Source organism: Mustela nivalis (genome assembly GCF_964662115.1).
Source record: "Mustela nivalis genome assembly, chromosome: 14".
Classification (NCBI taxonomy): Eukaryota; Metazoa; Chordata; class Mammalia; order Carnivora; family Mustelidae; genus Mustela; species Mustela nivalis.
The window spans coordinates 86,400,662-86,513,760 of NC_139033.1; the positions used below are offsets into that span (position 1 = coordinate 86,400,662).

At 38.3% G+C, this 113,099-nt stretch overlaps 1 protein-coding gene across 1 annotated transcript; it reads left to right on the forward strand.

Moving 5' to 3' along the window:
* Window positions 1–16,056: 16,056 nt before the first annotated feature.
* Window positions 16,057–86,925, forward strand: LOC309847500 (solute carrier family 5 member 4; the record flags this gene model as incomplete). The annotated part of the gene is made up of 15 exons (XM_082697888.1): window positions 16,057–16,191; window positions 16,901–16,972; window positions 18,613–18,717; window positions 20,528–20,587; window positions 22,351–22,455; window positions 27,072–27,177; window positions 50,464–50,544; window positions 53,138–53,358; window positions 56,087–56,222; window positions 58,786–58,893; window positions 68,600–68,750; window positions 71,833–72,001; window positions 72,746–72,961; window positions 76,231–76,333; window positions 86,711–86,925. 15 exons carry the CDS (start codon window positions 16,057–16,059, stop codon window positions 86,923–86,925), a joined length of 1,983 nt encoding a protein of 660 aa, XP_082554014.1.
* Window positions 86,926–113,099: the final 26,174 nt, after the last annotated feature.

The following is a 113,099-nucleotide window of genomic DNA, read 5'->3' on the forward strand; positions in this document are numbered from 1 at the left end:
GTTTCTAAACTGGGGATAATTTTTGTCTCCCAGGGGACATTTGACAATGACTGGAGACATTTTGAGTTGTCCTGCTTGGGGTTAGAGGGATTAGGTTGCTAAAGGCATCTGGGGGGTGGTAGCCAGGAATGCTGTTAACATCTTTAAATGCACAGGGCAACCCCCATGACAAAAAATTATCCAGCCCAAAATGTCAGTTGTGCTGAGGGTGGAAAATCATGACTCATATGGGAAAGGTTTGGGAAGGACTAAAATTAAGCAAATCTTTCTCTCCCTGACAAATAAATAAATCTTTTTAAAAAGGAGTTATCTGTTAGAGGGCACATACCTCAATATCATCAAAGCCATCTATGAAAAACCCACCGCAAATATCATTCTCAATGGAGAAAAACTGAAAGCTTTTCCGATAAGGTCAGGAACACAGCAGGGATGTCCATTATCACCACTGCTATTCAACATAGTACTAGAGGTCCTAGCCTCAGCAATCAGACAACAAAAGGAAATTAAAGGCATCCAAATCGGCAAAGAAGAAGTCAAATTATCACTCTTCGCAGATGATATGATACTATATGTGGAAAACCCAAAAGACTCCACTCCAAAACTGCTAGAACTTATACAGGAATTCAGTAAAGTGTCAGGATATAAAATCAATGCACAGAAATCAGTTGCATTTCTCTCCACCAACAGGAAGACAGAAGAAAGAAAATTAAGGAGTCAATCCCATTTACAATTGCACCCAAAACCATAAGATACCTAGGAATAAACCTAACCAAAGAGACACAGAATCTATACTCAGAAAACTATAAAGTACTCATGAAAGAAATTGAGGAAGACACAAAGAAATGGAAAAATGTTCCATGCTCCTGGATTGGAAGAATAAATATTGTGAAAACATCTATCCTACCTAAAGCAATCTACACATTTAATGCAATTCCTATCAAAGTACCATCCATCTTTTTCAAAGAAATGGAACAAATAATTCTAAAATTTATATGGAACCAGAAAAGACCTCGAATAGCCAAAGGGATATTGAAAAAGAAAGCCAACGTTGGTGGCATCACAATTCCGGACTTCAAGCTCTATTACAAAGCTGTCATCATCAAGACAGCATGGTACTGGCACAAAAACAGACACATAGATCAATGGAACAGAATACAGAGCCCAGAAATAGACCCTCAACTCTACAGTCAACTAATCTTCGACAAAGCAGGAAAGAATGTCCAATGGAAAAAAGACAGCCTCTTCAAAAAATGGTGCTGGGAAAATTGGACAGCCACATGCAGAAAAATGAAATTGGACCATTTCCTTACACCACACACAAAAATAGACACAAAATGGATGAAGGACCTCAATGTGGAAAAGGAATCCATCAAAATCCTTGAGGAGAACACGGGCAGCAACCTCTTCGACCTCAGCCGCAGCAACATCTTCCTAGGAACAACGCCAAAGGCAAGGGAAGCAAGGGCAAAAGTGAACTATTGAGATCTCATCAAGATCAAAAGCTTTTGCACAGCAAAGGAAACAGCTAACAAAATCAAAAGACAACTGACAGAATGGGAGAAGATATTTGCAAACGACATATCAGATAAAGGACTAATGTCCAGAATCTATAAAGAACTTAGCAAACTCAACACCCAAAGAACAAATAATCCAATCAAGAAATGGGCAGAGGACATGAACAGACATTTCTGCAAAGAAGACATCCAGATGGCCAACAGACACATGAAAAAGTGCTCCATATCACTCGGCATCAGGGAAATACAAATCAAAACCACAATGCGATATCACCTCACACCAGTCAGAATGGCTAAAATCAACAAGTCAGGAAATGACAGATGCTGGCGAGGATGCAGAGAAAGGGGAACCCTCCTACACTGTTGGTGGGAATGCAAGCTGGTGCAGCCACTCTGGAAAACAACATGGAGGTTCTTCAAAATGTTGAAAATAGAACTTCCCTATGACCCAGCAATTGCACTATTGGGTATTTACCCTAAAGATACAAACGTAGTGATCCAAAGGGGCACGTGCACCCGAATGTTTATAGCAGCAATGTCCACAATAGCCAAACTATGAAAAGAACCTAGATGTCCATCAACAGATGAATGGATCAAGAAGATGTGGTATATATACACAATGGAATACTATGCAGCCATCAAAAGAAATGAAATCTTGCCATTGCGACAACATGGATGGAACTAGAGCGTATCATGCTTAGTGAAATAAGTCAAGCAGAGAAAGACAACTATCATATGATCTCCCTGATATGAGGAAGTGGTGATGCAACATGGGGGCTTAAGTTGGTAGGAGAAGAATGAATGAAACAAGATGGGATTGGGAGGGAGACAAACCATAAGTGACTCTTAATCTCACAAAACAAACTGAGGGTTGCTGGGGGGAGGGGGTTTGAAAGAAGGGGGTGGGATTATGGACATTGGGAGGGTATGTGCTTTGGTGAGTGCTGTGAAGTGTTTAAACCTGGTGATTCACAGATCTGTACCCCTGGGGAAAAAAATATATGTTTATAAAAAATGAAAAATTTTTAAAAAAACAGACTATTACATGTTAAGATTATAACAGTATGGCACTGGGTAATAAACTACTGGAAGATTTAAAAAAAAAAAAAAGGAGTTATCTGTAATCTCATATTCATAGAGCATTATTCACACAGCCAGAATATAAGAAGAGTCTAAGTGTCCAATCTTTAGCTATGAATGGATAAAGAAAATGTGGTTCATGCTCACACCTATGCACACCTGAGTATTATTCAGAATTAAAAAAGAAGAAAATTCTGCCATTTGAGATAACATGGATGAATCAAAAGGATGTTCTGCTAAGTGAAATAAGCCAAACACAGAAAGATAAATAGGCCATTCACAAAAAGATAAATATTGATTGATCTCACACGTGGAATCTAAAAAAAACCAATCTTAGAAGCAAGGAGGCTTCGGGTTGGGGAGGGAAATGGGAAATGATGGCCAGAACTAACGAAGTTTCAGTTCTGTAGTATGAATAAATTCTGGGGTCCAACATTAAATCATGGTGAGCATAGTTAATAAAACTGAATAATATACTTTAAACTTGCTAAGAGAGTAGACCTTAATTATTTTTTTTATTTTTGTCTTTTTTTTATTAATTTTTTATTTTTCATAAACATATATTTTTATCCCCAGGGGTACAGATCTGTGAATCACCAGGTTTACACACTTCACAGCACTCACCAAAACACATACCCTCCCCAATGTCCATAATCCCACCCCCTTCTCCCAAACCCCCTCCCCCGGGCAACCCTCAGTTTGTTTTGTGAGATAAGAGTCAATTATGGTTTGTCTCCCTCCCAATCCCATCTTGTTTCATTTATTCTTCTCGTATTTTTCTCGTACCCACTTTATTCTTCTCATACCCATAAGCCCCCATGGTGAATAATCTTTTTAATGTACTGTTGAATCCTATTGGCTAGTATTTTGTTGAGTATTTTCGCATCTGTGTTCATCAAGGATATTGGTCTATAGCTCTCTTTTTTGGTGGGATCTTTGTCTGGTTTTGGGATCAAGGTGAGGCTGGCCTCATAAAATGAGTTTGGAAGTTTTCCTTCCATTTCTATTTTTTGGAACAGTTTCAGGAGAATAGGAATTAGTTCTTCTTTAAATGTTTGGTAGAATTCCCCCGGGAAGCCGTCTGGCCCTGGGCTTTTGTTTGTTTGGAGATTTTTTAATGACTGTTTCAATCTCCTTACTGGTTATGGATCTGTTCAGGCTTTCTATTTCTTCCTGGTTCAGTTGTGGTAGTTTATATGTTTCTAGGAATGCATCCATTTCTTCCAGATTGTCAAATGTGTTGGCGTAGAGTTGCTCATAGTATGTTCTTATAATAGTTTGTATTTCTTTGGTGTAAGTTGTGATCTCTCCTCTTTCATTCATGATTTTATTTATTTGGGTCCTTTCTCTTTTCTTTTCGATGAGTCGGGCCAGGGGTTTATCAATTTTATTAATTCTTTCAAAGAACCAGCTCCTACTTTCGTTGATTTGTTCTATTGTTTTTTTGGTTTCTATTTCATTGATTTCTGCTCTGATCTTTATGATTTCTCTTCTCCTGCTGGGCTTAGGGTTTCTTTCTTGTTCTTTCTCCAGCTCCTTTAGGTGTAGGGTTAGGTTGTGTACCTGAGACCTTTCTTGTTTCTTGAGAAAGGCTTCTACCGCTATATATTTTCCTCTCCGGACTGCCTTTGTTGTGTCCCACAGATATTGAACCGTTGTATTTTCATTATCATTTGTTTCCATGATTTTTTTCAATTCTTCTTTAATTTCCCGGTTGACCCATTCATTCTTTAGAAGGATGCTGTTTAGTCTCCATGTATTTTGGTTCTTTCCAAACTTCCTTTTGTGGTTGAGTTCTAGCTTTAGTGCATTGTGGTCTGAAAATATGCAGGGAATGATCCCAATCTTTTGATACCGGTTGAGTCCTGATTTAGGACCGAGGATGTGATCTATTCTGAAGAATGTTCCATGTGCACTAGAGAAGAATGTGTATTCTGTTGCTTTGGGATGAAATGTTCTGAATATCTCAGTCATGTCCATCTGGTCCAGTGTGTCATTTAAGGCCTTTATTTCCTTGCTGATCTTTTGCTTGGATGATCTGTCCATTTCAGTGAGGGGAGTGTTAAAGTCCCCTACTATTATTGTATTATTGTTGATGTGTTTCTTTGATTTTGTTATTAATTGGTTTATATAGTTGGCTGCTCCCACGTTGGGGGCATAGATATTTAAAATTGTTAAATCTTCTTGTTGGACAGACTCTTTGAGTATGATATAGTGTCCTTCCTCATCTCTTATTATAGTCTTTGGCTTAAAATCTAATTGATCTGATATAAGGATTGCCACTCCTGCTTTCTTCTGATGTCCATTAGCATGGTAAATTCTTTTCCACCCCCTCACTTTAAATCTGGAGGTGTCTTCGGGCTTAAAGAGTTTCTTGGAGGCAACATATAGATGGGTTTTGTTTTTTTATCCATTCTGATACCCTCTGTCTTTTGACAGGGGCATTTAGCCCATTAACATTCAGGGTAACTATTGAGAGATATGAATTTAGAACCATTGTATTGCCTGTAAGGTGACTGTTACTGTATATGGTCTCTGTTCCTTTCTGATCTACCACTTATAGGCTCTCTCTTTGCTTAGAGAAACCCTTTCAATATTTCCTGTAGAGCTGGTTTGGTATTTGCAAATTCTTTCAGTTGTTGTTTGTCCTGGAAGCTTTTAATCTCTCCTTCTATTTTCAATGATAGCCTAGCTGGATATAGTATTCTGGGCTGCATGTTTTTCTCGTTTAGTGCTCTGAAAATATCATGCCAGCTCTTTCTGGCCTGCCAGGTCTCTGTGGATAAGTCAGCTGCCAATCTAATATTTTTACCATTGTATGTTACAGACTTCTTTTCCCGGGCTGCTTTCAGGATTTTCTCTTTGTCACTGAGACTTGTAAATTTTACTATTAGGTGATGGGGTGGGGGCCTATTCTTATTGATTTTGAGGGGCATTCTCTGAACCTCCTGAATTTTGATGCTCATTCCCTTTGCATATTGGGGAAATTCTCCCCAATAATTCTCTCTAGTATACCTTCTGCTCCCCTCTCTCTTTCTTCTTCTTCTGGAATCCCAATTATTCTAATGTTGTTTCGTCTTATGGTGTCACTTATCTCTTGAATTCTCCCCTCATGGTCCAGTAGCTGTTTGTCCATCTTTTGCTCAGCTTCTTTATTCTCTGTCATTTGGTCTTCTATATCACTAATTCTTTCTTCTGCCTCATTTATCCTAGCAGTGAGAGCCTCCATTTTTTATTGCACCTCATTAATAGCTTTTTTGATTTCAACTTGGTTAGATTTCAGTTCTTTTATTTCTCCAGAAAGGGCTTTTATATCTCTCGAGAGGGTTGCTCTAATATCTTCCATGCCTTTTTCGAGCCCGGCTAGAACCTTGAGAATTGTCATTCTGAACTCTAGATCTGACATGTCTGTATTGATTAGGTCCCTAGCCTTCAGTACTGCCTCTTGTTCTTTTTTTTGTGTTGAATTTTTCCGTCTTGTCATTTTGTCCAGATAAGAGTATATGAAGGGGCAAGTAAAATACTAAAAGTGTGGCAACAACCCCAGGAAAATATGCTTTAACCAAATTAGAAGAGATTCAAAATCTTTAGGGGGAGAAAGGGGATAAAAAGAGGTTCAAAAAGGAAGAAAGAAAAAAAAGAAAAAAGAAAAAAAAAGAATTTAAAAAAAAGAAAACACCTTTCAGAAAGTGGTTGTTTTTCTGTTTCCAGAATTGCTTCTTCTTCTCTTCAATCTGCCGATGGATTACCAGGTGTTTGCAATGTTTAGATAAGCTATCTAGCTGATCTCCGGTTAGCTGAAGTAGTCTCAGCCTGCTACTTCTCCGCCATCTTGACTCCTCCTCCTATTTTTGTCTTTTTAATTTAATTTTATTTTTTCAGTGTTCTAAGATTCATTGTTTATGTACCACATTCAGTGCTCCATGCAATACATGCACGCCTTAATTTTTGGAGGACTCTCCACACTGTTTTCCTCCACCAGTCTCACCCATATCCCCATCCACTCTCTTCCAAAACTCCAGTTTGTTTCTCAGAGTCCACAGTCTCTCATGCTTCATCACCCCTTCCAATTTACCCCAATTCACTTTTCCTTTCCTTCATAATTTTATTAATTTGGATCCTCTCTCTTTTCTTTTGGATTAGTTTGGTCAATGGTTTATTGATCTTACTGATTCTTTCAAAAAACCAGCTTCTAGTTTCATTGATGTGTTCTACTGTATCTCTAGTTTCTTTCTCATTGATCTCTGCTTTAATCTTGATTACTTCCCTTCTTGTGCATGGGGTTGCCTTAATCCATTGTTGATTTTCCAGTTCCTTAAGGTGCAGAGTGTATTTGGGGTTATTCAATTTTTTTTAGTGAGGCTTGGATGGTCTTGTATTTCCCCCTTAGGACAGCCTTTGTCTTTTCCCATAGGTTTTAGACTGATGTATCTTCATTCTCATTGGTTTCCATGACCAGTTTAAGCTCTTCGTTCATTTCCTGGTTAATCCAAACATTCTTTTTTTTAATTTTTTTATAAACATATAATGTATTTTTATCCCCAGGGGTACAGGTCTGTGAATTGCCAGGTTTACTCACTCCACAGCACTCACCATAGCACATACCTTCCCCAATACCCATAACTCTACCACCCTCTCCTAAACCCCCTCCCCCCAGCAACCCTCAGTTTGTTTTGTGAGATTAAAAGTCACTTATGGTTTGTCTCCCTCCTGATCCCATCTTGTTTCATTTATTCTTTTCCTACCTCCCAAACCCTCCACATTGCATCTCCACTTCCTTATATCAGGGAGATCATATGATAGTTGTCTTTCTCTGATTGACTTATTTTGCTAAGTATAATAACCTCTAGTTCCATCCACGTCATTGCAAATGGCAAGATTTCATTTCTTTTGATGGCTGCATAATATATATATATATATATATATATATATCACATCTGCTTTATCCATTCATCTGTTGATGGACATCTGATTCTTTCCATAGTTTGGCTATTGTGAACATTGCTGCTATAAACATTCAGGTGCATGTGCCCCTTTGGATCACTATGTTTGTTACCTGTATCTTTAAGGTAAATGTGATCCAAACATTCTTGAGCAGGTTGGTCTTTAACTTCCAAGTGTTTGAATTCCTTCCAACCTTTTCTTGTGGTTGAGTTCCAGTTTTAAAGCACTGTGGTCTGAGAATATGCATAAAATAATCTCAGTCTTCTGGTATCAGTTGAGCCCCAACTTGTGACCCAGTATGTGATCTATTCTGGAGCACTTCCATGTGCCCTAGAGAAGAGTAAGTATTCTGTTGTTCTAGGGTGAAATGTTCTGTATGTATCTATGAGGTCAACTGGTCCAATGTGTCATTCAAAGTTCTTGTTTCCTTGTTGATTTTCTGCTTAGATGATCAGTCTATTGCTGAGAATGGTGTTTCCAGATTCCCTACAATTAATGTATTCATATCAATATGACACTTTATTTTGTTTAACGGTTGGCTTATGTAGTTGGCTGCTCCCATATTGGGGGCATAAATATTTACAATTGTTAGAGATCTTCTTGGTGGATAGACCCTTTAAGGATGATGTAGTGTCCTTCTGTTTTCTGTCCACAGTCTTTAGCTTAAAATCTAATTTATCTGATATGAGAATCCCTACCCCAGCTTTCTTTTGAGGTCCATTTGTATGAAAGATGGTTTTCCATCCCTTCACTTTCAGTCTGGCTGTATCTTTAGGCTCAAAATGTGTCTCTTGTAGACAGCATATGAATGGGTCCTGTCATTTTATCCAGTCTGAAACCCTGTGCCTTTTTATGGGAGCATTTAGACCATTAACAATGAGAGTGAATATTGAAAGATAAGGTTTTTTTTTTTTAAGATTTTATTTATTTATTTATTTATTTGAGAGAGAGACAGTGTGAGAGAACATGAGCGAGGAGGTCAGAGGGAGAAGCAGACTCCCCATGGAGCTGGGAGCCCGATGTGGGACTCAATCCCGGGACTCCGGGATCATGACCCGAGCCGAAGGCAGTTGTCCAACCAACTGAGCCACCCAGGCACCCGAAAGATAAGTTTTTATTGACATTATGTTGCCTGTGAAGTCCTTGTTTCTCTACACTGTCTCTAAATTTCTGTTCTATGTCACTCTTGGGCTCTTTCTTCTTTTATAGAAACTCCCCCCCCCCACCATCCCGCTTAGTATTTCTTGTAGCACCAGCTTGGTGGTCACATAATTTTTAAGACCTTGCCAGTTATGGAAACTCTTTATCTCTCCATCATTTTTGAACGTCGTCCTTTCTGGTTAAAGTATTCTTGCCTGCATGTTCCTCTAATTCAGTGCCCTGATTATGTCTTGCCAGCCCTTTCTGGCTTGCTAGGTTTCTATGGACAGATCTGACATTATTCTGATGGTCCTTCCTCTGTACATAAGGAATCTTTTCCCCCTAGCTCCCCTTAGGACCTCTTGTCTGACATTATAATTCATGAATTTCACAAGTGTCTGGATGTCTTTCTAGACTCATTGATCTTAGGGGGAGGGGGCTGTGTTCAGATTTCCAGATTATGAAAATTTCATCCAGTATTTTCATCCAGTATATCTTCTAGTCTTCTCTCTTTCTCCACCACCCCAGAGATCCCAAAAATTCTGACATTGGAAATTTTCATGGTGTCATTTATTTCCCTAATTCTGTTTTCATGGCTTCTAAGTTGTTTGTTCCAGACCTCCTCCTGGTCCTGCTTTTCTATCAGTTTGTCTTCTAGATCAATAATCTAATCTTCTGCCTTGGTTACCCTAACTGTTAGAGTATTTAGATTAGATTGGATCCCATTAATAACATTTTTTACTTCTGCCAGATCCACTTTCACTTTTGCCCATAGAGATTCTATGTTGGTCTTCTCCCACCTAGACATTGTCTGGACATTTTTTACTCTGAATTCCTTTTCTGACATATTGTTTATGTCCATATCCAATAGTTCTGTGACAGAGGCCACAGTCTCTAAACTTTTCCTCTGTTGTGTGTTCCTCCTCATGGTCATTTTGGTGAGAGTTGGTTGAGGGGATGTATAGCTGAATAGATCAACCTCGATCCAGTCAAGATGCCTCTTGGAAAGTTTCAGAGCAATCAGAAGTCACCACCAAAAAGAGAAAAAGGAAAGAAAGAGAAAAAGAAAAAAATGAGCCAATCATGAGTTCCAAAAATAAGATTTATAAGGCATGTAAACCAAAAATTAACAAACAAAAAGACTGACGAAAGTAAAAGATAAGGGGGAAAAAAGGAAAAACCCAGTCAAAATGAACCCCAAGAATAAGATTTATGTAGTACAAAAATAAAAACAAATACACAGAAACACTGACAGAAGAATAAGAGGGGAAGGTGGTTATAAACCATTGATGTGGGTAAGAAAGTTTATTTCAGTACTTCCTGGGAAGTTATTTCAGTACTTACCTTATCTTTGTTAAGGGACTCAACTTTCTAGAGATACAGGTAAATTAAACCTGCCTTATATATAGGGGTAATATTGAATAGGGAAAAGGATTACCTTGACTTTCACATCTATATATTAAAAAAGAAGAAAGAAAAAGAAACCCAGGTATATGTATGAAAACAGTTCAAGTTAAATAGTAATTATGTAATATGTTGTATTAAATATCTAGTTGTAATGGCGAGCAGGTTAAAAAAATAAAAGAAGAATTGTGAGAGCTAATTTTAAAAAAAAAAAAGTTGTATCTCTGAAATACGCAGGTTTGGGGCAATATATTGTTTTCCCCTGATGTTGGGGTCTTACAGGTAGTTTTTTTTGTTCAATTTTATTTTATTTTTTCAGTGTTCCAAGATTCATTGTTTATGCCCACACTCAAGTGCTCCATGCAATATGTGATCTGGTGGTGGGTATTAAGTAGGGCACATATTGCATGGGGATTTACAGTTTTATGTGAACCCTGAGGTTATTGTCCTCTTGTTCTTTGGGCTTGTCTTCTCGGGGAGGAGCCTGCAACATTGTTTTCCAGTCAATCTTGCTTAGGCTGAGTTGCTCTGCCCCCTAGGAAGGGGCTGGACTCTGTGAAACTGATTTTTCAGGTTTTTGTTCTCTGGAGGCATTTGTTCTAGGGCAGCTTTTTGCAGCTTTCCAGAAGGCTAGCGCAAAAAGTAAGCTGTCTTCAATAAATGGTGCTGGGAAAACTGGGCAGCAATATGTAGAAGAATGAAACTCGACCATTCTCTTACACCGTACAAAAAGATAAACTCAAAATGGATAAAAGACCTCAATGTGAGACAGGAATCCATCAGAATCCTAGAGGAGAACATAGGCAGTAACCTCTCCAATAGCCACAGCAACTTCTTTCAAGATTTGTCTCCAAAGGCAAAGGAAACAAAAGCCAAAATAAACTTTTGGGACTTCATCAAAATCAAAAGCTTCTGCACAGCAAAGGAAACAGTCAACAAAACAAAGAGGCAACCCACGGAATGGGAGAAGATATTTGCAAATGACAGTACAGACAAAAGGTTGATATCCAGGATCTATAAAGAACTTCTCAAACTCAACACACACAAAACAGACAATTATATCAAAAAATGGGCAGGAGATATGAACAGACACTTCTTCAATGAAGACATACAAATTGCTATCAGACACATGAAAAAATATTCATCATCACTAGCCCTCAGGGAGATTCAAATTAAAACCACATTGATATATCACCTTACACCAGTTAGAATGGCCAAAATTAGCAAGACAGGAAACAACATATGTTGGAGAGGATGTGGAGAAAGGGGAACCCTCTTACACTGTTGGTAGGAATGCACGTTGGTGCAGCTTCTTTGGAGAACAGTGTGGAGATTCCTTAAGAAATTAAAAATAGAACTTCCCTATGACCCTGCCATTGCACTACTGGGTATTTACCCCAAAGATACAGATGTAGTGAAAAGAAGGGCCATCTGTACCCCAATGTTTATAGCAGCAATGGCCACAGTCACCAAACTGTGGAAAGAACCAAGATGCCCTTCAACGAACAAATGGATAAGGAAGAGGTGGTCCATGTACACTATGGAGTATTATGCCTCCATCAGAAAGGATGAATACCCAACTTTTGTAGCAACATGGACAGGACTGGAAGAGATTATGCAGAGTGAAATAAGTCAAGCAGAGTCAATTATCATATGGTTTCACTTATTTGTGGAGCATAACAAATAGCATGGAGGACATGGGGAGTTAGAGAGAAGGGAGTTGGGGGAAATTTGAAGGGGAGGTGAACCATGAGAGACTATGGACACTGAAAAACAATCAGGGGTGGGTATTATAGAGGGCACGGATTGCATGGAGCACTGGGTGTGGTGCAAAAATAATGAATACTGTTATGCTGAAAATAAATAATTTTTTTAAAAAAATTTTTTTAAAAAGTAAGCTGTCTGCATCCAGTCCTTGGCCTCAGAGAGAAGCCTCAGTCTGCTCCCCACAGATGATCAAGAACACACAGACTCACCCTCCACAATCTCCGCTAAACACTGCAATTCCCACAGGAGTGCACATTTCCAGCCATCACTTCAGTGGTCGCCCAAGGCCTCTGCTTGTCTATGCACTCCAGTGCCACTAAAAATGCAAGCAATATTGGTCTGGGGGAGCCCGATCCTGGTGGCCTTTGGGACTGCTGCCTGGGGTCCATGTCCATGACCCAGCAGCAGTGTAGGTCACAGAAAGCTGTGGGTTCAGAGACCACTGGCTGGCACCCACACCAGGCTTTCTCAGGGGAAGGCGGGAGTGCACCCAGCCCAAGCAGTGGTGCAAGCAGGGGAAAGCTGCAGCCTGGGCTTTGGAGCCCCTGCCAGATTCTCTCAGGCATAGGTGATTGCCAGCTATGACCATCCTGGGACCATGGGTTTGACCACCCAATTCCACTAGTTGCCCCTTAACACCTTTTGCTCTTTTTGAGTGCTTTTAACCAGACTCTAAGTTAATGCTGGTCACCAAGCACAGGGCAATTTCATACTGGGTTATTACTTTCCAGTGAGTCACTTCTGATGCTTCCTCCCCCTTCTGTTTATCCCCTAATATCAGTCCAAGCATTCCCACTCCATTTTACTTCTTCACAGATGATCTGGCCCTGTAGAGATCCAGAAGTGTATAATCTTACATCTCAGGCTGATTTCATGGGTGTTCAGAGTGTTCTTGCAGATATTTAGCTCACTTCAGGGGACCATTTGAAACGGGGTCTCCTACTTCTCTGCCATCCTGCCCCTCTTTCCAGATGAAACCCTTGTTTTCAAAATGTCACTTGGCTATCTTCTGAATGGAGGTCTGCATAAGGGATGGGCCCTGGATGCTGCCACCAGCCCTCCAGAACCTTGCATGCAATGCTTTAGCCTCCAGACCAGCCCATTCTGAGGTAAAAAAGAGCCTTACCACATTGCCTTAAATGTGAATTTATTTAGACACAAGCACTGGGAACATGGTCTGTGCATATGGAATGGGCTGGTTTTGACAGCAGATCCTGTCTGAAGCGGCCTTCTTCCTTCATGGTTTTCCCCTACCTGTTCTATGATTGAACCCCAGATGTGTTCTTACTAGCCAAGCTAATATGTCTGCCAAAAACCCCACACAACTGTAGGGTCAAATCCAGCTTGAGTGATGGTGTTGGGCAAATTCACAAATAAATCAGATTTCTGGAAAAAAAAAAATGATCTCAAATCCTATAACTAAATTTTACACCGTAATGAATATTAAAGACTAGATCAGAGATAAACAAAATAACAAATAGGGAGGAAAAAAACCCAGAAAATCAACTGAAGGGGCATCTGGGTGGCTCAGTTGCTTAAAAATCCAACTCTTGATTTCTGCTCAGGTCATGATCTGAGGGTTGTGAGACTGAGCCCAGCTACAGACTCCATGCTGAACATGGAGCTAGTTTAAGATTCTCTCTCTCCCTCTGCCCCTCCCCTCTACCTACATATGCACTCTCTCTCTCTCTCTCTAAGAAAAAAAAGAATAAAAAAGAAAGTACAAATCAAAATCACAATGAGATAGCTCACACCTACAAGTGTGGTTATAATTTTTTTATATAATTTTTTATTTTTTATAAACATATATTTTTATCCCCAGGGGTACAGGTCTGTGAATCACCAGGTTTACACACTTCACAGCACTCACCAAAGCACATACCCTCCCCAATGTCCATAATCCCACCCCCTTCTCCCAAACCCCCTCCCCCCAGCAACCCTCAGTTTGTTTTGTGAGATTAAGAGTCACTTATGGTTTGTCTCCCTCCCAATCCCATTTTCTTTCATTTATTCTTCTCGTACCCACGTAAGCCCCCATGTTGTGGTTATAATTTTTAAAAAACGAAAATAACACATGTTGGTGAGTACATGGAGAAATTGGAAATCTTGTGCATTGCTGGTAGTAAAGTGAAATGATGCAGTTACTGTTGAAAACAATGTGGTGATTCCTTAAAATGTTAAATATAAATTTATCATAAGAACTAGCAATTCTGTTTCTGGGTGGGTACTCAAAAAATTAGATGCAGGCACTCAAAGAGATACTTGTCTGCCGTGTTCATAGCTGTATTATTCATAAAAGCTAAAAGATACAAATAACCCAAAGGTTCATGAGCAGATAAATGGATAAACAAAATGTGATATATCCATGCAATGGAATATTACTCACTTTGAAAAAGAATGCAATGAGGATATATGCTACGACATGAATGAATGTCGAAAATGACACACTAAGTGAAAAAAAATTGGACCCATAGGGACAAATATTATATGATTCCACTTATTTGAGGTACCTAGAACAGGCTAATTCAGAGGGACAGAAAGTAGAATAGAGGTTACCAAACACTGGGAAGAGGAAGGAACACAGAAATATCATTTATTAGGTAGAGAACTTCTGTTAGGGATGATGACAAACTTCTGAAAATGGATCATGGTAATAGTTGCACAATATTGAAAATATTCTTAATGCCACTGAATTATAGACTTAAAGTATGACAATGGGGGTGCCTGGTAGCTCAGTCAGTGAAGCATGTGATCTTGATCTTGGGGTCATAAATTCAAGCACCACATTGGGTGTAGAGCTTACTTTAAAAAGTGCCAACTATGGCAAATTTGATGTTATATAAACTTTACCACATTATTTTACCAAAAAATGTGGAGGGAAGAAAAAAGTTAAGGCTTTACTTTTAACTTTAATCAGCTGGTGGGGTCCTGGGTCCCCAGATAAACAAAATGTATTATACACATGCAATGATATATTATTCTTCAGCTTTAAAAAGAAATTTTTTTGAATTTTTTTAAAAATTTTTACATTATTTTAAAATTTCTTTCCAGTGTTCCAGAATTCATTGTTTATGCACCATACCCAGTGCTCCATATAATACGTACCCTCCCTAATACCCACCACCAGGCTCACCCAACCTCCCACATTCCCCCCATCCAAAACCCTCAGTTTGTTTCTCAGAATCCACAATCTCTCATGGTTCATCTCTTCCTTAATTTCCCCCAACTCACTTCTCCTCTCTAACTCCCCAAGTCCTCTGTGTTATTCCTTGTGCTTCACAAATAAGTGAAACCATATGATAAATGACTTTCTCTGCTTGACTTATTTCACTTAGCATAATCTCTTCCAGCCCTGTCCATGTTGATACAAAAGTTGGGCATTCATCCTTTCTGATGGAGGCATAATACTCAATAATATATATGGACCACATCTTCTTTATCCACTCGTCCGTTGAAGGGCATCTTGGTTCTTTCCACAGTTTGATGGCTGTGGCCATTGCTGCTATGAACAATGGGGTACAGATGGCCCTTCTTTTCAGCTTTGAAAAGGGATGCATTAGAAGTACAAATCAAAGAATCATTATTACATGCTTTTAGGTTGATTCACTCATTGTCAAAACCTCTGGTTCAGTCCCACAACAGCCCTGCTTGTAGAGCAATTTCCCTTTCCTGCATTGGCTACCACGGTCCTAATGTGTCATATAAAACCCACTTAGATTACTTGTTCCAGAGAAATATGAGACTCTGGAACCCATGAAATGCACAATCAGCCTCACCTTCAAGAGATATATTCCTCTGTGAAGAATATTATCTGTCCCATGAAGGACCCTCACCCCTGTCCCTCTTGGCTCTTTTCTTGCCCCTTCACTCTGTCCTTCTTCCTTCTTTTATCCCCATGATCTCTCTTTAATCTTCATAAAACCTGGTCAATCTTAAAAACCCATCTTTCCACTTAGTAAACCCCCCACTCTTTACCTGCCATTCTTATCCTGTTTCTTATCTTTCACTGCTCATTCCCACAATCCACTTAATTCAACACTGACTGCTGGAGAACCAGGGTCTCAGAGCTTCAAAGAAAATGTTTAAAGGTCCAAATACCCAGGAGCTGGCTCTGATAGTGTGCTCCACCTGCTCAAGGCTGATTATTAACCCAGAGCTTATAAAAGGAAAGGGCCATCCCTGGGATGGGAAAGTATCACCTGCAGCCATGGCCAGCACATTAAGCCCCAGCACTGTGACTGGGACCCTGGGTCCTCCTGAGATGTCAGAGCGCATCCAAAATGCTGCTGACATCTCTGTCATTGTCATCTATTTCATGGTGGTGATGGCTGTCGGGCTATGGGTATGTAGGAGTCCAATGGGGTATTCATGGTAGGCACCAAGCTTATGGTTAAAATGTCTGAGGGAGGGAGGGGTGTGGTGCGACAATATGATAAAACTAAGGAAACATTAACAGCTGTCAGATTTCATTATCCTTCCTTCAGAATCATTGTCTTTTGTGTGACATAAATAATGTTTATTCAGTTAATATAGTCTCCTACCAAACCCATTTGAACAAAGCCAGCAGTGAGAAGTTTGGACTTACTCAGTTCAGCATCTCCAACTCCTGGTATAATGAATAAAGATGTTGTTTTTATTATCTCACTACTTTTATTTTATTTTTTTCTATTGCTCACTTTCTAAATGAGTCAGTTGGGTGCTTAATTAATTTATGCTCATTCTTAATTTTTAGCAATATAAGGCTGAAATTTATATCCACGCTCAGCTTTAGTGTCACCCCTCATTGCTTTCATAAATGAAAAGAAACAGAGCAATTGGGACAGAGTTAGGGAAGATGGTTTTTTTAAGTCCTTCTATTTCTATGAAACTATGATTTTGTCTACTGTGTTTAAAAAATTTAAAAATTGATGCTATATCACAGTTTCTAGGAAAATGTTTCTCTTCAAGAGTGCTGGAAGAGTGACCACTATGAACACTCTAGCCAGATCATCTGTAGCACCGTGGGTGATCTTGTGGTGGTTTGGCCCTCACATGTCTTCCCTTCTGCTTAGGCAATGCTGAAGACCAACCGGGGCACCGTTGGAGGTTTCTTCTTGGCTGGTGGAGATATAGCCTGGTGGCCGGTGAGTGGGTCAGAGTTTCCCAGAGACAAATTTCCCGTGTTTCCATGTTTTAGAGTCAATAAAGAGAACACTGGGAATGCTGAGTTTCTTATGTGCATTTGTTGCCTACTTGCTGCTGTCTTTTCCTAAACCCCTGACCCCAAATGATAGTGTGTCACCCATTACGAGAGCAAGTGTAATGTGGCATTTGAGAATATTCAGTTCAGCTCTGTGTCATATTTTTCCCCTGGTCCTCATCAAGAATCTTCTGCCTTGGCTCCTTAGCATCCCCAACACATTCCTTCTTTGTTCCCAATCCTGAACCAGGGCTGCCCCTCTTGTTTGGATGAGCATCCCCCTTTCTGCTCTCCTCCTTCAATGTTCAGCTCCAGCCGTGCCTCATTTGCAATGTCTCACCCTGCATTCTAGCCTGACTGTCTAGTCCTTATGATCCATGCAGTTATGATAGTGGTTGTGTATTCCCTGTGATGTTGTAAATCATGATGCCTCTTTGATTCTTGCCCAGTTGATCATTTCCTTGCTGGGTTTTTAATGTCTGACCTCCTTGACAAGAGTCCCATTGCACCAGAAGGTCCATCTTCTTTTCTGAATCCATACAGCATCAGCAGAGTGTTGGGTAAGACAGTGGGTGCACAGTACATTCTTCCTTCATGGATCCGCTGATTAAGTTGTAGGAATGAAAATGGAGAGTGGAAAGTGATTTGGCCAGAGTGGTTGAAGCAGACCAACTGCAAGCTTGAGATGAATTGTTACTGAAGTGTCCAATCAGACATTACCTTCTTAAGACTGTTTATGAAACATTCAAGTCTCAACCAATCCCATAGCCACCAATGAGCTCAATCCCATCCCCTGGATCCAAATGTCTGAATAGAAAATGTGGTTTTACAAAGGGTTGGAAAGATGGGAATGAGTGAATGAGCATTGCAGCAGTCCCACATTCCAATTCTGTTTTGTCAAGACTAGTGCTTGCTCCTGCCTACTCACAAGATTTCTCTTTATCCTCGATACTTAAACACAGTAGACATTGGGATGGAAGAAGAAGTAGGTGAGAAGAGAGTCCTTAGGGCTGGGAGAATGAAGAAAAACTTCCTCCTATCCACATTTGTAGTCCTTGAGGATGAGTGAAGGGGCCAACAGGAGGTCTGGCAGTTCTTGTCCAGGAGCAGTCTCAACCCAGAGTATCTGGGTGGATAAATTAATTTTCCCCTGCAAAGTTCTCTGTAATGTTCTCTGTAAAGTGCCAGACTGTAAGTATTTTAGAGTTTTGAGCCATACAGTCCATTGCAGTCACACAGTGCTGTTTCTGCTTTTGCAGGACAGAAACAGCCAGGGTGAATATGTAAAACCAACAAGCCCAGCTGTGTCCCCATAAAACTATTGATGAACATTGAAACTTGAGTTTCATATAATTTCAAAAATATGGGTCTTCATTCATCTTTTTAAACCATTCAAAAATGTAAATAAAATAAAATAAAGCATTTTTAGCTTATCAACCACACAAAAACTGGTGAATGGTTGGATTCAGCCCACAGAACTCCTGCCCTAAGGAGGCATGATGGTAACATCTCAACACTTGCCTGTTGTCAAGGAATCTGATTTGGATCTCTTTACTCATACTCATCTGTTCTCTTGGATTCCAGATGGGGGCCTCTCTCTTCGCTAGTAACATTGGCAGTGGCCACTTTGTGGGGCTGGCTGGGACAGGGGCAACTTCAGGAATTGCCACTGCAGCATTTGAATGGAATGTAAGTGACATCATAGGCTTTTTCCTTTAAATCCAAACTCTGTCCAGATATGTTTTTCTGGGAGTCCGTATAGGATAAGCTTCTCTTTGATTTGATTTCTATTTTTCATTGTAACCTACCCATTGTTTGAAACTCAAGGCCTTGCCTGTGTGGCCTCATTCTGCCTGCCTGACCCAGTCCGGTCCCATTATTCCCCACCTCTGAGATTTTGCTCAAGCAGTATTCCCACCAGGAATGTCATTTCTATATGATTTAATCCCCACTTTCACTTGACTTTCTTAACCATTTTATCTCTCACTTTTTAATTTCCTCCCTAAGCTAATACCCTATATGTCCAGCTCTGAATTAGATGCAGAGAATAGAAAAATACAAAAAGCAATGGTCCCTTCTTTTGGGAAACTTACATCCCAGTGGGACAGACAGGTGCATGCTCACTGTGGTGCAGAAAGTACAAGGAGAGAATTATGCATGAAAGGTTGAGAGAACTCACACAGGAGGGACAACCATCTCAGATGATTGGTGAGACTTGGCACATATCAAAGAAGCCTCCTGGAACTGGTACCAGATAGATGGACAGAAACTGACCAAGTAGGACCTAGATAAGTAAGTGACAGCAGAGTAAGGAATGAATGATTTAGACATAGTAAGTAGAATCTTCAAGGCTTTGTGATTGAGTTTCTAATTGCTCTATTACTTTTTTGCCAGTAGAAGCTGTGCCCCCTTAATTAGACACTAAATCCTTTAAGGAAAAGACCATCTCCTCTCATGTCATGCATATCACCCTGTCATCTAGCACTTGGCTGGGCACATGCATTAATAATTCTTGAGTTGCCTGAGCTTTTTCTGTTCTTGTATCCTTTCTGATTTGCATATATATGTATGTGCATTTCAGTCAGAAGGAGATGCTTATGTGGAAAAAAGTCAGATCACAGTGAACATGTAAATAGATCATGCATGGATGAGCTTAGAAAATTACCTTGAGTCATCAAAATTCTTGTACCTCTCCCTTGTTGAAGATTTTGTCCCTAGCTTTGATTTATTAGTTTTGGGGCCTCCAAACCAGACCAAGTCTCCAGACATGCCCTATGGCCCAAGTTTTGTTCTGATAGTGCCATAACTCCAGGATGGAGCCAGCTTCCAGAGATGTGAACAACATGCCCTATGGCCCCAGTGTGTGTGATTATCAGGTTGCCAAGAGCCTGGCTCTTTTAGCCTGTGACCTTGGACTTCTTTAATCTCTGTGAGGCTCAGGTTCCCCTTCCATTAAACAGGAATAACTGCTTATCATATCTGCCCCACTGATTGTTGTGAGGGCAGCATGAGTGATATATTATCATTATATATATATTGTTGAATATATATATGTGATATATTATCATTTTATATATATATAATGATAATATATCACTTGGGGGACAGTGGGAATAGTCTATCACCAAGTTGTTTTCTCATTGCTTTGTCACTCTGTATAATTCCTTCCATTCAAGAATTAGTCCTTTTAGCAAAGATTGTATGACCTTTCAGGGGTCCACTTGCACTTTTGGATGTCTTATTTTCTGTCCACCTTATATCAAACATCTTTTGCCCCACCTTAAACCCCAGGAAGGTGTAGTATCTGAATCATGGAAACAGAGGAAAGGAATCCACAGTTGTCTTGGGCTCATAATTGGTTGAGTGGGACAAGATCCATGCAAACTTATTTTATTTTCAGACTCAGAACTGTTGAAGTGATAAGTCCTACAAGCCAAGCCTCTTGAACTTTGCACTCTTTTTTGAATTTTTTTTTTTTTTTTTTTTTTTTTTTTTGCAGGCTTTGCTGTTGTTGCTGGTTCTAGCTTGGGTCTTTGTCCCTATATACATTAAGGCAGACGTGAGTATCTCCAAGTGTTCTCATACATCTGTCAGCGTTCATTTAATTACTCATTCTTTCTGCTTAGTCATGAAACCTGGGTAATATCCCTTGTTCCAGGATCTCTGGGCTTATGTAAATCCACTAAACTCTATCAGATTGCTCTTGGAAATGGCTGCAGTCACCTCTCCTTTTGCTGATCACTATTGTGAGGGTTCCCATTTCCCCACATCCTCACCAACACATGGTAATTTTCTTCACTCTAATTTTTGCCATTCTGAGATTTGTAGTTTCTTTTTTAAATTAAGTGTAGGATATTTAGATACTCAAAAGTAGTAGACAGTTTTCCAACTGAATATAACATTTCCAAATGTATAGAAATAGAGAAAACATGTATTTTTAGATCTCAAAGATATAGCAGAATTCCAAGGGAAAAAAAAAAATTAAGTGTAGGAAATACCACAGCTATGTTAGCTCCTCTTCAGAGCCGGTGTTGCCAACCACTTCTGTGCTTCTCTGATCCTACTACCCACATTTATTCTTCTGCTGCTTGTGCTCATACCATGAGGTGCTATAACCTAGAATAATTCCTGAGATGAGTGTGCTCAGTGGATAAGCCTTCTGGCTTGTACCTCTGCAGGTCACCATATATTGTCTCTTTGCTCATCTTGGGTCCTTTCAAGTACCAAGTTTGAACAATTTCTGTTTAAGTGTGCTCTCCTTGGTGCAAGAACAAACGCCACAGAACTCATGCATGTATTTTTGGATGTGGTTTGCCATGTTTGAGGGGGTTCCACAGAGTTTCTGAGCCACCAAGTGTTCCCTTTTTTTGCTTTTGATGTTATATAAATATGTATTCTTTTATACTGAAGGAGATTAACTCATGAGCTTAAACTGCTTTGGTACTACTTACACATCACATAGTTAATCCCATATTTCAGTAATGATAACCTCAGACTTTTCTCTCAGTAGGTATTTAATGTAATTGTCTTTTTTTTTTTTTTAATTCATCTCTTTGGCAGAGAGAGAGAGAGCAAAGACTCACTGCTGAGCAGGAAGCCGTACATGGGGCTCAATCCCAAGACTTTGACATCATGGCCCTGTCTGAAGGCAGACGCCTAACCAACTGAGCCACCCAGTCACCCCCTAATCTCTTCTTTTCAATAAAGATAATCAAATAGATGTGTATTAAGGATGAGCACTGGGTGTTATATGCAACTAATGAATCATTGAACACTACATCAAAAACCAATGATATACTATATGCTGGCTAACTGAACATAACAATAATTTTAAAAAGATAATCACATAAATATATACCCAAGTATATATTTGCAATTTGTTTAATTATCAATTTATTATAACCATTCATTGTGGTTCATTATTTATAAATAATGTTTTTACTAGACAGCAACATTATTTTAGTGAAAATAATGAAAAGTATTTGTTGAGCATTCACCATGCATTAGGTGTTGTTGTGGGTATTTTACATCTACTTTCATATTAAACTCCCACTTTACAAATGAAAAAAATGGAGGTTCAGAGAGATTGTCGATTGCCAAAGGTCGCATTTCTAGTAAATGTCCTATCTGGATCCTAAGTTTTCAATGTCTGTGTTTATTCCAGGCTCACTGTTCTCCCAAGGGACTGTTTTTCTAACCTTTGCATTCCTAAGGTACCATGCACAGTAATCATGTGCAGGTATACAAGTGCTTAGTAAGTGTTGAATAATATGAATGTGCTGGGCTCTGAAGGTGAATCTTTGTTGATGTCTGTCTCTGCAGGTGATGACTATGCCAGAATATCTGAGGAAGAGGTTTGGTGGGAAGCGACTACAGATATATCTCTCTGTCCTCTCCCTCTTCATATCTGTGGCTTTGAGAATCTCAGTAAGTTCAGTGCTCCTGGCATTTTTGGTTCTTAAGATTATTTTGGTGGGGCTAGAATGATAGAATCAGAGAAATGAGTGTAGAGACTATCATTAGCCTTTACATATCTGGTCATACGGATGTCTTAAACTACCTAGGATCTTTCTACCAAGTTTTTATGGGGGGGAGGGGGAAGGAGCTTTAGGAATCCTGCATGCATAGAATAAAATAACTACAAGTCAAGAGAGGTTCCAGAGTGTAAACCCACCTATTCATTAAGTATATAAAAAAAAAAAAAAACAGATGTACAGAAGAAACAAAATGTCTCATTCAAGAAATACATTTAGTAGTAGAAAGGAGGAGGATTCTCTAGTCCCCTGCCTTTCCACTGCAAAATAACCTCTTTATTCCCTTAGTTGTATACAGTCTGGGCTTATATTTTCATTTTCAGCTTGATTATCTGGCACATGAACCAGAAGGAAAATGCTTCATATTATTAAACTGACTTCTTACATTTATTCTATTTTATTTTCTAAGACTGTCCTTAGTATACAGATGTCACAAATAAGTCTTAGAAGAATTCTAAAGCTTTTGGAAAGCTAAATTCCTTGGAGATAATCATTGAGGAGAAAGAAATGAATTACAATATTGAGCAAAACATGTAGAAAACAGAGTACTAGGTGATATACCTAACATGTTATATTTAATCATTGAACACTGCATCAAGGACTAATTATGTAATATACAGTGGTTAATAAAAAAATTAAAGAAAAAGAAAAGAAAACAAAGAGTTACATTTGCTCCTCATGTTTGGTGACTAATAAAATCATTTCCTCCAAGTTTATGGTTTAGGAGTTCACGAAAGAAGCTGACCCTCATATTTGTTCTTCTGTTGAATCCTTGTTGTAAGTTAACAACAGCTGATCAGATTAGAAGGCATGAGCTTCCTAATGCAACATGAGCACTTTCCAATACTCACTGTATGTTACTGAGTATCTGTGCTAAAGATAATAAAGATTCCTGTGCATTAGGAGTTCATGATACAGTTAAGAATATAAAAATTTTACTCATGAAATCATAAAAACTTTATGACAATACATGAAAGTATATTAAGATGTGAGCTGGAATAGGTTTTGTGGACAAGTATAGGAGACATGCTACGGACATCCAGGGAAAGGGGTGATCCCAGCTGGGTGGAATTGGACATCACCCTCATGGTGGAAGAAGGGGCTGCTTAAACAAATCCTCAGGATGGGAAATTTAGGAGAGGGCAAGAGAAGCAGAGGAGCCTGTATGTTGCACAGATGGGTGGGATTCAGTGATCTCCCTCTTCTTCTCTGGCTCTGACATCTAGTTTGTAGTTTTAAAGAACATGAATAAGGTGCTGGAGCAAAATGACAGTAACCAAAGGGACCTGAGGGATGCACTTCTGGAAGTGGAAGGTTCCTGGTGGTAGGGAGGGCATGGATTCTTAAGGAGCTGGATGGGCAAGCAGGAAAGGCCAAGAGCCTGGATATAACTATGCAAAGTCTGTGGTTGGCTCGAAAGACACAATGGGCAAGGGTCCATTCTTACCTACAAGGTTATGTTTAAAGTGATATTAATTGTGATTAATCTTACACATGACATTTTGTGTATTATTACCCTTTGATAACAGAGTCATTTTAGTTATTCATTAAACAGATCATTATGAGGAGTTAGGACAGTGCTGTTTTCAGTCTCCCCTGTCCCAGGTTTGAAAGACATCATCTTATTCACTGGTTTTCAACCTCCAGTAATACCTATATGGAGAATCATTGCAGAAATGATGCACCTTGAGCTCTAAATATTTCAGTCTGCATGTCTTTTTTTTTTTTTTTTTTTTTTTTTGACAGACAGAGATCACAAGTAGGCAGAGAGGCAGGCAGAGAGAGACAGGAGGAAGCAGACTCCATGCTGAGCAGAGAGCCTGATGTGGGGCTCGATCCCAGGACTCTGAGATCATGACCTGAGCCGAAGGCAGAGGCTTTAACCCACTGAGCCACCCAGGCGCCCCTCAGTCTGCATGTCTTAAACACACTGATATTCTTTTAGAAAATGCACTGCAAATTTTAAAATCAGAAACTTAATCTTTATACAAACTAATATGTAACATATAGACCTTATTCAGATATGACAATTGTCCTAATACTATCTTTTTTTTAAGATTTTATTTATTTGACAGAGATCACAAGTAGGCAGAGAGGCAGGCAGAGAGAGAGGAGGGGAAGCAGGCTCCCTGCTGAGCAGAGAGCCGGATGTGGGGTTCAATCCCAGGACCCTGGGATCATGACCTGAGCCAAAGGCAGAGGCTTTAACCCACTGAGCCATCCAGGTGTCCCATTAGTAATATCTTTTAATGGGGGGGGAGCTGGGTTTTTTTTTTTCATAAGAAATATTCATTTATGAGAAATACTTTATAATTATTGTAAATTTAATTAATCCCATTGAATTATACATACTAAAATTGCAAGTTGCATGTTATTTATTTTACCGCAAAAAAAAATCACTGGTAATAGAGGCTTGCATATGTCAAAACTATCAACTTAATGTTTTAACTGTCCTAGATAAGAGAAATTAAAGTCAAGAAATGCATAATATGATAATGTGTGTTTAACATATAAGTTATTCAATATGAATATACAAGGCCTAATGCTGTGGTTAAATAACTATCACCACTGTGTAAAGCAGTATGAATGTGACAGCTATAAATCCAGGCAGATGCAGGTATGTTTTATGGCAACTCAGATACAATGAGTGGCATCTCAGTAAGTGATATCATTTTTGAAATGGTAAATAATTTTTTTCCAAATACCCAATTTTGTAAAAAGTTAAATCTTGCCTCAATTTACACAGCAGTTTAATTCCTTGAAAACCCAGTGATAAAGTTGCAGAAAGCACTTTGTGTGTAATTCAGAATCAGGTTCTAAGTTCAAATAATCAAGAACAGGATTTTCACTGACACAAATGTCTAGTGGGATGATAAAGCATCAGGTTTTATTTCAAATTAGGGGGGAAAATTAACCATACCATGTGAAACCCCTTCCAAATTCAAGTTCTACAAAAAAAAATTTAACTTTAATTCTTCGATTCTGAATCCTGATATCTTATTCTTTCTGTCACCTCACTCATGCTTTCCTTTTTCTTAGATTCCATGATCCATCCTTATAATCACCCTTCTGTCTCAGTTTCGTTGTCTATCTTTCCCTTCACTGAACTCCCCAAGAAGAACTCCAAAACTGGTTGAATACAGCTTCCCACTTACTCTGTGCATTCACCCAGAGATTTTACTTCTGTATATCCAACTATCATTCTTATGTGATGTGTTGAGGGTTTTGGTTTGGTTTAGGGTTTTTTTTTTTTTTTTTTTTAAGATTTTATTTATTTATTTGACAGACAGAGATTACAAGTAAGCAGAGAGGCAGGCAGAGAGAGAGGAGGAAGCAGGCTCCCTGCTGAGCAGAGAGCCCGATGTGGGGCTCGATCCCAGGACGCTGGGATCATGACCCGAGCCGAAGGCAGAGGCTTTAACCCACTGAGCCACCCAGGCGCCCTGGTTTAGGGTTTTGATATGGAACCTGGGAGGAGTTGATGGGGTGGATCCAAGTGGGGCCAGCCCAAGTTTGTGTTGAAGAAAGATCCAAGAAGCTGGTAAGCACACTTTACAGGCACAAGCATCCAGGTAGTGCAGGGTGGACATGATCTCTTCAGGAGACTCTGCTGGCCTCTAAGCTTCAACCAACAATCTTTTTATCTGTGTTTATTATTTTCTCTGGTACTCTAAATAACTATTCTAAATGATCCACATTTTTTTTTTATCTACTAGACCTCTGCCTCTTATCTAAAACCCTCATCTCACACTTTATCTAGAAAATTTAAGCATGAAGCACTAATCCCCCACTTAATCTACATTTGCCTCATTCTTTCCACCAGTCTGAAGATAGAGTCTTCTTTTTGTCAAAGACCAACCCCTCAACCTGTGCCTACTCATCATCCCATCTCTTCTCAAGGTTTCTGAAATTTGCTTCATAATTACCCCTCTATCATGTTTTCTTTTTATTTTCTACTACCTCAAATGTGCTCAACTATCCTCCTCCTTTAAAACCGTTGCTTTGGAGCACCTGGGTGGCTCAGTGGGTTAAAGCCTCTGCCTTTGGCTCAGGTCATGATCCCAGGGTCCTGGGATTGAACCCCACATCCAGCTCTCTGCTCAGCAGGGAGCCTGCTTCCCCTCCTCTCTCTCTGCCTGCCTCTCTGCCTACTTGTGATTTATGTCTGTCAAATAAATAAATAAAATCTTTTAAAAAAAACATTGCTTTACTCTGCCTTTTATATCTAATATTCTAGTTTTAATCATTGTTTCTCTGCAGACAATCATGAAAGAGTAGTCTATGCAAGCTATAGTGTAGACATTTCTTATTTTCTGTTCACTCACTCATTGTTCCTTTTTATGGCCTGTCCAATAACTAATCCTCTGAGGATGAGATCTGGCTTCCAAGGAGTTCATATTTGGATTGCAGAAATGCCATGTATAGGTACAGCAAATACCAGTGGGAAGTCATCAATGAAGAGCTAAATGATGCAGTTCATGTTTCTTTCCCATTCTGTTTCCTTTTTAGTCAGATATATTTTCTGGAGCCATATTCATCAAGCTGGCCTTGGGATTGGACCTTTACCTGGCAATCTTCATCCTCTTGGCTGTCACCGCTATTTACACAATCACCGGTAAGTTTTTTGCCTGTTTAGCTCAGTTCTGCTGACCTCATACCAATCTTCAATTAGCAATTTCAGCCTTGTCACCACTAAGCTTATGGTTATCATTTTGTTCCCAATATGAGAGTCAGGCACAGGCCCAGAAACACAACTAGAACAAAGCAAATAGAATCCTCAGTATTATAGGATGACAGGGTGACTAAAAAACCAAGACTCATCTCTATGTAGCCTGCAAGAGACTCAGATTGAAAGTGACGAGATGAAGAAACATTTATCATGCAAACGATGTCAAAAGAAAGCCAGAGCAGCAATATTTATATTGGACAAAATAAACTTTAAAACAAAGACTGTAAAAAGAAATTTAAAAAAAAACACTGTGTAATAATAAAGGGCACAATCCAACAAGAAGATATAACAATTATAAATATTTAGGCACCCAACATGGGAGCACCCAAACACCTAAAATAGGTAATAAAAAACATAAAGGAACTAACTAATCAATTGTAAAACAATAATAGTAGGGAACTTTAACACCCCACTTACATTGATGGACAGATCATTCAAACAGAAAACAACAAGGAAACAGTGGATGAGAAGGATTTAACAGATATATTCAGAGCTAAAACATCCTAAAATAGCAGAACACTTTTCATGTGCAAATGGAATGTTCTACAGAACAAATCGCATATCAGGCCACAAAATAAGCCTCAACAAATTCAAAAATTTCAGTCATACCATGCATCTTTCCTGACCACAAAGCTAAGAAACTAGAAATCAACCACAAGAAAAAAATCTGGAAAAAGTTCAAATACATGGAGGTTAAATAAAATGCTACTAAACAATAAATGGGCCAACCAAAAAATCAGAAAGTACAGGAAATAAACAAAATGAGAACACAGTTGGGATGCAGCAAAAGTGGTTCTAAGAGGGAAATTTACAGCAATATAGGCCTATCTCAAGAAGCAAGAAAAATATCAAACAACTTAACCTTACACCTACATGAGCTAGAAAAAGAACAACAAGCAAAACCCAAAACCAGCAGAAAGAAGGAAATGATAAAAGTTACAGCAGAAATAAATAATATAAAAACAAAAACAAAAATGAAACCCAAAAAACTATAGAACACATCAATGAAACCAAGATCTGGTTCTTTGAAAAAAAATCAATAAAATTGATAAACTTCTTGATAGACTCATCAAAAGAGAGAGAAAGGAAGCATTCAAAAACCACAAATTAAAGATAAATAACAATCAACATCACAGAAACACAAACTTTGTAAGAGAACATTATAAAATACTACATGCTGTCAAATCAGGCAACCTAGAAGAAATGGATAAATTCCTAGAAACATATAAACTACCAAAACTGAACAGGAAGAAACAGAAAATTGAAACAGACTGATTACCAGAAATGAAATTGAGTCAGTAATCAAAAACACCCCAACAAACAGAAGTCCAGGACCAGATAGCTTCACAAGCAAACTCTATCAAACTTTTAAGAAGAGTTAATAACTGTGCTTTTCAAACTATTCCAAAAAATTAAAAAAAAAAAAAAGAAAAGAAGGAAAATTTCCAAATTCATGCTATGAGACCAGTATCAATGTGACACCAAAACCAAAAAAAAGTACTCCAAAAAAAAAAAGAAAAAAAAAAGAATTGTAGGCCAATGTCTCTGATTAACATAAATGTAAAAATCCTCAACAAAATACTAACAAACCAATTTCAATAATACATTTTTTAAAAATCATTCAACACAGTCAAGTAGGATTTATTCCTGGGCTGCAAGTGTGGCTCAATATTCACTAAACAATCAACATGATACATCACACCAATAAGAGAAAAGATTTTTTTAAGTGACCATTTCAATAGATGCAGAAAAATCATTTGACAAATTACAACATCCATTCATGATAAAAACCCTCAACAAAGTACATTTAGAGGGCACATACCTAAACATATAAAAGGCTACATGTAGAAAAAATCCACAGCAAGCATCACACTCAATGGAGAAAAACTGAGACCTTTCCCCTAAGATCAGGAACAAAAGAAGAATGTCCGTTCTCATCACTTTCATTCAATAAAGTACTGAAAGTTCTAGCCACAGCAACAATGAAAAGATATGAAATGTATCTAAATCAATAAGGAATAATAAAACTTTCACTATTTGCAGGCAACATGATATTATACATGGAAAACCCTAAAGAATCCACAAAAAAAATACTAGAACTGAATTCAGTAAAGTCACAGGATACAAAATCAATGTACAGAAATCTGTTGCATTTCTTTTTTTTTTTTTAGTATAGTATATTTTTTTATTTTATTTTTCCAGTATTCCAAGATTCATTGTTTATACACAGTGCTCCAAGTAATATGTGCCCCCCTTATTACCCACCAGGCTCACCCATCCCCCTACACCCTTCTCCTCCAAAACCGTCAGTCATTTCTCAGAGTCCACAGTCTCTTATGGTTTGCCTCCCCTCTGATTTCCCCCAATTCACTTTTCCTATCCTTCCCCTAACGTCTTTTATGTTAATCTTTATGCTCCTGAAGTAAGTGAAACTATATGATAATTAACTTTCTCTGCTTGACTTATTTCACTCAGTATAATCTCCTCCAGTCCCATCCATGTTGATACAGAAGTTGGGAATTCATCTTTTCTGAAGGAGACACAATATTCTATTGTACATATGAACTATGTCTTCTTTATCCATTCGTTTGTTGAAGGGCATCTTGGCTCCTTCTTTAGTTTGGCGATTGTAGCCATTGCTGCTTTGAAAATTGGGGTACTAATGGCCCTTCTTTTTTTTTTTAAGATTTTATTTATGTATTTATTTACAGACAGAGATCACAAGTAGGCAGAGAGGCAGGCAGAGAGAGCGAGAGGAGGAAGCAGGCTCCCTGTTGAGCAGAGAGTCCAATACAGGGTTCAAACCCAGGACCCTGAGATCACAACCCAAGCTGAAGGCAGAGGCTTTAACCCACTGAGCCACCCAGGAGCCCCACAAATGGCCCTTCTTTTCACTACATCTGTGTCTCTGGGGTAAATACCCTGTAGTGCAATTGCAGGGTGATAAGGAAGCTCTATTTTTAATTTTTTGAGGAATCTCCACACTGTTTTCCAAAGTGGCTGCACCAACTTGCATTCCCATCAACAGTGTAAGAGGGTTCCCCTTTCTCCACATCCTCTCCAACACTTGTTGGTTCCTGTCTTGTTGATTTTGGCCATTCTCACTGGCGTAAGGTGATATCTCAATGTGATTTTAAATTGAATCTCCCTGATGGCCAATAATGATGAGCATGTTTTCATGTGTCTGTTAGCCATTTGTCTGTCTGTCTTTGGGGAAGTGTCTGTTCATACCTTCTGCCCATTTTTTGATGTGGTTATCTGTTTTTTGAGTATTGAGTTTGAGAAGTTCTTTATAGATCTTGGATATCAGCCCTTTGTCTGTAGTGTCATTTGCAAATATTTTCTCCCATTCCATGGATTGCCTCTTTGTTTTGTTGACTGTTTCCTTTGCTGTGCAGAGCTTTTAATCTTGATGAAGTCCCAAAAGTTTATTATTGCTTTTGCTTCCTTTGCCTTTGGAGACATGTCTTGAAAGAAGTTTCTGTGGCCAGTTTCAAAGAGGTTACTGCCTATGTTCTCCTCTAGGATTTTGATAGATTCCTGCCTCACATTGAGGTCTTTTATCCATTTCGAGTTTATCTTTGTGTATGGTATAAGAGAAGATCGAGTTTCATTCTTAGTTTTCCCAGCACCATTTATTGAAGAGACAGTCTTTTTTCCACTATTTTTTCCTGCTTTATCAAAGATTATTTGACCATAGAGTTGCAGGTCCATATCTGGGCTCTCTACCCTGTTCCACTGGTCTATGTGTTTATTTTTGTGCCAGTACCATCCTGTCTTGGTGATCACAGCTTTGAAGTAAAGCTTGAAATCAGGCAACGTGATGCCCCAGCTTTGTTTTCCTTTTTCAATGTTTCCTTAGCAATTCGGGGTCTTTTCCAGTTCCATACAAATTTTAGGATTGTTTGTTCCAGCACTTTGAAAAATGCCAGTGAAATTTTTTTTTAATTTTTTAAAAGATTTTTATGTATTTGACAGAGATCACAAGTAGGCAGAGAGGCAGGCAGAGAGAGAGAAGGGGATAAGCGGGTTCCCTGCCCAGCAAAGAGTCCAATGCGGGGCTTGATTTCAGGACCATGAGATCATGACCTGAGCTGAAGGCAGAGGCTTTAACCCACTGAGCCACCCAGGTGCCCCAACAGTGGAATTTTGATCAGGATGACATTGAAAGTATAGATTGCTCTGGGGAGTATAGACATTTTAACAATATTTATTCTTCTGATCCATGAGCATGGAATGCTTTTCCATCTTTTTGTGTCTTCTTCCATTTCTTTCATGAGTGTTCTGTAGCTCCTTGAGTATAGATCCCTTACCTCTTTGGTTAGATTTATTCCAAGGTATCTTATAGTTCTTGGTGTTATAGTAAATGGAATTGATTCTCTAATTTCCCTTTCTGTATTTTCATTGTTAGTGAATAAAAAAGCAACTGATTTCTGTGCATTGATTTTGTATCCTCCCAGAGTACTGAATTGATGTTTGAGTTCTAGTCATTTGGGGGTGGAGTCTTTTGGGTTTTCCATATAAAGTATCATGTCATCTGTGAAGAGAAAGAGTTTGACTTCTTTGCCAATTTGAATACCTTTTATTTCTTTTTGTTTTCTGATTTTCCTTGCTAGGACTTCTAGTAGTATGTTGAACAAGAGTGGTGAAAGTGGGCATCCTTGTCGTGTTCCTGGTCTCAATGGGAAGGCTATCAGCTTTTCTCCATTGAGAATGATATTCACTGTGGGTTTTTCATAGATAGATTTTATGAAGTTGGGGAATGTTCCCTCTATCCCTATACTTTGAAGAGTTTTAATCAGGAACAGATGCTGTATTTTATCAAATGCTTTTTCTGCATCAGTTGAGAGAACCATATGGTTCTTCTGTCTTCTCTTATTGATTTTTTTCTATCACATTGATTGATTTGCGAATGTTGAACTGCCCTTGTATCCCAAGTACAAATCCCACCTGGCCATGGTGGATAATCTTTTTCATGTACCATTGGATCCTATTAGCTAGGATCTTATTGAGAAACTTGGCATCCATAATCATCAGAGGTATTGGTCTGAAATTCTCCTTTTGGATGGGGTCTTTGTCTGGTCTGGGGATCAGGGTAATGTTGGCTTCATTGAAAGAGTCTGGGAGTTTTCCCTCTGTTTCTATTTTTTGAAACAGCATCAGGAGAATATGTCTTATTTCTTCTTTGAATGTTTGGTAGAATTCCCCTGGGATTCCGTCATGTCCTGGACTCTTGTTTTTTGAGAAGTTTTTGGTAACTGCTCCAATCTCATTACTAGATATTTCTCTATTCAGGTTGTCAATTTCTTCCTGTTTCAATCTTGGAAGTTTCTGGGTTTCCAGGAATGCATCCATTTCTTCTAGGTTGCTTAACTTATTTGCATATAGCTGTTGCTAATAATTTCTGATGATTGTTTCTATTATCTTGGTGTTAGTCATGATCTCTCCCCTTTCATCCATAATTTTATTAATCTGGGTCCTCTCTCTTGTCTTTTGGATTAATTTGGCCAGTGGTTTATTGATCTTATTGATTCTTTCGAAGAATCAGCTTCTAGTTTTGTTGATGTGTTCTACTGTATCCCTTGTTTCTAACTCATTGATCTCTCCTCTAATCTTGATTATTTCCCTTCTTGTGTGTGGGGTTGCCTTAATTTGTTGTTGATTTTCCAGTTCTTTAAGGTGCAAAGAGAACTGGTGTGTTTTGGATTTTTCAATTTTTTTTTAGGGAGACTTGGATGGCCTTGTATTTCCCCCTTAGGTCCACCTTTGCCTTATCCCATAGGTTTTAGACAGATGTGTCTTCATTCTCATTGGTTTCCATGAATAGTTTAAGCTCTTCTTTCACTTCCTGGCTGATCCAATCATTCTTGATCAGGTTGGTCTTTAGCTTCCTAGTGTTTGAATTCCTTCCAACCTTTTTCTTGTGATTGAGTACCAGTTTTATGGTCTGAGAATATGCAGAGAATAATCCCAATCTTTTGTTATTAGTTGAGTCCTGATTTGTGACCCAGTATGTGGTCTATTCCACAGAAAGTTCCATGAGTGCTTAAGAAGAATGAGTATTCTGTTGTTTTAGGATGGAATGTTCTGTATGTATCTATGAGGTCCATCTGGTCCAATGTGTCATTCAAAGCTCTTGTTTCTTTATTGATTTTCTGCTTGGATGATCTATTACTGAGAGTGGCATGTTAACATCCCCTACAATTAATGTATTCATACCAATATGACTATTTTGATTAACAGTTGGTTTATGTAGTTGACTGCTTCCATATTGGGAGCATAAATATTTTCAATTGTTTGATCTTCTTTGTGGATAGACCCTTGAATTACAATATAGTAATAGTGAAGCAGCAGAAAAAGAAATAATAAAACAAAGAAATTACGGAATAAATCACATTCACATTGCACCAAAAAAATAATAAGATACCTAGGAATCAATCCAGTCAAAGAGGTAAAGATCTATTTTCAGAAAACTATAAAACATTGATGAAAGCAATGTAATGGACTGGAAGAATGAATATTATTAAAATTTCTATATTACCCACAGGAATCTACACATTTAATGTAATCTCTATCAAAATACCAACAGCATTTTTCACAGAACTATAACAAGCAATCCTAAATTTTATATGGAACTAAAAAGACCCTGAACAGCTAAAGCAATTTTTAAAAAGAAAAGAAAAACTGGTTACATCATAATCCCAGATTCAGTTTATATTACAAATCTGTATTTTCAAAACAGTATGATACTGGCACAAAAAACACACATAGATCAATAGAACAGAATAGAAAACCCTGAAATAAACCCATAATTCTATGGTCAATTAATGTTTACCAAAGCAGCAATGAATATCCAATGGGAAAAAGATAGTCATTTCAAATGGTGTTGGTAAAACTTGTCATATACATGCAAAAGAATGAGACTGGACCACTTTCTCACACTATATACAAAAATACTCTAAAAATGGATTAAATGTCTTCACTACAAGTGAAGATAATCAGGTTCACAGCAGATCAGTTCACAGCATATCAGTCCACAGACACTTGGCAGTTCAGAAGAAAGTGGCAGGATACTTTTTTTTTTTTTTTTAAAGATTTTATTTATTTATTTGACAGAGAGAGATCACAGTAGGAGAGAGGAAGGGAAGAGATCACAGAGAGAGGAAGGGAAGCAGGCTCTCCGCTGAGCAGAGAGCCCGATGTGGGACTCGATCCCAGGACCCTGAGATCATGACCTGAGCCGAAGGCAGCAGCTTAACCCACTGAGCCACCCAGGCGCCCCCGAAAGTGGCAGGATATATTCAACATGCTGAATGGGAAAAAATTAGTCAGTAATTCTTTATCCAGCAACCCTGTCATTCAGAGTAGAAGGAGATATAAAGAGTTTCCCAAATAAACAAAAACTAAAGGAGCTCATAACAACTAAATCAGCCCTGCAAGAAATTTTAAGGGGACTCTTTGAGTGGATTAAAAAAAGACCAAAGCAACAAAGACTAGAAAGAACTAGAGAACATGACCAGACACACCAACTCTACAGCTAACACAGTGACACTAAAATCATATGTTTCAGTAATCACTCTGAATATAAATGGCCTAAATGCTCCAATAAAAAGACTTAGGGTATCACAATGGATTAAAAAAAAAAAAAAAACAAGATTCATCTACATGTCTATAAGACACTGAATTTAGACCAAAAGACACCTGCAGATGGGAAGTGAGGTGATGGAGAATCATTTATCATGCCAATGGATGTCAAAAGGAAGCTGGAGTAACCATACTTACACAGACAAGCTAGATTTTAAATCAAAGACTGTAACAAGAGGTGAAGAAGGACATTATACCATAATTAAGAGGTCTTTCCATCAAGAAGATATAACAATTGTAAATATTTATGCCTACTTTGGAGCACACAAGTATATAAATCAATAATAATAAAAATAAAAAATTAAAATAAAGAAATATAATAATAGGAGGAGGCTTTAACACCCCACTGACAAGAATGGACAGATCATCTAAGTGGAAAATCAACAAGAAAATAATGACTTTAATGACACACTGGGCCAGATGGACTTAACAGATATATTTAGAATATGTCATTCTAAAGCAGCAGAATACATTCATTCTGAGTGTGCACAGAATAAATTATATACTGGATCAAAATTAGCCCTCAACAAATACAAAAATATTGAGATCATACCATGATTAAATTAAAGAACAAATTTAAAAAATACATGGAAACAAATGAAAATAAAAATATGACTGTCCAAAACCTTTGGAAGGCAAAAAGGCAATCCTAACTGGGAAACATATTATAATAGAGGCCTACCTCAAAAACCAAGAAAAGTCTCAAATCCACAACCTAACCTTACAACTAAAGGAGCTACAAAAAGAACAGCAAATAAAGCCTAAAGCCAGCAGAAGGAGAGAAATAGTAAAGATTAGATGAGAAATAAATGACATAGAGACAAGCAAACAAAAAACAATAGAACAAATCAATGAAACTAAGAGCCAGTTCTTCAAAAACAATTAATAGAATTGATAAAACCCTAACCATACTTATCAAAAAGAGAAATGACCCAAATAGATAAAATCATGAAAAGAAATAGGAGAGCTCACAACCAACACCAAAGAAATACAAACAAAGAGAATACTATGAAAAATTATATGCCAACAAACTGGGCAACCAGGAAGAAATGGACAAATTCCTAGAAACATACAAAATACTAAACTGAAACAGGAAGGAATAGAAAATTTGAACAGACCCATAACCAGTAAAGAGATTGAATCAGTAATCAAAAATCTCTCAACAAACAAAAGTCCAAATTTCTTAAGAAATTAAAAATAGACCTACCCTATGATCTTGTAATTGAAATATTGGGTATTTACCCCAAAGATACAGATGTAGTGAAAAGAAGGTTCATATGTACCCCAATGTTCATAGCAGCAATGGCCACAATTGGTCAAACTGTGGAGAGAGCTGAGATGCCCTCCAACAGACCAATGGATAAAGAAGATATGATCCATCAGAAAGGAGGAATACCCAACTTTTATATCAACATGGATGGGACTGGAGGAGATTATGCTGAGTGAAATAAGTCAGGCAGAGAAAGTCAATTGTCATATGGCTTCACTTACCTGTGGAGCATAAAAAATAACATGGAAGACAATAGGAGAAGGAAAGGAAAAGTGAATTGGGGGAAATTGGCAGGGGTGATGAAGTATGATAGACTGTGGACTCAGAAACAAACTGAGGGTATTGAAGGGGAGGAGGGTGGAGGGTGTCTGTGAGCCTGATGGTGGGTATTAAGGAGGGCATGTATTTCATGGAGCACTGGGTGTGGTGAATAAATAACAAATCTTGGAATACTGAAAAAATAAAATTAAATTTTAAAAAAATTCCAGGGCCAGATGGCTTCCCAGAGAAATTCTACAAGACATTTAAAGAAGAGTTAATACATATTCCCAAACTGTTCCAAAAAAAAAAAGATATGGCCCAATACCTTCCATTTCCAATATGGAAGTGGAAGGAAATGTTCCAAACTCATTCTACAAGTTACCTTGATTCCAAAACCAGACATAGACCCCACTAAAAGTAGAATTACAGACGGTTATCCAATTGGCATCCAAATTGGCAAATAAGAAGTCAAACTTTCACTCTTTACAGATGATACTCTATGTAGAAAACCCAATGACTCCACCAAAAATTGCTGGCACTGATGCAGAAATTCAGCAAAGTCTCAAGATATAAAAATCAACACACAGAAGTTGCATTTCTATACACTAACAAGAACACATAGAATACTTATGAAAGAAATTGAGGAAGACACAAAAAAATGGAAAAGTATTTCATGCTGATGGATTAGGAGAAAAAACATTGTTAAAATGTCTATGCTAGCCAAAGAAATCCACACATTTAGTGCAATCCCTACCAAAATGCCACCAGCATTTTTCACAGACCTGGCATAAACACTTCTAAAATTTGTATGAAACCAGAAAAGACCCCCAATAGGCAAGGTGATGTTGAAAAAGAAAAACAAAGCTGAAATCATCACAATTCTGGACTTTAAGCTATATTGCAAAGCTGTAATTATCAAGACAGTATAACACTAGCACAAAAACAGACACACAGATCAATGGAACAGAATAGAGAACCTAGAAATGGACCCTCAATTCTATGGTCAACTAATCTTTGACAAAGCAGGAAAGAATATCCAATGGGAAAAAGACAGCATCTTCTACCAGTGGTGTCAGAAAAACTAAAAGATACATGCAGAAGAATGAAACTGGATCACTTTCTCACACCACACACAAAAATAAATTCAAAATGGATTAAAGACTTAAATATAAGACAGGAAACCATCAAAATCCTATAGGAGAACATGGGCAACAACCTCTTTGACCTAAGCTAACAACAACCTCACACTAGACATATCTCCAAAGGAAAGGGAAACAAAAGCCGAAGGAACTATTGGGACTTCATCAGGATAAAATCTTTATCACAGCAAAGGAAACAGTATGGAGTTTCCTCAAAAAGTTAAAACTAGATGAATGAGTCAAGATGGCAGAGAAGTAGCAGACTGAGATGACATCAGGTAGCAAGTGATCAGCTAGATAGCTTATCAAACCATTTCAAACACCTACAAATCCAACAAGATATCCAAGAGAAGAAGAGCAGCAATTCTAGAAACACAAAATCGACCACTTTCTGAAAGGTAGGATTGGCAGAGAAGTGAATCCAAAATGATGGGAAGATAAACTGTGGGGGGAGAGGCTGGCTCCTGGCAAGTGGCACAGCAATAAGCACAAAATCAGAACTTTTAAAAGTCTGCTCCACTGAAGAACATTGCTCCAGAGGCAAAGCCAGGGTGAAGCCCACGTGGGGACAGCATGGCCTCAGGTCCCATGGGGTCACAGAAGGATTGGGGCTGAGTGTTGCAGAGCTCACAGGTATTAGAGCAGGGAAGCCAGCTACAGAGACAGAGCCAAGGAGTGAGTTCTCAACTCGGAGTTACCTTGAACCATAATCCATGGCACAGGTCACTGCTCAGTGAGTAGGGTCCCCACAAGATCCGGGGAGACCCCCCTGGAAGAGCTCAGGGATCTGCAGGGTTCAGAGACTCCAGGTGGAGCTGTGTGCCAGAGACAGAGATGCTTGGTCTCAGACTGGGTGAGCTTGGAGAATCGCTGGAGGCCAGAGAGACAGGAGTGATTGAGTGCTTTTCTCTAAGGGTGCACTGAGGAGCGGGACCCCAAGCTCTCAGCTCCTCCAGGCTGGAAATTGGGAGGCTGCCATTTTCATTCCCATCCTCTGGAGCTCTACAGAAAGCGTTCAGGGAACAAAAGCTCCTGAAAGCGAACTGAGAGAGCTCTAACCCTGAGAGCGGATTACTTAGCCTGGCCCCTGGTAAGGGTGGTGCAATTCTGCCTCGGGCAAAGACACTTGAGAATCACTACAACAGGCCTCTCCCCAAGAAGATCAGCAAGAAATCCAGCCAAGACCAACTTCACTTACCAAGGAGAACAGCGGAATCCAGAGGAGGAGAAAGCAAAGCATGGAATTCATGGCTTTCTCCCCATGATTCTATAGTCTTGCAAGTTAACTAATTTTTTTTATTTTTTTTTCTTCTGCTAAGATTTATTTAACTTTTACCCTTTCCTTTTTAATATTTTTTAACTAGTTTATCTTAACAATACCTTTCATTTAAAATCATTTTTTAAACCTTCTTATTATATGCATATTTTATCCTTCATTGTATCTAACTTATTTTGTATACACATAGGGTTTTTTCTTCTAAAAAAATTTGGGGTACAACTTCTTCTAATAGATCAAAATATACCTAAAATCTAACACAGGGCTTTGTTCTAGTCTTTAGCATGAGCAAATTCTCTCCACTTTCCTTTTCTTAATGCCCCCAACCATCTTATATTATCAACTCCTTTTTTAGAAATTTTTAAAAATTTTTCATCTTTATTTTTATGCCAGTACCTTGCTGTCTTGGTGATCACAGCTTTGTAGTAAAGCTTGAAATCAGGTAACGTGTTACCCCCAGTTTTTTGTTTTTCAACATTTCCTTAGCAATTCAGGATCTCTTCTGATTCCATACAAATTTTTGGATTATTTGCTCCAGCTCTTTGAAGAATACCGGTGGAATTTTGATCGGAATGGCATTAAAAGTATAGATTGCTCCAGGCAGTATAGACATTTTAACAATGTTTATTCTTCCAATCCAAGAGCATGGAATGGTCTTCCATCTTTTTGTGTCTTAAATTTCTTTCATGATTGTTCTGTAGTTCCTCGAGTATAGATCCTTTACCTCTTTGGTTAGGTTTATTCATCTTTATAGTCATATTCCATCCCTTCATTGTGTTTACCCTTATATATGTTTTCCATTCTTTAAAATTTTGGGAGGCTGTTTCTTCTAAGAGACCAAAATATTCCCAGAATTAATTGGGTGACCCTATTCTATTCACCAGTCTAATATATATATTTTTTCTTTTTATATTTTTTCTTTATTTGTTTTCTTTTTTAATTTTTTTCTGAACTTTTTAAAAAAGATTTTATTTATTTATTTGACAAACAGAGATCACAAGTAGGCAGAGAGGCAGGCAGAGAGAGAGAGGAGGAAGGATCCCTGCTGAGCAGGGAGCCTGATGTGAGTCTCGATCCCAGGACCCCAGGATCATGACCTGAGCCAAAGGCAGAGGTTTTAACCCACTGAGCAACCCAGGTGCTCCTGAACTTCTTTTTACCCCCTTCTTCCCCCCACAATTTGGTTAAAGCATTTTCCTGGGGTCCTTGCCACCCTTTTAGTATTTTATTTGCTCTTTCATATATTCATATCTGGATAAAATGACAAGGCTGGAAAAACTCACCACAAAAAAAAAAAAAAAAAAAAAAAAAGAACAAGAGGCAGTACCGAAGCCTAGGGAACTAATCAATATGGAAATTGGTAATATGTCAGATCTAGAGTTCAGAATAACAATTCTCAAGGTGATAGCTGGGCTTGAAAAAGGCATGGAAGATATTAGAGAAACCCTGTCTGGAGAAATAAAAGCCCTTTCTGGAGAAATAAAAGGACTGAAACCTAACCAAGTTGAAATCCAAAAAGCTACTAATGAGGTACAATTAAAAATGGAGACTCTTCCTGCTAGGATAAATGAGGCAGAAGAGAGAATTAGATATATAGAAGACCAAATGGGAGAGGATAAATAAGATAAGCAAAAGAGAGACAAACAACTACTGGACCATGAGGGGATAATTCAAGAGATAAGTGATACCATAAAATGAAACAACATTAGAATAATTGGAATTCCAGAAGAAGAAGAATGAGAGAGGGGAGCAGAAGGCATATTGGAGAGAATTATTGTAGAGAATTTCCCTAATATGGCAAAGGAAACACGCATCAAATTCTAGGAAGTGCAGAGAACCCCCCTCAAAATCAATAAGAATAGGTCCACACCCTATAATCTAATGGTAAAATTTAGAGTCTTAGCGACAAAGAGAAAATACTGAAAGCAGTCCAGGACAAGAAGTCGGTAACATACAATGGTAAAAACATTATATTGGCAGCAGGCTTATCCACAGAGACCTGGCAGGTCAGAAAGAACTGGAATGATATATTCAGAGCACTAAATGAGAAAAACATGCAGCCAAGAATACTATATGCAGCTAGGCTATCACTGAAAATAGAAGGAGAGATATAAAGCTTCCAAGACAAACAAAAATTAAAGAACTTGTAAACAACAAACCAGCCCAACAGGAAATATTGAAAGGGGTCCTCTAAGCAAAGAGAGAGACTAGTAGTAGATGAGGAAGTAACGGAGACAATATACAGTAACAGTTACCTTATAGGCAATATGATGGCACTAAATTCATATCTCTCAACAGTTACCCTGAATGTACATGGGCTAAATGTCCCAATCAAAAGACACAAGGATGTCAGATTGGATAAAAAATACTAAACTCCTCAATATGCTATCTTCAAGAAGCTCATTTTAGACCCAAAGACACCTCCAGATTTAAAGTGAGGGGGTAGAAAACAACTTACCATGCCACTGACCATCAAAAGCAAGCTGGGGTGGCAATCCTTCTATCAGATAAATTAGATTTTAAGCCAAAAACTATAATAAGAGATGAGAAGGGATACTGTATCATACTCAAAGGGTCTGTCCAACATGAAGACCTAACAATTGTAAATATCTATGCCCCTAACATGAGAGCAGCCAATTATATAAACCAATTAATAACAAAATCAAAGAAACACATCCACAATAATACAATAATAGTAGAGGAGTTTAACACTCCCATCCCTGAAATGGACAGATCATCCAAGCAAAAGATCAACAAGGAAATAAAGGCTTTAAATGACACACTGGACCAGATGGACATTACAGATATATTCAGAACATTCCATCCCAAAGCAACAGAATACACATTCTTCTCTGTTGCACGTGGAACATTCTCTGGAATAGATCACATCCTGAGTCAAAAACCAGGTCTCCACCAGTATCAAAAGACTGGAATCATTCCCTGCATATTTTTAGACCACAATGCTCTAAATCTAGAACTCAACCACAAGAGGAAATTTGGAAAGAACCCAAGTACATGGAGACTAAGGAGCATCCTTCTAAAGAATGAATGGGTCAACCAGGAAATTAAAGAAGAATTTAAGAAGAAGAAAAAACTCATAGAAACAAATGATAATGAAAACACAACTGTCAAAAATTGTGGGACACAGAAAAGGCAATCCTGAGAGGAAAACAAACAAGCCTTTCTCAAGAACCAAAAGGGTTTCAAATACACAACCTAACCCTACACCTAAGGGAGCTGGAGAAAGAACAGCAAATAAAACCTAAACCCAGCAGGAGAAGATAAATAGTAAAGATCAGAGCAGAAATCAATAAAATAGAAACCAAAAAAAAAAAAAATAGAACAAATCAATGAAACTAGGAACTGGTTCCTTGAAAGAGTTAATGATTAATAAACCCCTTGCCAGACTTATCAAAAAGAAAAGAGAAAGGACCCAAATAAATAAAATCATGATTGAAAGAGGAGAGATCACAACTTACACCAAAGAAATACAAACTATTATAAGAACATACAATGAGCAACTCTACGCCAACAAATTTGACAATCTGGAAGAAATGGATGCATTCCTAGAGACATATAAACTATCACAACTGAACCAGGAAGAAATAGAAAGCCTGAACAGAACCATAACCAGTAATGAGATTGAAACAGTCATCAAAAATCTCCAAACAAACAAAAGCCCAGGGCCAGACAGCTTCCTGGAGGAATTCTACCAATCATTTAAAGAAGAACTAATTCCTATTCTCCTGAAACTGTTCCAAAAAATAGAAATGGAAGGAAAACTTCCAAACTCATTTTATGAGGCCAGCATCACCTTGATCTCAAAACCAGACAAGGATCCCATCAAAAAAGAGAACTACAGACCTATATCCTTGATGAACACAGAAAAATTCTCACCACAATACCAGCCAATAGGATTCAACAGTACATTAAAAGGATTGTTCACCACGACCAAGTGGGATTTACTCCTGGGCTGCAAGGTTGGTTCAACATCCACAAGTCAATCAATGTGATAGAACACACTTATAAAAGAAAGAACAAGAACCACATGAGACTCTCAATAGGTGCTGAAAAAGCATTTGAAAAAGTACATCATCCCTTCCTGATCCAAACTCTTCAAAGTATAGGGATAGAGGGCATATACCTCAATATCATCAAAGCCATCTATGAAAAACCCACTGCGAATATCATTCTCAATGGAGAAAACTGAAAGCTTTTCGACTAAGGAACACAGCAGGGATGTCCATAATCACCATTGTTATTCAGCATAGTCCTAGAAGTCCTAGCCTCAGCAATCAGACAACAAAAAGAAATTAAAGGCATCCAAATCAGCAAAGGAGAAGTCAAACTATCTGTCTTTGCAGATGATAAGATACTATATGTGGAAAACCCAAAAGACTCCACTCCAAAGCTGCTAGAACCTGTACAGGAATTCAGTAAAGTGTCAGGATATAAAATCAATGCACAGAAATCAGTTGCATTTCTTTACACCAACAAGACAGGAGAAAGCGAAATTAAGGAGTCTATCCCATTTACAACTGCACACAAAACCATAACATACCTAGGAATAAACCTAACCAAAGAGGCAAAGAATCTATACTCAGAAAACTATAAAGTACTCATGAAAGAAATTGAGGGAGACACAAAGAAATGGAAAAATGTTTCATGCTTTTGGATTAGAAGAACAAATATTGTGAAAATATCTATGCTACCTAAAGCAATCTACATGTTTAATGCAATTCCTATAAAAGTACCATCCATCTTTTTCAAAGAAATGGAACAAATAATCCTAAAATCTATACAAAACCAGAAAAGACCTCGAATAGCCAAAGGAATTTTGAAAAAGAAAGCCAAAGTTGGTGACATCACAATTCCGGACTTCAAGCTCTATTACAAAGCTGTCATCATCAAGACAGCATGGTACTGGCACAAAAACAGACACATAGATCAATGGAACAGAATAGAGAGCCCAGAAATTTACCCTCAACTCTATGATCACCTAATCTTCAACAAAGCAGGAAAGAATGTCCAGTGGAAAAAGGAAAGCCTCTTCAATAAATGGTGCTGGGAAAATTGGACAGCCACATGCAGAAAAATGAAATCGGACCATTTCCTTACACCACATATGAAAATAGACTCAAAATGGATGAAGGACCTCAATGTGAAAAAGGAATCCATCAAAATCCTTGAGGAGCAACCTCTTTGACCTCAGCCACAGCAACATCCTCCTAGGAACATCACCAAAGGCAAGGGAAGCAAGGGTAAAAATGAACTATTGGGATTTTATCAAGATGAAAAGCTTTTGCACAGCAAAGGAAACAGTTAACAAAACCAAAAGATAACTGACAGAATGGGAAAAGATATTTGCAAATGACATATCAGATAAAGGGCTAGTGTCCAAAATCTATAAAGAACTTAGCAAACTCAACACCCAAAAAACAAATATCGCATCAAGAAATGGGCAGAAGACATGAACAGACATTTCTGCAAAGAAGACATCCAGATGGCCAACAGACACATGAAAAAGTGCTCCATATCACTCTGCATCAGGGAAATACAAACTAAAACCACAATGAGATATCACCTCACACCAGTCAGAATGTCAAAAATTAACAAATCAGGAAATGACAGATGCTGTAGAGGAGAAAGGGGAACTCTCCTACCCTGTTGGTGGGAGTGCAAGCTGGTGCAGCCACTCTGGAAAACAGCATGGAGGTTCCTCAAAAATGTTGAAAATAGAACTACCCTATGACCCAGCAACTGCGCTATTGGATATTTACCCTAAAGATACAAACGTAGTGATCCGAAGGGGCACGTGCACCCAAATGTTTATAGCAGCAATGTCTACAATAGCCAAACTATGGAAAGATCCTAGATGTCAACAGATGAATGGATAAAGAAGATGTGGAATATATACACAATGGAATACTATGCAGCCATCAAAAGAAATGAAATCTTGTCATTTGGGACGACGTGGATGGAACTAGAGGGTATCATGCTTAGCGAAATAAGTCAAGCGGAGAAAGACAACTATTATATGATCTCCCTGATATGAGGAAGTGGAAATGCAACATGGGGCTTAAGTGGGTAGGAGAAGAATAAATGAAACAAGATGGGATTGGGAGGGAGACAAACCATAAGTGACTCTTAATCTCACAAAACGAACTGAGGGTTGCTGGGGGGAGGGGGGTTGAGAGAGCAGGGTGGGGTTATGGACATTGGGGAGGGTATGTGCTATTGTGAGTGCTGTGAAGTGTGTAAACCTGGCGATTCACAGACCTCTACCCCAGGGGATAAAAATATATTATGTGTTTATAAAAAATAAAAAAAAATTAAAAATTTTTAAAAATTGCAGGACACAGTAAAGGCAGTCCTGAGAGGAAAACAAACAAGCCTTTCTCAAGAACCGAAAGGGTTCAAATACACAACCTAACCCTACACCTAAAGGAGCTGGAGAAAGAAGAGCAAATAAAACATAAACCCAGCAGGAGAAGAGAAATAGTAAAGATCGGAGCTGAAATCAATGAAATAGAAACCCAAAAAACAATAGAACAAATCAATGAAACTAGGAGCTGGTTCTTTGAAAGAGTTAATGACTGATATGCCCATGGCCAGACTTATCAAAAAGAAAAGAGAAAGGACCCAAATAAATAAAATCATGAATGAAAGAGGAGAGATCACAACCAACACCAAAGAAATATAAACAATTATAAGAACATATTATGAGCAACTGTATGCCAGCAAATTTGACAATCTGGAAGAAATGGATGCATTCCTAGAGACAAATCAACTACCACAACTGAACCAGGAAGAAATAGAAAACCTGAACAGACCCATAATCAGTAAGGTGGTTAAAGCAGTCATCAAAAACATCCCAAAAATAAGACCCCAGGGCCAGACAGCTTCCCAGGGGAATTCTACCAAACATTTAAAGAAGAACTAATTCCTATTCTCCTGAAACTCTTCCAAAAAATAGAAATGGAAGGAAAACTTCCAAACTCATTTTATGAGGCCAGCATTACCTTGATCCCAGAGCCAGCAAAGACCCCTTCAAAAAGAGAATTACAGACCAATATGCTTGATAAACACAGATGTAAAAATTCTCACCAAAATAGGACAATAGGATCCAACAGTACATTAAAAGGACTATTCACCACGACCAAGTGGGATTTATTCCAGGGCTGCAAGGTTGGTTCAACATCTGCAAATCAATCAACTTGATACAATACATTAATAAAAGAAAGAACAAGAACCGTATGATACTCTCAATAGATGTTGAAAAAGCATTTGGAAATGCATTTGACAAGCATCCTGATCAAAACTCTTCAAAGTGTTGGGATAGAGGGAACATACCTGAATATCATCAAAGCCATCTATGAAAAACCTACCACAAATACCATTCTAAACGGAGAAAAACTGAGAGCTCTTCTGCTAAGGTCAAGAACACGGGAGGGATGTCCATTATCACCACTGCTATTCAACATAGTACTAGAGGTCCTAGCCTCAGCAATCAGACAACAAAAGGAAATTAAGGGCATCTAAATTGGCAAAGGAGAAGTCAAACTATCAGTCTTTGCAGATGATAAGATACTATATGTGGAAAACCCAAAAGACTCCACTCCAAAGCTGCTAGAACCTGTACAGGAATTCAGTAAAGTGTCAGGATATAAAATCAATGCACAGAAATCAGTTGCATTTCTTTACACCAACAAGACAGGAGAAAGCGAAATTAAGGAGTCTATCCCATTTACAACTGCACACAAAACCATAACATACCTAGGAATAAACCTAACCAAAGAGGCAAAGAATCTATACTCAGAAAACTATAAAGTACTCACGAAAGAAATTGAGGGAGACACAAAGAAATGGAAAAATGTTTCATGCTTTTGGATTGGAAGAACAAATATTGTGAAAATGTCTATGCTACCTAAAGTAATCTACATGTTTAATGCAATCCCTATCAAAATCCTATCCACTTTTTTCAAAGAAATGGAACAAATAGTCCTAAAATTTGTATGGAACCAGAAAAGACCTCGAAAAGCCTGAGGAATGTTGAAAAAGAAAGCCAAAGTTGGTGGCATCACAATTCCGGACTTCAAGCTCTATTACAAAGCTGTCATCATCAAGACAGTATGGTCTGGCACAAAAACAGACACATAGATCAACAGAACAGAATAAAGAGCCCAGAAATAGACCCTCAACTCTATGATCACCTAATCTTCAACAAAGCAGGAAAAAATGTCCAATGGAAAAAGGACAGCCTCTTCAGCAAATGGTGTTGGGAAAATTGGATAGCCACATGCAGAAAAATGAAACTAGACCAATTCCTTACACCCCACATGAAAATAGACTCAAAATGGATGAAGACCTCAATGTGAGAAAGGAATCCATCAAAATCCTTAAGGAGAATCAGGCAGCAACCTCTTCAACCTCAGACACACCAATTTCTTCCTAGGAATTATTGCCAAAGGCAAGGGAAGCAAGGGCAAAAATGAACTATTGGGACTTCATCAATATCAAAAGCTTTTGCACAGCAAAGAAAACAGTTAACAAAACCAAAAGACAACTGACAGAATGGGAGAAAATATTTGCAAGCGGCATATCAGATACAGGGTTAGTATCCAAAATCTATAAAGAGCTTATCAAACTTAACACCCAAGGAACAAATAATCCAATCTAGAAATGGGCAGAGGACATGAACAGACATTTCTGCAAAGAAGACATCCAGATGGCCAACAGACACATGAAAAAGTCCTCCACATCACTCGGCATCAGGGAAACACAAATCAAAACCACAATGAGATACCACCTCACACCAGTCAAATTAACAAGTCAGGAAATGACAGATGCTGGTGAGGATGCAGAGAAAGGGGAACCCTCCTACACTGTTGGTGGGAATGCAAGCTGGGGTACCACTCTGGAAAACAGCATGGAGATTCCTCAAGAAGTTGAAGATAGAGCTACTCTATGACTCAGCAGTTGCACTGCTGTGTATTTACCCTAAAGATCCAAATGTAGTGATCTGACAGGGCACATGCACCCAAATGTTTATAGCAGCAATGTCCACAATAGATAAACTATGGAAAGAACCTAGACGTCCATCAACAGATTTATGGATAAAGAAAAAGTGGTATAATATACAATGGAATACTGTGCAGCCATCAAAAGAAATGAAGTCTTGCCATTTGTGATGACATGGATGGAACTAGGGGGTATTATGCTTAGCAAAATAAGTCAATCGGAAAAAGACAATTATCATATGATCTCCCTGATATGAGGAAGTGGAGATGCAATGTCGGAGCTGTGGGAGGTAGGAAAAGAATAAATGAAACAAGATTGGATTGGGAGGGAGACAAACCATAAGTGACTCCTAATCTCACAAACACACACAAAAAAACAAAACTGAGGGTTGCCAGGGGAAGTGATGGGGAGGAGAGGGTGGTGGGGTTATGGACATTGGGGAGGGTATGTGCTATGGTGAGTGCTGTGAGGTGTGTAAACCTGGCAATTCACAGACCTGTATCCCTGAGGCTAGTAATACATTATATGTTTATTTTTAAAAATTATAAATGTCTTTAAAAAAACATTTAAAAAGTTAAAACTAGGACTACCTTATGATCTAGAAATCATACTACTAGGTATTTACCAAAAAAATGCAAAACACTGATTCAGAGGGATATATGAACCTCTATGTTTATAGCAGGTTTATTTACAATAGCCAAATTTTGTAGGTAGCCCAAGTGTCCATTAATAGATGAATGGATAAAGAAAATGCGATATGTATCTATATATCTATATATCTACATATCTATATATACATATGTCATATATATATATATATATATATATATATATATATAACTTTCCATTATATATACATATAATGGAATATTATTCAGCCATAAAAAAGAATGATATTTTGCCATTTGCAGATATATGAATGGAGCTAAGCAAAATAAGTCAGTTAGAGAAAGACAAATACCATATTATTTCATTCATGTGGAATTTAAGAAATGAAACAGAGCAAAGGAAAAGAAAAGAGAAAGAGAGAGAAACAAAGAAACAGTCTCTTAACTATAGAGAAAAAACGGATGTTTACCAGAGGGAGGTAGATTGGGGGATAGATGAAATATGTGATGGAGTTAAGACACTTTTTTTAAAGATTTTATTTATTTATTTGACAGACAGAGATCACAAGTAGGCAGAGAGGCAGGCAGAGAGAGAGAGAGAGGAGAAAGCAGGCTCTCCGCAGAGCAGAGAGCCGGATGCAGGCCTCAATCCCAAGACCCTGGGATCATGACCTAAGCCAAAGGCAGAGGCTTTAACCCACTGAGCCACCCAGGTGCCCCCTAAGGCACTTTTTCTAATGAGCACTGGGCAATGTATGGAATTGTGGAGTCAATATATTGTACAACTGAAAATAATATAATACTGCATGTTAACTAATATTGGAATGAAAATGTTTTTATATTAATTGAGGAAAGAAGAATTTGACTGCACATCCAGAACATTTCCATTTCCAAAATAAAAAAATCTTCAGTATTAGATGTGAATACCTTGACTGAAGATAATCATGTAGTAGTTGAAGTGGAGAAATGGTGATTTGGCTCAGCTATGTGTTCAGTACCCAGACTAACATTTGGAATCCATCATATCATACACATGCAAAGTCAGAATGAAATAGCAGCTCAGACATGAGACTGGCAAATTCAAGGTAGGATGCAAATGAATGCAAGTTGCCTGGGTTCTGAATGGCAGAATCAGGAGGGGAGAACTGGAGCAGTGTATTGTAGAGAAAAAGTATCTGACAACAGTCCAAGCAGGCTTCCATGGACCACATCCACTCCCCTAGTGTCCAATCCTTACTAACTTATGAAAATGAAACTAGACCAGCTCAGTTGGAAAAAATAGAGAAAAATAACAACTAGAACAGTCAAGACAGCTCTAGAGCCATTTTCATACATTTAGTTTATGTTTCAAAAATAAATAAAATATGAAGACTTGAGTCTTTTCCTTTACAGAATCAGTCTTGTTTTCCAATGACACTCTCATAAGAAAATAGCTTGTTCACTGAGAGACTAGCAAGTCTAGAGTTGAAAAAGAAGTTGTTTGTACAACACTGAAGCAAAACACAAGTGAATGACTGACTATATAACTGGCATTCAACTTATGAATCAATGATGTGTTTCAACACTAGAGTAAAAATGGCTGTGCCCAAATTTTTGAGAAACAGTATACATGGAGTATTACATGGAGTGAATTAAAGGATTGTTAAGGGAAACTTTCGTGATAATAAACTTTTGCTTTTTCTGCTATTTAATATTGAGAAACTCACATGAGTGTGGAATTTCACTATGGTTCATAGAAATTTGAGTTGAGGCCAGGCAAGGGAGACAGGAGGGTCAATGAAACACATAATTAAGAAGATAATGATACCAAGAGAAGCTTGTGGCCAAGACAAGAGCTTTTCATATGTTCTTTGCTGAGTTTCTAGGGTTTGGTTTTAGGAGAACCTAAAGGTGAAGGCAAAGAGATGAGGGGACAAAGATAAAATGTCCTGGTTCTTTTCTTTCTCTCCACAGGGGGGTTGGCCTCAGTTATCTACACAGACACCCTCCAGACCATCGTCATGCTGATAGGTTCTTTTATTCTCATGGGGTATGGTAAGTAATGACAGTATTGTGCAGTGCCTAGGGCTGGAAATGGTGAGACTGCTCTTTACTGCTGCCTCCCTGCTCTACATGGTTACACTTTCTAACCATTTATATAATTTATATCATTGAAACATCTGCTTAACTTCTTTCTTGCTATACTGTCTCAGCATGAGGGAAGAACTTCCCTTTCTTTAAAAAAAATTCTTGCTCAGGTTTAATCTTAATATGTTTGTGTTTGGAATCAACAAAATCAGTTTCACTGAGTTGGTTCTTTGCAAAAATATTGGTGCACTGAATTCAAGGCACAGAAACTATTTACATAAAACCTTCATAAAATGAAGGATTAAAAATAAGAATGGTTGGGACGCCTGGGTGGCTCAGTTGGTTAAGCAGCTGCCTTCAGCTCAGGTCATGATCCCAGCGTCCTGGGATCGAGTCCCATATCGGGCTCCTTGCTCCACAGGGAGCCTGCTTCTCCGTCTGACTCTGCCTTCCACTCTGTCTGCCTGTGCTCGCTCTCACTCGCTTTCTCTGACAAATAAATAAAATCTTAAAAAAAAAAAAAATAAGAATGGTTTAAGATAATGATAACTGACTATTAACTTCGTTATGACTGATGCCATGGAAATTATTAAAGTATGTTACTCCCTCTGCTGCTGGAATATACAAGCAGAGGTTGGATTTTCCTTTATGACTCTCACTTAATTAGTATCAGTTCATTCTTTTAAGTCATGCAGCAAGCACTATTAATGAATTTAATTTACAGTTTGCCTATTTTTGTTTTCTTTTATTATAGTATCTGTTTACCTTTGCCCAGGAAATCCATGTGCAAAATCAAAAGGATATAAGATGAAAATAAGTGTCTTTTCATTCCTCCCCTGTCCTGCAGCCACCATGATCCAACCACTCAAGCTGCACTGAATACAATTCTGAATATGCATGCACCTAATCTCAAGCCACAGTAAATACAATTCTAAATATGCAGGTACCAATTACAGAGCTTGAAGATAATGTGAAGCAAAAACTGATAAAACTGTAAGGTCAACAAATCTGCAAAGAGAGTTGGTGATTTTGACACAACATGGGTACCATTAGTCACATATGGCTATTTAAATTTAAATTAATCAAAATTTAAAATTCATTTTCTCATTTGCCTAGCCATATTTCTTTTTTTATTCCGTTTATTTATTTCACAGAGAGAGAGAGATTACAAGTAGGCAGAGAGGCAGGCAGAGAGAGAGAGGGGGAAACAGGCTCCCTGCTGAGCAGAGAACTCAATGCAGGGCTCAATCCCAGGACCCTGAGACCATGCCCTGAGCTGACGGCAGAGGCTTTAACCCACTGAGCCACCCAGGTGCCCCTGCCTAGCCATATTTCAAGTGCTCAATATATGGCTAGTAGTTTTCATATGGGCAGCACAGATATAGAACTGTTCCATCATAGCAGAAAGTTCTATTGAGAGCAGCTCTAGAGACAACTGCTAGTAACCAATTACTTGCAAACTTTCTATTTAGCAAATTTCTATGCTGTTCTTACTTGTGTTTCTTTTTGTCTAGTTTTGGTGATGTACCTCTAGAGTCACCTTCTCCTAACCATGTAAGAAGAGAGGAGGTTCACATCTCCTAGCATCATTCCTTTATTGCTGTTAAAAACCGTATTCCCCTTAGCAGAAAAATTTCTTTGTAAGTTCTGTATCCTCCATTGGATTGAATTCCTGTCCTGCACATTTATTTTGCACATAATCCTAGCACAATGCTTGGCACATACAAACACTTTGGTGCTAAACGAAATAAGTAATTGAGAAGTAAATTAATGACAACCACAACACTAAGGATGTATGACACTCTGATGAATTTTGTACTACTTTATTTAACTTATCCTAGGTGGGCCCAGATGCCTGGGCTCATCCTTCTTTCTAGGGTTTCTATACATTATTGCTCTTTTCTACATTTCTCTTGCCTTTCCAGACCCCCAGTGGGCTCTCACCATTTCACCTCACTACACATAATCTGCTGCCTCCAATATCTGTTCCTTATCTTCTCATTTTTTTATTCTAGCATGAGTAGAATACAGTATTGCATCAGAAAAACCAGACTGTGCATAAGGTCAGAATAGCCAGACTTTGTGTCAGCAAGAGAGACCATTGCTCTGGTTTTTTCAGAGGAGTTGGGGCTTCCTCATGGCTAATTCTGCTAGTCTCACTCTGTTACCTCACCTTTAGGCTTATTTCTGTTCTGGATGGTTATGAGACACCAACATAAGTCTGTTGCATAACAGTTTTATTTTTACTGTAAACCTAGGCACTAAAAACTATTTTCAAAAGTGACATAAGGAGAAAGGTTAAAGAGTGATTTGCTTTGTCTACCTTGTGAAAGCATGATAGAATTGCCAATGCCAGTGAAAGTACTAGAAAGACATGGATCCGAGAACACTGAAGATTTGACTAGGCTGATTGGAGATGCTTGGATACCTCTACCACAAAGGAATAACTATGAACAGATTCCTATTAAATTATATTTAATAATAGATTTAGTTCTATTAAATTAGATTTAATATGATTAGATTTCTATTAAACATTTCATGTTATCCAATACCTTTGCAGCATTTACCGAAGTGGGAGGCTATGAGAGTTTTACAGAAAAGTACATGAACGCCATCCCAACCATAGTTGAGGGGGACAACCTGACAATCAGCTCCAAGTGCTACACTCCTCAGGCTGACTCCTTCCACATTTTCCGAAATGCTGTCACAGGGGATCTTCCTTGGCCAGGAACAATATTCGGAATGACCATAGTAGCTCTGTGGTACTGGTGCACAGATCAGGTAAAGTATGTGTGTGGTGTATAAATATGTTTATGTTGCTCTTTTTCTACTCATAGAAAAGCATCTAGTTTCTATTTTGTACACACATAAACACACGTGCATGCACACACATTGTTTAAACAGCCAAACACTTCTACAAGGGTTGTTATGAAAAATAAATGTCTGTTGTCCTGCTCTCTATCCTATTTGTCTCTCAAAGCAAACATTTTTGGCTCCTTCAGTTAAGTATTTTGGTTTGTATTTCTCTTCTCTAAATCTTTGTACAGCATGGTTGTACAAACCTCCAGGGTCATGGACTATGGAGTTTAAAGGGGCAAGTCTGGCCTTTCCTGGGTCAGCAGTGGGGTATCCATGTAGAGGCACAGGTGGAGGCCAACAGCCCAGGCTTCCCACCTGTCTGCAGTCTAGTTGTGTTTGGAAAAGTATTCTTTGCTGTCGTCCACGTTGGGCTTGATTGTGTCACTGCCTGGCTTCCAGCCAGCAGGACAGACTTCCCCATGCTCATCCATGTACTGGAAGGCCTGAACCAGCTGTAGGACTTCATCCACAGAGCGCCCCACAGGCAAATCAGTATGGTTGGTGAACCATTGGAGTGTCATCACCTTGGAGGACATTAGAAATAAATGCTCTCAGATGTTACCCAGACCCACTGAATCAGAATTTACTTGTAAATTTGATCCCTAGGTGATTTAAATAAATTCTTGCATTGTTCCCTTTTGGTTTTTCAGTTTTCAGATTTTTATATTGTCTTCCAATAATTGAATTCTCCAGCAATTCGTGAGGAAAATAAGAGATAAATTTGTCTTCATGTTTGAAAATGTCTTCACTTCAACTTTTCTTAAATTGATCCTCTGGCCATGTACACATTTCTAAGTTGGAAATAATTTTCCCAAAGACATAAATTCATTGTCTTTTGACTTCTACCATTACTGGTGAGAAGCCTGAAGTTATTCTTGATCCTTTGGATGTAACCTGTCTTTCCTCTATGGAATTTTGTGTTTTCCTTTGGAAACCTTCTGCTGTTGGATGTTGGCCTTCTACAACTGGTTTTCTAGTGTTCTTATCTTTCATCCCCCATCTTTCATCTCTTGGTCTTTTTGCTCTACTTTCTAAATTTCCTCAATATTATCCTCCAGTTTCCTGCCTTTGTATTTATAACTCTCAAGATCTTATTTTTTGTTTTTTGGATGTTCCTTTTCATAGCACTTGAGTTTGTTTTTGTTTTTTATTTTGAAGTTTTCATCACCGTGCTTGCTTCAGCAGCACATATACTAAATTTGAATGAAGTTTTCATCACCATCTATAGTCTGTTAACTCAAACCTATAATTTCACAATTTTAACCCATCTTGGGCTAGTGGTCATTGTGTCAGTGAGGAATCAGTTCTCTTCTCTATATAAAATAAACTGATTTTCTCAACCTCTCTACCAAAGAGTGCATCCTTTCATTGATTTCTGCATCTTTATTATTTACATTTGTCTCTGACCATCTGATTTATCTCCTGTAAATGGCCTCACATTCACCCTTAGATTTGATATCTGACCTTGCTTGTCTGCTGACAGGCCTCCACTCCTCACCTTTGTGTTGTTCTTCCAACTCTCTGTTTCAAGCCCTCTGTCTAAAGATGGCACTGCTCCCCCAGCACTGAGTGACACTGTTGCTATCCTTAACAGATCTATCTCTCCAAACAGAATGAAACATTAAAAGCCATCCCTATATTCTGACATTCCTTGAAAAGAAAAATGTCAAGAAGTTATGGCATTATAGGTAGAAATCCTGCTTTACTAGAAAATTCTTAGTTAAGGGATTGCACAACTTAAGTGGAATGGTAAAATTATACACATTGAATTTCCCAGGACCACTATTTTTGCTCCATAACTCAATGAGGTCCTCAGAATATTCTGAAGAAATCTAGAGATTAGTGTCTCGGGGTTCTCTTCTGATGGCTGCCTGACTCTGATGTTTCTATGCCAATGAGTTTGATTTCCCAAGGAGACAATTCTTTTCTAATGGTGAAGAGATACTGATGAGTATGTGGCTTATTTGGTGCTTACAACACTAAAAGCAAAACTTAATCACACAACTGGTGGCAAAGACCAGTAGTGACATCCTTCTACTTGGAGGAGCACATGGCCATGGTTTCTGTGCAGCCTAGGAGCTGTAAATATTTTAATAGTACTGATGTGTATTGACTTGTATGTATCAAGAGTCTTACAAACATTATACCAAATATTCAACTGTCCTGCAAGAAATAACCCTTTTATTTATTTTTTATAACAAGTTTTTTTATTATATTCAATTAGCCAACATACAGTATATCATTCGTTTTTGATGTAGTGTTCAACAATTCATTAGTTGCATATAAAATGTGAATTGTGTAATGCAATCACAAGTTTAGTGATTTTTGAAGTTAGTAATTATTGACATTTCAGTTGACCCATTTATATCATTCTCTAAGTTAAAGTTATCATTAATTCTTTTTTCCATTTTTTAATTTATTTTTTATGTTCAATTGAAGATAACCTTTTTAGAGATGAAAAATCTGCATGTCACAAGGCCAAATACTCAAAGAAGTAGAGATTCGAGTTCTGATTTCACTCTGAAGTCCATGATTATCCATTACTCATGGCCTCATATCTTATTGTAACATTAATCCCTGAAAAGAAGCACTCACCTTCTTTTACATCATCCTCAAGTTGTTTGATGACTATGTCATGTTTTCCTGGCAGGTAATTGTGCAGCGCTGCCTATCAGGTAAGAATATGTCTCATGTGAAGGCCGCCTGCATCATGTGTGGGTACCTGAAACTGCTGCCCATGTTCCTCATGGTGATGCCAGGAATGATCAGCCGCATCTTATACACAGGCAAGCCATTGATTCATAAATCCTCTTTCTTTTATTCTTGAACTCTGAGTAGTGGTTTTAAGATGTATTAAAACCTTGATAAGATAGAAAACCCATTATGGGGCGCCTGGGTGGCTCAGTGGGTTAAGTCTCTGCCTTTGGCTCAGGTCGTGGTCTCAGGGTCCTGGGATCAAGCCCCACATGGGGCTCTGCTCAGTAGGGAGCCTGCTTCCCCCCTCTCTCTCTGCCTGCCTCTCTGCCTACTTGTGATCTCTCTCTCTCTCTCTCTCTCTGTAAAATAAATAAATAAAATATTTAGAAAAAAAAAAAAGATAGAAAACCCATTATGAATGGAAGTAAAAACACAATTCCAGGTGGCAAGAACAGTTTTTGCAGGGGCTCAGAAACAGGAAATTCTGGCATATTTGACACCTATATATCCAATTAGTAGGAAACAGTCAACAAAATTATTGTATTCCCCCTTTATGAAAATTACACACAGAGACCAAAAACTTTCTCAAAACTTAGTAAAATTGTTATTATGTTTAAGTATAAAAAGCAAACTACAAGGAGCGCCTGGGTGGCTCAGTGGATTAAAGCCTCTGCCTTCAGCTCAGGTCAGGATCTCAGGGTCCTGGAATCAAGCCCTGCATCGGGCTCTCTGCTCGGCAGGGAGGCTGCTTCCCTTCCTCTCTCTCTCTGCCTGCCTCTCTGCCTACTTGTGATCTCTGTCAAATAAATTAATATAATATTTTTTTAAAAAGCAAACTACAAAATATGATCTCAACAATTACTACAGTTTTGCAAAAGAGACATTTCTCTGTGGGAAAAGATTAGAAAATAATTAAAAGAAAAAACAAAGAGGTTCCTGAGTGACTCAGTCAATTATCTGCCTTCAGCTCAGACCATGACCCCAGGGCCCCAGGATAGAGCCCCACATAAGGCTTCCTGCTCAGTGGGGAGTCTGCTTCTCCCTCTGACCCTCCCCTTTTCATGCTCTCTCTCTTTCACTCTCTCTCTCTCAAATAAATAAATAAAATCTTTTTTTAAAAAGAATTAAAAAACTAAAAGCAGCTAATGTGTTATGGTGTTAGTATTCTGGGAGATTTTTTTTAAATATATGGACCATACTGTTCATCTTTTGAAAGGGCATCTTGGCTTTTTTCACAGTTTGGTGATTGTGGCCAATGTGCTATGAACATTGGGGTACAGATGACCCACCCTTCTTTTCAATACATTTGTATCTTTGGGGTAAATACCCAGTAGTGCAATTGCAGTGTCATAGGGTATCTCTATTTTTAATTTCTTCTTTTCCCTATTAAAATTACATTTTATTTATTTTATTTTTTAAAACTTTTTCGGTGTTCCAAAATTCATTGTTTATGCACCACACTCAGTGCTCCATGCAATACATGCCCTCCTTTATCTGCCACCAGGCTCACCCAATCCCTCCAACCTCGTCCCCTCCAAACCCTGTTTGTTTCTCAGAGATTTTTTTAAGTCATTTTTTTTTGCTATCTGTTGTCATAATGATGAAGTTCTAGAATCTAGGTGAGGTTCAGTGGGCTGAGGTCTGGAGCCGATGACCAAGAAAGAATTCTTGAGACATCTTTGGTGCAAAATGGTGGTTTATCAAAGCATGGGTACAGGACCCGTGGGCAGGAAGAGCTGCTGCCCTGGGTTGTGAGGGGTGGCAGGTTATGTACCCTGTGGTTGATGGAAGGTGAGGGAAAGGGAGGTTTCAATGGGAGTTTTCATATGCTAAAGAGGGCCTACAAGGTGCCAGGATGTCAGAGGCCTACCTGAGGCCTTGCCCTGGCGGCTTGATCAATGTTGTCTTTAGACCAGCCATTAACATTAAGATAGTTGGGAAACTTTTTGGTGGGATGTCACAATCGTCTTTGTTAGTGAGATTTAGGACATTTGTAAACCAAGGGAGACTCCTGTCTAGCAGGATTTTGAGCTCTGCAAGTTAACTATTTGCTTATTGTTCATGGCAGTCAGGGCTGCCTGAGGGATGCTACATATAGGACTGAGGGGAGCAGATGAGGGGTGGGTACAAGGCACCAGCGTTTGCTTTGTCTTCAGCCAGCCTTGTGCTGCCTCATCAATAATATTAAGCAAAAAAAAAAAAATTTGCCAAGGTGTTGTAAAACTGCCATAGTGAAGGGAGACCTCATCCCACATGAGCAATCATCCCTAAGAAAAATCACAAGTGACACCTCTTCTTAGATGCAGGTGGAAAGTACTGGGCTAAATGACTGGACACGGAACTAACTTCCTGAGTATTGTTTGGCTGTTATGGTTATTTTATCTAGGGGGTTCTGTGCCTCTGGGAGGATTTATGCTTTTGCAACTTCTCTGGAGGATGGAATCAGTTCCTCCTGTTTGCTCTCATGTTCTAGCTGGGCCACAACCCCAAGAGGAACCCTGCTCCTTAGGTCAGTGCAAAGGGAGCTAAATGTTCCCAGCAAATGTCTTTCCTCTCACCCATAATGTACAACTTGTCTCTATGTTCAATGGTTGTAGATCTTACCTGTTTGGGCCGCACTCACTGAACATACTTATATGAATCCCTCCTCAGAGAAAGTGGCCTGTGTTGTGCCTTCTGAATGTGTGAAACACTGTGGTGTTGAAGTTGGCTGCAGTAACTATGCCTACCCAATGATGGTGCTGGAACTGATGCCTGATGGTAAGAAAATGTCCATGCCCAAATGAATGGAGAAAATGTAATGATAGTTAGATAAATGATAGAGATAGATAGATGATAGGTGGATAGATAGATAGATAGATAGATAGACAGTAGATAGACGACAGATAGATGATGATAATAGATAGATAGATGATAGATGATAGAATGATTCCATTAATTTGTGGAACATAAGGAATGGCATGGAAGATATTAGGAGAAGGAAGGGGAAAATGAAGGGGGTAGGAATCTGAAGGGGAGATGAACCATGAAAGACTATGGACTCCAGGAAACAAACTAATAGTTTTAAAGGGGAGGGGAGCTGAGGGATGGATTAGCCCCATGACAGGTATTAAGAAGGGCCCATGTTGTATGGAGAACTGGGTATTGATGAAGTTCTAGAACCTAGGTGAGGTTCGGTGGGCTGAGGTCCAGAGCCGATGACCAAGAAAGAATTCTTGAGATATCTTTGGTGCAAAATGGTGGTTTATTAAAGCTCAGGTGGTTTATTAAAGGACCCATGGGCAGAAAGAGCTGCCCTGGGTTGTGAGAGATGGCAGGTTATGTACCTTGTGGTTGGGGGAAGGTGAGGGGAAGGGAGGTTTCAACGGAGCTTTCATATGCTAAAGAGGGCCTACAAGGTGCCGGGATACCTGAGGCCTTGCAGCTTGATCAATGTTGTCTTTTGGCCAGCCATTAACATCAAGATAGTTGGGAGATTCCTGGTGGGATGTCACAATCCTGCTATCAAAGCGTCTTTGTTAGTGAGATTTAGGTTCAGAAGAGATTCAAATATATTTACATTTCCTTCTACTTCAGCCTCCTTCAGTTTTGTTTATGAAGTGGAGGGTGACATTAGGGCTTGAGGAACTGAGTTATTTGTCTCCAGAAATTGTGCTATTGATAAGGTAACTTCTTTGTTTGTAGATCTCTAGGATATTTGTGAACCAAGGGAGACTCCTGTTCTTGTAGGATTGTGATCTCTGCAAGTTAACTATTTGTTTCTTATTTATGGCAGTCAGGGGTGCCTTAGGAATGTCACATATATTACTGAGGGGAGGGGAGCAGGTGGAGAGGGGGTGCAAGGTGCCAGCTTTTGCTTTGTCCTCAGCCAGCCTCCTGCTCCCTCATCGGGTATTATACACAAACAATGAATCATGGAATGTTACATTAAAAAATAATGATGTACTGTATGGTTACTAACAGAATTTTTTTTTTTGACTTTTAAATGCAGTTATATTCTAACTTTTTATTTTTTATAAACATATATTTTTATCCCCAGGGGTACAGGTCTGTGAATCACCAGGTTTACACACTTCACAGCACTCACCAAAGCACATACCCTCCCCAATGTCCATAATCCCACCCCCTTCTCCCAAACCCCCTGCCCCCAGCAACCCTCAGTTTGTTTTGTGAGATTAAGAGTCACTTATGGTTTGTCTCCCTCCCAATCCCATCTTGTTTCATTTATTCTTCTCCTACCCACTTAAGCCTCCATGTTGCATCACCACTTCCTCATATCAGGGAGATCATATGATAGTTGTCTTTCTCTGCTTGACTTATTTCGCTAAGCATGATACGCTCTAGTTCCATCCATGTTGTCGCAAATGGCAAGATTTCATTTCTTTTGATGGCTGCATAGTATTCCATTGTGTATATATACCACATCTTCTTGATCCATTCATCTGTTGATGGACATCTAGGTTCTTTCCATAGTTTGGCTATTGTGGACATTGCTGCTATAAACATTCGGGTGCATGTGCCCCTTTGGATCACTACATTTGTATCTTTAGGGTAAATACCCAATAGTGCAATTGCTGGGTCATAGGGCAGTTCTATTTTCAACATTCTGAGGAACCTCCATGCTGTTTTCCAGAGTGGCTGCACCAGCTTGCATTCCCACCAACAGTGTAGGAGGGTTCCCCTTTCTCCGCATCCTCGCCAGCATCTGTCATTTCCTGACTTGTTGATTTTAGCCATTCTGACTGGTGTGAGGTGATTTCTCATTGTGGTTTTGATTTGTATTTCCCTGATGCCGAGTGATATGGAGCACTTTTTCATGTGTCTGTTGGCCATCTGGATGTCTTCTTTGCAGAAATGTCTGTTCATGTCCTCTGCCCATTTCTTGATTGGATTATTTGTTCTTTGGGTGTTGAGTTTGCTAAGTTCTTTATATATTCTGGACACTAGTCCTTTATCTGATATGTCGTTTGAAAATATCTTCTCCCATTCTGTCAGTTGTCTTTTGATTTTGTTAACTGTTTCCTTTGCTGTGCAAAAGCTTTTGATCTTGATGAAATCCCAATAGTTCATTTTTGCCCTTGCTTCCCTTGCCTTTTGCGTTGTTCCTAGGAAGATGTTGCTGCGGCAGAGGTCGAAGAGGTTGCTGCCTGTGTTCTCCTCAAGGATTTTGATGGATTCCTTTCGCACATTGAGGTCCTTCATCCATTTTGAGTCTATTTTTGTGTGTGGTGTAAGGAAATGGTCCAATTTCATTTTTCTACATGTGGCTGTCCAATTTTCCCAGCACCATTTATTGAAGAGGCTGTCTTTTTTCCATTGGGAATTCTTTCCTGCTTTGTCGAAGATGAGTTGACCATAGATTTGAGGGTCTATTTCTGGGCTCTCTATTCTGTTCCATTGATCTATGTGTCTGTTTTTGTGCCAGTACCATGCTGTCTTGATGATGACAGCTTTGTAATAGAGCTTGAAGTCCGGAATTGTGATGCCACCAACGTTGGCTTTCTTTTTCAATATCCCTTTGGCTATTCGAGGTCTTTTCTGGTTCCATATAAATTTTAGCATTATTTGTTCCATTTCTTTGAAAAAGATGGATGGTACTTTGATAGGAATTGCATTAAATGTGTAGATTGCTTTAGGTAGGATAGATGTTTTCACAATATTTATTCTTCCAATCCAGGAGCATGGAACATTTTTCCATTTCTTTGTGTCTTCCTCAATTTCTTTCATGAGTACTTTATAGTTTTCTGAGTATAGATTCTGTGTCTCTTTGGTTAGGTTTATTCCTAGGTATCTTATGGTTTTGGATGCAATTGTAAATGGGATTGACTCCTTAATATCTCTTTCTTCTGTCTTGCTGTTGGTGTAGAGAAATGCAACTGATTTCTGTGCATTGATTTTATATCCTGACACTTTACTGAATTCCTGTATAAGTTCTAGCAGTTTTGGAGTGGAGTCTTTTGGGTTTTCCACATATAGTATCATATCATCTGCGAAGAGTGATAATTTGACTTCTTCTTTGCCGATTTGGATGCCTTTAATTTCCTTTTGTTGTCTGATTGCTGAGGCTAGGACCTCTAGTACTATGTTGAATAGCAGTGGTGATAATGGACATCCCTGCCGTGTTCCTGACCTTAGTGGAAAAGCTTTCAGTTTTTCTCCATTGAGAATGATATTTGCCGTGGGTTTTTCATAGATGGCTTTGATGATATTGAGGTATGTGCCCTCTATCCCTACACTTTGAAGAGTTTTGATCAGGAAGGGATGCTGTACTTTGTCAAATGCTTTTTCAGCATCTATTGAGAGTATCATATGGTTCTTGTTCTTTCTTTTATTGATGTGTTGTATCACATTGACTGATTTGCGGATGTTGAACCAACCTTGCAGCCCTGGAATAAATCCCACTTGGTCATGGTGAATAATCTTTTTAATGTACTGTTGAATCCTATTGGCTAGTATTTTGTTGAGTATTTTCGCATCTGTGTTCATCAAGGATATCGGTCTATAGCTCTCTTTTTTGGTGGGATCCTTGTCTGGTTTGGGGATCAAGGTGATGCTGGCCTCATAAAATGAGTTTGGAAGTTTTCCTTCCATTTCTATTTTTTGGAACAGTTTCAGGAGAATAGGAATTAGTTCTTCTTTAAATGTTTGGTAGAATTCCCCCGGGAAGCCATCTGGCCCTGGACTTTTGTTTGTTTGGAGATTTTTAATGACTGTTTCAATCTCCTTACTGGTTATGGGTCTGTTCAGGCTTTCTATTTCTTCCTGGTTCAGTTGTGGTAGTTTATATGTTTCTAGGAATGCATCCATTTCTTCCAGATTGTCAAATTTATTGCCGTAGAGTTGCTCATAGTATGTTCTTATAATAGTTTGTATTTCTTTGGTGTTAGTTGTGATCTCTCCTCTTTCATTCATGATTTTATTTATTTGGGTCCTTTCTCTTTTCTTTTTGATAAGTCGGGCCAGGGGTTTATCAATTTTATTAATTCTTTCAAAGAACCAGCTCCTAGTTTCGTTGATTTGTTCTATTGTTTTTTTGGTTTCTATTTCATTGATTTCTGCTCTGATCTTTATGATTTCTCTTCTCCTGCTGGGCTTAGGGTTTCTTTCTTGTTCTTTCTCCAGCTCCTTTAGGTGTAGGGTTAGGTTGTGTACCTGAGACCTTTCTTGTTTCTTGAAAAAGGCTTGTACCGCTATATATTTTCCTCTCAGGACTGCCTTTATTGTGTCCCACAGATTTTGAACCGTTGTATTTTCATTATCATTTGTTTCCATGATTTTTTTCAATTCTTCTTTAATTTCCCGGTTGACCCATTCATTCTTTAGAAGGATACTGTTTAGTCTCCATGTATTTGGGTTCTTTCCAAACTTCCTTTTGTGGTTGAGTTCTAGCTTTAGAGCATTGTGGTCTGAAAATATGCAGGGAATTATCCCAATCTTTTGATACCGGTTGAGTCCTGATTTAGGACCGAGGATGTGATCTATTCTGGAGAATGTTCCATGTGCACTAGAGAAGAATGTGTATTCTGTTGCTTTGGGATGAAATGTTCTGAATATATCTGTGATGTCCATCTGGTCCAGTGTGTCGTTTAAGGCCTTTATTTCCTTGCTGATCTTTTGCTTGGATGACCTGTCCATTTCAGTGAGGGGAGTGTTAAAGTCCCCTACTATTATTGTATTGTTGTTGATGTGTTTCTTTGATTTTGTTATTAATTGGTTTATATAGTTGGCTGCTCCCACGTTGGGGGCATAGATATTTAAAATTGTTAAATCTTCTTGTTGGACAGACCCTTTGAGTATGATATAGTGTCCTTCCTCATCTCTTATTATAGTCTTTGGCTTAAAATCTAATTGATCTGATATAAGGATTGCCACTCCTGCTTTCTTCTGATGTCCATTAGCATGGTAAATTCTTTTCCACCCCCTCACTTTAAATCTGGAGGTGTCTTCGGGCTTAAAATGAGTTTCTTGGAGGCAACATATAGATGGGTTTTGTTTTTTATCCATTCTGATACCCTGTGTCTTTTGACAGGGGCATTTAGCCCATTCACATTCAGTGTAACTATTGAGAGATATGAATTTAGTGCCATTGTATTGCCTGTAAGGTGACTGTTATTGTATATGGTCTCTGTTTCTTTCTGATCTACCACTTGTAGGCTTTCTCTTTGCTTAGAGGACCCCTTTCAATATTTCCTGTAGAGCTGGTTTGGTATTTGCAAATTCTTTCAGTTGTTGTTTGTCCTGGAAGCTTTTAATCTCTCCTTCTATTTTCAATGATAGCCTAGCTGGATATAGTATTCTGGGCTGCATGTTTTTCTCGTTTAGTGCTCTAAAAATATCATGCCAGCTCTTTCTGGCCTGCCAGGTCTCTGTGGATAAGTCAGCTGCCAATCTAATATTTTTACCATTGTATGTTACAGACTTCTTTTCCCGGGCTGCTTTCAGGATTTTCTCTTTGTCACTGAGACTTGTAAATTTTACTATTAGGTGACGGGGTGTGGGCCTATTCTTATTGATTTTGAGGGGCGTTCTCTGAACCTCCTGAATTTTGATGCTCGTTCCTTTTGCCATATTGGGGAAATTCTCCCCAATAATTCTCTCCAGTATACCTTCTGCTCCCCTCTCTCTTTCTTCTTCTTCTGGAATCCCAATTATTCTAATGTTGTTTCGTCTTATGGTGTCACTTAATTCTCGAATTCTCCCCTCGTGGTCCAGTAGCTGTTTGTCCCTCTTTTGCTCAGCTTCTTTATTCTCTGTCATTTGGTCTTCTATATCACTAATTCTTTCTTCTGCCTCATTTATCCTAGCAGTTAGAGCCTCCATTTTTGATTGCACCTCATTAATAGCTTTTTTGATTTCAACTTGGTTAGATTTTAGTTCTTTTATTTCTCCAGAAAGGGCTTTTATATCTCTCGAGAGGGTTTCTCTAATATCTTCCATGCCTTTTTCGAGCCCGGCTAGAACCTTGAGAATTGTCATTCTGAACTCTAGATCTGACATATTACCGATGTCTGTATTGATTAGGTCCCTAGCCTTCGATACTGCCTCTTGTTCTTTTTTTTGCGTTGAATTTTTACGTCTTGTCATTTTGGCCAAATAAGAGTAAATGAAGGGGCAAGTAAAATACTAAAAGGGTGGCAACAACCCCAGAAAAATACGCTTTAACTAAATTAGAAGAGATCCAAAATCGTGAGTGGGGAGAAAGGGGATAAAAAGAGGTTCAAAAAGAAAGAAAGAAAAAAAAAGAAAAGAAAAAAAAATTTTTTTAAAAAAGAAAACACCTGAGAAAAATGTAAAAAAGAAAAAATATATATATTAGATAAACTAGTAAAAAATCGTTAAAAAAGAAAAAGGTAACAGTTAAAAAAAATTTTACCCGAAGGCGAGAAGAAAAAGAAAAAAAAAAAAATGAAAAAGAAAAAATTAAATTAACTGCAAGACTAAAAAAAAATCACAGGAAAAAAGCCATGAGTTCCGTGCTTGGCTTTCTCCTCCTCTGGAATTCTGCTGCTCTCCTTGGTATTGAAACCGCACTCCTTGGTAGGTGAACTTGGTCTTGGCTGGATTTCTTGTTGATCTTCTGGGGGAGGGGCCTGTTGTAGTGATTCTCAAGTGTCTTTGCCCCAGGCGGAATTATACCTTCCTTACCCGGGGCCGGGGTGAGTAATCCGCTCGGGTTTGCTTTCAGGAGCTTTTGTTCCCTGAGCGCTTTCCGTAGAGTTCCGGAGGACCGGAACACAAATGGCGGCCTCCTGGTCTCCGGCCCAGAGGAGCCGAGAGCCCAGGGCCCCACTCCTCAGTGCGCCCTCAGAGAACAGCGCCCAGTTATTCCCGTCTGCCTGACCTCCAGCCGCGCTCCGAGCTCACCGAGCCTGCGATCGGTTCAAGGTAACACCGAGCTGTGAGCTTACTGTCGGCTCTGTCTCTGCAGCCGGCTTTCCCGTTCCAATACCCGCAAGCTCTGCGACACTCAGACACCCCCGATCCTTCTGTGACCCTGCGGGACCTGAGGCCACGCTGACCCCACGTGGGCTTCGCCCCGGTTTAGCCTCTGGAGCGATGTCCCTCAGCGGAACAGACTTTTAAAAGTCCTGATTTTGTGCGCGGTTGCTCCGCCGCTTCCCGGGAGCCGGCCCCTCCCCCCAGGGTCTATCTTCCCGTCGCTTTGGATTCACTTCTCCGCCGGTCCTACCTTTCAGAAAGTGGTTGTTTTTCTGTTTCCAGAATTGCTGTTCTTCTTCTCTTCGGTCTGCCGATGGATTTTCAGGTGTTTGCAATCTTTAGATAAGCTATCTAGCTGATCTCTGGCTAGCTGAAGCAGTCTCAGCTTGCTACTTCTCCGCCATCTTGACTCCTCCCCCTACTAACAGAATTTTTAAAAAGATAAATGATAGATCAGATAGATAGATGATAGATAGAAGTGTAGAAATGAAAATGAAAACCTGCCATTTGCAACAGCATAGATGGACTTAGAGGACATTATGCTAAGTGAGATAAGCCAGTTACAGAAAGACAAATACCAAATAATGTCACTTATATGTGGAATCTAAAGAAGTGGAACTCATGAAATAGAGTAGAATGGTGGTTGCTGGGGCTGGGGGGTCGGGGAAATGGGAAGATGTTGGTCAAAAGATACAAACTTTCAGTTATAAGATGAATAAGTTCTGGAGAACCAGTGGACAGCAGGGAAATTATAGTTAACAAAAATGTATGCTTAAAATTTGCTAAGAGAATAGATCTCAAGTGTTCTCACCATAAAACCAGAAAACCATAACTATGTGAGGGGATGGATATGTTAATTAGCTTGATTGTGGTAATCATATCACAGTGTACAGTGTACATAAACATCACATTGTACACCTTAACTATATGCAATTTTTATTTGTCAATCATGCCTCAATAAAGCCGGGAAAAAAAAGAAAAAGAAAAATGTTAATGCTGGGACTGCCTCACAGACCTGGTCTATAGATGGGCCATGAGGAAAGATGATGGTATAACCCTCAATAATTCTAACTTCCATTAATTCAGTTGTCTTCATCAGACATTTCTTGAGCACTTTACATAGGTTATCAGCCCTGAGCTGACCCTGAGGAATAAGGAGATTAATCAGATATAATTCCTATTAGAAGAATTTTACTCCTTTGGATTTAAGATGTCTTCCAAGGCAATCAAGAGAATTTAAGTGATGGATTTGTCAATAAAAGTGTTGCAACTAAAGCCTTCTCATCTTTGATGCCTGGTGGTGTAGTTGGTTAAGTGTCTGTCTTTGGCTCAGGTCATATTCCTGAAGTCCAAGGATCAGCGGGAAGTCTGCACTGTCTCTCACTCACTCTCTCTCACTGTCTTTTTCAAATAAATAAATAAAATCTTTTTTTTTTTAAGATTTTATTTATTTATCAGAGAGAGGGAGAGAGCGAGCACAGGCAGACAGAATGGCAGGCAGAGGCAGAGGGAGAAGCAGGCTCCCTGCTGAGCAAGGAGCCTGATGTGGGACTCGATCCCAGGACGCTGGGATCATGACCTGAGCCGAAGGCAGCTGCTTAACCAACTGAGCCACCCAGGCGTCCCAAATAAAATCTTTTTTAAAAGGAGTTGCATAGACATAAACTTATAAATTCAGAAAACTAGAAGTTAACTATTTATCCTGCTTTCTTTAGACCAATTATACCCAAATAATAGACCCCAACCTATGCAATTTACAACTATTTATTTAGTGCCTATTATGTGCCAGATAGTGCCCTGATGGTTAGAAAACATCAGTGAAATAGGCACAAAATCCCATATATGTTGGGATAGTTTCATGAGATAGAAAATAAATTACACATGTGAAAAGGAAGTAAATTACTAGGATACTAAAAGGTGATCTGGGTTGGTCAGAAGCAAAGCAGAATATGCAGGTGCTCTTGTACCTTAGGTCCATCAAAAGTCAGCTAACACTTCTGTGATCTTTCTCCTTCCTGACACACATAAGCATTGTCAGGAGGAAGGGAGCACCACCCACAAATGACACCTCATTCCAACTTGGTCCTAGGAGTTTTAGGGGCATTACTCATAAGCAGAAAGAATTGGAGGATGAAGTGACCATAATATCTCAAAATTACTTGCTTTTCCCACCAAAAACTTCAACAGAACTACCTACTATTGTATTCCCTCTCCAGTTCCCTAAGTCTTCAGGAAACCAAGAGGTTCTCGCCCAAAGAAAGATGGCCCAACACTGTTTCCTCTCTCCAAAATTTAAGTTCCAGCAAATTATCTCTAAATTTATATTTATAACTAAAATTATATACTGGATTATTCTAAAATCACCAGGAAATATGCAGGAAATGCCACATGATGATACAGATTGACAGAAGCATCAGTTAGTAAATGTTCCAGGTGACACTTTTCAACAACTCTCTGGTTTGGCAAGGTCCTCATTGATCATGGAGTCTCATTTCTAGCTAATGTTTGCACTTTCATCTGGCCCTAGGACTGCGAGGTCTGATGATGTCAGTCATGTTGGCCTCTCTCATGAGCTCCCTGACCTCCATCTTCCACAGTGCCAGCACCCTCTTTACCATGGACCTCTACACCAAGATTAGGAAACGGGCATCAGAGAAAGAGCTTCTTATAGCAGGACGGTGAGCGCATCCTGATTTTTGTCTAAAATTTCTCTGGAAAAATGCAGAAATAAAAGTGAACTAGAGCCTTCTCATATTTGGTTTCAGTGAAATAAATCATAGAATTCTAGAATGGGGAAGGTACGCTAAGAGGACGTTTAACCCAACTTTATCTCTTTCCAGATACAAAACTTGGGACCATACTTTTAAATGAAATAGTTGCTTTCTCAGACTTTCAAATGCCTCTCTGATTTTCTCTTATTTCTTCCTCTCATCACACTCTCTTCCACTTACATCTTCATTAAACTCTAGTGTTTTTCGTGGGGTATAAATTTCCCACCTACTCCCATAGGCTAATACATTGTCTGTAGAAGTTTCCATGTACATCTCATGAAGCAATCCAAATTGTCATTCACACACTACTACAGGGTGGTTTATCAACTGCATTCATTAAGAAATGGGTTGTTATAGGGTAACTTTATTTTTAATTCTTTCCTTTTTTTTTTAAATTCCTTTTCAGTGTTCCAGAATTCATTGTTTATGCACCACACCCAGGGCTCCATACAATACGTGCCCTCCACAATACCCACCACTAGACTCACCCAACCTCCCACCCCCTTTTAAGGAATCTATACACTATTTTCCAAAGTGTCTGCACCAACTTGCATTCCCACCGACAGTGTAAGAATGTTCCCCTTTCTCCACATCCTCTCCAACGCTTGTTGTTTCCTGTCTTGTTAAGTTTTTGCCACCCAAAGATACAGATGTACTGAAAAGAAGGACCATATGTACCTCAATTTCATAGCAGCAATGGCCATGATTACTAAAATGTGGAAAGAGCCAAGATGCCCTGCAACAAACAAATAGATAAAGAAGATATGGTCCATATATGCAATGGAACATTTTGCAGCCATCAGAAAGGATGAATACCCACCTTTTGAATCAACATGGACAGGACTGGAGGAGATTATGCTGAGTGAAATAAGTCAAGCAGAGAAAGTCAATTATCATATGGTTTCACTTACTTGTGGAGCATAAGGAATAACATGGAGGATATTAGGAGAAGGAAAGGAAAATTGAATTGGGAGAAATTGGAGAGGATGATGAAGCATGAGAGACTATGAACTATGGGGTAGGGAGTGAGCCTGGTGGTGGGTATTAAGGAGGGCATGTATTTCATGGAGCACTGGGTATGGTGCATAAACAATCTTGGAACACTGAAAAAAAAATTAAGATGTTAAAAAATAAAGAAATGGGGGCATCAAGAGAAACTGACTACATATATAACAGATAGTAGTTTACTGAAGACAGTAAAAATTGCTTAGTAAATTAAGCACTTCCAGGGAAAATTCCAAGGACTCACTTGGTCCAGGTTTTGACTCTGGAAAAATGCTATAGAAGAAGGACAGTAAGGGATCTATGTTTTTTGGTAGAGAAAGTGTTAAGACCTGAATTCAGTAAGCCCAAAAAGCAGAAGTCCACTAATAGGAATATGATCTTGGGTATGAATACTTTTTAAGTTTCAATAGTAAATTAATGAATTTTTCTCTCTCTCTCATTAAATGCCTCCTAGGTCCCAGAATACAAATATAAAAAAGGACATATACATGAAAAATAATTTCCTGCTTTGTAGAATTTATGCCTTTGTTGGGAAGATAGACAATTAATAAACATATTCTATGTCTAATGACAGAGAGTGCTAGGGAAAAAAATTAAAGCAGGATTAACCACTCAAGATAGCTGTTCAGGGTGTCTTCCCTGAGGAGGTGGCATTTGAGGGAAGTGTGGGAGTAAACCCAGTGGCTTTGTGGGAATGGAATAGTAAGTGTTGAATTCTTACTACAGTCATGTGTGCAGTGTATTTAAGGACAGCAGGGGTGAGGTTGGCACATGATGAGCAAGTGGAAGCATGATAAGAACCAAGGTCTAAAAGGTAACTAGAAGTGAAATTATGTAGGACCATATAAGCTATAACAAGACTTTGTATTTTATTCCACATATGATGGAAAACAGCTGAAGATAAGATAAGGTAGGTACATTATTTGCTTCCCAAAGATGATAACAAGGAGAACGAGGGTAGTGGGCATTATTTGTTCATTAAAGTTTATTATCTAGGAATCATGTTCAGACTTTCCATGGTTTATCATATTTAATTACTGCAAGGTTGCAGAAGTTTGGCAAAGCTTCAGTGAGATACTTGTGCCTCAGTCTCTTGCCCAAATGCTTGTCCCTCATGTCTCCCCCACAGCTCTATTTCTGGTGAGCACAGAAAGTAATGAAAGTCCAATAAATTGTTCATTTATTTATACAATAAGCACAGAATACTGTGGAGTTTAACCTTAGCCATTCTCCCTGGACCCCAGGAACCTCTAAGCAGTTTTTAGCAATATTTTAACCAATTCTTTCTACCTGCCAATGTACTCAAGTAGTAAAACACACAAATTAACATTTCTGGCCAATTCACTCAGCATTTTGGAATAAAGGATATTTTAATTAACCTGGGAAGCTTGACTTAGTTTTCCTCAAGCTAGGAAAAAAGATTAAAATGGAAATCACTTTCTTCATCATACAAATAATTACTTACTCATAGAAATACTTTGATTTTTTTCTAATTGATATATTACATAAATTGTGTTAGAGAATTATTAACAAGTTGGTGACATTTGAACTGTTATGAATGGGTGTTTAACCTTATAGTTGAAGCTGCTGTTACTAATTATAGACAAGAAATTTTTTTATTGGCATTTTGCTAACCAATGGTCATTAAACATGGCATGGCTTCACGTGAGGTCATGGAGTTTGATTTTTTTATTTATTTGACAGAGAGAGACATAGTGAGAGAGGGAACACAAGCAGGGAGAGTAGGAAAGGAAAAAGCAGCCTCACCGCTGAGCAGGGAGCCCGATGTGGGGCTCAATTCCAGCACCCTGAGATTATGACCTGAGTAGACACGTAATGACTGAGCCACCCAGGTGCCCCTGGGAGTTTGATTTTATTTGGAAAATCAGTGAATGACCACAAGAATGAGTTCAAGAACAAAAGCACAATAGAAGTACCCATAATACTTTTGTTTAATATTTAAATCATTTTGTTTTCTCCCCAGGCTATTTATCATTCTATTAATTGTCATCAGCATTTTGTGGGTCCCATTAGTGCAGGTATCTCAAAATGGACAACTGTTCCACTATATAGAAGCAATTTCTAGCTACCTTGGGCCTCCTATTGCAGCTGTCTTCCTGCTTGCCATCTTCTGTAAAAGAGTTAATGAACAAGTAAGTAAAAATCAGAAAACTTTCAAACTAGAGTGAGAAAATTATTTCTTTCACTGGTAGAAAAATGCATTCTTTCCACCCTGTTTATAAAACTCAAAGCCCATCTCAATTACAATCATAGTCAGTTACAATTCCTCATTCTTACTAAGTGTGTAAATATATAGGGCACACTTATAGTACAGTCTTTACATTTCTCACAAAATATTATACAGGACATGATGATGAGGAACACAAGTTTTGAAGTAAGACTGACAGGACCCAATCTTGGCTCTACCATTTTATATCATTGTGATCTTAAGCAAACCATTTTGTTTCTGGGTAGAACAAAGATCATCATAGTGCCTAAATGATAGAATTCTTGTGAGAATTAAAAGAGATTTTTTTAATGTGAAGTGCTCCAGTTCCTTCTATGCTGATGCAAATGTTGGGTATTCATCCTTTCTGATGGCTGAGTAATATTCCACTGTATATATGGACCATCTCTTCTATACCCATTTGTCTGTTGAAGGGCATCTCAGCTCTTTTCAGTTTGGCTCTTGTAGACCTTGTTGCTATTAACATTGAGGTGCATGTAGCCATTCTTTTTACTACATCTGTTTCTTTGGGGTAAATGCCCAATAGTGCAATTGCTGGATCATTATTGATTCTTAGTGAAGAAAGCAGGTAGGATAATAAATATGGTCTATTCAAATGAGCTTCTCATATTTTCTAAATATTCTGATTTTATTCTTATTTTCTTTGCAGGGGGCCTTCTGGGGTCTAGTCACTGGACTTGTGATTGGCCTCGTTCGCATGATTGCAGAATTTGTCTATGGAACAAATAGTTGTTTGGCTACCAGTGATTGTCCCAAGGTCATCTGTGAAGTGCACTATCTGTACTTTGCCATCATTCTCTTTTTTGTTTCTGTGCTGGTCATCCTGGGAATTTCCCTGCTAACAAAACCCATTCCAGATGTACATGTGAGTAATGAGTAGTAGATACATGCTTATTTTAAAATAAGAGTTCTTTGCCTTCCAGGGAATTGGGAAATGGGCTTCAACCTCAAAAAAACTTCACAATGCATTTGGGAGGTAAATCTTCATCTTTATTTTAGGATACCAAGAAGAGAGTAATTAGTGTTGCCTAAGAGTTTGGAAAAGTCTTCAAAGCAGAGCTCTCATCTGAGCTGGTACTATTTAGTGGCAAGTAGAATTTCATATGCAACACCAACACTGACACAGATTTTTTATTTAAAAAAAAAAAAGCAGGTACCAGTTGTCAGGAAAAAGAAAAATAGAACAATGAGATGCCTTTCAAATTAGCATAAATGTTTAATATTAATATGTCAAGTTTTGGTAAGGATGTTGGGAAATGTCCACTCTCCAAAATTGTTGGTGAATGTATGAATTTTGCAATTTGTAGGAAGGTAATTGGGCAGTATTTATCAATTAAAATTCTCATACCCTATGAACCAACAGCCACATTTCTAGGAGCTTATTGTGTAGAAATACTTGCACAAGCAGGAAAAATAATATGTATAATGATTTTCTCTACCAAAGGCTTTTGGTAGAAAAAAGATGAAGACAACTCGGATTTCTCTCACTAGTGGAATGGATACACAATAGAACACTGAACTTGAGAAGAACTTGAGAAGCTCTATTATTTGCTTTTTCAAGAACTTGAGAAGCTCTATTATTTGCTTTTTTAAATGCCCACGATATGGTTAAGGGGGGAAAACACTTGCAGAAATATATACTATTATATAATACCACTTTTTGAAAACAAAATACACATATATAAGTTTGTCTAAGCATAGACAGAATGCCTTAAAACATATACACCAGAAATTCTTAGTAAAAGGTATCTCTGGGGAAGACACTATAGAAGACCAGAAAATATTAGTCTGGTTTTTTTTTTTTTTGCTTCTTTGTTTGGGTATATATATATATATATATATTTTTTTTTTTTTTTGAGAAATGTCTGTTCATGTCTTCTGCCCATTTTTTGACATGATTATCTGTTTTGCATACAAATGGCTAACAGACACATGAAAAACTGTTCATCGTCACTAGCCATCAGGGAGATTCAAATCAAAACCACATTGAGATACCACCTTACACCAATTAGAATGGCCAAAATTAACAAGACAGGAAACAACAAGTGTTGGAGAGGATGTGGAGAAAGGGGAACCCTCTTACACTGTTGGTGGGAATGCAAGTTGGTGCAGCCACTTTGGAAAAGTGTGGAGATTCCTTTTTTTTTTTAAAGATTTTATTTATTTACTTATCAGATAGAGATCACAAGTAGGCAGAGAGGCAGGCAGAGAGAGAGGGGGAAGCAGGCTCCCTGCTGAGCAGAGAGCCTGATGTGGGGCTCAATCCCAGGACCCTGGGATCATGACCTGAGCTGAAGGCAGAAGTTTAACCCACTGATCCACCCAGGCACCCCCTGAAAAGAAATTTTAAAAATAAATAAAAAATTTTTAAAAGGTAAAAAAAATTAAAAATACTCATTTTAAAAGATATATTGCTTATATACTAATATTTTTTTAATTTATTACATTTATTTTGCATTAATCAATCTTTGAAGTAATATTTATTTGCATATTTCCTTGGAAAGTAGTAAATATTAATTGTGGAAGAAACCTGAAGTACAGAATGGCTCAAACTACTTTACCTAAGACATGTCACCAGAAGTCATAACTAAATATTTATGTTGAATATTGGGAATTGAGTGAAAAAGACACTAAAAAACATGCTAGTTTTCAAAAATATATAAATATTAAGCTCTTTTATGGCAATAAAAATAACTACAATTTATTGTAATTTTTAGAAAATATGTGTCTGAAGGTTCAATGAGACCCTTTTTCTAATTTATGTTTCAGTTTCATAAATACACTGTGTGGTTTGAATTTTCAAAATCAACTGATAAAAATCAATAGTCATTTCAGAGGAAGGCATGAGGAGTGTTGTAGACCTAACCTAACAGAGACAGAAATTTCAGAATGATAATTTTTTACCTTGGGAAGACTACAAATTGCCTTGTCCAAGTTAAAAATTCAATAAAGAGTTTCAGTAAAGAAAGCAGATATTGTTTAAGAAGTGTTAGGATTTTAAAAAATCTTATGAAGTATATTTAGGAATCTTAGTGGTAAGGTGCATGTGCCCACTATGCCAACAACAAACAAAAAAGCCAATTACAAATCCTGGTAAATCTGTACAAGAAAGTCATGAGCTAAATATGAAGCCAATTAAAATGAAGCATGACTTAGAACATATGATAGGTTATAATTTTGAAACCCATTTGACATTTGGAACCATTTCCTTGAAATGACTTAGAGCTGATATTTATTCATTGTGTCCAAGCACATGTCTTGAATCTATGGCACTAAAAAAAGTTATAGAATAATATAAATAGCTATTTGTTTTCAAATTCTAATCAACATATAAAGCATGGAAGTATTAATCACATTTGCAGAAAATAATTAAAATTCTATTAAGCTTATAACATCTTTAAAATAATGACACAGTTGACAAAAGTTTGGAGGTTGGCTGGGAAATAGATGTGTAAGAGCATAAATTGTTATCAGAAATTAATAGCAGTACATAGATACTACCTAAACATGATAAATTTAAAAATGAAGCTTAAGAAGATATTTTAGGGACACCTGAGTGGCTCAATCAGTTAAGCATCTGACTTCAGCTCAGGTGATAGAATTCTCAAAGTCCTGGAATTAAACCCCAAGTCTGCTCTGTGCTGGCCAGGGAGTCTGCTTCTCTCTCTGTTCTTATCCCTGCCCATGCTCGCTCTCTCTCCTCAGATAAATAAATAAAATCTTTCTTTAAAAAAAGAAGATATTTTACAAGTTACAAGAGTAACCACTAGACAAACTGAAAGTAATAATTATGCAGCTAATAACAGCTGAATGATAAGGACAATGAGTGAAGCAGGGGTATATGTAAGTTAGATAAATCTTTGACTTTTATAAAATTATAAACCCAGAAGTAAGAATTTTAAGCATATTACTTAAAAGTGTTTAAGAACTACTGGAAGAGTTAAAAAAAAAAAACAATTTTAAATGGTTAGTGTGTTTTTGTGAATTAGTGTGGTAGAAGACCTTTTTTTGTTACATACACTATTAAGTGCCATTTGATTTTTTTTTTTTGCACTACACAATAAACTAATGTACCATCATATTATTGTAAATATTTTCCCATCACTAATGTGCTTGTCTTTGGTTTCTGTGCAGCTGTATCGCCTATGCTGGGCTCTTCGGAACAGTACAGAGGAACGAATTGATTTAGATCCAGAAGAGATAAGACATGAAGAAGCTGATGGTGATGTTGATGAATGTAATACCTGGTTTACATTTGGTTTTCATGTGGAAACTCTATGTACCTGAATTACTTATGCTTGCTTTATTTTTTAATACCAGTAAATTCAGTTTCTGAAAAAGCTATTAGGTTTATGGCAAACTGAAACTTTAAAATCTTACCACCCCAAAACAAAACAAGACAAGACAACCCTTTACAAATAAAATATCCCCATTAATCTGCCTATCTATCAGTCTGTCTGTTAATTCATCCATCATCCATCCATGGATCTGTGTTATAGCTCTGAGGTGAAAAATCAATTCCAGTATCTCCTGTTCATGGTCACGTATTAAATGTTCAACCAATCAAACTTGATTGATCATGACTAGGTGTACCTAGCATCTAGTCCCACCTTTTTCTCCAAAATTGTTTCTCACTATTCTCTTCAATATACCCTGCACTCCAGCCAACCAGATTTCTTCACTTTTCCCCCACATATACCAAGCTCTTAAGAATATTTTCACCTCTCCTCTCTAAGAGAAAAAAGTTATCCTTTGAAACTAGGTTCTAATCTCATTTCCTTCAAGGAAACTTCAACAAACATCCCTGTGGATCTTTGTTTACCTGTTTGTGTTTGTTTTCATTTTGTTTTTTTGAAAGTCTGCTTTGGTTTTTTACTTTGATTGTGTGGTTAGAATGACAACCATCGTATTAATCTGGTACTGGAAGTGATGTGCCTTTGTTGTAAAGTGAATTTGTTTCTTTTTATTATTATTGTTATGTTCAATTAGCTGAGATATGTTCTAGAAAATCCTGTTTTGTTTCAATAAGAAACAAATCAGAGTGGAAGATATTCCTGGCATTTTTAAAACCATTGACAAAGTTTACACTTCAGGAAATGTTGTCTTGAACTATACGTAATTGTTTCATTTGGCTTGGTGTAGATTCCTCAAATCTAGGGGAGGATAAATGTCTTCTACTCCTTTTAGATTTTTATATTAGTGTTCCTGAGTTATACTGTCTTGCATAGTTTTCCTTTTTTTTTTTTTTAACTTTTTATTTTTTATAAACATATATTTTTATCCCCAGGGGTACAGGTCTGTGAATCACCAGGTTTACACACTTCACAGCACTCACCAAAGCACATACCCTCCCCAATGTCCATAATCCCACCCCCTTCTCCCAAACCCCCTCCCCCCAGCAACCCTCAGTTTGTTTTGTGAGATTAAGAGCCACTTATGGTTTGTCTCCCTCCCAATCCCATCTTGTTTCATTTATTCTTCTCCTACCCACTTAAGCCTCCATGTTGCATCACCACTTCCTCATATCAGGGAGATCATATGATAGTTGTCTTTCTCTGCTTGACTTATTTCGCTAAGCATGATACGCTCTAGTTCCATCCATGTTGTCGCAATTGGCAAGATTTCATTTCTTTTGATGGCTGCATAGTATTCCATTGTGTATATATACCACATCTTCTTGATCCATTCATCTGTTGATGGACATCTAGGTTCTTTCCATAGTTTGGCTATTGTGGACATTGCTCCTATAAACATTCGGGTGCATGTGCCCCTTTGGATCACTACGTTTGTATCTTTAGGGTAAATACCCAATAGTGCAATTGCTGGGTCATAGGGCAGTTCTATTTTCAACATTCTGAGGAACCTCCATGCTGTTTTCCAGAGTGGCTGCACCAGCTTGCATTCCCACCAACAGTGTAGGAGGGTTCCCCTTTTCCACATCCTCGCCAGCATCTCTCATTTCCTGACTTGTTGATTTTAGCCATTCTGACTGGTGTGAGGTGATTTCTCATTGTGGTTTTGATTTGTATTTCCCTGATGCCGAGTGATATGGAGCACTTTTTCATGTGTCTGTTGGCCATCTGGATGTCTTCTTTGCAGAAATGTCTGTTCATGTCCTCTGCCCATTTCTTGATTGGATTATTTGTTCTTTGGGTGTTGAGTTTGCTAAGTTCTTTATATATTCTGGACACTAGTCCTTTATCTGATATGTCGTTTGAAAATATCTTCTCCCATTCTGTCAGTTGTCTTTTGATTTTGTTAACTGTTTCCTTTGCGGTGCAAAAGCTTTTGATCTTGATGAAATCCCAATAGTTCATTTTTGCCCTTGCTTCCCTTGCCTTTTGCGTTGTTCCTAGGAAGATGTTGCTGCGGCAGAGGTCGAAGAGGTTGCTGCCTGTGTTCTCAAGGATTTTGATGGATTCCTTTCGCACATTGAGGTCCTTCATCCATTTTGAGTCTATTTTTGTGTGTGGTGTAAGGAAATGGTCCAATTTCATTTTTCTGCATGTGGCTGTCCAATTTTCCCAGCACCATTTATTGAAGAGGCTGTCTTTTTTCCATTGGACACTCTTTCCTGCTTTGTCGAAGATGAGTTGATTATAGATTTGAGGGTCTATTTCTGGGCTCTCTATTCTGTTCCATTGATCTATGTGTCTGTTTTTGTGCCAGTACCATGCTGTCTTGATGATGACAGCTTTGTAATAGAGCTTGAAGTCCGGAATTGTGATGCCACCAACGTTGGCTTTCTTTTTCAATATCCCTTTGGCTATTCGAGGTCTTTTCTGGTTCCATATAAATTTTAGCATTATTTGTTCCATTTCTTTGAAAAAGATGGATGGTACTTTGATAGGAATTGCATTAAATGTGTAGATTGCTTTAGGTAGGATAGATGTTTTCACAATATTTATTCTTCCAATCCAGGAGCATGGAACATTTTTCCATTTCTTTGTGTCTTCCTCAATTTCTTTCATGAGTACTTTATAGTTTTCTGAGTATAGATTCTGTGTCTCTTTGGTTAGGTTTATTCCTAGGTATCTTATGGTTTTGGATGCAATTGTAAATGGGATTGACTCCTTAATATCTCTTTCTTCTGTCTTGCTGTTGGTGTAGAGAAATGCAACTGATTTCTGTGCATTGATTTTATATCCTGACACTTTACTGAATTCCTGTATAAGTTCTAGCAGTTTTGGAGTGGAGTCTTTTGGGTTTTCCACATATAGTATCATATCATCTGCGAAGAGTGATAATTTGACTTCTTCTTTGCCGGTTTGGATGCCTTTAATTTCCTTTTGTTGTCTGATTGCTGAGGCTAGGACCTCTAGTACTATGTTGAATAGCAGTGGTGATAATGGACATCCCTGCCGTGTTCCTGACCTTAGTGGAAAAGCTTTCAGTTTTTCTCCATTGAGAATGATATTTGCCGTGGGTTTTTCATAGATGGCTTTGATGATATTGAGGTATGTGCCCTCTATCCCTACACTTTGAAGAGTTTTGATCAGGAAGGGATGCTGTACTTTGTCAAATGCTTTTTCAGCATCTATTGAAAGTATCATATGGTTCTTGTTCTTTCTTTTATTGATGTGTTGTATCACATTGACTGATTTGCAGATGTTGAACCAACCTTGCAGCCCTGGAATAAATCCCACTTGGTCGTGGTGAATAATCTTTTTAATGTACTGTTGAATCCTATTGGCTAGTATTTTGTTGAGTATTTTCGCATCTGTGTGTATCAAGGATATCGGTCTATAGCTCTCTTTTTTGGTGGGATCCTTGTCTGGTTTTGGGATCAAGGTGATGCTGGCCTCATAAAATGAGTTTGGAAGTTTTCCTTCCATTTCTATTTTTTGGAACAGTTTCAGGAGAATAGGAATTAGTTCTTCTTTAAATGTTTGGTAGAATTCCCCCAGGAAGCCATCTGGCCCTGGACTTTTGTTTGTTTGGAGATTTTTAATGACTGTTTCAATCTCCTTACTGGTTATGGGTCTGTTCAGGCTTTCTATTTCTTCCTGGTTCAGCTGTGGTAGTTTATATGTTTCTAGGAATGCATCCATTTCTTCCAGATTGTCAAATTTATTGCCGTAGAGTTGCTCATAGTATGTTCTTATAATAGTTTGTATTTCTTTGGTGTTAGTTGTGATCTCTCCTCTTTCATTCATGATTTTATTTATTTGGGTCCTTTCTCTTTTCTTTTTGATAAGTCGGGCCAGGGGTTTATCAATTTTATTAATTCTTTCAAAGAACCAGCTCCTACTTTCGTTGATTTGTTCTATTGTTTTTTGGGTTTCTATTTCATTGATTTCTGCTCTGATCTTTATGATTTCTCTTCTCCTGCTGGGCTTAGGGTTTCTTTCTTGTTCTTTCTCCAGCTCCTTTAGGTGTAGGGTTAGGTTGTGTACCTGAGACCTTTCTTGTTTCTTGAGAAAGGCTTCTACCGCTATATATTTTCCTCTCAGGACTGCCTTTATTGTGTCCCACAGATTTTGAACTGTTGTATTTTCATTATCATTTGTTTCCATGATTTTTTTCAATTCTTCTTTAATTTCCCGGTTGACCCATTCATTCTTTAGAAGGATGCTGTTTAGTCTCCATGTATTTGGGTTCTTTCCAAACTTCCTTTTGTGGTTGAGTTCTAGCTTTAGTGCATTGTGGTCTGAAAATATGCAGGGAATGATCCCAATCTTTTGATACTGGTTGAGTCCTGATTTAGGACCAAGGATGTGATCTATTCTGCAGAATGTTCCATGTGCACTAGAGAAGAATGTGTATTCTGTTGCTTTGGGATGAAATGTTCTGAATATCTCTGTGATGTCCATCTGGTCCAGTGTGTCATTTAAGGCCTTTATTTCCTTGCTGATCTTTTGCTTAGATGACCTGTCCATTTCAGTGAGGGGAGTGTTAAAGTCCCCTACTATTATTGTATTGTTGTTGATGTGTTTCTTTGATTTTGTTATTAATTGGTTTATATAGTTGGCTGCTCCCACGTTGGGGGCATAGATATTTAAAATTGTTAAATCTTCTTGTTGGACAGACCCTTTGAGTATGATATAGTGTCCTTCCTCATCTCTTATTATAGTCTTTGGCTTAAAATCTAATTGATCTGATATAAGGATTGCCACTCCTGCTTTCTTCTGATGTCCATTAGCATGGTAAATTCTTTTCCACCCCCTCACTTTAAATCTGAAGGTCTTCGGGCTTAAAATGAGTTTCTTGGAGGCAACATATAGATGGGTTTTGTTTTTTATCCATTCTGATACCCTGTGTCTTTTGACAGGGGCATTTAGCCCATTCACATTCAGGGTAACTATTGAGAGATATGAATTTAGTGCCATTGTATTGCCTGTAAGGTGACTGTTATTGTATATGGTCTCTGTTCCTTTCTGATCTACCACTTGTAGGCTCTCTCTTTGCTTAGAGGACCCCTTTCAATATTTCCTGTAGAGCTGGTTTGGTATTTGCAAATTCTTTCAGTTGTTGTTTGTCCTGGAAGCTTTTAATCTCTCCTTCTATTTTCAATGATAGCCTAGCTGGATATAGTATTCTGGGCTGCATGTTTTTCTCGTTTAGTGCTCTAAAAATATCATGCCAGCTCTTTCTGGCCTGCCAGGTCTCTGTGGATAAGTCAGCTGCCAATCTAATATTTTTACCATTGTATGTTACAGACTTCTTTTCCCAGGCTGCTTTCAGGATTTTCTCTTTGTCACTGAGACTTGTAAATTTTACTATTAGGTGACGGGGTGTGGGCCTATTATTATTGATTTTGAGGGGCGTTCTCTGAACCTCCTGAATTTTGATGATCGTTCCCTTTGCCATATTGGGGAAATTCTCCCCAATAATTCTCTCCAGTATACCTTCTGCTCCCCTCTCTCTTTCTTCTTCTTCTGGAATCCCAATTATTCTAATGTTGTTTCGTCTTATGGTGTCACTTAATTCTCGAATTCTCCCCTCGTGGTCCAGTAGCTGTTTGTCCCTCTTTTGCTCAGCTTCTTTATTCTCTGTCATTTGGTCTTATATATCACTAATTCTTTCTTCTGCCTCATTTATCCTAGCAGTTAGAGCCTCCATTTTTTATTGCACCTCATTAATAGCTTTTTTGATTTCAACTTGGTTAGATTTTAGTTCTTTTATTTCTCCAGAAAGGGCTTTTATATCTCTCGAGAGGGTTTCTCTAATATCTTCCATGCCTTTTTCGAGCCCGGCTAGAACCTTGAGAATTGTCATTCTGAACTCTAGATCTGACAAATTACCGAAGTCTGTATTGATTAGGTCCCTAGCCTTCGGTACTGCCTCTTGTTCTTTTTTTTGTGTTGAATTTTTACGTCTTGTCATTTTGGCCAGATAAGAGTAAATGAAGGGGCAAGTAAAATACTAAAAGGGTGGCAACAACCCCAGGAAAATATGCTTTAACCAAATTAGAAGAGATCCAAAATCGTGAGTGGGGAGAAAGGAGATAAAAAGAGGTTCAAAAAGAAAGAAAGAAAAAAAAAAGAAAAGAAAAAAAAATTTTTTTTAAAGAAAACACCTGAGAAAAATGTAAAAAAGAAAAAATATATATATTAGATAAACTAGTAAAAAATCGTTAAAAAAGAAAAAGGTAACAGTTAAAAAAAAAAAATTTTTTACCCGAAGGCGAGAAGAAAAGAAAAAAAAAAAATGAAAAAGAAAAAATTAAATTAACTGCAAGACTAAAAAAAATCACAGGAATAAGCCATGAGTTCCGTGGTTGGCTTTCTCCTCCTCTGGAATTCTGCTGCTCTCCTTGGTATTGAAACCGCACTCCTTGGTAGGTGAACTTGGTCTTGGCTGGATTTCTTGTTGATCTTCTGGGGGAGGGGCCTGTTGTAGTGATTCTCAAGTGTCTTTGCCCCAGGCGGAATTACACCTCCCTTACCCGGGGCCGGGGTGAGTAATCCACTCGGGTTTGCTTTCAGGAGCTTTTGTTCCCTGAGCGCTTTCCGTAGAGTTCCGGAGGACGGGAACACAAATGGCGGCCTCCTGGTCGCCAGCCCGGAGTAGCCGAGAGCCCAGGGCCCCACTCCTCAGTGCGCCCTCAGAGAACAGCGCCCAGTTACTCCCGTCTGCCTGACCTCCGGCCGCGCTCCGAGCTCACCGAGCCTGCGATCGGTTCAAGGTAACACCGAGCTGTGAGCTTACTGTCGGCTCTGTTTCTGTAGCCGGCTTTCCCGTTCCAATACCCGCAAGCTCTGCGACACTCAGACACCCCCGATCCTTCTGTGACCCTGCGGGACCTGAGGCCACGCTGACCCCGCGTGGGCTTCGCCCCGGTTTAGCCTCTGGAGCGATGTCCCTCAGCGGAACAGACTTTTAAAAGTCCTGATTTTGTGCGCGGTTGCTCCGCCGCTTGCCGGGAGCCGGCCCCTCCCCCTGGGGTCTATCTTCCCGTCGCTTTGGATTCACTTCTCCACCAGTGTTACCTTTCAGAAAGTGGTTGTTTTTCTGTTTCCAGAATTTCTGTTCTTCTTCTCTTCGATCTGCCAATGGATTTTCAGGTGTTTGCAATCTTTAGATAAGCTATCTAGCTGATCTCCGGCTAGCTGAAGCAGTCTCAGCTTGCTACTTCTCCGCCATCTTGACTCCTCCCCCATAGTTTTCCTTTTTTATACTTTGTTTGATTATATTAAAATCATAGTGTTCTAAAGAATGAATAGAAATATTTCAATAAGATTGAAATGATTTCTGCATTGAAACTTTGGTATTTTGCTAATTATACCATTAGGCATTAGGCCTAGTGAATGTGTGTGTGTGTGTAAGAGAGAAAAAGAGAGGCTATAGAGGTATTTAGATGTTTCATTTCTTGGTTAATCAGTTTGGGAAAATTATATGTTCTAGGATTGCGTCAGTTTAGTACACATTTTAAATATATTGACATAAAGCTATTTATACTATTTATTGGCTTTTCCATCTCTATTACCTCTGTAGCTATGCCTTCCTTTTGACTCAATATAATTTTTTGTGATTTCTCTTTTTTCTTGATAAATCTTAATAAAGGATTGACTATTTTACTTTTCTTTTACTTTTTTTATTATATTATGTTAGTCACCATGTATACACCATACTTCATTACATTTCTTTAAAAAAATTATTTATTTAAGAGAGAGTGTGTGAGGAGGGGGTGGGGCAAAGGAAGAAGGAGACAAGCAGACTCCCAGCTGAGCAGGGAGACCTATGTAGGGCTTGATCTCATGACCCTGAGATCATGACTTGATCCACAATCAAGAGCTGGACTCTTAACTGACCGAGCCACTCAATTCCCCCTATTTTACTTTTCTTAAAAAACTAATTTAGGGTTTTGTTATTATTCTCTATTGTTATCCTTCTTTTCTATTTTATTACCTTCTTTTCTCTTTTGCATACCCTTCCATTTACATTATTTGGATTTGTTCTGTTGTTATTTTTTCTAATTTATTTTTTAAGACTGTATTTATTTATTTGAGAGAGAGAAAAAGAGCATCTGAGAGAGAGAGTACGAGGGGGGAATGGGGCAGAGGGAGAAGGAGAAGCAGATTTCCTGCTGAGAGAGCCTGAAGGTGATGCAAGGCTTGATCCCAAGACCCTGATATTATGACCTGAATGGAAGGTAGATACTTAACAAACTGAGTACCCAGGTGTCCCTATTTTTTCTAATTTAAATTTAATATTATTTCATTAATTTTCAGGCTCCCTTCTTTTATAATGTAAGTAAGTAAAGCTAGGCATTTTCCTCAAAGTAATGCTTTGCTACATTTCACAGCTTTTAATTTGTAGAATTTTCTTTACCATTTGTTTACAAGAATAGTCTTACCTTCATTATGGTTTTTCAAAGACATTTGAATTTAGAATTATGTTCTAAATTTTTTTTTATGTTCTAAATTTTCTAATGCAAGAACAAATAACCTTGTACTTAGAGCTTTTTGTATTTTTACCAGTTTACCTTTGGGATAGATTTTGAGAAGTTGAAGTTTTGGGTCAAAGGGTTAATAACTAAGCAATTTTGCTGTACACTACCAAATTCCCATCCATAAGAGTTGAGTCATGGTTTCCTAGCACCAATGTGTGGGAGTACCTGCTTCCAAACAAACTAATAAAGTATATTGTGAAATTTTAAAATTTTTGTCACTGACAGATTAGTAGTGGTATCTCAGTATCATTTTATTTCAAAGTTCTATTTTTTTGTTGTTTCACATTTTTATTTAAATCCTAGTTAGTCGGGGTGGCTGGGTGGTACAGTCAGTTAATTGTTCAACTCTTGATTTTGACTCAGGTCATGATCTCAGTGTTATGAGATTGAGCCCGCTGTGGAGCTCTGTGCTCAGTGCAGCATCTGCTTAAAATTCTCTCTCTCTCCCTCTGCCCTTCCCACTTGCACTTTCTCTCTTTTTAAAATAATTAAATAAAATCTTTTTAAAAAATTAATAAATTCTAGGGTACTTGGGTGGCTCAGTCAGTAAAGCGTCTGCCTTTGGCTTAGGTGATGATCTCAGGGTCTTAGGGTAGAGCCCCACATCAGGCTCTTTGCTCAATGGGAAGTCTGCTTCTCCCCCTCCCTCTGCCTGCTGCTCTTCCTGCTTATGTTCTCTTTCTCTCTGTCAAATTCATAAATAAGATCTTTAATAATAAATAAATTTATTTAGTGTATATATTACTAATAAATAATAATTGTTTATTTAAGAGTGTGATTTATTTATTTATTTGTTTGTTTATTTATCTGTTTGTTTAAGAGAGAGTGCGTTTATTTAAGAGAGAGTATGTTTATTATATAAATTAAAAACCTAAATTTATTAGTTTAAAAATTAATAAATTATAGTTAGTCAACATATAGTATAATACTGATTTCTGGTGTAGAATTTAGTGACTCATCACTTACATATAACACTCAGTGCTCAACATAACAAGTGCCCTCCTTAATACTCATCACCCATTCAGGCCATCCCCCACCCACCACCCCTCCAACAACCTTCAGTTTGTTCTCTATGGTTGAGCCTCTTATAGTTTTCTTCCTTCTCTTTTTTTTCCTTTCCCCCATGTTCATCTGTCTTGTTTCTTAAATTCCACATCTGAGTGAAATCATGTCATATTTCTATTTCTCTGACTGACTTATTTCACTTAGCATAATACACTGTAGCTCCACCCAAGTCATTGCAAATGGCAAGATTTCATTCTTTTTGATGGTTGAGTAATATTGCATTTTATATATATCTCTATAGATAGATAAATGATAGATAAATAGATATAGTCACATCTTTATCCTTTCAAATTTCTCTTTTTTGAGTGAATTTAATAACTATTTATCTATGTATGCATATGTGTCTACATGGAGTTAATGGAAGTCTTCTTTATTTTTAAAGTCCATTGTACATTAAGAATATTAAACCCTTCGTGGTATAAGATGCAAATGTTTTTCTCCAGTTTGTCACTTGTTTTGACTTTATTGAACTTTATGCAATGCAAGTTTTCTCTTTTTATATAATCAAGTTATCTATGTTTTTCTCAAGGATTCTTCTAACACTTAAAAGTGGCTGTAATCATTCATTACAGTCGTCTGTACTACATTTACAGAGGTTTTATTTCCCATGTTCTGTGATCATTTGTTTGTCCTTTTTTTGTTTGTTTGTTTCAGATAATCCTGAGGAACCCCGGGGATGCCTCAGGAAAGCTTTTGACTTATTCTGTGGTTTGCAGAAGACAGGCCACAAACTGAGCAAAGAGGAGGAAGAAGCCCAGAAAAAGAAGCTGAGAGACACATCTGAGAAGCCTTTATGGAGAACTATAGTGAATGTCAATGCCATTCTCCTCCTGGCAGTGGCTGTCTTTGTCCATGGCTATTTTGCCTGAACTCTGAGCCACTAAATATTTATTAAGCAAAGGATAATTTTATTGATTTTTTTTTCACTTTTTGAGTTTGCTATGTTTAAAAAGGGAGGTAATTTCAAAAGGGAGAAAGAAATTGGTAATTTTATCATATGAGATGACTACAGACCTGATTTTTAGCTTTTGTTATTTCTTTGTGTCAATAAAGAAACAGTCAACTTAGAAAGCCAGGGAGCTGACTCTATATGTGTGTGTAAACTAGGAGGATTTGGTCTAAAAAAAATTTTTATAGTTCACCTAGTAGATTACCCTACCTTATTCTTGCTTTCTGTTTCCAGAGATTATCACTTAGAAGGAATGCCTCTTCCAATTCGGCCTCATGTAGTGACCTCCTCATCTATAAAACAGTGACCTCCCAACCTCACTTTATTGACCTCAAGGAAAATAGAAATATTTCCTAATGGTTGAGGGGAGGCGAGCCACAAATGTCTGTTGTAAATATTTTTGTCAATTTCCTGGAAATCATTAACTTATGTCTAAAAGCCATCGTCCAATAAATGCTAGCATATTAAGTCGTTGATCTGATAAACTACTTTATAAAATTAATTCACATATCATAGAATGCATCTATTTAAAGTTTACAATTCAGTGGGACTCCAGGGTGCCTAAGTTGGTCAAGCGTTTGACTCTTGGCTTCAGCTCAGGCCATGCTTTCAGGGTTGTGGGGTCCAACTCCAACCTTATGCATAGAGTCCGCTTCTCTCCTTTCCACCCTCCCTCTCTCTCTGCCTCTCCCCAACTTGCATCCTCTCTCTCTGTCTCTAAAATAAGTAAATAAGGGGAACCTGAATGGCTTAGTTGGTTAAATGTTGGACTCTTTGTTTCAGCTCAGACCATGATCTCAGGGTCATGAGACCAAATTCCAAACTGGGCGTTGAGCTCAGCTCAGAGTCTGCTGGAGAGTCTCTGCCTCTCCCTTTCTCTCTGTTCCTTCCCCCACTCTCTCACTCTCTCTCAAAAAAATAAATAAATTATTTTACCTTCTTCAATTATTTTTTATTTAATTTCTTTTCAGTGTAACAGATATCATTGTTTATGCACCACACCCAGTGCTCCATGCCATACATGCTCTCCATAATACTCACCACCAGGCTCCCCCAACCTCCCATTGCACCCCCCTTCAAAACCCTCAGGTTGTTTTTCAGAATCCATAGTCTCATGTGATTCATCTCCTCCTCCAATTTCCCTCAACTCCCTTCTCCTTTCCATCTCCCCATGTCCTCTGTATTATTTCTTATGCTCCACAAATAAGTGAAACCATATGATAATTGACTCACTCTGCTTGACTTATTTCACTCAGCATAATCTCTTCCAGTCCCATCCATGTTGATACAAAATCTGGGTATTCATCATTTCTGATGGAGGCATAATACTCCATAGTGCATATGGACCACATCTTCCTTATCCATTCGTTGGTTGAAGGGCATCTTGGTTCTTTCCACAGTTTGGAGACCATGGCTACTGCTGCTATGAACATTGGGGTACAGATTGCCCTTCTTATCACTACCTCTGTATCTTTGGGGTAAATACCCAGGAGTGCAATTGCAGGGTCATAGGGAAGTTCTATTTTTAGTTTCTTAAGGAATCTCCAACTGTTCTCCAAAGTGCCTGCACCAACTTGCATTCCCACCAACAGTGTAGGAGGGTTCCCCTTTCTTCACATCCTCTCCAACACACGTTGTTTCCTGTCTTCCTGATTTTAGCCATTCTAACTGGTTACAAGTGGTATCTCAATGTGGTTTTTCTTTGTTATTTTTTTAATTTTTTATTTTTTATAAACATATATTTTTATCCCCAGGGGTACAAGTCTGTGAATCGCCAGGTTCACACACTTCACAGCACTCACCAAAGCACATACCCTCCCCAATGTCTATAACCCCACACCCCAATTCCCAAACCCCCTCCCCCCAGCAACCCTCAGTTTGTTTTGTGAGATTAAGAGTCACTTATGGTTTGTCTCCCTCCCAATCCCATCTTGTTTCATTTATTCTTCTCGTACCCACTTAGGCACCCATGTTGCATCACCACTTCCTCATATCAGGGAGATCATATGATAGTTGTCTTTCTCCACTTGACTTATTTCGCTAAGCATGATACGCTCTAGTTCCATCCACGTTGTGGCAAATGGCAAGATTTCATTTCTTTTGATGGCTGCATAGTATTCCATTGTGTATATATACCACATCTTCTTGATCCATTCATCTGTTGATGGACATCTAGGTTCTTTCCATAGTTTGGCTATTGTGGACATTGCTCCTATAAACATTCAAGTGCACGTGCCCCTTTGGATCACTACGTTTGTATCTTTAGGGTAAATACCCAATAGTGCAATTGCTGGGTCATAGGGCACTTATATTTTCAACATTTTGAGGAACCTCCATGCTGTTTTCCAGTGTGGTTGCACCAGCTTGCATTCCCACCAACAGTGTAGGAGGGTTCCCCTTTCTCCGCATCCTCGCCAGCATCTGTCATTGCCTGACTTGTTGATTTTAGCCATTCTGACTGGTGTGAGGTGATTTCTCATTGTGGTTTTGATTTGTATTTCCCTGATGCTGAGTGATGTGGAGCACTTTTTCATGTGTCTGTTGGCCATCTGGATGTCTTCTTTGCAGAAATGTCTGTTCATGTCCTCTGCCCATTTCTTGATTGGATTATTTGTTCTTTGGGTGTTGAGTTTGCTAAGTTCTTTACAGATTTTGGACACTAGTCCTTTATCTGATATGTCGTTTGCAAATATCTCCTCCCATTCTGTCAGTTGTCTTTTGATTTTGTTCACTGTTTCCTTTGCTGTGAAAAAGCTTTTGATCTTGATGAAATCCCAATAGTTCATTTTTGCCCTTGCTTTCTTGCCTTTGGCGATGTTCCTTGGAAGATGTTGCTGCGGCTGAGGTTGAAGAGGTTGCTGCCTGTGTTCTCCTCAAGGATTTTGATTGATTCCTTTCTCACATTGCGGTCCTTCATCCATTTTGAGTCTATTTTCGTGTGTGGTGTAAGGAAATGGTCCAATTTCATTTTTCTGCATGTGGCTGTCCAATTTTCCCAGCACCATTTATTGAAGAGGCTGTCTTTTTTCCATTGGACATTCTTTCCTGCTTTGTCGAAGATGAGTTGACCATAGATTTGAGGGTCTATTTCTGGGCTCTCTATTCTGTTCCATTGATCTATGTGTCTGTTTTTGTGCCAGTACCATGCTGTCTTGATGATGACAGCTTTGTAATAGAGCTTGAAGTCCGGAATTGTGATGCCACCAACGTTGGCTTTCTTTTTCAATATCCCTTTGGCTATTCGAGGTCTTTTCTGGTTCCATATAAATTTTAGCATTATTTGTTCCATTTCTTTGAAAAAGATGGATGGTACTTTGATAGGAATTGCATTAAATGTGTAGATTGCTTTAGGTAGCATAGACATTTTCACAATATTTATTCTTCCAATCCAGGAGCATGGACATTTTCCCATTTCTTTGTGTCTTCCTCAATTTCTTTCATGAGTACTTTACAGGTTTTTGAGTATAGATTCTGTGCCTCTTTGGTTAGGTTTATTCCTAGGTATCTTATGGTTTGGGGTGCAATTGCAAATGGGATTGACTCCTTAATTTCTCTTTCTTCTGTCTTGCTGTTGGTGTAGAGAAATGCAACTGATTTCTGTGCATTGATTTTATATCCTGACACTTTACTGAATTCCTGTATAAGTTCTAGCAGTTTTGGGTTTTCCACATATAGTATCATATCATCTGCAAAGAGTGATAATTTGACTTCTTTGCCGATTTGGATGCCTTTAATTTCCTTTTGTTGTCTGATTGCTGAGGCGAGGGCTTCTAGTACTATGTAGAATAGCAGTGGTGATAATGGACATCCCTGCTGTGTTCCTGACCTTAGCGGAAAAGCTTTCAGTTTTTCTCCATTGAGAATGATATTTGCGGTGGGTTTTTCAGAGATGGCTTTAACAATATTGAGGTATGTGCCCTCTATCCCTACACATTGAAGAGTTTTGATCAGGAAGGGATGCTGTACTTTGTCAAATGCTTTTTCAGCATCTATTGAGAGTATCATATGGTTCTTGTTCTTTCTTTTATTGATGTATTGTATCACATTGACTGATATGCGGATGTCGAACCAACCTTGCAGCCCTGGAATAAATCGCACTTGGTGGTGGTAAATAATCCTTTAGATGTACTGTTGAATCCTATTGGCTAGTATTTTGGCGAGATGTTTCGCATCTGTGTTCATCAAGGATATTGGTCTATAGCTCTCTTTATTGATGGGATCCTTGTCTGGTTTGGGGATCAAGGTGATGCTGGCCTTATAAAATGAGTTTGGAAATTTTCATTCCATTTCTATTTTTTGGAACAGTTTCAGGAGAATAGGAATTAGTTCTTCTTTAAATGTTTGGTAGAATTCCCCCAGGAAGCCATCTGGCCCTGGGCTTTTGTTTGTTTGGAGATTTTTAATGACTGTTTCAATCTCTTTACTGGTTATGGGTCTGTTCACGCTTTCTATTTCTTCCTGCTTCAGTTGTTGTAGTTTGTATATGTTTCTAGGAATGCATCCATTTCTTCCAGATTGTCAAATTTGTTGGCATAGATTTTCTCATAGTATGTTCTTATAATAGTTTGTATTTCTTTGGTGTTAGTTGTGATCTCTCCTCTTTCATTCATGATTTTATTTATTTGGGTCCTTTCTCTTTTCTTTTTGATAAGTCTGGACAGGGGCTTAGCAATTTTAATAATTCTTTCAAAGAACCAGCTCCTAGTTTCGTTGATTTGCTCTATTGTTTTTTGTTTTTTTGTTTTTTTTTTTATTTCTATTTCATTGATTTCTGCTCTGATCTTTATGATTTCTCTTCTCCTGCTGGGCTTAGGGTTTCTTTCTTGTTCTTTCTCCAGCTCCTTTAGGTGTAGGGTTAGGTTGTGTACCTGAGACCTTTCTTGTTTCTTGAGAAAGGCTTCTACCGCTATATATTTTCCTCTCAGGACTGCCTTTGTTGTGTCCCACAGATTTTGAACCGTTGTATTTTCATTATCATTTGTTTCCATGATTTTTTTCAATTCTTCTTAAATTTCCTGGTTGACCCATTCATTCTTTAGAAAGATGCTGTTTAGACTCCATGTATTTGGGTTCTTTCCAAAATTCCTCTTGTGGTTGAGTTCTAGCTTTAGAGCATTGTGGTCTGAAAATATGCAGGGAATGATCCCAATCTTTTGATACAGGCTGAGTCCTGATTTAGGACCGAGGATGTGATCTATTCTGCAGAATGTTCCATGTGCACTAGAGAAGAATGTGTATTCTGTTGCTTTGGGATGAAATGTTCTGAATATATTTGTGATGTCCATCTGGTCCAGTGTGTCATTTAAGGCCTTTATTTCCTTGCTGATCTTTTGCTTGGATGATCTGTCCATTTCAGTGAGGGGAGTGTTAAAGTCCCCTACTATTATTGTATTATTGTTGATGTGTTTCTTTGACTTTGTTATTAATTGGTTTATATAGTTGGCTGCTCCCACGTTGGGGGCATAGATATTTAAAATTGTTAGATCTTCTTGTTGGACAGACCCTTTGAGTATGATTTAGTGTCCTTCCTCATCTCTTATTATAATCTTTGGCTTAAAATCTAATTGATCTGATATAAGGATTGCCACTCCTGCTTTCTTCTGATGTCCATTAGCATGGTAAATTCTTTTCCACCCCCTCACTTTAAATCTGAAGGTCTTCGGGCTTAAAATGAGTTTCTTGGAGGCAACATATAGATGGGTTTTGTTTTTTTTATCCATTCTGATACCCTGTGTCTTTTGATTGGGGCATTTAGCCCATTAACATTCAGGGTAACTATTGAGAGATATGAATTTAGTGCCATTGTATTGCTTGTAAGGTGATTGTCACTGTATATTGTCTCTGTTCCTTACTGATCTATCACTTGTAGGCTCTCTCTTTGCTTAGAGGACCCCTTTCAATATTTCCTGTAGAGCTGGTTTGGTGTTTGCAAATTCTTTCAGTTTTTGTTTGTCCTGGAAGCTTTTAATCTCTCCTTCTATTTTTCAATGATAGCCTAGCTGGATATAGTATTCTTGGCTGCATGTTTTTCTCATTTAGTGCTCTGAAAATATCATGCCAGCTCTTTCTGGCCTGCCAGGTCTCTGTGGATAAGTCAGCTGCCAATCTAATATTTTTACCATTGTTTGTTACAGACTTCTTTTCCCGGGCTGCTTTCAGAATTTTCCCTTTGTCACTGAAACTTGTAAATTTTACTATAAGGTGATGGGGTGTGAGCCTATTCTTATTGATTTTGAGAGCCTTCTCTGAACTTCCTGAATTTTGATGCTCATTCCCTTTGCCATATTGGGGAAATTCTCCCCAATAATTCTCTCCAGTATACCTTCTGCTCCCCTCTCTCTTTCTTCTTCTTCTGGAATCCCAATTATTCTAATGTTGTTTCGTCTTATGGTGTCACTTAATTCTCGAATTCTCCCCTCATGGTCCAGTAGCTGTTTGTCCCTCTTTTGCACAGCTTCATTATTCTCTGTCATTTACACTTCTATATCACTAATTCTTTCTTCTGCCTCATTTATCCTAGCAGTGAGAGCCTCCATTTTTGATTGCACCTCATTAATAGCTTTTTTGATTTCAACTTGGTTAGATTTTAGTTCTTTTATTTCTCCAGAAAGGGCTTTTATATCTCCGGAGAGGGTTTCTCTAATATCTTCCATGCCTTTTTTGAGCCCGGCTAGAACCTTGAGAATTGTCATGATGAACTCTAGATCTGACATATTACCAATGTCTGTATTGATTAGGTCCCTAGCCTTCGGTACTGCCTCTTGTTCTTTTTTTTGTGGTGAATTTTTCCGCCTTGTCATTTTGTCCAGATAAGAGTATATAAAGGAGCAAGTAAAATACTAAAAGGGTGGCAACAACCCCAGGAAAATATGCTTGACCAAATCAGAAGAGATCCCAAATCGTGAGGGGTGAGAAAGGGGATAAAAAGAGGTTCAAAAAGAAAGAAAGAAAAAAAAAAAAGAAAGGAAAAGACGTTAAAAAAAGAAAACGAATAAAGAAAAATATAAAAAAGAAAAAATATATATATTAGATAAACTAGGTAAAAAACATTAAAAATGAAAAGGGTAAAAGTTAAAAAAAAATAGCAGAAGAAGAGAAAAAAAATAAAAAGAAAAAAATTAAATTAACTGCAAGGCTGAAAAAATCACAGGGAGAAAGCCATGAGCTCCGTGCTTTGCTTTCTTCTCCTCTGGAATTCTGCTGTTCTCCTTGGTATTGAAACCGCACTACTTGGTAGGTGAATTTGGTCTTGGCTGGGTTTCTTGTTGATCTTCTGGGAGAGAGGCCTGGTGTAGTGATTCTCAAGTGTCTTTGCCCCAGGCGGAATTGCACCGCCCTTACCAGGGGCTGAGTAATCCGCTCAGGTTTGCTTTCAGGAGCTTTTGTTCCCTGAGTGCTTTCCGTAGAGTCCCGGAGGACGGGAATACAAATGGCGGCCTCCTGGTCTCAGGCCCGGAGGAGCTGAGAGCCCAGGGCCCCACTCTTCAGTGTGCCCTCAGAGAACAGCGTCCAGTTACTCCCGTCTGCCTGACCTCCGGCCGCGCTCCGAGCTCACCAAGCCTGTGACCAGTTCAAGGTAAGCCCGAGCTGTGATCTTACTGTCAGCTCTGTCTCTATAGCCGGTTTTCCCATTCCAATACCTGCAAGCTCTGCGACACTCAGACACCCCCGATCCTTCTGTGACCCTGCGGGACCTGAGGCCATGTTGTCCCCGCGTGGGCTTTGCCCCGGTTTAGCCTCTGGAGTGATGTCCCTCAGCGGAACTGACTTTTAAAAGTCCTGATTTTGTGCTCCGTTGCTCCTCCGCTTGCCAGGAGCCGGCCCCTCCCCCTGGGGTCTATCTTCCCGTCGCTTTGGATTCACTTCTCCACCAGTGTTACCTTTCAGAAAGTGGTTGTTTTTCTTTTTCCAGAATTGCTGTTCTTCTTCTCTTCTATCAGTTGATGGATTTGCAGGTGTTTGCAATCCTTAGATAAGCTATCTAGCTGATCTCCTGCTAGCTGAAGTAGTCTCAGCCTGCTACTTCTCCGCCTCTTGACTCCTCCCTCTCAATATGGTTTTGATTTGAATCTCCCTGAGGGCTAGTGATGATGAACATTTTTTCATGTGTCTGATAGCCATTTGTATGTCTTCATTGGGGAAGTGTCTGTTCATGTCTTCTGACCATTTTTTGACATGATTATCTGTGTGTGTTGAGTTTGAGAAGTTCTTTATAGATCCTGGATATCAGCCTTTTGTCTGTATTGTCATTTGCAAATATCTTCTCCCATTCTGTGGGTTGCCTCTTTGTTTTGTGGACTCTTTCCTTTGCTGTGCAGAAGCTTTTGATCTAATGAAGTCCCAAAAGTTCATTTTTGCTTTTGTTTCCTTTGCCTTTGGAGACATATCTTGAAAGAAGGTGCTGTGGCTGATATCGAAGAGGTTACTGCCTAAGTTCTCCTCTAGGATTTTGATGGATTCCTGTCCCATATTGAGGTCTTTTATCCATTTCGAGTTTATCTTTGTGTATGGTGTAAGAGAATGGTCGAGTTTCATTCTTCTACATATAGCTGTCCAATTTTTCCAGCACCATTTTTTGAAGAGACTGTCTTTTTTCCACTGTGTATTTTTTTTCCTGCTTTGTCGAAGATTATTTGACCATAGAGTTGCAGGTCCATATCTGGGCTCTCTACTCTGTTCCACTGGTCTATGTGTCTGTTTTTATGCCAGTACCATGCTTTCGTGGTGATCACAACTTTGTAATTAAGCTTGAAATCAGGTAAAGTGATGCCCCCAGTTTTGTTTTTTCTTTTTCAACATTTCCTTAGCAGTTTAGGGTCTCTTCTGATTCCATACAATTTTAGGAATATTTGCTCCAGCTCTTTGAAAAATACTGGTGGAATTTTGATCAGAATGGCATTAAAAGTATAGATTGCTCTAGGCAGTATAGACATTTTAACAATGTTTATTCTTCTAATGCATGAGCATGGAATGGTCTTCCATCTTTTTGTGTCTTATTTGATTTCTTTCATGAGTGTTCTAGTAGTTCCTCAAGTACAGATCCTTTACCTCTTTGGTTAGGTTTATTCCGAGGTATCTTATGGTTCTTGGTGCTGTAAATGGAATCGATTCTCTAATTTCCCTTTCTGTGTTTTCATTGTTAGTGTCTAAGAAAGTAACTGATTTCTGTACATTGACTTTGTATCCTACCACATTACTGAATTGTTGTATGAGTTCTAGTCATTTGGGGGTGGAGTCTTTTGGGTTTTCCATATAATGTATGGAAATGTACAGTTTTCATAATGTACAATTTATGAAAAAGAAATGTACAGTTTTCATAATGTACAATTTATGAAAAAGAAAAACAACCACTTTCTGAAAGGTAACACTGGTGGAGAAGTGAATCCAAAGCGACGGGAAGATAGACCCCAGGGGGAGGGGCCGGCTCCTGGCAAGCGGAGGAGCAACGGAGCACAAAATCAGGACTTTTAAAAGTCAGTTCCGCTGATCTTCATGTGTGAAGAGAGAGAGTTTGACTTCTTCATTGCCACTTTGGATACCTTTTATTTCTCTTTGTTGTCTGATTGCTGTTGCTAGGACTTCTAATACTATGTTGAACAAGAATGCTGAGAGTGGGCATCCTAGTCGTGTTCCTGATCTCAATGGGAAGGCTGCAAGCTTTTTCCCATTGAGGATGATATTTGCTGTGGGTTTTTCATAGGTAGATTTTGTGAAGTTCAGGAATTTTCCCTCTATTCCTATACTTTGAAGCATTTTAATCTGGAATTGATGCTGGATTTTGTCAAATACTTTTTCTGCATCAATTGAGAAGATCATGTGGTTCTTCTCTCTTCTCTTATTGATTTGTTCTATCACATTGATTGATTTGCGAATGTTGAACCATCCTTACAACCCAGGGATGAATCCCATCTGGTCATGGTGGATAATCTTTTTAATGTGCTGTTGGATCCTATTTGCTAGGATCTTGTTGAGAATCATAGCATCCATATTAATCAGGGATATTTATCTGGAATTTGCCTTTTTGGTGGGGTCTTTGCCTGGTTTGGGGATAAGGGTAAAGCTGGCTTCCTAAAGAGAGTCTGGAAGTTTTCCTTCTTCTTCAATTTTTGAAACAGCTTCAAGAGAGCAGGTGTTATTTCTTCTTTGAAAGTTTGGTAGAATTCCCCAGGGAATCCATCAGGTCCTGGGCTCTTGTTTTTTGGGAGGTTTTTGATCACTGCTTCAATCTTGTTACTAGATATTGGTCTGTTCAGGTTGTCAATTTCTTCCTGGTTCAATTTTGGAAGTTTATAATTTTCCAGGAATGCATCCATTTCATCTACATTGCTTAACCAATTGACATATAACTGTTGATATGACTTCTAATAATTGTTTCTATTTCTTTGGTGTTAGTTATGATCTCTCCCTTTTCATTCATAATTTTATTAATTTGGGCCTTCTCTCTTTTCATTTGGATTAGTTTGGCCAATGATTTACTGATCTTATTGATTCTTTCAAAAAACCAGCTTCTAGTTTCATTGATGTGTTCTACTGCATCTCTAGTTTCTAGCTCATTGATCTCTGCTCTAATCTTGATTATTTCCCTTCATGTGTGTGGAGTTGGCTTAATTTGTTGTTGATTCTCCAGTTCTTTAAGGAGTATAGACAGCTGGGGTATTCTGGATTTTTCAATTTTTTTAAGGGTGGTTTGGATGGCTATGTTTTTCCCCCTTAGGACTGCCTTTGCTGTATCCCATAAGTTTGGGACTGAAGTGTCTTCATTCTTATTGGTTTCCATGAATTGTTTAAGTTCTTCTTTGATTTCCTGGTTGATCCAGGCATTCTGAAGCAAGGTGGTCTTTAGCTTCCAGGTGTTTGAGTTCCTTCCAAACTTCTCCTTGTGATTGAGCTCCAGTTTCAAAGCATTGTGATCTGAGAATAAACAGGGAATAATCTCAATCTTTTGGTATTGGTTGAGTCCTGATTTGTGACCCAGTATGTGGTCTATTCTGGAGAAGGTTCCATGTGCACTCGAGAAGAATGAGTATTCTGTTGTTTTAGGGTGGAATACTTTGTATATATCTATGAGGTCCATCTGGTCCAATGTGTCATTCAATGCTCTTGTTTCTTTATTGATTTTCTGCTTGGATGATCTATTACTGAGAGTAGCATGTTAAGATCTCCTACTATTAATGTATTCATATCAATATGACTCTTTATCTTGATTAATATTTTTCTTATGTAATTGGCTGCTCCCATATTGGGGGCATAAATATTTACAATTGTTAGATCTTTTTGGTGGATAGTCCCTTTAAGAATTGTGTAGTGTCCTTCTGTATCTCTGACTACAGTCTTTAGTTAAAATCTAATTAATGTGATATGAGAATCACTACCCCAGCCTTCTTTTGAGGCCCATTGGCATGAAAGATGCTTCTCTATCCCTTCACTTTCAGTCTGGATGTATCCTTGGGTTTGAAATGGGTCTCTTGTAGACAACATAGGGATGGGTCCTGTTGTTTTATCCAATCTGCTATCCTGTGTCGTGCTATGTGTGCCTTTAGGCCCTTCACATTGAGAGTGATTATTGAGAGACACATTTTTATTGACATCGTGTTGCCTGTGAAGTCTTTGTTTCTATAAATTGTCTCCATATATTTCTGTTCAATGATATTCTTGGGATTTTTTCTCTTTTATAGCACCCCCCCCTTAATATTTCCTGCAGTGTTGGCTTGGTTGTCGCGTACTTTTTTAAACCTTGCCAATCTTGGAAGCTCTTTATCTCTCCATTCATTTTGAATGTCAATCTTGCTGGATAAAGTATTCTTGGCTGGCTGTTCCTCTCAGTTAGTGCCCAGAATACATCTTTCCAGCCCTTTCTGGCTTGCCAGGTTTCTGTGGACAGGTCTGATGTTAATCTGATGGGCTTTCCTCTGTACGTAAGGGATTTCTTTGTCCTAGCTGCTTTCAAGAACTCCTGTCTACAATTTATGATTCATCATTCCCACTCTCAGGTGTCTTGAGGTCTTTCTAGATTCTATGATCTTGGGGGGAGACCTTTCTGCCTCTAGTACATGAAAGCTGGTTCCTTTCGTGAGACTGGGAAATTTTTCAAGGAGAATTTGTTCAACTATATCTTCTAGTCTTCTTTCTTTCTCCTCCCCCTCAGGCATTTCAATAATTCTGATGTTGAAACGTTTCATGGTGTCATTTATTTCCCTAATTTTGTTTTCATGGCTTCTAAGCTGTTTGTTCCAGGTTTCCTCCTGATCCTTTTTCTCTATCTGTTCGTCCTCTGGATCACTAATTCTACCCTCTGCCTCAGTTACCCTAGTTTTTAGGGAATTTAGATTAGATTGGAACTCATTGAGAACATTGTGATCCCCCCTGGTGGCTTTCACTTCTGCCTTAATCAATTCCATTTTGTCATCCATGGCTTTCTCCAACCTAGCTATTGCCTGGATAATTGTTAGCCTGAATTCCCTTTCCAATGTATTGTCTATGTCCATACTCATTAGCTATGTTGCAGAAGGCCCAGCCTCTGATTTTTTCTTCTGTTCAGCATTCCTCCTCCTAGTCATTTTGGTGAGAGATGTCTGAACAGATGTAGCTGAATGTATCAGCCGTGGTGCAGGCAAGGTGCAGCCTGGAATGCTTCTGAGTAATCAAGAGTCCCCACCCAAGAGAAAGAAAAAAAAGGGGGAGAGAGAGAGACAGGGAAAAAAAGGAATACAAAATAAAAGAGAAGGCCCAGCCCAAATGAGCCCCAGAGTAAGATTTATAAAGTATACTAACAAAAACAAACAAACAAAAAGACTGATAAAAGCAGATGACAAGTGAAAAATAAATAAATATATAAGAAGAAACAAACAAAAAAGAACCTCATCACAAAGAGCCCCAAGTATAAGATTTATAAACTACCAGGACAAAAACAAATAAACAGAACCACTGACAGAAGAAAAAGATTAGAGAGTGGTTATAAATTCTCAGTGTGAGGCAAGAAGGTTATTTTGATTCTTCCTGGATGTATCTTGATATCTTTGTTAAAGGACTCAACTTTCCTAAGATAAAGGGGGATTAAAAACTGGTTTACCTATAGGGGTAGCACTGATTGGGGAAAGGGGATTTCCTTGAGGCTTATCTCTATATGAATATTAAAAAAATAATAATAAAATAAAATAAAATAAAATAAATTTAAAAATAGAAAAGCAAAAGAAAAACAAAGGTATATGTATCAAAAAGTTCAGGTTATTATGGAATTTGATGTACTGGACATCTCATGGTAATGGCAAATAGATTAAAAAGTTATATATCTAAAAAAAATTAAAATAACCAGAATAGTGGGAACAAATTAAAAATAAAAGTTGTATTTATGAAGTAGTGGTGGTTATCCTCTTGTCTTTTTCTTTTTCTTTTTTTTTCTTTCTTTTTTTTTTTTTTTTTTTTTTTTTTTTGGTTGCCTTTCTGGGAAAGAGGCCCTCCGTGTGGGTTTTCAGGCAATGATATTCCTAGAGTTAAGTCCTCCAGCCCCCAAGGGGGTGGGATCTGAGGAAACCGGTTTTTCAGAATTTTGTTCTCTGGAGGTTTTTTTATTTATTTGTTCCTTTGTTTTCTCTCCCCTTGGTGACTTTTGATGGTTTTTCGAAGTTTTGAGGAAAGCAGACTGTACCCAGACCTCCCCCTCAGAAAGAAGCCTCAGTCTGTTCCCCTCTGGGTGCTCCAGAGCACATAAATTCCCCCTCTGCCTCTGGAAGAGCACATTCCCAGTCACAGTCTCTAGGGTCAAAGGAACTCCTGCATGTACCCAAAACCATGAGAAATACTAGCCTTGGCTGTCTGGGCAGGTTCAGACCACCAGAGAGGTCCCAAGCAGCAATAGCACACTGAGATTTTCACGCTGGCTGGGGCTGGGAGTGCTCAGACTCTCCAGTCTGAGAGAGTGTGAATGTTGCCTGCATGCACCTCTCTAAGGGGAGGGTGTAGGGTGCGACTCAGACTCTGACAAAGATAAACTCGAAATGGATAAAAGACTTCAACATGAGACAGGAATCCATCAGAATCCTAGAGTAGAACTTAGGCAGTAACCTCTTCGATATCAGCCACAGCACCTTCTTTCAAGATATGTCTCCAAAGGCAAAGGAAACAAAAGCAAAAATGAACTTTTGGGACTTCATCAAGATCAAAAGCTTCTGCACAGCAAAGGAAACAGTCCACAAAACAAAGAGGCAACACATAGAATGGGAGAAGATATTTGCAAATGACAGTACAGACAAAAGGCTGATATCCAGGATCTATAAAGAACTTCTCAAACTCAACACCCACAAAACAGATAACCATGTCAAAAAATGGGCAGGACACTAACAAGACAGGCAACAACATGTGTTGGAGAGGATTTGGAGAAGGGGGAACCCTCCCCACTGTTGGGGGGAATGCAAGTTGGTGCAGGCCCTTTGGAGAACAGTGTGGAGATTCCTTAAGAAACTAAAAATAGAACTTCCCTATGACCCTGCAATTGCACTACTGGGTATTTACCCCAAAGATACAGAGGTAGTGAAAAGAAGGGCCATCTGTACCCCAATGTTCATAGCAGCAGTAGCCATGGTCTCCAAACTGTGGAAAGAACCAAGATGCCCTTCAACCAACGAATGGATAAGGAAGATGTGGTCCATATGCACTATGGAGTATTATGCCTCCATCAGAAATAATGAATACCCAGATTTTGTATCAACATGGATGGGACTGGAAGAGATTATGCTGAGTGAAATAAGTCAAGAAGAGTGAGTCAATTATCATATGGTTTCATTTATTTGTGGAGCATAAGAAATAACACAGAGGACATGGGGAGATGGAAAGAAGGGAGTTGAGGGAAATTGGAGGAGGAGATGAACCATGTGGGACTATGGACTCTGAAAAACAACCTGAGGGTTTTGAAGGGGCGGGGGGTGGGAGGTTGGGGGATCCTGTTGGTGAGTATTATGGAGAGTACATATGACATGGAGCACTGAGTGTGGTACATAAACAATGAATTCTGTTATACTGAAAAGAAATTAATAAAAAATATATATTTTTTAGAAAGATAAATATCCACCATTTATATCAACATGGATGGAACTGGAGGAGAATATGCTAAGTGAAATAAGTCAAGCAGAGAAGGACAATTATCATATGACTTCACTCATATGTGGAACATAAGGTATAGCAAGGAGGACATTAGGGGAAGGAAAGGACAATTTAAGAGGGGGTACTCAAGGGGAAGATGAATCAGGAGATATTATGGACTATGGGAAATAATCTGAGGGTTTTGGGGTGGTGGGGGATGGGTAGCTTGGTGATGGATATTAAAGAGGGTATATGTTGTAATGAGCACTGGGTGTTACATGCAAATAATGAATCATGGAACACTACATCAAAAACAAATGATGATTAATATAACATAAAAACATAAATATAACATAAAAAAATAAACATTTTTGAAAGTGTAAAAAAAAGAAAAGAAACACCTGTCAGATTGTTGCAAAATTCAAACAATGCTTTGGTCTATATAAATAAATAAAATACTCTCCATTGACAATCCATCTCTCCCATCTACTCCCATTAATTTTACAAAGAATGACTGTTAACAGTTTAAAGCCTATGTTATGTAATTTTTTATTAAATTGTACACATATTTTTTACACTATGCATCATATGTAAAAAATCCTTGGAATTTTTGCCTGTTAGTACATATAGGCACCGCTCCTTCTTTTCAATGATTGCACATTATTCTATGAAATTATTTGCCCACATTTGAACACTTTTCTACTGAAAACATTCATCTTAATTTCAATTGCTATTCCATAGCTATTCAATTGCTATTCAATAGCAATTTCAATTGCTATTATCAATGATACTTGACTACATGTACCTGTGTGTCCATCTTTTGGCACATTAACCACTTCTGCTTTCTTTAATTATTGATTTTTAGGAATGGAATACTGGGGCTAAGTGTATAAACATTTAATATTTCAATAAAAATTTAAAAGTTATGTTCCAAAAAGGATTCACCAATTTTTATTCTCACCATCAGTGTATGAAAGTTCCTTTTTATTCACATCCTTATTTAGCATAACAAATAGCATGGAGGAGGAGGACAAGGGGAGTTAGGGAGAAGGGAGTTGGGGAAAATTGGAAGGGGAGGTGAACCATGAGAGACTATGGACTCTGAAAAACAATCTGAGGGTTTTGAAAGGGCAGGAGGGGGTGGGAGGTTGGGGGAACCAGATGGTGGGTATTAGAGAGGGCACATATTGCATGAAAGACTGTGGTGCAAAAACAATGAATACTGTTACACTGAAAATAAAAAATAAAAATAAAAATAATTTTCCATTGTAAAAAAAAAGAAAGTATATTATCAATCTTAATTCATCTTTATCAATTTGATGATTGAAAAATAATTTAATTTTTTAAATGTGTGTTTCTCCACTTTGTGAGATTGCTTGTATTTACATATATTTATTAACTTTTTATGTTTTTCTTCTGTGAATTTCTTGATATATTTTACCAATTTTTCATTCATTTATATTCTTTAGCCTATACTTCATTTGAATATGAATTGCAAATATTTTTCTTGCAATCTGTAACTTGCCTTTTAATTTTATGTTGCCCTTTATTATACAAAAGTTTTCATTTTTATTTAGTCATTTTTTTTAACTTTTTATTTTTTATAAACATATATTTTTATCCCCAGGGGTTAGTCATTTTTTATTTAATTTAGAATTAAAATATTAATTCTACTGATCCATGAGCATAAGCTATATTTCCATTTATTTGTGTCTTCTTCAGTTTCTTTCATCAGTGTCTTGCAGTTTTTGGTGTATAGATATTTCATTACCTTGGTTAAATTTTTTCCTAAGTATTTTATTGTTTTGATGTTATTATAAATGATATTATTTTCTTTTTCTTTTTCAGATACTTTATTGTTAGTATGTACAAATACAACTGATTTTTGTATCTTGATTGTTCTATCTTTAAAATATTACTAGATTTTTTAATTAGGTCTAAGAGCATTTCAGAGTCTTTCAAGTTTTCTATATAAAAAAATCATCTTATCAGTAACAAATATATATTTATCTCTTTCTTTCCAATCTGAATGACTTTTATTTCTTTTTCTCACCTAAAAGCTCTGCCTATGACTTCCAGTACTATGTGAGTGGTGAGAATAAGAACACTTATTTTCTCCCTGATCTTAAAGGAAAAGCTTCAGACTTTCACCACTGACTGGTATGATGTTACCTGTGAGTTTGTCATAAATGGTCCTTTATACCTAATTTACTGAGAGATTTTGTCATGAAGGAATGTTGAATGTTGTTAAATGCATTTTATAGAGAGAGAGAGATGATCATACGATTTTCTCTTCATCCCATTAATGTAATATATCACATTTTTTTTGTCATGTATGTGGGTTTTTCATAGATGGCTTTGATGATATTGAGGTATGTGCCCTCTATCCCTACACTTTGAAGTTTTGATCAGGAAGGGATGCTGTACTTTGTCAAATGCTTTTTCAGCATCTATTGAGAGTATCATGTGGTTCTTGTTCTTTCTTTTATTAATGTGTTGTATCACATTGATTGATTTGTGGATGTTGAACCAACCTTGCAGCCCTGGAATAAATCGCACTTGGTGGTGGTGAATAATCCTTTTAATGTACTGTTGAATCCTATTGGTTAGCATTTTGGTGAGAATTTTCGCATCTGTGTTCATTAAGGATATTGGTCTCTAATTCTCCTTTTTGATGGGATCCTTGTCTGGTTTTGGGATCAAGGTGATGCTGGCCTCATAAAATGAGTTTGGAAGTTTTCCTTCCATTTCTATTCAGGAGAATAGGAATTAGTTCTTCTTTAAATGTTTGGTAGAATTGCCCTGGGAAGTCATCTGGCCCTGGGGTCTTATTTGGGAGATATTTTTGATGACTGCTTCAACCTCCTTGCTGGTTAAGGGCCTGATCAGGTTTTCTATTTCTTCCTGGTTCAGTTTTGGTAGTTTTTATGTCTCTAGGAGTGCATCCATTTCTTCCAGATTCTCAAATTTGTTTGCGTAGAGTTGCTCATAGTATGTTCTTATAATTGTTTGTATTTCTTTGGTGTTAGTTGTGATCTCTCCTCTTTCATTTATGATTTTATTTATTTGGGTCCTTTCTCTTTTCTTTTTGAAAAGTCTGGCCAGGGGTTTATCAATCTTATTAATTCTTTCAAAGAACTAGCTCCTAGTTTCATTGATTTGTTCTATTGTTTTTGTTTGTTTGTTTCTATTTCATTGATTTCTGCTCTGATTTTTACTATTTCTCTTCTCCTGCTGGGTTTAGGTTTTATTAGCTGTTCTTTCTCCAGCTCCTTTAGGTGTAGGGTTAGGTTGTGTATTTGAGACCCTTCTTGGTTCTTGAGAAAGGCTTGTATCGCTATATATTTTCCTCTCAGGACTGCCTTTGCTGTGCCCCATAGATTTTGAACAGCTGTGCTTTCATTATCATTTGTTCCCATGAATTTTTTCAATTCTTCTTTAATTTCCTGGTTGACCCATTCATTCTCTAGAAGGCTGCTCTTGAGTCTCCATGTACTTGGGTTCTTTCCAAATTTCCTCTTGTGATTGAGTTCTAGCTTTAGAGCATTGTGGTCTGAAAATATGCAGAGAACGATCCCAGTCGTTTGATACTGGTTGAGACCTGATTTATGACCCAGGATGTGATCTATTCTGGAGAATGTTCCATGTGCACTAGAGAAAAATGTGTATTCTGTTGCTTTGGGATGGAATGTTCTGAATATATCTGTCATGTCCATCTGGTCCAGTGTGTCATTTAAGGCCTTTATTTCCTTGCTGATCTTTTGCTTAGATGATCTGTCCTTTTCTGTGAGAGGGTTGTGAAAGTCCCCTACTATTATTATATTATTGTCATTGTGTTTCTTTGATTTTGTTATTAATTGGTTTATATAGTTGGCTGCTCCCATTTTATGGGCATAGATATTTAAAATTGTTATATCTTCTTGTTGGACAGACCCTTGAGTATGATATAGTGTCCTTCCTCATCTCTTATTATAATCTTTGGCTTAAAATCTAGTTGATCTCTTTCTGTTGTCCATTAGCATGGTAAATTGTTTTCCACCCCCTCACTTTAAATCTGGAGGTGTCTCTGGGTCTAAAATGAGTTTCTTGTAGATAGCATATTGAGGGGTTTTGTTTTTTTTATCCATTCTGACATCCCTGTGTCTTTTGATTGGGACATTTAGCCCATGTACATTCAGGGTAACTATTGAGAGATTTGAATTTAGTGCCATATATTGCCTGTAAGGTGACTGTTATGTATATTGTCTCTGTTCCTTCCTGATCTACTACTTTTCAGCTCTCTCTTTGCTTAAAGGACCCCTTTCCATATTTCCTGTTGGGCTGGTTTGTTGTTTACAAGTTCTTTTAGTTTTTGTTTGTCCTGGAAGCTTTTTATCCCTCCTTCTATTTTCAATGATAGCCTGGCTGGATATAGTATTCTTGGCTGCATGTTTTTCTTTTTTAGTGTTCTGAATATATCATGCCAGTTCTTTCTGGCCTGACAGGTCTCTGGATAAATCTGGTGCCAATCTAATATTTTTACCATTGAATGTTCTTGTCCCAGGCTCCTTTCAGGATTTTCTCTTTGTCGCTAAGACTTGTGAATTTTACTATTAGGTGATGGGGTGTGGACCTATTCTTATTGATTTTGAGGGGGTTCTCTGCACCCCTGGATTTTGATGCTTGTTCTCTTTGCCATATTAGGAAAATTCTCTACAATAATTCTCTCCAATATACCTTCTGCTCCCCTCTCTCTTTCTTCTTCTTCTGGAATCCCAATTATTCTAATGTTGTTTCATCTTATGGTGTCACTTATCTCTCGAATTCTCCCCTCATGGTCCAGTAGCTGTTTGTCCCTCTTTTTCTCAGCTTCTTTATTCTCTGTCATTTGGTCTTCTATATCACTAATTCTTTCTTCTGCCTCATTTATCCTAGCAGTGAGAGCCTCCATTTTTGATTGCACCTCATTAATAACTTTTGATTTCAACTTGGTTAGATTTTAGTTCTTTTATATCTCCAGAAATAGCTTTTGTCTCTCCCGAGAGGTTTTCTTTAATATCTTCCATGCCTTTTTCAAGCCTGGCTAGAACCTTGAGAATCGTCATTCTGCACCCTATATCTGACATATTATCAATGTCTGTATTGATTAGGTACCTAGCCTTTGGTACTGCCTCTTGTTCTTTTTTTTGTGATGAGTTTTTCTGCCTTGTCATTTTGTCCAGATAAGAGTATATGAAGGAGCAAATAAAATACTGAAAGGGTGGCAAAGACCCCAGGAAAATGTGCTTTAACCAAATCAAAAGAGATCCCAAATCATGGGAGGGAGAAAGGGGAGAAAAAGAAGTTCAGAAAAAAAAATTTTAAAAAGAAAACAAAGAAAGAAAAAATATAAAAATGGAAAAAAATAATATTAGATAAACTAGTTAAAAAACGTTAAAAAATAAAAGGGTAAAAGTTTAAAAAATTAAGCAGAAGAAAAAAATAAAATTTAAAAAAATTAAATTAACCACAAGACTAAAGAATCATGGGGAGAAAGCCATGAGTTCTGTGCTTTGCTTTCTCCTCCACTGGAATTCTGCTGCTCTCCTTGGTAGGTGAACTTGGTCTTGGCTGGAATTCTTGTTGATCTTCTGGGGGAGGGGCCTGTTGTAGTGATTCTCAAGTGTCTTTGCCTAAGGTGGAATTGCACCACCCTTCCCAAGGGCCAGGCTAAGTAATCTGCTCAGATGTGCTTTCAGGAGCTTTTGTTCCCTGAACACTTTCCATAGAGTTCTGGAGGATGGGAATGAAAATGGCGGCCTCCAAGTCTCTGGCCTGGAGGAGCAGAGCTTGGTGCCCCACTCCTCAGTGCACCCTCAGAGAAAAGAACCCAATCACTCCCGTCTCCCTGGCCTCTGCCTGTGCTCCAAGCTCACCCAGCTTGTGAATGGATCAAGGTAACCCTGAGCTGAGAGCTCACTCCTCAGCTCTGTCTTGGTAGCCAGCTTCCCTGGTGTAATACCTGTGAGTTCTGCGACTCTCGGACACCACTGATCCTTCTGTGACCCTGCAGGACCTAGGGCCATGCTGGCCCCGCGTGGGCTTCACCCTGGTTTAGCCTCTGGAGCTTTGTCCCTCAGTGGAGCAGACTTTCAAAAGTCCTGATTTTGTATTCCTTTGCTCCGCTGTTTGCCAGGAGCAGGCCCCTCCCCCTGTGGTCTATCCTCCTGGCGCTTTGGATTCACTTCTCCACCAGTCCTACCTTTCAGAAAGTGGTCGATTTTCTGTTTCTAGAATTGCTGTTCTTCTTCTCTTCGATCTCTCGTTGGATTTGTAGGTGTTTGCAATGGTTTGATAAGCTATGTAGGTGATTACCTGCTACATGATGTAGTCTCAGCCTGCTACTTCTATGCCATCTTGACTCCTACCCCGCCTTTTTAAGAATTTTTAAAAATTTTTATCTTTACAGTTATATTCCATCCCTTCATCATGTTTACTCTTATTTTTTTGTGTGTATATTTAAATTTTGGGAAGTAGTTTCTTCTAAGAGGCCAAAATACAGCCAAAATCAAGTGGGCAGCTCTGTTTTATTCACTAGTCTAATATATATATATATATGTTTGTTTTGTTTTTTTAAAAATAATTTGAAGTTCTTTGTATCCCGTTTCTTCTCCCCACAGTTTAGGGTCTCTTCTGATTTGGTTAACACATTTTTCTGGGGTCTTTCCCACCCATTCAGTATTTTATTCTCTCGTTCATATATTCTTATCTGCATAAAATGACAAGGCTGAAAAACTCACCACAAAAAAAAGAACAAGAGGCAATACCAAAGCTAGGCACCTAATAAATATGGACATTGATAATATGTCAGATCTAGAGCTCAGAATGACAATTCTCAAGGTGCTAGCTGGGATTGAAAAAGGCATGGAAGATATTAGAGAAATGCTGTCTGGAGAAATAAAAGCCCTTTCTGGAGAAATAAAAGGACTAAAATCTAACCAAGCTGAAATTTTAAAAAAAGGTATTAGGACAGCAAAGGCAGTCCTGAGAGGAAAATATATAGCGATACAAGCCTTTCTCAAGAACCAAGAAGGGTCTCAAATACACAACCTAACCCTACACCTAAAGGAGCTGGAGAAAGAACAGCTAATAAAACCTAAACCCAGCAGGAGAAGAGAAATAGTAAAAATCAGAGCAGAAATCAATGAAATAGAAACAAACAAACAAAAACAATAGAACAAATCAATGAAACTAGGAGCTAGTTCTTTGAAAGAATTAATAAGATTGATAAACCCCTGGCCAGACTTTTCAAAAAGAAAAGAGAAAGGACCCAAATAAATAAAATCATAAATGAAAGAGGAGAGATCACAACTAACACCAAAGAAATACAAACAATTATAAGAACATACTATGAGCAACTCTACGCAAACAAATTTGAGAATCTGGAAGAAATGGATGCACTCCTAGAGACATAAAAACTACCAAAACTGAACCAGGAAGAAATAGAAAACCTGATCAGGCCCTTAACCAGCAAGGAGGTTGAAGCAGTCATCAAAAATATCTCCCAAATAAGACCCCAGGGCCAGATGACTTCCCAGGGCAATTCTACCAAACATTTAAAGAAGAACTAATTCCTATTCTCCTGAATAGAAATGGAAGGAAAACTTCCAAACTCATTTTATGAGGCCAGCATCACCTTGATCCCAAAACCAGACAAGGATCCCATCAAAAAGGAGAATTAGAGACCAATATCCTTAATGAACACAGATGCGAAAATTCTCACCAAAATGCTAACCAATAGGATTCAACAGTACATTAAAAGGATTATTCACCACCACCAAGTGCGATTTATTCCAGGGCTGCAAGGTTGGTTCAACATCCACAAATCAATCAATGTGATACAACACATTAATAAAAGAAAGAACAAGAACCACATGATACTCTCAATAGATGCTGAAAAAGCATTTGACAAAGTACAGCATCCCTTCCTGATCAAAACTTCAAAGTGTAGGGATAGAGGGCACATACCTCAATATCATCAAAGCCATCTATGAAAAACCCACAGCGAATATCTTTTCAATGGAGAAAAACTGAGAGTTTTTCCGCTAAGGTCAGGAACACAGCAGGGATGTCCATTATCACCCCTGCTATTCAACATAGTACTAGAAGTCTTAGCCTCAGCAATCAGACAACAAAAAGAAATTAAAGGCATCCAAATCAGCAAAGGAGAAGTCAAACTATCAGTCTTTGCAGATGATAAGATACTATATGTGGAAAACCCAAAAGACTCCACTCCAAAAGCTGCTAGAACTTGTACAGGAATTCAGTAAAGTGTCAGGATATAAAATCAATGCACAGAAATCAGTTGCATTTCTTTACACCAACAAGACAGAAGAAAGAGAATTTAGGGAGTCAATCCCATTTACAATTGCAGGCAAAACCATAAGATACCTAGGAATAAACCTAACCAAAGAGGCAAAGAATCTAAACTCAGAAAACTATAAAGCACTCATGAAAGAAATTGAGGGAGACACAAAGAAATGGAAAAATGTTCCATGCTTTTGGATTGGAAGAACAAATATTGTGAAATTATCTATGCTACCTAAAGCAATCTACATGTTTAGTGCAATCCCTATCAAAATCCCATCCACTTTTTTCAACGAAATGGGACAAATTATCCTAAAATTTATATGAAACCAGAAAAGACCTTGAATAGCCAAAGGAATATTGAAAAAGAAAGCCAAAGTTGGTGGCATCACAATTCCAGACTTCAAGCTCTATTACAAAGCTCTCATCATCAAGACAGTATGGTCTGGCACAAAAACACGTAGATCAATGGAACAGAATAGAGAGCCCAGAAATACACCCTCAACTCTATAGTCAACTAATCTTCAACAAAGCAGGAAAGAATGTCCAGTGGAATAAAGACAGCCTCTTCAATAAATGGTGTTGGGAAAATTGGACAGCCACATGCAGAAAAAGAAATTGAACCATTTCCTTATACCACACATGAAAATAGACTCAAAATGGATGAAGGACCTCAATGTGAAAAAGGAATCCATCAAAATTTTTGAGAAGAACACAGGCAGCAACCTCTTTGACCTCAGCCGCAGCAACTTCTTCCTAGGAACATCACCAAAGGCAAGGGAAGCAAGGACAAAAATGAACTATTGGGACTTCATCAAGATCAAAAGCTTTTGCATAGCAAAGGAAACAGTTAACAGAACCAAAGACAACTGACAGAATGGGAGAAGATATTTGCAAACGACATATCAGATAAAGGACTAGTGTCCAAAATCTGTAAAGAACTTAGCAAACTCAACACCCAAAGAACAAATAATCCAATCAAGAAATGGGCAGAGGACATGAACAGACATTTCTGCAAAGAAGACATCCAGATGGCCAACAGACACATGAAAAAGTGCTCCACATCACTCAGCATCAGGGAAATACAAATCAAAACCACAATGAGTTACCACCTCACACCAGTCAGAATGGCTAAAATTAACAAATCAGGAAATGACAGATGCTGGCGAGGATGTGGAGAATGCGAACACTCCTACACTGTTGGTGGGAATGTAAGCTGGTGGAAATACTCTGGAGAACAGTATGGAGGTTCCTCAAAAACTTGAAAATAGAACTACCCTATGACCCAGCAATTGCACTACTGGGTATTTACCCTAAAGATACAAATGTAGTGATCCGAAGGGGCACATGCACCCGAATGTTTATAGCAGCAATGTCTACAATGGCCAAACTATGGAAGAACCTAGATGTCCATCAACAGATGAATGGATCAAGAAGAAGTGGTATATATATACAATGGAATACTATGCAGCCATCAAAATAAATGAAATCTTGCCATTTGTGACAACATGGGTGGAACTAGAGGGTATCATGCTTAGTGAAATAAGTAAATCAGAGAAAGACAACTATCATATGATCTCCCTGATATGAGGAAGTGGAAATGCAATGTGGGGAGTTAAGGGGGTAGGAGAAGAATAAATGAAACAAGATGGGATCGGGAGGGAGACAAACCATAAGAGACTCTTAATCTCACAGTACAAACTGAGGGTTGCGGGGGGGATTGGGGTCAAAAGAGGGGGGTGGGGTTATGGACATTGGGAAGGGTATATGCTACAGTGAGTGCTGTGAAGTGTGTAAACCTGACGATTCACAGACCTGTACCCCTGGGGATAAAAATACATTATATGTTTATAAAAAATTTTTTTAAAATAAATTCTAAAAAAGGAGTTGATAAGATAAGTTGGTTGGGAAAAGAAAGAAAAAGAAAGTGGAGAGAATTTGCTCAGGCTGAACACTAGAACAAAGCCCTATGCTAGATTTAGAGTATATTTTGATCAATTAAAAGAAGTTGTATCCCAAAATCTTTTAGAAGAAAAACCCTATATGTATACAAAGAGAAAGTTAGATACAATAAAGGATGAAATAGGACTATAATAATGAAGTTTCAAAAACATTTTTAAGAAAGTTATTCTTTTTTTTAATTTTCTCTTTCTTTCTTTCTTTTTATTTATTTATTTATTTTTTATTTTTTTTCAGCATAACAGTATTCATTGTTTTTGCACCACACCCAGTGCTCCATGAAATCTGTGCCCTCTCCGATACCCACCACCTGGTTCCCCCAACCTCCCACCCCCCCACCCCTTCAGACCCCTCAGATTGTTTTTCAGAGTCCATAGTCTCTCATGGTTCACCTCCCCTTCCAATTTCCCTCAACTCCCTTCTCCTCTCTAACTCCCCTTGTCCTCCATGCTATTTGTTATGCTCCACAAATAAGTGAAACCATATGATAATTGACTCTCTCTGCTTGACTTATTTCACTCAGCATAATCTCTTCTAGTCCATATACACTATGGAGTATTATGCCTCCATCAGAAAGGATGAATACCCAACTTTTGTAGCAACATGGATGGGACTGGAAGAAAGTTATTCTTACGATAAGCTAGTTTTAAAAAGTTAAAAGAGGATAGAGTAGAAGTTCAAAAAAAGTTTTAATTAAAAAAATTTAATTTTTTAAAATAAAAATTAAAAGAATAA